General features: G+C 40.1%; 8 protein-coding genes across 18 annotated transcripts in view; 5 read left to right on the top strand and 3 right to left on the bottom strand.

The window, feature by feature from the left end:
- The window catches only part of myo3b (myosin IIIB), a 103568-nt gene extending 83527 nt beyond the window's left edge, over positions 1-20041 (top strand). For 6 of the 7 annotated variants that reach the window (XM_072685867.1, XM_072685865.1, XM_072685863.1 and 3 more), the window contains 3 exons: positions 8862-8962; positions 9444-9490; positions 10110-10460. In XM_072685867.1, the coding sequence (XP_072541968.1) occupies positions 8862-8962; positions 9444-9490; positions 10110-10275 (314 nt within the window). In that variant the 3' untranslated portion in view covers positions 10276-10460. Of the gene's footprint in view, positions 1-8861; positions 8963-9443; positions 9491-10109; positions 10461-19664 lie in introns of those variants that run through there. The other variant, XR_011980020.1, reaches the window with a different exon arrangement.
- A 2235-nt stretch (positions 20042-22276) lies between these two features.
- sp5a (Sp5 transcription factor a) lies at positions 22277-25219 on the top strand. Its single transcript, XM_072685123.1, has 2 exons — positions 22277-22564; positions 22924-25219. The coding sequence occupies exons 1-2, from the start codon at positions 22514-22516 to the stop codon at positions 23995-23997; spliced, it is 1125 nt and encodes a 374-aa protein (XP_072541224.1). The 5' UTR covers positions 22277-22513; the 3' UTR covers positions 23998-25219.
- Positions 25220-32923: 7704 nt separating this feature from the next.
- On the top strand, positions 32924-48873 carry gad1a (glutamate decarboxylase 1a). 2 transcript variants are annotated; one of them, XM_072685861.1, is made up of 17 exons: positions 32924-33303; positions 34093-34276; positions 36015-36074; positions 38228-38383; positions 38884-39126; positions 39553-39643; positions 41031-41143; positions 42395-42510; positions 42679-42758; positions 42891-42945; positions 43725-43841; positions 43967-44031; positions 44143-44221; positions 44544-44693; positions 45653-45760; positions 45951-46040; positions 46196-48873. In XM_072685861.1, exons 2-17 carry the CDS (start codon positions 34201-34203, stop codon positions 46367-46369), a joined length of 1773 nt encoding a protein of 590 aa, XP_072541962.1. In that variant the 5' UTR covers positions 32924-33303; positions 34093-34200; the 3' UTR covers positions 46370-48873. The 2 variants fall into 2 exon arrangements, with proteins under 2 accessions (XP_072541962.1, XP_072541961.1); XM_072685860.1 differs by having other exon boundaries at positions 34090-34276.
- Positions 48874-56076: 7203 nt separating this feature from the next.
- On the bottom strand, positions 56077-79520 carry tlk1a (tousled-like kinase 1a). 4 transcript variants are annotated; one of them, XM_072685854.1, is made up of 23 exons: positions 79368-79520; positions 79069-79208; positions 68536-68657; positions 67562-67633; positions 64547-64585; positions 63368-63443; positions 63189-63232; positions 62769-62864; positions 62570-62656; positions 62389-62481; positions 62129-62239; positions 61800-61936; positions 61104-61292; positions 60852-60918; positions 60564-60661; positions 60032-60113; positions 59809-59900; positions 59299-59388; positions 58629-58798; positions 58386-58521; positions 58176-58287; positions 57953-58060; positions 56077-57198 (listed from the first exon to the last, which is right to left on the bottom strand). In XM_072685854.1, exons 2-23 carry the CDS (start codon positions 79199-79201, stop codon positions 57043-57045), a joined length of 2310 nt encoding a protein of 769 aa, XP_072541955.1. In that variant the 5' UTR covers positions 79202-79208; positions 79368-79520; the 3' UTR covers positions 56077-57042. The 4 variants fall into 4 exon arrangements, with proteins under 4 accessions (XP_072541955.1, XP_072541954.1, XP_072541957.1 ...); XM_072685853.1 differs by having other exon boundaries at positions 79069-79205; XM_072685856.1 differs by having other exon boundaries at positions 62769-62858; positions 79069-79205.
- Positions 79521-80299: 779 nt separating this feature from the next.
- mettl8 (methyltransferase 8, methylcytidine) lies at positions 80300-96871 on the bottom strand. The gene is made up of 10 exons (XM_072685859.1): positions 96792-96871; positions 92765-92937; positions 92446-92537; positions 90648-90976; positions 90455-90504; positions 88929-88989; positions 87891-88030; positions 82914-83020; positions 81930-81995; positions 80300-81735 (listed from the first exon to the last, which is right to left on the bottom strand). Exons 2-10 carry the CDS (start codon positions 92908-92910, stop codon positions 81599-81601), a joined length of 1128 nt encoding a protein of 375 aa, XP_072541960.1. The 5' UTR covers positions 92911-92937; positions 96792-96871; the 3' UTR covers positions 80300-81598.
- Positions 96055-102057, top strand: dcaf17 (ddb1 and cul4 associated factor 17). Its single transcript, XM_072685858.1, has 14 exons — positions 96055-97007; positions 97093-97196; positions 97290-97380; positions 97482-97618; positions 97843-97921; positions 99039-99125; positions 99221-99328; positions 99415-99520; positions 99855-99997; positions 100541-100650; positions 100765-100852; positions 100996-101079; positions 101507-101665; positions 101753-102057. Exons 1-14 carry the CDS (start codon positions 96822-96824, stop codon positions 101861-101863), a joined length of 1593 nt encoding a protein of 530 aa, XP_072541959.1. The 5' UTR covers positions 96055-96821; the 3' UTR covers positions 101864-102057.
- Positions 102058-102290: 233 nt separating this feature from the next.
- Positions 102291-106858, top strand: cybrd1 (cytochrome b reductase 1). The gene is made up of 4 exons (XM_072685122.1): positions 102291-102827; positions 104602-104810; positions 104930-105084; positions 105534-106858. Exons 1-4 carry the CDS (start codon positions 102632-102634, stop codon positions 105763-105765), a joined length of 792 nt encoding a protein of 263 aa, XP_072541223.1. The 5' UTR covers positions 102291-102631; the 3' UTR covers positions 105766-106858.
- Positions 106859-110390: 3532 nt separating this feature from the next.
- itga6a (integrin, alpha 6a) lies at positions 110391-132461 on the bottom strand. The gene is made up of 25 exons (XM_072685121.1): positions 132273-132461; positions 125055-125182; positions 124790-124869; positions 124341-124602; positions 123795-123926; positions 121866-122079; positions 121407-121600; positions 120101-120195; positions 119573-119700; positions 119391-119480; positions 118947-119008; positions 118609-118778; positions 116416-116559; positions 116155-116270; positions 115711-115882; positions 115506-115589; positions 115337-115416; positions 115152-115229; positions 114954-115056; positions 114662-114838; positions 113518-113616; positions 113307-113417; positions 113111-113209; positions 112007-112132; positions 110391-111247 (listed from the first exon to the last, which is right to left on the bottom strand). The coding sequence occupies exons 1-25, from the start codon at positions 132452-132454 to the stop codon at positions 111083-111085; spliced, it is 3291 nt and encodes a 1096-aa protein (XP_072541222.1). The 5' UTR covers positions 132455-132461; the 3' UTR covers positions 110391-111082.
- Positions 132462-144179: the final 11718 nt, after the last annotated feature.

Raw genomic sequence — 144179 nt, 5'->3', positions numbered from 1 at the left:
TGCGTTCTCTACCAGTTAAGAATATCTGAACACAAAGATGGTTTGGGGATTTGCTGATCCTTAAACATCGTGACTCAACACTGTAGATCAGGTTCTGGACATCTACTTAATCTAACAACACAGTCCAGGTGATGAAGACCTTTAGGGGCATCTGAACTTGGGGTCAAATTGTGTTGAATCTGAGCTCTCTATGGTGAAAGATCTCCCAGACCAGGATTGGGCTCCCCTAGATGTTGTCCACTGTGGATTTCTAGAACACTATCCGGTATCCCGGATCCAGGCTTTTTTCTGTCCTGGCACCAAAGTGGTGGAACGAGCTGCCCCTGGGTGTCCGAATGGCCGAGTCGCTCGCTGTCTTCAAACGCAGACTGAAGACCCACCTCTTCAGAGAGTACTTGAACGAATAGTTCTATGGTCGCCTTACTGTATTGTGTTTAGCAGTGTCTAAGCTTAGAGGTATCTTTTGAATTATTAGCCTATTCTAACTAGCTAAGGCTTTTCTTGGGTAAATAGCAAAGCACTTTGTAAGTCGCTCTGGATAAGCTGCTAAATGCCGTAAATGTAAATGTAAATGTATCCCTAATCTATCTAACTGAGTTTAGAAATAATAGAATTGAAATCGCCACATTTCCTGCATTAGCATTGTCAACATTATAATTGTGCTATTAAATGACATGGCCATTTACAACCTGGCCTCAGAATGTTTGCCTTTTATGTTGAGCTCTTGAATAATTTGATAAGCCCTGCTCTGATTGGTTGCTTTACAGCTCTGCAACAGCTCACAGGAGCCACATAGCATAGTGTCCCATTGCATAGCACTGAAACAAGAACACTGTGACTGTTGTTTGTACTATTCCCGAGTCTCACCAGATAGGGCTGTTATCTTGTTGGGGCACTGTTCTGTTAGGTAGCTGAAGAGATAGTAAAGCTGGTCATCTTTTTCTTTTAAGGCTCCCCTTCTGAGGACACTGGTACAGGAAAAGCCTCAGTCACATGGTCTGGTTTGCATAGCAACCCTTTTCTGATGTCTACCTGTCTGCAGATGATGTGTTGCTCTCCAGTGTTACTGATGCACAATCATGGCAAAGATGCTCCCAAGAAAATGAACTACAACTAACGAAGACATTCTCCTGAAGTGGCCGTTGCATTTTACCGCATTGCCAGCAGGGCTAGTAGGACTTTCACTAGTGGGCTGGGTGTTTGTACATTTTGGGATGTAAATATGATGCATCAAGACTGTTATGTAACCGTTTTGAGGGGGTTGGAATTGACTCGTTTTGCAGCTCAGTTTTAGTTATTCTGGATCTTCTTTTCAGTGAAGGGTGTTTGAGGTTCATGGGATGTCACTTTCAGGTACTGTACTTACACAACTATGCCAATGAAAATGCAGTTTTCCATTTGAAAATTAAGTCAAAAGCCAAGGCCAAACTGATCTGGAAGTCTTCTCCACCCTCCAACTGTATCTTCTCAGTATGGTTGTGTGGGGGTGGTGTGTGTGTCTGTGTGTGTCTGTGTGTGTCTGTGTGTGTGTGTGTGTGTGTGTGTGTGTGTGTATGTGTGTGTGTGTTTTCAAACAGAACAGGCCTCTTGTGCGTCTCCAGTAGTTATGAGTGCCAGAGAGTCCATGGTCTGGTTATGCGTGTGTGTGTGTGTGTGTGTGTGTGTGTGTGTGTGTGTGTGTGTGTGTGTGTGTGTTTGTGCATGTGCATGTGTGTATATGCTCTGTAGAGAAGCAGTCTCTGGTCTGGTCTGCACATGCCTCATTTAGACATCAAAGACCGTGTGCTGATGATTTTTCCTTATAATCCTCGATGCCTTTTGGTGCTTCAGCTCCTCCATCTGAACAAACAAAGCCCCAGCGGCCTCCCCCGGCCCAGGACACGTCAGGTGATCACAGCACGTGATCGTAGACCGGGAATCGATACACCTCCCTCGTTTACGTGCTAAAACCCCCTTTTAGCATCTCTTTTATGTAGTTTCTGAGGAGCGTTCAGATTTCCAAGGGATTTAAGAAGTGGTATTTAAGAGTTGCGTCGAGAATCATAGCATGAAAACCTCTCTTTGAAATATGAAAGCGCTACCTATCTTTAAAAAGAATTCTCAGCCTTTTTATCTACCAGATACAAACATGTATAATATTCAGGGCTGCTGCTTGAATAACAAACTGAATTCTCTGGAGTTTTATTCTATTTTTCCTCATTTTTTATCCTTTCTCACTGTCTGTTAGACAAATCAATAGCACATTAATAAATGATTGAAGGGTATTTGTGTTGCCTTTTGCCAGTTATTAGTAACCGCCCAATAAAACAGAGAGACACACACACACACACAAACACACACACACACACAGAAACGCACTTATCCAGACTCTGAGTGCCAGGCTGCGTGTTATTTAGTCTTCTTCTGTTTGTTGGATTGTAATAGCATGCTCTCATTGAAGTTATTTTTAAATTATTCACAGATCAGCCATAACATTAACACAGCATCCTTGTTTCTACACTCACTGTGCTCCACTTGCCATATAGGAGCATATTGTAGTTCTATGATTACAGACTGTAGTCCATCTGTTTCTCTGCATAGTTCATTAGCCTCCTTTCACTCTGTTCCTTAAAGATCAGGACCCCACAGGACCACCACAGAGCAGCTATTATTTGGGTGGTGGGTCATTCTCAGCACTGCAGTGACTCATAGACATAGAGGTGGTGTGTTAGTGTGAGTTGTGCTGGTACGAGGTTGGGACCAGACACAACATGGCTGCTGGAGTTTTTAAACACTGTGTTCTAGTAGACACTCCTTTCTGGTTAGTCCACCTTGTTGATCTAAAGTCTGAGACAGAAGCTCACCTGTTGCTGCACAGTTTGTGTTGGTCATCTTCTAGTCCTTCTAGTCTTTCTTGGCTGGGTATTTCAGGTTGGTGGACTGTTCTGATATGTTGGTAGACATATCATATCATATCATACAAAGTTGCCCCACAGTGACACTGAGGTGTTTAACAACTCCAGCAGCACTGCTGTGTCTGATCCACTCGCACCAGCACAACACACACTAACATGCCACCACCACGTCAGTGTCACTGCAGTGCTGAGAATGACCCACCACCCACATAATAGCTGCTCTGTGGTGGTCCTGTGGGGTCCTGATCTTTGAGGAACAGGGTGAAAGGAGGCTAATGAAGTATGCAGAGAAACAGATGGACCACAGTCTGTAATTATAGTAGTACAAAGTGCTCCTATACGGTAAGTGGAGCTGATAAAGTGGAGTGTAGAAACAGGGATTAATGATAATGTAATGTGTTAATGTTATAGCTGTTCTGTGAGCTACTGGTTGCACTGCTCATTTACTCTTTAGTGTGTAAAGGTTTCTATTTATTAAAATAAGTTATTGTGGTATATTTAGGAGCCAGCCTTGGTTCCAGACTTTCTTGGCTTAGGTCATTTTTATGGGTAATTGAGTTTCACCAGCAGCTTGTCTAAGAACAACTACAGCAATCAGTGACATCAGATCTTCTTAATTGGAGTGTAAAGTAAACCAATCCCTCAACAAGTATAACAGATCTGAAGGGCTCTAACCAAGTTGTGTTGATACCTTAACAGATATCTGCATTTATATATATATATATATATCTGTGTGTGTCTGTTGTAAGAGCCTGGCCCTCTTAAGCTTAGCAGATCACTGCAATAGCTGTGGGTCGAGCTGTTTAAAAGCTGATCTGAGAGCTACAAGTGGAAATGTGTGTGTGTGTGTGTGTGTGTGTGTGTGTGTGTGTGTGTGTGTGTGTGTCTGTCAGCTCTCCACTACAGAGAGAATGTACCACCCCCAGCCTCTCAAGCTGTTTCCCTCCCTCCTTCCCTCCCTCCTGCTCCTCCTCTTCTCCCATTCACACTCTCCATCTCCCTGCCCTACAGCCTGCAGTGTCCTCTTTCAACATTCACCTGCCCTCTGCCTCCATACTGCACAGTGCACACATACACTTGGCTTTAAGTGTTTCAGGTACAGCATAAGAGTCCCACTTTAACCCTTAAAAGTCTACAGTTATTATTGTCCCTTTGGCTCTGCTACTTAAAGGTTACTGCATGATTACAGAATTAATACAGTTAATGCCTTAATTAAAACCATAATCACTGTGCTAATACCCTACTTAGTCTCTGAACATTTTCATATTTGTTTTCATGTAACAAAAAATGACAAAAACATGGCAGAGGTATATAGATTGTCAAATAAAATTCACATCCATTCAGCACAGCTAAAATGCTTTTGGTAGCTACTGGCAGAATTTCGGTTGGATATCTGACACATTCTCCTCGGCTCTTATTGGTTGGAGTTAAATTTCAGTAAATTTGTTGGCTTTCTACTACAGACCTGACTTTTAAGCACAGTTAACATATTTTCAGTAAGGCTGAGGTCTGGAACACCCAGTTGTGTCCAAGTTTTAGCTGATGGTTTGAGGTAATGCTAGAGAATTCTGAGGTATACCTCCGGTCATTGTGGCCAAACAACTCAATCTTTGTCTCATCTGACCATAAAACCTTCCTCCAGAAAGCTTTTTCTTTGTCAGTGCAGTCAGCTGTCAGAGCAGTCAAGCTTGGAGGTGTCGATTTTGAAGCAAGGGCTTCTATCATTGACTGCAACCTCTCAGATTCTCAAGAGACATTCCTGACTTGTGTAAATCTAAGAACATCCTTCTCAGGTCTTCGTTGAACTTGGGCTTTCTCATCTATTGGTGATATCTCAGTGAGTGATGTCGAATAGACCTTTTTTATGTAGGCTCAACAAAGCTACCTTGTGTTCGCTAACAGGGAGAGGCCTTGGCAAGTTTATAGACATTGTGGAACTTTCTGCAAGTGTGTGTATGCACAATTTTGACCCTTAAATAATGATAAAAAAAATCCTCTTTTGTGATTATTTCCATCGATTGAATGTTCAGAAAAAAAGTGAGAAATGGTTAGACCACATGGAGTGGTATTTCAGTGACCACTGACAATATGGAATATGTGTATGTATGTATGCACAAAAGATTTAGAGTTCACGAGAGTGTAGGGTTGTGATAAATCATAATTTGAGGTAACACATGACTTGTTAGATTAAGAGGGCTCTTGCTGGGGGGATAAGTGTTCCATTGTTCCACACAATGTGGAATAATCTCCATCTTATGATCACTGCTAGGGAGTATGCAGATTTTTTGTTTTGGAAAATGATTGGCCCTAACTGAAGTGTTCAAGGCTGCCAGACATGATTGCATTAGATTTTGTACTTTGATGTAGTATCATGGGAAATTCAAAGTTTGTTTTTTAAAAAAGCCTTGTTTAAAGATCGTCTCTCCTCCTAACAGTCCCTCCTTTGTGGTAGATTTGTTTATATCTGTGCTGTTGGTAGTTTTTGAGAACATGCTTTCATGATTTTATTGATTTCTCCCAACTTAAACGTTGTTGATATACCCATAAGATGGGTCAGTGATTGCTATTGGTAAGTTTGTGATATCATAAGAAACAGTACTGTCAGCTGAAGTGCCTGGTGATATTTAGTGAGCAATATTATTATGGCAATATTGGCCTTGATATTTCTTTGAACTGTTCTTTTTCTTCATATACAGTGTAGACAAAGAATTATTTGAGCTAATTGTGTTTTCACCAGGTGCTGTGGTAATTTAGCACCAAAAATCTATCAACTTCCACTTTATTGTAGGCCTGTCTGTGCCTTGGTAGTTCTTGTGTTGTTCCTTGCTATTTGAACAAATTTCCTCTCAGCTGAGAGTGATGGTGCCTCCTAACTTGTATGTACATACATTTCTAAACGGATGATCCAGGAATCTGCAGTTGTTTAGAAATGGCTCCAAAAGACACCCCTGACTTGTGTAAATCTATGATCATCCTTCTCAGATCTGCGCTGAGCTCTTTGGACTTTCCCATTGTACTGTTTGTTGGTCAATTCGATGCTAAGTGCTGTCAAACAGACCCCTTTTATGTGGGAACAGAAAACCTACCAGCTGTAGTCAATCATGATTACTAACAGGGAGTTAAGAGGCTTTGCCTATGGAAAGTTCAAAGACATTTTCAGCACCTTTCTCTCCCAACTGGGTACTGTCAATTAACCCACCTGTTTGTATCTCTAGCAATAGCAATGCTAGTGCTAACTAGGAAAGTAAACTAGGAAAGTAAAGACTAATCACATGTCTTCTCCAATACATGAGAAGCCAGCCACAGTCTCACATGGCAGCACTTTATGTGTGATGAGGGGAGAGAGCACCTGGGGGTGGGTACACAGAACCCAGTGTATGTGTATTTTTGACCCTACGTTGACTTTAGATAATCTGTAGAATTGGTATTGTGGTATTTCAGGATGACAAACGTACCCACCATGCAAAAACCACTTTACATTCTATGGCATAATTGGCCTCAACCCCTGCTAGGGGAAGGGTGACCCCCCACCCTACACACCACCCCCCACACCCACACACCACTTAGCATGATGCTAGCCAACATGGGTGTCTGATGGCTGTGACAGAATTGCTAGTGACAGAATCTCCTCCAAGCATGTTGAGCTGTTTGATGATTTTGCGTTAGCATCAGTTCAAAAGGATGCTGTGGCCTTCATCCTCCCAGCTTAGGCAGAGACCTACCTAGTGGGTGGAATTGGCCTCAAGAAAACTGGGTTAAAAAAAAGAAGCAGAACAGGACATAAAAAAAATTCATACCCTCTGTAGGCTTTCAACTTTCGGAAAACATCACTGGAACAGTATACCATTGACTTAATTATGCTCTGTCTCAAATCACTGTGCTGATTAAACGCAGGCCAGCCATTATAAATGCATGAATGTAGACAAGTAACTCTCTTCCTACTTCTCTAGAACATGAGTAAGTAAAATCCAAGCAAAGTGAAATTACACCGAGAGCAGGAGAGAGAGAGAGAGAGAGAGAGAGAGAGAGAGAGAGAGAGAGAGAGAGCGAGGGAGAAACCTCCTACCTTTGAAGTATAAGCAGGATTGAGATGTGACGATGCCTGTTCAAAGTTAGCTCTCCGCTGAGTTCCGCTGTAACTGTGAGTTACTGAACAGTGCTTTGGCGGAAGGATCCGGAAAGATGATGAGCAGAGGAGGCCTGTCTGCGCAAAAGCGAAGGCTCCGAGATGAAACAGGAACAGGCATTAAATATACATGCTGCCTTGTAAAGGTGTCCCGGATTTTAGCTGGCTGCTTTTGTGGATCAGAAATGTTAAAAGTGAACATGAGATGGTGGGGGCGCATTTCCCAGCTTCGCTGACATGCTATTTGATCTACAATAATTGTAAACCCACAGAATTTTCAACTGTCAGATCACAGAATCATAGGCATATTGTAATAAGCACGTGCTGCATGTTTGAATAGGCCGTGGCAAATGGGCGCAGTGAACATTCTTTCAACAGGAGAACATGGAGAAAAATAGATTTTGCCAGTAAGAATAGGCTGTGTTAGGTGTTTCGGTTTTCTTTAAAAGTCGAGGTCGGCTTCATGAGTTCTGCAATCAGTGCAGCTGTAATTACCAATCGCATAAAACTGTGGTTAAAATGTGTTGATACATTTATAGACATAGTGAGATTGCTTTGTGCAGTGTCTGAAGGTGTGTTACTGTGTTACTCCATGTTTAATCCGGATTGTTTCTTTCTTTAGTGATTTGTTTTCCAGTCATGGAACCACTTGGACAATTCCTATATGAGAAGTTTAGCTAACATGTCCTGAAAATGTTAAGCTATTGAGTCATGAAGATTAAAATTTTAGATGCCAGTCAGCTGTGTTGGGTCTAGCTACATGTCATTTTTCCCAATTTGGTGACAAATATACATATTTAAAAAAAAATAAAAAAAAGAATTTGAAACTCGTGTTTACCACAAATCAAGGAGACAGAAGAAGTATTGCATATGTGCAAACTTTTACTGTGTTTATGTCCTTTCTAGGTAACCATTATTTAACTATTATTTAACCAAAATAACACTAGATCATCCATTTCTGAGTGCAGAAACTAATGGGCCTCGTTAGAAAACACCAAAGGTTTTACAGAGAGATTTGCATCTTATGGAAAACATTTGTATGTAATAATAGATAAGTTAAATAAAAGTGGGTAAAATCATGGTTCAGTTTACATCACGGTATGGACCCCCAAAGGCAAAAAACTGAGCATAAGACTAACTAGATTTCTTTTCATTGATTTGAACAGACAGTACCACGAGTTACAGTTCATTCCACCTAGTGTTGTGTCGTCCCCCCAAGGTAGCTGGTATAGTCTGTAGTGTAGTGTAACTGTCCAGCAACACCAACTCACCACCCTCGTCTGATCCACCATGACTTTGTGAGTTGAAATAACATGGAAAGGGGTCAGAATGGTGGTGAAATCTTGATTATTTGCAGGTGTTTCCATACAAACCAAACACTGAAGCAAAGAAGAAGACAGAAAGACATCAAGAGGAAAACAGGGGGAAGGAGGAGGGGGACAGACAACAAAATGTATCGTTACTGTAGCGACTCAAATTTATCCTTAAATACAACACGCAATTTTCTGTTTTCGGACTACTTTTGGTGTGTGCTTGGAATGGCGTTATTATCAGTGTTTGAGGATTTTTTACTGTTTTGACTGAAAGTGCGTGAACACACAGTTTGTTTTAGCTAGCTTAGTCTGCGACACAAGGCTCCATGCATAAGAGTGGATTAACTGTGTGCTGGGGTGTGTGTTTGTGAACACTTCTGTAAGTCATGCGTTCATGTTGTGTTTGTCAGCTCTTGTAGTGATGCTGTTTTAATGTGATTTCTGTGGGGGAGCGCAGTGGGAGACGTGTCACTCTCGGCAGTGTGTCGCTGATCTGTGTGTGTCTGTGTGTGCGCGTTTCCCCTTCAGGTCCAGCAGTGAAGGTGCTGCAGCGCGCCCCTCGGCGTCGGGGCCAGCAGCCCAAGCTCCTGAACAGCCCGGAGGACAGTCTTTACTACAACCAGCTCAACGTGAGTTCAAAGCCCAAATAAAGCCCTTTGTCCGACTTTGTTTCCACATGATAATACAATTAAAGGTACCTGTGCCAGACCCCCGAGCCGCCCTGGTCCTTCCCCCTCCCCTTCTCCTCACCACCACCACCACCACCACCCCCTCGCTCCTCGTCTGTTGTCTCCAGCATGGGCTTCTGCTCTTTATCTGTTGCTTTCATGTGAGGATGTCTGCCTTCACGGTGAATAATTGATGTGGTTTATCAAAGCCGAGCAAGATGCATGCTTCATCAGGCTCACCCCAGCCCTCTTTGATCAAAAAAAATTATGCTGTGACTTCTGATATTATCAGCATCTGCTCGCATTCAACACAAAATCACTTTGAATTAAAAATTAATGATTCTCTCTCGCGCTCGTTCGTTCGTTCGTTTGCTCGTCTTTTCTGACTCTCTGACTCTGTGCTTGGTGTGTGTATGTGTGTGTGTGTGTGCTCTCTCTACAGAGAACTCTAGATTACCAGGGGAGCAAGAGGAAGCCCAGAAAACTTGGGTAAATAGCTGCCTTTCCTACTTTCTCCTCACCCCCATATCTAAACAGAACAGGCCCTTTGTGGAAGTGAGGGATCCAGAGACGGATTTTGTTTTCCGCTAATGTAAATTCGGAGCTCAAAATAAGAGGCTTTTAAATAGCTCCCGCGTTTCTATTATTCTTGGGAGGGAAGAAAAAATTGTACATCAATGCGAATTTTAATTGTGAGATACAGTATGTGACCCCCTCTCTCTCTCTCTCTCTGTCTCTTTCTCTCTCTCTCTATCTCTGAACTAAAGCCTGTCTCAGTTTGCCAGGTTGGTTTAACTGGATGAGTATTAATGCCTCTCCCTCCCTCCTTCTCTCTCCCTCTCCCTCTCCCTCTCTCTCTCTCGCTCTCTCATTCATGCTGGCTATCAGTGCTTCCATTTAAAGGATTAACATTTACTCGCTTTTTGTCCCCGGAGGAAAATAAAGAGTAACATTCATGTGAGAGAACTGTCTAACCATTTCCTCCCTGTTTTCTCTGTCTCCCTTTAACTCCCTCCTTCTGTTACATCTCACTCTATGTCTCAAACGTACCTTTATTTTTTTTCTTTCTGCTTCTCTTTCTTTCTTTTGCCGTTATTTCTAATCTCAGGCACATCAAACTCCTGGACGGAGAGGACGAGTATTACAAACTGCTCTCTGCAGCGGAGTCTATCCCTGAGGAAGATTTCTCCTCCTCTTCTCCTCTTCCTCCTCCTCCTCCCGGTCCTGCTCCAGCTCCGCCGCTGTCTAGAGGAGCGCTGGTCAGTCAGAGCTGAGAGCGGAACATACTGCTGTGCCTCGGCCTTCAGCCTGAGCGCAGCCCAGCCCACAGCAGGTGAGAGGTTCACACACCTCTTGGACCTTACGCAAATACACACACACACACACAGCACTGCAACTGTCCTCCCCTTGCTTTACCCACCAGGTCTGCAGGTCTGTGGTCAATATCTTTACTGTTAATGCAATGCAGTTTCAACTCGGTCCATCCAGCTGAGAATCAATCCTTCAGCTGTGATTGAATGATTTTCAGTTCTGAAATAAAAGGTCGGTTTTGGGGAAAGGATTGAGCCTAGTCCTGGACAAAACAGGAGATCTTTTTTTATTGGAAGGACAATATGTAGTCCATGACGAGACTTAAATCCTGTCCGGGAAACTGGCCCCAAGAGTTGATCTCTTAGCTATGTTGTAATTATTAATGCAGTACAATAAGAAATGCAGTTCAACAGGAGACTTGTATAGGTTACATCATCTGCTATATGGACAACATTATTGGGACACCCGCTCATTCATTGTTTCTCCCGATATTAAGTATATTAAGACATTAAGACTGTCCAAGGAAGGCTTTCTACTCAATATTTGCAGCGCTGCTGTAAGGATTTGATTGCAGTCAGCAACAAGAGCGTTAGTGAGGTCAGGATGTTGGATAATCACCACCCCACCTCATCCCCAACTCATCCCAAAAGGAATGAATGAGGCACCACCATCATCCCAGAGAACACAATTCAACTGCTCCACAGCTCACTGCTGAAGATCTGCTCCAGAGAGTCCTATTCTATTGGCAGTACTTCTCCATAGGGACTAGACGAGTTTAGTGTGTGTGTGTGTGTGTGTGTGTGTGCACAAGACACACACTTGCACATCTTACAGTAGCTAAATGCATTGATTAGAAGGGGTGTACACAAACAGTTGGACATAAAGTGCATAAATATACTCTATGGATAAACTGGCATCAATCCTTATATACCATATATATGCAGCAGTGCATATTAGCACACAATAGAAGGTGACTTTAGTGTTGTCATATTTGTACTGTACAGTGAAATTCTTCTTGTGTTTCTAAGTGTGAGTGTTTACAGTCATCATGGAAATCACAGAAGTGTTTTATTTTTCATAATTTCTATTTTTTTTTTATTCAAGATGTAAAAGCCCTGTGTTTATCTTCCCCACCAGTGCAGTGCTGTCTTTGTTTAGTTGTTTGTGCTCAAACAGAATTAAACTGCTTGAACCAAAAGCCAGTGCTTAAAAAAACACACTATTTTTTTTCAATTAGAGTGCTTAGTCAGCCCCAGCATCCCTATCAGCTGCTTCATGTAGAAGCACTTACACTTCTCTACAGTTGAGGGACAACATTGGGTCTGGCTCAGAAGAACAAATTAAACTCTAGCTCTTTTAGTATCTCTCTCTCTCTCTTTTTCTTTCCCCCTTTCTTTTTAGTTTTTTTTTTGCGTCTTAAGGGAAAAACACACTTTGCTTTGATATGCATGACAAATGGTGCAGATGTAGAAGAAATAAATAGAAAAGTTAATGACAATGCACATTTGATGGGGGATTTGGAGGGTATCCTGTGGTGCAGGGGGATTCCAGCTTCATGGAGAACATCAGGGACTTTTTTGTTCCAGAGTAATCACAGTTCAGAGGAACAGGCTTTAATATGGCTTAGTGTCCAGCTTTCTTTGCTCATTCTTTTCCCATGCCAGAGGCTGCTTTTACACATTACACAACAATATTACTAATGTAATACAAATTATTCATATTTATATCTCATCACGGTCTTCCAGAATGAGTCACTGTATCAAACGCAACGTGAGCCTTGTTCTTAATATTGTGTTGAAATGTTATAATGAATGGACCAATGAAAATACTTCAGAATGACTTGAAACAAAAAAAAATATGTCCGTAATGGAAAGCCCCCTGCAGTTCAGGAAACACATAATAGCATGAAATACAGTTTTATTGCCACTGTTACTTTTTACAGTAGTAATTCCCTGTGAAATCTGTGAAAACACAGATTGAGCAGCTGTGTGTCACATGAACGGAGTGTGTGGATAAAACCATTAAAGTTTGTAGACATTGTGTCACGAGAGCCATAAATCAACACGTCGAGCACAGGCAAACATCTGCAGCGACATCACTCTGTTGTGTGAGTGGAGAGCAGAGTTCTATTAGTGTGAGGAGTGGGAGTCTCATATGGATACGGGCTGAGTGTGGGGGGGGTCTACACATAACTAGTCATGTCAAAATGAAGTTACTTATACAAATAAACAAGCTGTTTCAAAATAAGTCACTAATACAAGCTAACAAACAAGTCGTGTCAAAAAAAGTCGCCAGTACAGACGAACAAACAAACAAGTTTTGTTTTGTGATTCGTTACACCACCCAATTTTTACATTGACTTCCACTGAAGGATGATGTTTTTCCTTCTTCTGTAAAGTTGACACTTTGGATAGAAGTTTTTTTGTGTGACAGTGACAGTATTCAGTATATATAGCTATTTATTTTAAGATTTGCACATATTCAGCATTTGTGTAATCAATGCCAATACGTGAAATAAGCATTTCTTCTGCCTTTCTCCTGGTTTTGCTTTAGCAGAAGCTCAGACATTTTTGTGGTCATTTTAACAGTAAGGTTACTTCTTTTGGGCCATATGGGCCAGACATAATGACCATAGCAGTGAGAAGCGGTGAATGTAGAGCAGAAAGCAGGAGGTTCACAGTGAGAGGACCTCCCATGCTTCCCTCTGGGGCTGTGTGTGTGTGCCCTTATCGAGTCGGCCCATATCTCCATTTCAAAGCCTCCTATCCACTTCGAAAGTTGAGGAAGGCTTACAATGTCTATTCTGTAATTTAGATTTCTGATATCCTTCTTTCATTAAATGTAGCTTATCAAACTAATAACGATAAAATCATTAAATCGAGGCCTCCTTGAGGAGTCAGATAACCAGCTTCTTCTCTCTTGATCCCCCTCTCAGAGAGAGAGAGAGAGAGAAACACAGAGACAGCTCCTAAGCAGAGATAAGACTGTTATGATCGCGGTGCGTCTTAGAAACGATCCGAAAACTTCCTCCTCCGCCGTCCGTATCCAGACACCTCCACTGATGAAACGCTGCTGTGGTGGAAGTGAGGAGGGAGGGGAAAAAAGAAAGTGTTCTGTGAAAAATCAGCAGAAACATGTGTTTTTTCCTGCTCAGATGTGTAGGGCAAAGCTGTGTTGGCATGTAGATTTGTGGCGCTGTTTTTTCAATTTGCATATCATTTACTTCATCTCCTTTTGTTGACACCCCAGGGCCCAGGCAAAGATTTTGATCTTTGTAGGAAGGGTGATGGGACTGAGAGTGCGCTTATGCACCCGCATTCTCTCTCCCTCCTTCTCTCTCTCTCTCTCTCTCTTGCTCTGCTATTCTCCTTCATAGAAAGGTTTGCCAGATCTACAGTTTAAAAGTGAAATCTCTTTGGAGCTATAAAAGTTTATAAGTGCTATAAATCTAAAAATTTGTCCAGATCTCATGTTGCCTTATGTTAATGGTGCAGTAAACTTGACCTTAATGTCATGCCAGTGTGCTACTGGTTTGGTTCAATCATTTGCTTGCCATAGAGTGACCAGCTGCCATTTGTGTAGAACTAGTAGTGACAGCGCTAATTAGCTTCTCCTTTGCGTCTCAGGTCCTAATGTTTAAATATCATTTCAAGATTCCAGATCAAACCTTTTGGACCCTGAATTAATTGCACTACAGTGTAGTGGTTCTAGTAACATAGCGGGTATGGTACCCTGTGTGTGAGCTTCAGCTCGTGTCTACTTCTGAAGTCCCAATTATAATTGCTCCTGTGTCCAGTGTTGTTCTGGTCTCTCTGGATCGAGAGGTAATTAGAATATTCCTTGTGCATTATATCGCATCCCTTAGAACCCCTCCGTCTGAAATAGGTCAACCCAACAGCCGTGAGTGTCTCTTTATACTACACAGAATCCGTTAACAGAGATCTTGCTCCCCAGATTATTTTGGCCCTGCTTTAGCATGGAAATCAATTTGGAAAAGGCTTTCAAATTTTTTTGTCTCAACCGTTGAAGTGTCGTGCCTTGGTGGAATTTTTCCTTTGCTAATTTGCTCCCTCTTCTTGCCATGGGTCGTGGGTAACCACTACCCTAGAAAAGCAGTCTGAGACTTGCAAATTAGTTGAGTATGACACCAATTTAACTAACTTATAAAGTAGAACATTGGATCACTTTATGCACCAAGCTGTTTCAAAACTACATTTCCATTGTCAGGCAAGGTCTCCTTGTTTCTAACAAGAAGTCGTCATAAGCAATATTCAGACAGGATTAAATTTGCACAGGGTCGTGGGGTAAATCATCCTTTATGAAATTTTTAAAATTGAAATTTTTTTTTCATTTTTCTCCACAGTTTTAGAATAATTACCCAACTACCCAACCTAGTATTCTCCCACTATCACATGTAATGCTTCCAACACTGAGGGTGAGGACTGATGCATGCCTCCTTTGACATGCTCAGAGGAAAGCGCTGGGTACACAACTCTGAGGCATTGGCTAGCAGACACTTGTGTCGGCCAGCATCACACTGCAGTGATGTGTGGAGATAGAGAGCCATTTACCCACCTGGATAAGCTAATTGTGCTCTTTTCGGCTCTGGCTACTGATGGCAAGCAAAATGACCCAGGGTTTGAACCGGATCAAAGTAGCCTCAATCTACTGAACCACTTGGACTCCCTATCTAAGTCCCATTCAAACAATGCTCAGATTTTTCAGGTAGATGTCACCTCTTGTTGGAAGAAAAGGGTTTTTGGCTGCTGCTACCTGCCTCCTGTCTCCAGTGCATATTAAACACTTTCTGAATTGCAAAACAGAACACTTACATAGAGAAAATAAAATTACATTTTTGCTGGAACGTGAATATGATCATGTGACAACAAGATGCAGCTCACATCTTCAGGCTATAAATGCACTCATCCTGTGGTATCATTATAGTTTTATCACTATGGAGATGTGAATTTTCTTTGTTACGGACCTGTTACCCCCCCCCCCCCCCCCGATAAACCCATCCAATCCAAACAGGGCTGTAGAGCAATAACAGGCCTAGATGTTGCACTGAAGGCCAAAGCCAAGTAAGCTGAGTAGGTCTTGCACCTGCTTTCTTTAATACCTCCACATAAAAGCATGATTGCCCTTTGTTTTCTTCTCATTAAAGAGCTGCGCGCATCTGGAGCTGCAGACAGACTCTTTTAATGTGGTTCATGTTGTGCGCACCCCTAAAGTTATTCCTTCCATTTTTTTAACTGTTTGTTCTAAACACTGTCTCTTCCCTTTTTCTCCACTTCACCAAAAGCAGCGCGCCACCTTTCAGATATTTCAGAGGCATAATCCTTCAGTGGAAGGTAGAAAAGTATTTATTGTCAGACAGGATACTCTGTCTCATATTAATAGTGAGGGCAGACTTCAAAGGATGAACACAAATAGACTTGCATTGTCCTGCCTCTATATCCTCCAGAGTTCAAAGAGAGAGTTTGAATAGCAGTGTTTCTAAAGCTTCTCTTTCAGACCTGCTGAGATGTAAAGCAGGTAACCTGCTATTGATACGCGCACACACACTCACGTGCACGCATACACACACACATGCGTGCATATACATGCGTGGAGTTGCTGTTAAGCGTTTTCTACAAAAGCTCCATACAAGCACTATGCAGCATAATCGCAGTGGTACGATAAAGCTCCGAATTAAGGCACTCGCTGTGTGCGAGTTGTTCTCGCGGTGCGTCCTTGCTGCCAGTCTTGAGGAGCTGAATGAACAGGTAGTTTCGGATATCAACAGATTAATGCAGTGATGCTCTTAACCTCACGTGGTGATTGACACCCGAGTGAGGGACAGGCGTAACAGCCAAACAGATGTCAGATGTGCGGTACGGGGGCCTCTGTGTCAAAGTACTCTCCCTATAGACTGCATTAATGAAGAGAGAAAGAGAGAGAGAAGGGGAAGGAGATAAAAGAGAGTGTGGAGTATGCACATCAAAGAGTTGCTAATGATGGGAGATGCCATTAGGGGTTGTAGTGGCCTTTGTTTCGGCTTCCTAACACCTGCAATTTGTTGAGGGCTTTCTATGTGCCACTGAATTACCCGCATTTGCATGACCACTGAGTGAATACAAAAAGGGATAAGAAGTAAGATCCCTGAAGAGTTTGTGTGGGCTATGCCCCAAAAGCTACTTCACTTCTCTTAAGGAATAGCTGAGTGATTACGAACGTCGATGCTGCCGCACAGGACAGGGTGAGGTTGGCTGAACTGCTTCAGATGTTCAGATGTGAAGTATAAATGTAGTAGAAGTTCTGGGCTCCTTGCTGGTCTTCAGGTTGAAGTGGAGCAGCACTTTGTACTGTACCAGTCCGTGTGACCATATGGGTGAGCCTGTACCCCGTCTCCTCTGAAAATGAGCTTATTTAACGTTGCTGTGCCTGCGGGGGTTGGAGGGAGCTCTGGAGAAAATCAGAGCGTGAAATTGCGATTAGCCCCTGTTGTTTGTACGGACCGAAGAAGGCTACAGGACTTGGCATGGCCGAAGGTGTAACCTGTTTTGTTTGGCCTTGCTGAAGCCCTCCCAGATGGAGCGAGCAGCTGCCACTGAGTAAATGTGGGGTGGGAGCGCGCGGCGAGGACGGCACAGGCCCCGCTTAGATTCAGGAGGCAAAGCCACAAATCTGTCCCTCACAGTCAGGAGGAGCAGCCGAGAGAAACTCCTCCAGCTACACGTGCAGCTCCACTCTTTGCAGATTCACCTCTCTTTCTGTCCTGCGGAACTGCTGTATGAGGCTCAACACTGCACCTTCTCTCAGGGCTCGTAGTACTCAAGAGTTGATGACTCACACTGATTAGTAAAACTTTATCTGCTACATTATGTGGTGTTTTTGTGTGAAGGTCACCTTCCAAAGTCTCTATGAGAATAAAAAATACTTCTTGTCAGAATAGGAAAGTACTAATAAGTAGGATAAACCCTTAAGACCTGACGGCCTGCATTTACAGCCTTATCTCTCTCTCTTTCAGAACTACAAAACTTGTGTGTTAGTTTAGTACTAGTTGCATAATAATCTATAGTAGTTGGTAAATGTTGGGTCCAAGATTCAGAGGGTTAAAATCATCCTAAAACCTTAATCTGAATATTTAACAAGTTAGTAAAGGCTTGGGGTAGGTTGGAGCTACTTTGGGTAATGTTACAAAGTAATCTTTTTAAAAGAACATTGTGACACGTTGTGGCAAAAATACCACTTTTTCTTTTCCGATATTAAAACTTCACTTAAGAGGAGTCTAAAAGGACGGAATATACAGCTAATAACCAGACATCACAGTGTGAGTGTGTGCTAGTTCAGCCTAGATTTCTTCCTTCCCCCCCTCCAATATTTAATCCATCATTTTTGCTGATATTTTCCCAATACCCCTTGATGTTAATATGCTATTTGTACTTTACTTAAGTGTGGGTTTCTTTGCTTTTCCTTCATATTTGCTATGTGGGTTTGCTATACCACTTAGTTGTGCTGTTCGTTTTGGGTTAAAATTACAATATCACCTTGTAATTTTTTTTTCATTATAAAGGAAAGCAGTTTACCATAGTTTTGTATTAATAAAGTGTATAGTAGTTGTAAATAATGAGTCCAGGATTTCTTTATCTGAATATGTGGTTAGTAAAGCAATGGGGTGGTTGGATCTAAGGGGTATAATGTTACAAAGGAGTAACATTATACCCCTTATTGAAAAGAGCTTTGTGTCGAAGCATGGTTATTTAGCAGAGGTGACACAATACCACTTTTATTTCTGATATCGATACCAATATTGAAACCTTGAGTACTGACTGTTACTTAAACTGTTCTTTTTTCCCCCAACTACTAATATTTAAATGAGTATAAAAAACAAACAAACTGTAAAACAGCACTTAAGACTGTGCTCAAAATTCACTTTCCTGAAGAGGAAACGTACAGCTAACAACCAGACATGACTGTGTAAGTGTGTGATATCTCAGGATAGATATGTTACGTCAGGATCTCATTAATTCCTTATCCTATCACATTTTCTGTTCAACATTTTCTGATTCTATCAGGCCAATACCCATCAATACTGATATGCCATCTGTACTTTATGGTACAGATGGCATATTCATTCTTTCATATTTGCTATGTGGGTTTGCTAAGACTCTTTTTTTGTGCAGTTCGTTTTAAGCTGAAATTAGTATATTACCCAGTAATTGCAATTTTCATATGAAAGAAAACAGTTGACTATAGTTTTGTATGAATAGTGAATTAAGGAGACCTTGAACAGAGCTGTTTTTTTATGTGTGTAAAATGTGAATGGTAATTAGAAGCAACTCTGAATTCCAAAAGAAACATTTGATTAATTCAGAAACAAAGGGGGTCTCACTTTTCCCAAGGCCAAACATCCCAATCACCACCAGCCTTTAAATATAAATATTCTAAAAATAAAATGCACAGAGGTTTGAGAGCTCCACATTGTGTCCCCGTTTCGTGTAACTGAAACTGATCAACCTGAGGAAAACGCAGAACGTGACCCCAGCAATTACCCCACGCTGACAGCCCCCCAGCAGCCCACGGCCAAGTTGCCACACACAGAGCTGGGGCTGCTGTTTGGATGTTGACCTCTCCCTCCTCTCGTGACCCCCGGCCTGTCTGCGCACCGCCCGGGCTCGGCCTTTAAACATGCAGCCTTTGCTTTTTGCCTGGCAGCACGAAGAGAGGCGGCCGTATCAGATTTCAGGGGAAAATGTTAGAGGCTGGGGAGTGCGGAGTTGGGCTGCAGCGCATTGGAGGCTGAGTACAATGGCAGCTTTCTGTCAGGCAGGGACTTCAAAGGCTCGCTGAGTGACTGCTCTGAGTTAGACTTTGTTGTAGATCACTGAGGAAATTCACAGATGTTTTCTCATACGAGACACCATTACAGCGGCTCAAGTACCCGGTAGCCCCGAGCATTTCTCTCTCTTCTCTCATTTCTCTCTCTCTTTCTATCTTTCCTGCTCCGTCTCTCTCGTTCCCGTGCTCCCCTTTCTTGTGTGGGAGACAGATGTGGAACCAATTTTTTTTCCTCTTTCTTCTTCTTCTGCAGTCTGTCCAGAGAACATGAAAAGTTAGACAATTTATTCACTTTGACCTGTCGAAGAGAGAGGCTGAGAATAAAGTGCTGAAAATGTCAGTGATTTTAAAATAATGCTAGGTTAAAGTAATGCTAAGTTCTAGCTAAGAAGTTCTAAGGGACAACTTTAAAGGTTCTAAATGCATTTTTGTGTGATTTAAATAAAGACAGTTGCATTGATCATTTCTCATCATGATGAATCAATCCCTCTCTTTTCCCTGCTCTTTTGCTCTCTTGCTGTCTCGCTCACAGATTGCCTTCTTCAGTTCCCAAGCAATGAATGTGTTTATTACAGTCAGCGATTGGGGCATTGCATTTTATATATTTATAATTTATTATTATGATGTTTAGTATAAATAATGATGCTAATAAAGGTGTTATTTTATTTTCTGACTTAGATTTTTGTCTGTGATTAATTGAATATGAATGGCTGACCTTTACACTTCTAATATTGAGAAGAATCTCTTTTTTGTTGTAAAAGGAGGATTCTGTGCACCAGGTTATGTGTTCTCTTATGTTTTGCTTTAGTTTTTTAGTTTTTGAGATTGTTACAGATTTTTTGTGATTGCTACATTGGCTTCCTCTGACCCAGATCTCTGTAAAGCTGCTTCGGGACATTCTAATTGTAAAAAGTGGTGTATAAATAAATTTAAAACTAATCTAACTGGATTTTATTGGATTTGTAGACTCACTGCTGTATGTTTTCTGTCTGTATATGAGAGTTTCTTTGCTGGGTTTCAGCATGATGACACTGAAAAGATTTTAACACACCTGGGAAGGCAAGCTTTTTAATCACATTAAAAGGGGAAATCTGAGAACTAGAGGTCTCTAAATGGCCTGCATTTGAAGTTTGAATTGTCGCACATTACTTAAGCATTTCCTACAGACCAGTGGAGCTCAGCAGAAGATGGGAAAGTTTGTTGAAGTAATAAGTGAACACTGATGTTTTATATGTTGTGGACAAGAGTGAGAATGTGTGTGTTTGGGTTGGAGGAGGGTAAGGTAACTGATGCATGTCTAAAGTTGCCAGTTATACTGTCCTATTTAACATATTTAACACTTTTTCATCAACTGTAAAGTTAAAGTTGTTCAAGATGTTTACTAATGAATGGTCAGTGTTATGACCTGATAAAACACTTTAAATTAACACTTATTATTTAGTGGTCAAGCGAGCATGGCACTCTGCCAGGTGTGGTTTAAACACTGCAGATGCTTTTGGGAAAATGTGGCTCTAATTTCCAGGGATAACAGACTGTATATAGGCTCTAATAGATTATTAAGTATTACAGAGCTCCTATGGGTGGCCAAATGGTAAATATACAGAAGCTTTTAGGACTAATTCATTCTGACATTTAAATCATGGCTAATGGTTACTGCACAGTTGCACCCGAGGAGTTAAGTACAGCCTTCTCACAGCTGACGTTAAAGTGACTTACATTGTTAAAGGTGAAGTGGGGGGAAACGAGAATTGCTAAATTGAAATGTTGGGCATCCGTGACAATCCTCTGTGGGTTGCAGGAAAACAGAGATAGCCTTTGGGCCCAGCGGGAACCCCCTTTGCCCCATGACTGTGTGTGCAGAGCCGTGGGAGAGGACTAGGAGTGCTAATCCCTTCAAAGCAACCGATCCACTTCAAAATCAGCAACTGCAAACTTTCGGGGGACAGTGGCGGTTCTGAAAACGTGCACTGTTTCTAATTGCTTCAGTCGCTGATCCTTACACAAGCCTACGTGATGAAATTTACAATCAGTGTTTTTACCTCACCACTCTGCCTGGAGTTCTGCTCACTTCTGATTTGCCAGTGTAGCATATTAGTAAACAAATTAGGGCTGCCAGGCTGAGGTGTGTAAAGGTCACTGAGGTTCCACTGATAAAGTCTTGAGGAGCTTTAGGCAGGAGGGCGGGAAGGCGGGAGGGGATTGAAAAGTGTTTCCACTTTCCTAAAGATGGGAACTCCTCCCTCCTTCGCACAATCTCCCAGCGGCTCAAGTATCCGGCAAACAGCAGAATAAGCCATCATCCTGCTTTAGTCACTTCCACACCTTTAATTAGCCAAGTTAGTCAACGATGACACCTTAATCACTTCACAACGAAACTACTGAGGAAGCATTTGTCATTTGTTTTGTATAAGTCCCAATTAGGAGGACTGTCTAACTGTTGAGGCTCTTCCATACTTTAATTAAATGTTAGTTTAATTGTATTATATAAGTGATGGCCCAGGGCTGTCAGAGTAAACTGTGCTCTCCATTGTGAGAAACGTGAGACATCCTAACGAACATAAACGGAATGAACTTCAGTCAGGGACTTTATAGAGTTACCCAAGTTCCTTTAATGCGCTTCAAACTGGAGCTCTAGTGGTTTCAATGTGAACGTGTCTCAGATTTAGATATTTTAGTTGTTTTCAGCAGGAACAAAGGAGGTGGGGAAAGGGGGTGGGGGGGTTCAGGATGATTATGAACTTTGTGTTGAATCCCATTATCCCGTCTCTTTCGCCTCCCCTCGTGAAGCCATCCAACACGCCCGTACCAAGAGATCTCTCGAGATAACACGGTGGCATTGTCGCAACGGACCACGCTACAAATCCTTAATTACAAAAAGGAGGATCGGGTGACTCCGGCATCCAATACGGGGGTCTCCAGGCGGCGAGGGGTCTTTGATCAAGAAAATCCAATTATTTGTGTATATACATTTCCCACATAGTGATTACTTCATTAATTGTCCCGCCTTTATCTCCACCCTTCCCATCCCCCCTAATAATCAGCCCTTTTATCCAGACCAACAAACACACCATAGGAGCTTTGTGGATTCAAAGGATTTGCTTCCCCCTCTCAAAGAGCCGCTATTCTTTGATGATTGGGCAGCGGCAAACTTCAAAGTAATAAATCTTACTCCTGACTGGCTGGCGGCCCACCAAAGTCCTTATCAAATCCTAAGAAGTGATCCTTCAGTCCTCAGATAGTCCAAGGATATCTTGAGGAGAGGAAGCGCCGGGGCTACACTTTTCCATGAGAAGAGGCTTTTTTTCCCTGTCATTTTTAGCAGCGCTCTGAAACCTTCTGGTTTGAGACTGTTGTGGAGAAGAGAGAAGGAGAAAGTTGGCCATGGCAGCAGTGGCTGTGCTGAGGAACGACACTCTCCAGGCGTTTCTGCAGGTTCGTGCGAACTTTTAAACGTTATTGGAAATGTGCTTTTTCGTCTTTTCTTTATCTTTCCTTTTTTTTAGAAAGTGTCTGATCTTGTGGATCCTTGCTAAAGATCATGTGGGGATCAGGGTTATCACCGTGCTGTGAGAGCGCTCTTTTTTAACCATATGAAAAGAAAAAGTGTGGTTCATTTGTTGATATGCCCTGATATAGGCTGGTATCGTTTTCGAACCTGAGTTAAAGTGAAGGTTGATTGAATGAGGAGCTCCTGAAAGGTGGTAGAACTTGCTCCTCAGATTTATTGTGTCCTCAGACTTGCTTTACAGCTCTTTAAAATAAGACAACAATGCTTCTTTTTGACCATCCAGGACCGTACACCCAACTCCTCGCCTGAAAACAGCAAGCATTCCCCTCTGGCACTGCTAGCAGCTACGTGTAACCGGATCGGCCACCACCACGGCTCCAACCCGGCGGACTTCCTCCAGGTCCCGTACGACACCACGCTCGGCTCCCCGTCGCGGATTTTCCACCCATGGAGTAACGAGGCGAGCCCTCAGTCCACCCTGTCCGGCAACTCTTCGTTCGGACTATCCTCCAAACCGCAGCTCTCGGCGCACCTGCAGGGCTCCTACGCGTCGCACCATGAGCTCCCACTGACCCCGCCGGCCGACCCCACGTACCCGTACGACTTCTCGCCGGTCAAGATGCTGCCGTGCTCCATGCAGTCCGCCTGCCCGCCCACTTACGTCCCGGCCGTCACGTACGCGGCGCCGACCCCGATCCCGCCTGCCATGCCGGGCTTCGTGACGGGACACTCGGGCCTGGTGCACCAGCAGCAGAGACAGCTGTCGCCCAACACCGGGGAGGACATCCCGTGGTGGAGCCTCCAGCAGGGCAACCCCGTGAGCCACCCGTCGTCGCTCGCGCCTCACCGCTTCCCCCTGCAGAGGAGCCTGGTGCTGGGACACACGGACTTCGCGCAGTACCAGAGCCAGATCGCCGCGCTGCTGCACACCAAGTCGCCCCTGGCCACGGCCCGCCGCTGCCGCCGCTGCCGCTGCCCCAACTGCCAGTCGTCCAGCGGCTCGGGCGGCGACGAGCCCGGCAAGAAGAAGCAGCACGTGTGCCACATCCCGGGCTGCGGCAAGGTCTACGGCAAGACGTCGCACCTCAAGGCGCACCTGCGCTGGCACTCGGGCGAGAGGCCGTTCGTGTGCAACTGGCTCTTCTGCGGCAAGAGCTTTACGCGCTCCGACGAGCTGCAGAGGCACCTTAGGACACACACCGGCGAGAAGCGCTTCGTGTGTCCGGACTGCTGCAAGAGGTTCATGAGGAGCGACCACCTGGCCAAGCACGTCAAGACGCACCAGAACAAGAAGGGCAAACCTCACGAAAAGCCCGCGGAGCACCACGTCAAACGGGAAGACACGAGACACGTATAGAAACTAGGCAAAAGAGAGTAAAACACAACGAAGACCGTAGACTAGTGCAATACACTGCAGACGCGACAGAGCAGAGGACTCACTGCAGTCTGTCGAGTGGAACTTTCTGATTGAACTGAGGAATTGGTTTCTTCCCAAGGCTCAAAGAGACGCGCTCTCCTGGAAGTTTTGTTTGGTTTGGTTTTTGGACTTGTAAATACGATTTTCAAGTCAATTTCAGTTCTCATAGGGACTCTGAAGGACCTTTCACATCCCTGTGCTGCCCCATACCACTAACAAGTTTTGAACTTGTGTTAAGATCTCTGTCTTCGCTGGAAGATCTCGCATTCTTGTAAATAGATATTTAATAGCTTTTGTTGAAGGAAAGTGTCAGTTTTCGCTCCTTGTGGGGTGTTTTAGCATGCTATTGAGAACCAACTGTTAAATAAATCAATTGCTGTGTTGGAAATAAAGAATATAACTTGTTCATCCACTTAAAAAGTTGACGTCATGGACAGTAAGTGTCTTTAACCCCGCTAGAAAGGTATCCCCTTTTGGTATTCCTTAAAATGTTAGAGAAACAAAGTTTCTTAATTGTTGTGTTTTTAGGTTCTCTGGTTGCTGAGACCAGAACTTTTGGATAAGTTTACAGGATGACTTCAAAGCCTAGGTAAAAGAAATGTAGATATGTCCAACTTTCAGCCTTTTTAACTCTTGCAGCCTTTAGGTGCCACAAAACTGTCAGTTTTGGGGCTAAAATATTCTTGAAAATGTATCAAATCTGATCCCCTTAAAGGGAAAGGTGCTACAACAGGTTCTTTGAGTGATGCCATTTTTGTAAAGGAAGAGTGTAAAGAATATTTAAAGGTTCAAAGAAGTTGATGAAGGATCTTTAAAGGTTCCTCACATTCATATATGTTACAATAATGGCTCTTCATAGAACCAAAAATGGTCTTCTATAGCAAATCTATAGCATTGCTCAGAGAACCTTTTCTAGCACATGAGTTGTTAAGAGTGTGCATCCACTTACTGAATTTTCCTTGGAGTTTACTGGAAGAGTTTAAAATGAGCTTGTAAGTCAGGTGAGTTATTCTCTTTCTTTATTTGAGTAACTTCTACAGTAAGTTGAAGATGCCTTTGAGAAAGTTTCAGATATTTTGTTTTGTTTGGGTTCTATGCTAAATTAAAAAAGTACAACATATTTGCAAGTACTGTGACCAAGTATCAGTGATGTAAAGAGCTATTCAAGGACTGCATGTTGTCAGCGCCGCTTGACAGTGTGTGTCCCCTAAATGAATACAGATTCTGATCAAATAGATGATCAGTAATTGTCTACATATCTACTCTCTTTTAGAGTACACTGTGATATATTGCTCACGAAATAAGCACAGTTTTGTAACTTCTGCTTGTGCTGTGGGATGATGAGTAAATTCCATGAGATTACAGAGATACTGAGTAGAAATGTACATCTTTAATGAACTGCAAAGATAAAGAAACTCCTTTTGAGAACACATGATGTAAAGTTTCTATCTGAATTTAGATTTTGCTCAGAATTGTACATCCAAGGAACCAGTTAGGAACATTTAGTTTTTAGAGTTCTGAGAGGCTGACTTCTTAAAACTTTGCACTGCTGAAGCCTATATGATACAGAAGCACCTAGGAAAACAGCGAATGTCCAGTCAATTTAGTACCAAAAACAAAAGTCAACTGACAAATGAAGTCTCACTTTTGTAACTCTTTAAGGAATCAGTCTATCTCATGAAAGTTATAAACAGGCTGAGTTATCAAATGTTTATTAAATAAACAAAATGTGATCCGTCAGTGGCTTGTGTTTCACATAATCTGATAGGTCTGACAGGAAGAGAAACTTGTGGAACTGAGACAGAACTTTTGTCAATATACAGGCCAATACCGGACCACCAAATTGTGACATTCTAAATGATTGACGATAAAGCAACACTGAGGATAAATATTACTGTATCATCTGCCATAGTGACCTCATTACCTTGCTATAGCTGTGCAGAAGTTTTTAATTATGTGTTTTGTTGAATTTCTTGATGAAAATAAGTGAAGTTTGTAAAAGTCTTCTCGAGAGAACACACATCATCACGATGTAGAGCACAGTTCATATTTATTTGTTCAATATCAATATTGAGGAAAATAAAACATAAAATGTGCCATGTATATTTAACGTTTCGCTTACATGTTAAAATCAGAGAAAAGTGCTGAAATGTCATATTTAAATCCGTTTACTGTAGAAGAGTTTTTAACATAAAAATGTAAAAATCAACAAAACAGATCATTTAAACTGTGGCTTTGAAACTGCATCTGTGCATCATTGGTGTCAAAAGAAGGAAAACATTGCAGCCCTTTTGTAGTAATAGAGTAATTTGCCTTGCAAGAGCGCCCCCCATGGTAAGTGACAGTCCATGCTACTTATATAGTCTCACAGGTGTTCAGTTCTTTGCTTTTCCCAACAATCGCCTAATAGAACACACTGTGTGAGTTCCTGCAGTGTAAAATCCAGTCTGAGGATAGCCTGTGGTAGCCGGTTCATTGTATTCCAAATACATGAAGCATGATCACATTTCAAATACCATAAACACTCCCTGAGTTCTGACAGCAAACGCGTGAAAGTTCTATGAGACCAACCAGATCATACGTAGGGAGCTTCACCAGCCTAGTGCTTGTAGAATTTGTCTGATTCTCATTTTTGTTATTATTATGAATTATTCAGTGCTCCATGGGCTAGTTTTCCAGACTAATTAAAGATATACATATGTTGAGAAATTCCCACTGCTAATTATTGTAGTTCAAAACAGTTTTTAATATATTTAAAACACTCTATTACAGTGTGCGTCTGGCACTGTCAAGTGCTTTGTTTGTTAATGTTAATAGGATAGTTTGTCTCAGATATCAAGGGCAGGCCCTTATTTAATTCCCAAACATTCCCAATATTATTTCACTGTCCATTCTCAAGCTTTCCTGCATAGTCTTTATTAATTGACACCATCAGTGCAGCCGGCCAGTCAAACAAATAATAATAACATTACATAAGCTCAACACCTTTGCAATTCATAGTAATTACAGCTAATAGTGAGTTGAGGATCAAAATAGCATCAAACACATTAATGTGGGAGATGCCCTGCACAGCCCACCAAACCTGAATTATTAAAGAGGTTAATCTTCGCCAAAGGGGTGATGTTTGTATCCAAGTACTGTCTTTACATTCCATTTCAGATATGGAGCTAATAGTGTGTCTGAGTGAGCTATTAGCAAGCCACCCCAGCCAAAGATATAGAGTAAGCAGCTATCTTCTTTTTTATTGTTAGGGCATGAGACTATCAGCTCTGCACATGCTATGTTGCATGAAGTTCCTCCTAAAGGCAATGCACATTTTTATGCATTCAGCATGTGCTGATCCCCTAGCCTTATCTTCTTTTCCTGTGTAATGTGAGGCACAAGCAGGAATTTGGACATTCAAACTCCAGAGAGAGCTGTGTATGTGTGCAATAAATCTGACACATTTGCTTTTTTCATTGTGCTACATCTCTCCAAATCTTTCATGTTTTACCATTTATTTTTTTCCTGCCTTCTATCCAAACTGTCTTGGGGTAAGTCCAACATCCATTTTTTTTCAAAATTACTTTGTAAACTATTACAAATGCTTTTTTCAGCTTTCTTTGATTACTACTCAGTTTTAGCAGACAAGACACAAATGACAGACATAGACCTAGACCCTATGCAGTATGATATCAACATACAGTAGTTTATTTGTCATCTGCACAACATGTCAGGACATTTATGCATTGAAATGCTTGTGGTGAGGCTCAGGTTTATGCTCTACAGGAGGACAAACTGTATACATACTAAACATATTAAAAATAAAGTTATATAAAAATTATATTAAATAAATACAAAATAAACACAAAATACAGAATATACAAAGATAGAAGGTAATAGAAGATAGAGATAGAAGAAATTCTTGATATGTACATTTATGAGACACGTATAGTCTGAGAGAGAGTGGAGCTAAATATAAATATGTATGTTTATGTCTTCCTTTTATGTCTTCCTATGTTTATGTATCTGTATTTTGTGGATAGTTTCACCTGACTGAATACTACTGGAAATAGCTATAGCTAACTTTTTTGATAGTGTCAAATTGTGTGGTAACTCTACTTGGTCTGTAAGACAGGGCTAAATGGGTCTCTTCGCCAAATTATTTAATAAATCATTCAGAAATGTATTAACAACCTATCAGTGTATCATTGCTGTTGGAGCAAAAGTTTGTATCTCTAAACTGGCAAATTTCAGGAGAAGCAAAAATGCTGTAAAATGGAGATACAAGGCTGTGTTCTAACACTGGCAATGTTTAAATGATTCTAATGCGACAAATGAAGGAATTACAATGGAAAACAAAATTATAGACAATTGCACCCTGTGGCAGAAGCAAGTACAATAAAGAGAAGATGACTTGTGAGCAAAAGCCCAAGAATCTGACCAATTTCAGGCTAATTTGTGATGGCTAGACCACTGGGTCAGACCATCTCCAAAACATCAGGCAGGAATTGTGGGGTGTTCCGGATATGCAATAGCTTCCAAATCTGTCCAAGGAAGAACAAATGTTGCACTGGCACAGTCATGGGCATCTAAGGCTAGTTCATATATATGAGGCGTAAAGGCTAGCCTGTCTGGTTCAATCCCACAGAAGAGACACTGTTGCACAAATTGATGAACAAGTTGATGTTGGCTAGTTGTAGAGTTCAGGTCAGAGCTGTTTTGGCAGCACAAGAGGGCCTACACAACATTTGGCATGTAGGTTTAGTTTTATGGCAGATCAGCGTATTTCTACTACTGGGACTAGCTCACTTTACTGATGTGGTTGGATGCAGCAATTTACAAAAATGCCTCACGGTTTCAAATCCAACCACATTCTGCAAATGTTAGTGAATGGCATTTCACCTTGGAGAAGGTGAACTGTAAAACAGCTACAGATTTTTAAGAGCCTTAGACTTAAGGCATAAACCCTGGGGAGACACCACAGTATGTGCTCCACATACTCTGAACTTTTATAACTCGTAGGAATAGAATAGAGTAGAATAGAATAGAATAGAATAGAATTCGACTTTAGACAGTCGCCTTTCCTCTTAAAATAATTCTGAATAGTCCTTTCTGGTCAATAATGTTAAGTTGATATGATAATATTTCTGAGGGAATTGAATATGAAGTGATCTGTTTGAATAAGGAAGGGGAATGTGCTGAGAAAATACTGACCTAACAACCACAACCTGGTAGGTTTAGAACTTACAGATCAGATAAACAGCTTTCATCTTCAGTGGAAACCAAACCTTAGCTCTAAAAAAATCTAAAGGTGTTTCAATCCATCCAACACACGAAAGCCATAAAACACATAGAAAAGCAGACATACTAAGGAATTACATTTGCAAATAAAAAGTTTCTGGGAACTGGGAACTGACCACCCCTGACCACCTCCAGACCTCTGGAATCACTAAAAAGAGAGAGGGGGGGGGTGGTGTAGTGGTTACATATACATGATGTGTTCTATATATTTTAATGGAACATGATCCTAATGTCACCATGCTCAATGCCAAAAGTTAACTATATGAGCCTAGCCTAACTGTCCAGGAGTTGGTTCTGGAGCAGTGGAACCACGTTTTCTGTACTGAATGGAACCATCCAATCAGTACCTTCAGGATGAGCTGGCATGGCTTTGTACAATGATTACAGCAATGTTCCAACATCTAGCATAAACCTTTCTAGAAGAGTACAGAGCAGACAGTCCTGTGTCAAATACAGCCCAGTTGTTAATGTACTTCTGGTAATGGCAAGTGTGTTGTGGGCCAGACGTGACCAGGCCCTGACATCTTTGCTATCTGGGTGCAGAAGGGGGGGGGGTGGGGGGGGGGTGGGGGGGGGGTGGTACTACTGGTTTTGGCCCTTTCTTTTGCACATTGCTCCAGGTTTCCCAGATACGAAGGGAGCTTAATCCAACTGTTGCTTTGAGATTTCTCCACATGTGCTCTTTGGGATTGAGTTTCGGTACCTCAGAACCATCCAGCAACATGGGTGCTTTTTGATGTACGCTTTGGGTCATTTCTTGCTATGGCCTCCATTGGAGACCTATGCAGCTTATTGACACTGGGCCCTACTTTGCACTCCAAAATTATTTGGAAGTATTTGTGTTGCTATCCCCACATTCAAGGCACCCAGTGCCAGAAGCAGCAAGGCTACACTAAAACATCTGTGAACCTCTTCCATGTTTGTCTGCAGTGGCTGTGATCTTTTCTTTAAATGCCTCATTTCATTTTCTGTAAACAGAACAATGATGTGCTTTACCAAAAACATCTATCCACAAGACATTCTCCCAGAGGGATTTTTTTGGCTTCCTATGGTAAGTTTTCCTAAATTCCGATCTGTTTTTATGTCTGTGTCAGCAGTGGGTTCCTCCTGGGCCTCCTTCTAGGCCTCCTTCTAGCGACGGGTTGTGTTAGCTGAATCTATAGCATCATGTTTCTGTAGCTCAGCTTGAATCTGTTGAATCTGGAAGATGACTGAGGTCCTTTCTGATTCATTTGAACAATATTTCATTTCAATCATCAACTTTTCTATTTCATCCAGAGAAGATTTCTACAGTGCCATGAGCTGAAATGTCTTATAGTGGACGGCATATGGTGGACTCAGGAACATTAAGATGGACTTGTAGCCTTTGTATTGCTCATTCTTTTCTACCATTTTTTCCCTCAAATCCTCAGACAGTTTTATCCTCTTTTCACTGCTTGTTGTGATTCCAACAGATGCAAATGCTGACTCACCTTTTGTCTAATTGACTGGTCAAAACCCCAATGATTTCTATATTGTCTGCACATGTAACTTGTCAAAAGTGTGTTTTATGTATGTTTAATTACAAATTACAGGAGGCCTGCCTGCTTGGCATCCAAACATCTTTCTAATGGTTGCCAACAATACTCAATCCAGGCCATTCTGTAGAATTAAATAATGATTGTGTTGTTCCAATGTGAATAAACATGTGTGAATAACTGCAAGGACATGAAATATTTTTGGTCCTGACGTCTTACAGTATACTGGGTGATATAAAAGATGTACCAGATGGAAAGAGATAGAGATCAGTTCATGTAACTCATGTACATCCATATCTTGAGTGAATGTGTTGATACACACAAAATTATCCAGCACTGTTTACACGGCAATGTCAGACTAGCAGAGTCAGCTTGTCTGTGTAATTTGGAATGACTTTACCAACAGGCTGCTATATTATACCGCCATCTAGCGGTGCTTCGTGGATCCTAAATAGTAAAATCTCTCTCTCTCTCTCTCTCTCTCTCTCTCTCTCTCTCCTCTGTCTCTCCCCCCTTTTTCTCCTTCAAAGACAAAAACCCTCCCAATGCTAAGATGACCACCTACAGTGAACAGAGCAGTAGGTTCAATTTCTTCCATAAGTGCTATGGCACGTGGACAGGACATGTTCATAGCCAGCAGTGACTAAAGATTAATCTTTTAAGGCTAAAAACAAACTATGTATGAATCACCCAAGTGTGCTCGTCAAAATGCATGATTTGAGGCAGACACTGTCTTTTAATAATTCTTATCCACTCAACACCAACTCTTGTATCAGCATTTCTGTTTAAGGTGAGTGTAGTAGAGGACGGGGTAAGGTCAGATAGAGATCATGGCATTGTTCACCTGAAAAGTGGCGGTGGGTGGGTGGGTGGTGGAGGGATGTTTACTTAAACGGAATCTCTGGGGAGCTGTCCAGGTGCTGAATCGCCTCTCCACTGCTAACTGAAGGACTCGTAGCAACACAGCAACTAAACCAGGGGTCTAAACCAACATTGCTACATTTCCGCACACTTTGGATCCAAAACTAACACACCATGCCTGATCCAACTAATTGCTACTTCCAGAAGTCCTTTATTGGCTGAATGGGATGTTTGTGGATTTGGAGCTGAAAGCTGCAGGAGCAAATTTTAAATTAAAGGTGCTACAAATGGTTCTTTGAGCGATGCCATATAAGAACCACTTTTGGTTTGTAATAGAGATGTGTGAGTGTGAAGAACTTGTACATGAATTGGTTCGTCACCAATTGAAAGGTTCATCACACTCATACAAACAGGTTCTTTATGGAACCAAATGTGGTTCTCCACGGCATTGCCCAAATAACCATTTGTAACATCTTTATTGTTAAAAGTGAAGGTAGATCTCCAGGAGGTTAGGAGATCACTGACCTAGACATATCCTGAGTGCACACCACTTAACCTACATTTCAGATAAAGACGCGCATTGTGGCAAAACACCGTTATTCCTTTCTTCTTTTTAGTTCAATCCAGTGGATCAAACAAACGTTCATATTCAGATTATAATGTTTTGTGTGAGAAAGCAGGCAGTAGTATTTGTTTAATATGTTTCACCAAAGTGCGTAATTGCCCTTGTAAGAGCGAATGCTAAGCGAGTAGGAGCTTATTAACCCGACTGCTTGCTGCCACCGTGTGGATTTTCCTTCTAAAGCATGCACTGCTGTGTTTCTCACAGGTATTCTCATAAGGGCTGTAGAAGGTTATAAATAAAAATGTAGCTGTCGAGGTCAGTGAGGCAATGCTTTAGGACTTCATGTAATGCATATTAAACATGCAGTCTAAAATATGACCTAATATGATTCGTCTATAATCAGAATGTAAGCCAACCCATCCGCTCCATGTGTCAATAACATGATAAAATACAGCATTATGTCCGTGATAATAGAGTATGGATCATCTTTCGTTAGCTCATAGGTACTCTTGTCCTTGGCATTATGAAGGTCAGAAATGTTTCCAACCATCTCACCCACCCCTTTCCTCTCTCCCTCCCCACCCTCCCCGCTCAAAGTGCTTCAGCGTAATGTGTTGCTATTGGGTCAAACTTCCCAAGTCTTTGTTCGTGACTCGGATTTTCATTCGAGGCGAAAAAAGTGCTGCGGGCGCGTCCCCCCAAAAGTGTGTCTGCGCTCCCGGAGATGCTGCCGTGAGATGAGCATTCATCGAACAAAGCCAGTGTGTGTCGTTTGGCCAGCGCGACATGCGCTACAGGAGCAGACAGAAACAGCACCGTGACTGGAGAACGAATACGCGCCGAATATCAACGAATTAAACAGTGGCTCTCCAAAGGTCACAGTGGATGGGATTTAGTCTGCCTGCGTCTGCGCCTCTGAGCTCTGGAGTGAAGGTGCAGAGCTGAGATTTGAGCTGCCTCAAGATTCTGGACAGTCTCTCTCTCTGTGCTGTTGATCACCCGCTGGATCTCCACCGCGAGGTAACTTTGAATCATTTGATTTGGGATCTTTGTGGAAGGGGATGTTAAGGTTTGCTCTAACAGGTGCTTTAAACAGTATTTGATCTGAGGAGAAATAGGGAAGGGTGGCGGAGGTGGTAGTGGTGGTGGTGGTGGTGGTGGTGGTGGCGGTGATGGGTGTCTTTATTTGACAGACCGGTTTCAGATTGGATCAGAAAAGACAGATTGATTAAAGTATATGTTATTTTTATTAGACTGAATCATCCACCAGATACAACAGTCCTCGGTAATAACTCTGTTATTTTTCTGGCATTAATAATCAGTAGATATTTTTCTACACAGTGTGTATTATTATGTATTAAAATAACCTGCGCGTTGGGGACTCGATTCATCATATTTTGGGATGACTCCTCTGTCGCTGTGAGGATTCGTTGCGCCAGTGAGCTGTAGCGAAATATACCATACGCTACGCATCTCTTTTTTTCGATTCTCTTGTAAAATAAACTTTCATTAATTTGGCAAATGTGTCCTCATCACAGAATGGATTTATGAGTTTTTAACTTGTTTTAAAATTAGCAGCCAAACAATGGGTTAAAATAGATTTGTGACTCTATATACAATATACACTATATAGCCTGAAGCTATATAGATAGACAGACATAGATATACATATTTATAAAATTTTATATATATATATAATTTTATAAATATGTATATCTATGTCTGTCTATCTATTTATCTATATATCAATCAAAATCGTGGTATATTGTTCAGACCGGCGTCTAAACTTTCTCTCTTCTCCTGCAGCAGCAGCGGATGTGACTCTTCATCCAGCTGGTTAAAATAAGAGCTGTGTTCGGGCTGAAGTGACAGCGCTCCTCGCTCGCGCGCGGACCCCGGCAGTGTGTCTTTAGAGTGATGGCGGCGTGGGCACCTTCCTCCTCCGCCGGCGAGCCGGATCCCAACACGGCTAATTTACGACCACCTTCCTCAAGTAGGTCCATCACCGATAAAACGCTATTTCACTCCGGCTATTTGCTTTGTGGCCAGCGTCGTTAATCTTGTCTGCTGGGTGGGGGGAAAGGGGAGGGGTTTTGGGAGTGGGGGGAGGGTGTCGAGGTGGGGTAGTTACTGGGAGGGGGGGTTAAAACGGCGCTCTTCGCTTCGCCTCACCTACAACAAATCAGCGCTGCAGTGCGCGCGCGGCAGACCTCCCGCACCAGTCAGTCTGAGCGGGGCTGCTGTCACACCGCGCGGCCCTTTAAACACATGGACCGGTGGACAATTAAAGAAGACAGACGGTCACAGCAGCACCAATCTCAGTCTCTATCGATTTCAAAATGCCACCATTTAGCTAAGAACAGTAAACATTCATACAGAGCCTCCGTTAGAAATGTGTCTGAGCATGTGTTTCTAAACATGCATTATTATTATTATTATTATTATTATTATTGTAGACAGTTGTGTAGTAGCCAATGCTGTTATTAGGCTACAAGGCTAATATTCTGTGGATATTTAACCTCCAAAGAGATTATTATCAATATAAGTATTTCTTTGATTTTTTATTGTTATTTTTAGAACTGTAGTTAAATGTCCCACAGTCAGTCTGCGCCTATTAAGCCGCCAAATGGCCTTTTCTCTTTATCTGTGGTGGAGGAGAGAAAGGGCATGTGTCTGCAGCGCTGTGTAATGAAGTGAAGAGGAGCTCTAATTGTAGAGATATTAAATAGGTCCTAATGGCTGGCTTTTGGCTTCAGCACATTGCTCTGAGGCTGTGGGGGTTTAATAGCTTTTCAGCCCCAGAGAAGGGTGCAGAGAGAGGGAACCCTGAACCGCGCCCAGTCTATCACACACATTTAACTGCGCTTCACAAAGCACCACTTTTCTCCTTCTTTTCTTATTTCAGCAGCGGGCCTGCCTTTCATGACCAGCGCTTATTGTTTTGCTAAAACGGTTTTATGTAAGACCGCGTTAGTCGGGGTTAGACGTAAGACCATTTCTTAGAAAACGAGAAAATGCACCAAAAGAAAATAATACTATTAATAATAAATACATATAATATATATTCAGATATTATTATTACCCCCCTACATTGTATAAATTGCTTTACATCTCAAATAGCCGAATAAAGCGGCCTTACCTATTGCTGCCTTATTCATTTATGATACAATTCATTTATAGATATTATATTCGTGCTATATTAAAGAATGTATTGTCTTCATCCAGACTGAGCAAATACGCGCAAATTGAATTGCTATATATATATATATATATATATAAAGAGGGCTTCATATATACTGGCAATGACGTAAAGGTAAAACGTTGTTGTGATTATCAGGGGTGATGATGGTTTTCTCTGGCTGTGATTTGGTGAAATGGGGGTGATTTGGCGGAGAGGCCGTGTGTGTGTGTGAGGCCTTGCCCACTGAGATAATGCCGCTGGTAAATGGTAGGAGTGTGTGCCAAATATGAAGTGCGTGTATGGGATGTGTGTGTTTGGGGGGGGGGGTCCACCTGCTCTTACATTCACCTCCACCTGCAGGCTTCAGAGAACGGACTGTTCATTTAATTGCAAATTGGTTGGGGCACTTTGGTCTTGGCTAGACTGGCAAATCTGTAGAGTTTCGTGTGTGTGTGTGTGTGTGTGTGTGTGTGAGAGAGAGAGAGAGAGAGAGAGAGAGAGAGAGAGAGAGACTGTGTTTAGTCTTCATGTGTGATCTTTCTTTTTTTAGGCTATGACTGGAGCGGGGTCGCACACGGGTGCACGAGAAAACTCGGGATGAAGATCTGCGGTGAGTATTTTGTATCAATATTTAATGGTAGTAAAAACAATGTAAAAGCACATGTTCGTTCTGTATAGTACAGTATATAAGAAAGAATGGTTCTATATAGTACTGAAAGGGTTCTTTGACTTGTAACAATAGAACCCTTTTCGGCCTTAACCATTGCCTTTATTAAAGAACCGATAAAGAACCATTTTTGGAGAACTCTTTATTTTCATCAACATTTCAATCATTTTAACGTAGAATAATTCACACGTTACCGATGTTTTTCACTAAGAACATATTTTCATATTTTTGTAACACTGAGGTTGAATATTGTTGGCAGAAACGGGTTCTGAAATTCAGCGCGTGTCCAGTTTAATAAAGGAGCTTTATAAGATGAGGTGATCCTGTAGCGCCCCCACCTGCTAAAACAGGTCTCTGACCAGCTGATCATTAAAACAATACGAAGCTAAACTACGAGTAAAATAGGTTCTTTGACTTTGAGAACAGTGAAATCCATTTTAGTGCCACATAGAACTACTTAAATGGTTCTTCGCTGTTACTGAAGAACCCTTGAAGAACCGCATATATACCATAATATAAATATAGCGCTGGAATAACGGCATGTTTAAATTATATTATGAATTGAGGTTAAAAAAATCGGAGACATAAAAAGCTCGCATGTCCAAAAATGCCAAGTTCACAACAGAAGGAAATGTTCAGTGGAAGGCAATGTAAAAATATTTTTATTCCAATTAATTTTGGAGCACAATAATAGAAATTGAGATGCAAAGTATCTTGCGTGACAGCGACGATGTATGTACGTTAGGATTTGGTCGCAATAATTTATTATTGACTTAAAATACTGAATTCATGTTCCTGTATATTTTATTTATAGATATTCTTCTTATTTACAGTGTTTGGTTCTTTAAGGGAACAAAGATTTAAAGGGTGAAGTGCAGTGAATGCATAAGGATGTATGAAGATCTTATCTATCTCTAAATAAGTGATTTGCTGCACAACGTCCCTCGGGAGGATGAATGAACAACAGAAATGTGTTCAGTGTCCGTGTGTGTGGAGGCGATAGCGCGGCCGCTGTGTGTGCGAATGCTCTGCGCCGCATCTGATAAGACTGTGCGTGATTGGTGGGAAAAATGGTCAAGCAATTCCCTTTCAAATAAATCCGCGTGAAAGAGCCTCTGCGACAGCCTTCTGCTTTATTTCAGTTTGAGCTCAAATCTATTAAATACTGTAGGTCGGTGTGTACTCACATGTTTTATGGATCAGCCACGGAAGCAAGTGGATAGTCTAGAGCTTTTATATTTTGACCTAATCACAATTAACAAAAAATAAAACCATAAAATCAGGTTATTGTTTATTAAGCGATTAAGTGGATGGTTTTATAGTCTAAACGTCTTCATTTCCATTTGTATTTATTTTTTCACACTCACTGCGCTCTATAGTCTCACTGCAGTAGGGTTCTCTCAGTCCTGGCTTCTCCACCGTGCTAATGGTCCATTGATCCGTGTTCAGCGTAACACCATCTACACCGAACCACCTTTTAATTCAAGTCCCAGACAGCCGTCCATTAGAAACTACACGCCGTTTTGTAAAAAGCAAAACATTTTTCCAGAAGAGCTGATGAAATGTAAGTGTAAGCCTGTGGTTTTAGTGTGTTTTTGGCAAATAAAAGCGCCTCGATCCTCCGGTGAGTGCATCATGAGAATTGTTTTGAATTGGGCAGTGAATGGTAATTATTAACACCCATTTTGGGACAGACCTTGCCTCCTGTGCAAGGATTGGCTTGTGGTTGGTTGGTGGGCGGGGCTTTCTAAGTACAGCAACCACCAGCCAGTTCTGTTGCCCGAATTTGGGCACTTCCAGCCAATCACAGACGTGGAGGCGAGGTTTGTCGGAATACGGGTGGGGGGAAATAGCGCGCTCTGAACGCCGACGTTTGTTTCTGTAGGGCTGGATTTTAGCTGTTCGTCCACAGGGGAAACCTGTCCTGTCATTTCTTAGACAGCGAGGAAACCCCTCTTGCTTTAAGGAGCGAGAGATCAAGTCTATGGACACAAACCCGTTTAAAGGCTGGGAGACAATGTTTGGACACTCAAGTCGCACGTTTCAGTCTTCCTCTTCTTCTTCTTCTTCTTCTTCTTCTTCTTCTAAACATTTAGGATTTTTGCAGAAGAATAATAATCTGGATGAGAAGAGTCGGATTGTGGGCGCTTTTACCGAGCAGCCATCCCCGAAGAACCTGTTAACCCGGGACAACGACAAGGAGTCCCGCTTCAGACACACAGAAACGGACTTCTCCAACCTGTACGCCAGGGGTGAGCCACTCCACTGCCGTCTACTCTTGTACAGACTCTTGTACTTTCGGTGAATAAGTGCTTTACACAACCGAGAAGATTAGATTAATACTTATTCATGTGTTTATTAAGTGTGTCCCAAATTTTGGAACATCATTGTTTAAGTTAGTGGTAGTACATGTAGAATTATTGTACTAAAAACTTAATCAGATTAAATTGCAGTTATTTTTAATTGTGAAATGAAATAAAAGTGTGCCAATTCAAATGCATGATCAGAGCAACAGTGTTTTGTAAGTCTGTGTGTATTTAATTTCTGTTTAATTTATTTATTCTGTATCTATTCAATATTCTGCACATTTTTACATATTCTGACTGCAGAACCAATGGTTCTCTGAGCTTGCAGCATTATTTTACAGTTACTTTGGAGAATTTCAGCTGCAGCTTTGACTGATTTTAACCTAGGTGTTTCAAAGAGCTCTGACTGGAATTCACCCCATATATCTTAAAACTCTTCATTACAGATTTACTGCCTGCCAAGAATGGAGAAGAGCCTACTATCCAGTTCCTGCTGGAGGTGGTGGACATCCTCACAAACTATGTGCGGAAGACATTTGACAGATCCACCAAAGTGCTGGATTTCCACCACCCACACCAGCTGCTAGAGGGCATGGAGGGCTTCAACCTGGAGCTTTCAGACCAGCCGGAGAGCCTGGAGCAGATCCTGGTGGACTGTAGAGACACGCTTAAATACGGCGTGAGGACAGGTGAGAGATATGAGATGACTGGTGTCTATATCAATTCTTTGACTGTAAGTATTCTTTTTTTTTCAGAAACAAGTAACTTACTCTACTCTAAGTCTTTTTTGGGACATTGTGGTGATCATTTTATTGCATTCAGCAACAAGAGCATTAGTGAGGTCAGGTACTGATGTTGGATGAGTAGAACCTGGAATACATATGGAACTCCAGCTCTTCCCAAATCTATGGGATTTGCACAACAATTGCGCTGACCTTTAGCACCCATGGGAATACTCAAGCTTGACCTATTCTATTGGCTATGCTGTTTTTTGGACAGTACACAAGCTGTGTGTAAAACCTAACTTCTCACCAATGCATATTAGATTAGTTGAGCTTACTAAATAGAAGGAGCATCTGCATAGTTATGAAGTGAGGAACTGATTTTCTCTTCAGGTCACCCAAGGTTTTTTAACCAGCTGTCAACCGGACTGGACATCATTGGCCTGGCTGGCGAATGGCTAACCTCAACTGCAAACACTAATATGTGAGTTCCAACTTTCGCTTACTCCCTGCTGGTGTATTTGTCATACTGAAAGAGTGCAGAAGGTGTAATTGAAGCATTATCTAGCAGAAACACACACACACACACACACACTAGCTTTAACAGCCCATTTGTCCAATTGTCAAGAAGTTCTATTGTTTGGAACTCTATTTAACATTTACTCTACATTCAGATGTTTTGGCACATATTGATTATGATCTACATATACATCTGGAACCAAAGCATATTTGCCATGGTAACAAATGAAATGCACAATGTATTTAAGTAAGTATAGAGCTCTGACATACAGCCCGCAGACAGAATGATCCAGGATGCAGGTTCTGCTGATGGACCTGATAACCCCTCTCAAAAGGTATTCAGCTTGAGATTCTGAAGGAACGCCACAGTTAGCCTGTTCCCATCAAGCAGAGACTAGAGAGGAAATTAATCTTTCCACCACGTTCCCCATTTAGTGTGCAGTGTACCCAGTCTTTTCAGTCTAAGCAAGCTAAGGTGCCCTGCTGAATGAATGTTGGTGTCCTACACCATGATTCATCAAAATAACCCATGATACTTTCCATCTTTGGAAAACATTATAGCAAAAAAAAAAAAAAAAAAAGCAGCAAGGTGTGAACACACCAGTTCACGTAGACCTCTGGAGGTCAGAAATTCTATTATGTCTTTTTACAGCATGTGCCCTAACTATTTAAAGGTCAATGAAAGATACAGCACTGATTTATTTCACTATTTACTGCCATGGTCCAATGACTGACCCCTGTGACCCTCAGTGGTTTTAAGAGTGGAGAACCACACTCAGTTAAAGTTCAAAATGAACACAATGACTTGCTGTTTAATCACAGAGCTAATTCTGCTATAAGGAGAACGGTTCGATACGGTTTGGTATGTGGTGTACAGTCCGCTTCAGTACTGGCTCAGTATGAAGTGTACAAAGGAAAATAAATGATCTTAGTATAACCTGAGACCAGGGTATTTGACTTGTGTTGTTTCGGATGTTCCTTTCCCACAGTGACTCTTTATATTAATTATCCAAGCCTGAACAAACACTTGACATTTATGGTCACTAATTAGCTTCTGACTGGTCCTAATTGCTTCTGATGGTTATTGATCATCATTAAGGTGTCAAAAATGGCTAAAACTAAAAGCCTCCACTGGTATCATTGTGTTGGCATATGCTTATGTGATTAAGTAAGAGCTTCTTTCCATAAAGTGCAACACTGCATTAATCAATGTGGGGAAAAGATACTATATTTGAATGATCTTAGGTGATAATGAAAATGACGATAATGTGTCCAGGTGTTTGTGGTCACTGTACCTTTAAATAGATGGGTGTCAGTAATGGTTATGGCCATGTGTGTCTCTTTCTCAACAGGTTCACATATGAAATTGCTCCAGTGTTTGTGCTGATGGAACAGCTGACTCTGAAGAAGATGAGGGAGATTGTTGGATGGCCTAATGGTGAAGGAGATGGCATATTCTCCCCAGGTGAGCTCAAATGCTAATAAAAAGACTGCTGAATGTCAAAATGACTCCTGACTCAGCTCTTCGTGACAAGTCTCATAGAGCATATAGATTATGTTGGAACCAAGGCATCTTTACCATGATGACAAATGAAAAGCACAGTGATTTTAACATACACCATAGACCTGGTAGACCTGATGACTGATGGCTGATATTTTTGAATAGACAAAATAACTCCCAAGTCAACTCCTAATGACACATTAGTCTGTCTTATATGTATAGTTTTCAAATATAGGACATTTATTAGAAATAATAGAATATCCAACACATTCTCAATCAGGCATAACATTAAGTGAAAATCGTTGATTATCTTCATCTACAGGGGGCATTTGCCTATGGGTGGGATATTTTAGGCAGCAACTGAACTGAAGGTGATGCGTTAAAAGCTGGAACAGTGGTCAAGCCTAAAAATCTGAGCCACTTTGATTGGGGACAAATTGTAATGGCTAGACAACAGGGTCAGGCTCTCTCTAAAACATCAGGTAAGGTTACAGGCCTATAGATGAGATCCATTGAGGCTCCACCTCACAGCTTACAGGAGCTTACAAGGATCTGCAGCCAACGTCTTTGATGCCTTCAGAGTTCTTGATGGTCAGATTTATTGTGGTGGCACAAGGGGGACCTACTCAAAATTGGGCAGGTGGTGCTAATGTTATGGCTGCTTGATGTGTGTGACATATGCCGACTTATTTGCCATTAAATTAAATACAGGAGATATATTCCAGAAATTCCTGCTATTGTGCAAAAACCTCAATAAAAATTCTCAATAAAAAAGTCATTATAAAGCATTTCTATTGATCCATTCATCATGAAATCTTGACAATGTAAAGAATAACCACCAGATTATGCAAAAAGTAGAAAATGGAGATTTCAAATGGAAGACAGCAAATATTATATATTATATTTTACACATATGTACTATAATTTGCCTATATTTACTACATGTAGGTCCATATATGCCCATATATTTCTAACCTACCAATCAAAAATATATGCCTGATCCATATCATTTATATGTAATCATATGATTATATGTGTCCAATATATGTGCCCATATATTATGATATATGTATATACGGTCATATATCAGATTTCTATAAGGGGTTACTCAGTTGTTTCAAATTGGAGCAAAATACATAAACATCACTTATTAGCTCTGTGCAGTCAAAATGTCAACCAATAGTTTTCCCTTTCTGCCTGTCCTTTCAATTACAGGAGGAGCAATCTCCAACATGTACAGTGTGATGATAGCTCGGTACAAGCACTTCCCAGAGGTGAAGACTAAAGGCATGACAGCAGCCCCCAGACTCGTGCTCTTCACTTCTGAGCATGTATGTATTCTCTGACTCTTATTCTGAAGGTTTCTCTGAATGTAGCCAAAGCATTGATGGTTTTTCTGCTCCATCATCAGATCCCTTCTATTAAGATTTCTACACTTTTGCATAGATTTTTAAAAATGTCATACATTTTGACATAAATGTTTCATCTACCTTTCACAGAGTCACTACTCCATAAAGAAAGCCAGTGCCGTTCTTGGTTTTGGGACAGAAAATCTGATTCTGCTGAGTACAGATGAGAGGTAAGGGATTCTGTGCTGTGAACCTCTGGAAGTTGTGGTGTGTGTGTGTGTATGTGCATGTGTCTGAGTGTGTGTGTGCGTGCATGTGTATGTGTGAGGATGTCTGTGTTACATGTCCGTCTCCTTTATCAGAGGTAGAGTCATTCCTGCTGATCTGGAGGCCAAGGTCATTGCTGCCAAACAGAAGGTGAGTCATTACCATAGAAAAGATGTCCAACTCAAGACTCAAAAAATAAAAATAGCATTTTAAATGCCAAGCTTTAACATGCATGATTACACAGTATACATACACCACCCAGCCATAACATTAGAACCACTACATACCATAGGTGAAGTGAATAACACTAATTATCTTGGTGGCATCTGTCAATGGCATCTGTCAAGGAGTGGGATTAACATGTTAGGCAGGAAAAATGAGAAAGTGCACAGATCTGAGCAACTTTTAAAAGTTAGCAAATAGGCAAATTGAGATGGCTAGACGACAAGGTCAGAGCACCTCTGAAACATCATGTTTGTTGTTCACGGTATGCAGTGGTTAGTACCTCCCCAAAGTGCTACAAGGAATGATAACCAGTGAACCCACAACAGGGTCATGGGTGGCCAAAGCTTATTAATGTAACCCCTGGAGGCCCACCTCACAATTTACAGGATTCAAAGGATCTGCTGCCAACATTCTATTACCAGATACCACAGGACACCTTCAGAGGTCTTATAAAGTCCATGCCTTAGCTGGTCAGAGCTGTTTTAGGATCACAAGGGTGACCGATACAATACCAGACAGGTGATTTTAATGTTATGGCTGATTGTTGTAATCCATTGCAACCAGGAAGATCAAGTATGTGACGTGTTAAATTCAGATAGCTTTCAGTCTTCAGTAATGTTTTTGGCTCTGCCACCTTTATCTACTTTAGTCAGTGGATGTAATCCATTCAGAGTGAGGGCTCATCTGTCTCTGTTTTTTTTCAGGGGTGTGTGCCGCTCTTCGTGAACGCCACAGCTGGCTCTACGGTTTATGGAGCTTTCGACCCTATCAATGAGATCGCAGACATCTGTGAGAAATACAACATGTGGCTCCATGTGGACGTAAGTGCGCAGTGCAGATAGTGAAGGGGTTAATAAGAAGGTCATTAATGCGCTTTTGTTGATTGGTTAGAGCACAAGGCCTCTTTCATGTGTTACAAAGAAATGTATCTTGTGTTCCTCTGCAGGGAGCCTGGGGAGGTGGACTGCTGATGTCTAGAAAGCACAGACACAAGCTGAATGGTGTTGAAAGGTACATTTTACCTTTCCACAGTATACACACACACACACACACACACACACAGACACACACATTCACATACATTTCTGAGCCTGTTCTCATTGTGCTGTGTTATTTCTGTAGGGCAAACTCTGTCACATGGAATCCTCACAAGATGATGGGCGTTCCACTACAGTGCTCTGCCATTCTGGTCCGAGAAAAGGTGAGGCAAAGAGAATGGAGGGAGAGAGTGAGAATGAGAGAGAGCGAGAGAGAGAGAGTACTGAAGAGACAATGTAAGTGTAAGAAAGAGAATGGCTAGAGAAGTAGAAGAGACAGATGAACAGAACAAAAGGCTAACAGTGGAGAAGGAGAAAGAGGGAGTGTGCTCACTGAAGTGTATCAGCAGATTCTCTTCACTCTGCATCCTCTCTCTCCCTCTCTCTCTCTCCTTCTTTCTCTGCACTGACATGTTATTATGTGAGTATCTGGCAGTCGGATTGTTTCATGGTATGTGTGTGTGTGTGTGTGCCTGTGTGATATAGGGGCTTCTGCAGGGCTGCAATTCTATGTGTGCCGGCTACCTTTTCCAGCCTGATAAACAGTATGATGTCACCTATGATACTGGAGACAAGGCCATACAGTGCGGCAGACATGTGGACATCTTCAAGTTCTGGCTCATGTGGAAGGCGAAGGTGGGGTGAATGAAAGGAACAATGAAAGAATTAATCTATTTTTGGCTAGGTTTTTTTTTTAACATAGTAAATGTATATCATGTAATTATGAATACCTCAATTAAAAATGATCATTTTCTAAAACAACAAACCATGAATAAGGATAGAAAATGCCAATGATGTGAAGCAATAGTCTTATAAAGCAAGTGCTAATAGCAGCACCATGTGGAGACTCTGGACTGACTGTCTGCTAAACATGAGCAAGTGATCAAGTGAGTGGGTGAGCGAGTAAGGAACTGAGGATGTACAGTATATGAGTCAGTAAGTGAGTGAGAAAATGAGTGATCAAGTGAATGTATGAGAGAGCAATTTGGGCATGTGACTGAGTGAGTGAAGGAGCGCACACACTATATGTCCATATCTTTGTGGAAACACCTTCAAATAAATGGATTAGGCTACTATACATTGCACCCATAGCTGACACAGATGTTCATATACACACACAGCTTGTCTAGTCCCTGTAGGGAAGTATTGCCAATAGAATAGGACTCACTGGAGCAGATAAACATATTGGCACCATGCCTAATGCCAGGCATGGGATAGAGGTGTATAAAGCCCCCCAGCATTGAGCTGTGGAGCAGTGGAACTGTGTTCTCTGGAATGATAATGCTCGGGGAGTTGGACTGGAGTGGTGATCATCCAACATCCTGACCTCACTAATGCTCTGAATGCAATCAAAAGCTAGTAGAAAGCTATCACTGGACAGTAGAGACAGTTACTCCAACAAAAGCAGGATAAACATTTTTAATATCCTTGTTTTCAGGAGAGATGATGAATGAGCAGGTGTTCAATTTTTTTTTCCATATGGTGTATGTATGTAAGTGAGTTGCAAGCCAGGTTCACATGGTGCTTTGCATCTAAAACCAAACAAACCAAAACATCTATGCACAGAAAGATCACGCTGTATATGTCCTTTACAGGGTACCATTGGATTTGAGAAGCATATAGACCGGTGTTTGGACCTTTCTGAGTACCTCTATAATAAGATCAAGAACAGAGAAGGCTATGTGATGGTTTTCCAGGGACAGGTCTGTGAAAATTATTTTTACAATTTTCTCATCCTCAATATCAATTAGATACACATCTGTCCTTTTAATTATATATATATATATATATATATATATATATATATATATATATATATATATAGTTTCTTAACAATGAAACAAACAGAACAGTGGGATCTGACTGACTGCTGATGTTCTGTTTCTCTCTCAGCCTCAGCACACTAATGTGTGCTTTTGGTACCTTCCCCCAAGCCTACGTGGCATGCCAGAAGGAGAAGAAAAGAGACAAAGGCTCCATAAGGTAAAGTACCATCTTCTTCTACAGAGCAGCAAGTAATTTAATTGAAAATATTTGTAACACAAGCTCAAGGTATGAAGAAAAATACCATAACTTGGAGCAAAGAACATGTGTAGAAGTGCCTATTAAGTGTGCTGTGACTTTTCCCCCACAACCAGGTGGCCCCCAAAATCAAGGCAATGATGATGGAGTGTGGGACAACAATGGTGGGCTACCAGCCTCAAGGTGACAAAGTCAACTTCTTCAGGATGGTCATTTCGAACCCAGCTGCCACCAGGTCAGACATCGACTTCCTGATCGATGAGATCGAAAGACTGGGCCAGGATTTATAAAGAGCACACAGACCTTTTAGCCAGCTGTCACTGAAGCAGCGGTTAGTGGACACTGGGCCAGGACAGATGTCCCTGTTGAAGCTCTAACAATTCAACATAGTGTTAGCAAATGTTCTGGCAGCCCTTATACAAGTTCACCTTTGCTCTGATTAGCCTACTGGTCCACCGTGGACTCATGTGAAGCATGATCTTCTTTGTAACACTTCATAAAACAATGTTGATGAACCACAGCATCGAAATAATAACGAATGGAAAAGTGCGATTTGAGCATTCAGAACGGAATCGATAACAATATGACGTTACTGGATACTGGATACATTAAAGGAACGCCACAGTGTTTTTCAACCTAATCGCCATTGTTTGCAGATGAAGCATGTTGGTTGATTACCATGGATAATAGAATGTAATCAGACCAGTTGTCCATGATAATGGTCCATATGTTACAGATGTACACTCTTAAAAAAAGGTGCTGCAATGGGTTCTTTGAGTGATGCCATAGAAGTACCACTTTTGTAAAAGAGATGTGGGAAGAACCTTTTAGAGTTTTAAAGTAGTGAAAATAAAGATTCTTTTTTCACCAATTTAAAGGTTCTTACATTCACTGCTTCTTTACAAAAATTATCCTTTGTGGAACCAAAAAGGATTTTTCCATGGCATCACTCGAGGAACCCTTTGAAGATCCTTTACTTTTGAGTGTGGGATGAAAAATGCTAAAGTATTCCTTTAAGTTTTCCAAATGGATTATAGATGTTCCACAGTGGAGCTGCCAGTGAAGGTGAAGCCCTATAAGCCTTTGAGTTCTGGGAGTGTACCAACTGAAGAAGAAGAGATCATCTACTTCATTCTACTCTCTCAATGTGTCTGAGAATCTGTTTCACTCGTAACAGTAAGCATTTCACTAGCTATGACTACAGTACATTAGACTCCAGAGTTCTCTGCACTAATTTTTATATATATATATATATATATATATATATATATATATATATATATATATATATATATATATATATATTAAGAATACTCTGTAATTTCTTGAACTCAAGTAACTGTTGGTTCTAAGTGTTGTTAATGTGATTACAAAGTCAGATGCATATCTTAGCTGTTTTTCTGTGGTATAAATGAATGGGGGAATAATGCAATCACCACCATCACACCAGGAACTGTATTCAATTGCTGTGTTTTTAGAACTAAAGTCCTTTATGTAGATTGTGTATATTATTGTTATATGGCCTTTGTGACAAACATATCACATAGTTTTACAGTACGAGGCGTTTAAATAGTGATGACCAATTCAATAGAAATATTTATTAAGATTTTATTTATACAAAGAGACTAACTATGTGAAAGATGTCTTTTCCTCCATTTGTAAGGGATCTTTATTTGTATTTCGAGAGGATTATTATGACCAGAGTGTTTTAATCAATGTTTTAGAGACTTTAATGTATTCATTGACCAAAGACATGGAATGAAGTGGTGTTTATTTATCTGTCACTTTAATCCGTACTACACAATAACGTAGATTAAGTGATCGGTGTGAAACGTCAAGATATCAATGAGCACATTCAATATAACCGTAGTGCAATCAGTGTGGTGTAGCTGTGATTGTCACTATTATTCTAAATACACAATGAATGTTCTAAGTAATCGTAGTTTTAGTCCAGTCCAGTGAAAAGAGGCGGCTGAGTTCTAGCTTGTATTGCTGGTTCTTGGTAAGAGAAGCACAAATGATGTTTATCTCTTAAAATACTAGTATATAAATATATGTATTTTATTAATATTTGGAGAGGATTTTTATTCATGTTTTACTGAACTAAGGATTGCTGTTCAAGATGAAGTCTGTGCTGAAAAAAGAGCTTTGACTTTGCCTGATTCAGACGTGTCAATTGATCACACAAGGATAAACTGTGTTATGCCGAGGCTTGCTAAAAGAAGTCAGCTAAAAGACAGCAAGTGTGTTTGTTTTTGCATAACCAATAGACACATATGAATCATATACAGTATTGTTTGGCCATCTGATAAAATTGGGCATATTTACTTTGCAGTAAGAGTTTATTTATCCAAAAACTACCATTAGAATAAATAAAAAATGAATAAACACTATTGTAACTTTTACCAAAACTCTTCTCAAGGAGGCCCAGTATTTACAATTATCACCTAGTACTAATCTGCCCTTCATTAACACAAGTCAGGTGATATTAAACAATGGTCATAGTTGCCTAAGACTTCTGCACAATACTGTACATTTACGGTAAAGTGCCACAATGTTTTTTTTTCTTAAGAGGCCAAATTCTCAGCAAAAAAAGGGTTTACAGACAGGACTGTTTACCGGCAGCAGTAAGAGAGATTATGTATTAACAGACAGAGTGGTGGTTTAATGCAGCCCCGTGTATAAGACTAGTCAGTGAGATAAGACAGACACTTTAGTCTACAGTAACACAGAGTGAACTTGTGCAGAACTGCTGTCATATAAATACTGCAAATAAAACACTCAGCTTTAAGTCTACCTGTCTCCCCCTCTTTTATTGGCTTTATAATGAGGTAATAAGGAGCTTTTTTCTAAGGAGCAGGTGTGGTTTGTTAGGCTACCTTTAGCCTAAAGCTTAATACTTTTGAATGGATTTGGAACACTACATCTTCTCTCAGCATACCAGCAATGATAAGTTCTCCAGTATATCATCGCTGTTAAGCAAGAACCGTGGATCTTTGTAAACTTTTTCTGGCCTCAAGTTACCCTCTGAATTGTGACAAAACTTCTTGATGAACAGCCCAACAGAACATTACTTAAGAAAAGTCTTGAAACATTGACTTCCAAAAGTTCTGAATGTTTTTTGTTTGTTTGATTGGAGTCATTTTGGAGCATTATTGTGGAATTTCAACACAAAATACTGCCAGATTCAAAATGTTTGAACAATGGCAAAAATTGAGCTATTATGTTTTTTGCATGACATTGACAATATAATGGTATCTAAGTGTATTTAGGTTAGTACCTGAACTAATATCTGATCTGATCGAATTGTAGCTTTACTCAGTTGTCTTATTAAAACTCATACACTGTAAAAACTACAAGATCCATGAGGAACTGTTGGAGGCTCCTTAGCTAAAACTGTGGAGGAACCGTATTCTCCTTAAAACCTTTTTTTAAAGGTTCCTCCACAGTTTCTAATTGAAGAACCTCCAAACATTCCTCAAGAATCTCATAGGTTTAACAGTGACAAATATCTTATGCATCTCATTCCAATCATTAGAGCACCATTACATATTCTTATACTTCATGATGGAAATATACTAACAAACAAGGCTCCTCATTGGTTTTTGAAATGGACATGTTTTTTCTTAATTTGTATTGAACCTCAACATTAAGTGAAGGTTAGTAATTATTATTATTATACCTGAATGTGGTATCCTGCAAATAAAATACATATATATATTTTTATTTTATTTATATGTCTCTATTTGAATGTGTTGAGATCCACTGTATTACGTATGTCATTTACTTTTTCTTGGGAGAGGAGCACAGCGGTCTCATGAGGTCACAGCACCGTTATGGACATGGTCGACCACGAGGAACGGAAATCTGAATGGAAATCACTCTCTTGAACAGACAAAGAGCTATAGCCGCTCCAGCATCAATCATTAGCCATCATGGACCATGGATTTTCTACGTTACAGCACATTTAACACAGATTATCTGTGAGGCCAGCCGTGAAGTGGTGTGATGGTGGAATGCAGCTGTGGCCGCTGATACTCACAGATCGAATGGGATCAATCTCTCCCACAACACAAAATCAACGTAAATGAATGAAGCCAATCTAAGGTAGATTCCATCAAGCCTCTTCTCCACAGCGCTGCACTGTGAATGACAGCAATTTCCATTTTGCCTCAGGACAGGCACTAGAGACTATTTCCTATTCTAAAAAGCCCTGATCTTTTCTCAAATCCAGCCTTGCCTGCCTCTGTCTCTACTGTCATTCCCCATTTCTCAAATTAATAGCCCAGAGAGGGAGTTTTACAGGGCGATCATCGCAGCACCGAGCTTTCTCAGCCCCCTCAGTGAGACGAGGCTGCATTCATTATTCACTCTTTTAAAGATATTTATCATAAAAGTCATCAGACCTTGCCCTCTTTCAGACTTGCCGTACCAGCTTATGGGAAGCCAATTTCAGGCCCTTCTCAGGCTGAATGCATTTTATTTTTTATATAAGAAAAGTGTGTGTGACTGTGTGCTAGCAAGGTTTTAACATTTCTAATATTTTGGAACATATTTTAATGTACTGAGGTTTATTAAATTTGCTGGGCTATAATTTCTCTTTATTATACAGTTTTATAGTGCTTTATAAAGGGGTAGATATGAGCACCGCAATAGTCCACTGTTAAGTATAAAATCCTGATCAGAACTGTTATTATTTATGAATCTTCTGATCTCCCTTTTTTAAAATCATTTATTAACAGTCTGCACTCTTTTGTCTTTCATTTGTGAAATACCCAGTCAGGCCCACCAGTATCAGACCCTCGAATTAAAGCTGAACATCTACACACTATTTTCACATCTTGATTGGTTCATTTCTGTGGCACCAATACAAACACAGTGTGACTGTCCACATACTTACAGGCCTAACTGTGTGTTTATATGCATGTATGTAATGCTGGGTGTATAAGAAAAAAATGTCTTCCTAATATAGCTGAAGCTGTTTTGCCCCCCACTAAGCAAGTGGCCAGTTATAGGTAACATGTAAAGCATTAGTGATGATAACATTGTTGGAGCTTAATTAAATTGATGTATAATTATGGAGTTAATTGGGAGGCAGGTGTCTCAGGCCTGGGGAGGTAATTGAAAGATAATGAAAACAAAGAGAGGCAGCATGAACAGAAGAGTCTGTTCCAGCCTTTAATAGCACTATTACATCGTGCCGAGGCACTGACACAGTCCGCTGATCATACAGACGAGACTGTAGCAGACTGTCTGTCTGCTGTTACATAAAAGGCATTATTCTGTTCAATAGCAGTACACACCCAGCCATAAAACATAATGACACAGATGTTCCTAAAAAATCTCCTATTTGTAATTGTGGAACTAAGCAGACTCTCAGCACAATGCATTTAGTACAGTCAGGAGTACAGAGTTGCATTGTCTGCTTTTATTCATTCAGGCTTTGTGGTACTTTGGGGAGTTCCATTTAAAATGCGTGAGTGAGTTCAGTTAGAGCTTTATGAAACTGTCTGACACACAGCCAAAAGAAATCACACTTCATTCACATTAGCTGCACAGCCTTAGCAGAGCCTCAAAATCTGCATCAATTTCAATTACAAGCATTATTAAGCCTAAAGCCGACTTTGGGAGTAATAAGCCTGCCTCTGCCATCTCTCTTTCTCTCTCTAGTCCACACATAAGAGATGGGCAGCAGACTGAGAAATACCTGCTGTCAGAGTCCATACTGGTAAGTCTGAGTGCACACAGTGAGTAATATACAACCATGCAGGAAAAAAGAAATAGAATGATTATATATATATATATATATATATATATATATATATATATATATATTCATTTCACCAATTCATTTGGGAGGGTTGCCAGAACTGTCTGTGCGGATGTGTTACCTTTAAAAATGCCTTATCCCTATTTTACGTATTGTTGTAGATCTCTGATATTGTGTGACCACATTTCTTCCAAAGGCCCTTAACACCTTTTTTATATACATAGTACTTTGGACTACACCAACCAGCCATAACATTAGCACCACATACAGGTGAAGTGAATAACATGGCTTATCTTATCTACAGCATCAGTCAAGGGTGGATATATTAGGCAGCAAGTGAACAGCCAGGTGATGTGTTACATGCAGAGAAAAAGGGAAAGCACAGGGGAGACCTACTTCTAAAGCACGTCTTTTGAATCTGAAAGATCTGGAAAGACTGTATGGGGGGGAATGAAGGGGTGAAAATAATGTTGTATAGGATATTCAGTTTAGTTACTGTATCATAATTAAAATGTATATTTCTCTTCATATTTTAAAGAAAGATAAAGCAAAAATGCCACACCACAAAGAATGTTACAGCCTGTGTTGCTTGTGGTTAGAATATGTGCAGAATACCTTTCAATGCCTGCCTAATTCCTTTTTCCTAAACTGTCTCTCCAGCGCCCTCATGTGGCCACATCCCTCTGCCGGCTGTAGCTCAGCGTTCTCGCTCCTCTGGATGCTGGCTGTTAATATATGGCGCTGGCTTCAGTCCCTGAAGGCCTGATGTGCTGATGTGTTCTGCACTCCTGGGACTGCCTGCTGCATTAGGCCCCTGATAAATACTGACAGCCCGCTTTGGGCACGACTCCTTTAATCAAATGCTGATGGTGATATTGACGAGGGCGGCTTGGATTAGTGCCAGGTCTGTCTGTCTCGCTTTCATTGTCTCTTTTCCTCTCTCTCTCTCTCTCTCTCTCTCTCTCTCACACACACACACACACACACAAAATGATCTACTGTATCAGTCAATAAAAAAGATAATCAGCGTATTTAGACCTACTGCAAATGATCTTCTGAGACCTCGCTAGAAACATAGCACTAATTTATTACACAATTTTTCATCTTCACTCGTGTCAAATTAGTCCAGTTAAATGAGATTCATTATGAAGATGGCTGTGCTCAACACCGCACAACCACATCCACAGTTATTGATCACGCAAGCACAGCCTGGCCTGCCTCAGAGCAGAAGCTCTCTTACTAAGGAAAGACAGATTTATTGCTGCTCAATTGCAATTTGTTTCACCCACAGCATGCGAGGCTCTAAGAGGCCTCTTGTTAAAGCTGAAAGGCTGGTGGTAAAGTCCTTCTGAGAGAGAAGTCATTAAGCAATTAGCACAGGGTAGAGCACGGCCACAGGGTGGGAACACGGCACACTGCACCCCTGATTACCATCTTCTACAGTAAACGAGTAGCTACATGACATGCAGAAGTGGGCAGAGCAGCCTAAACCCATGCTCATTACTCTGCTGACAGGATGTAGCTTTCCAAAATACAGCTTGAGCAGAAGTACAGCAGGGCCTGGGCGAAACACTCAGCACTTCATTACTGAGAAGCTGGAAGTCGGTGCTCAGGAATTAGCTAGCTAGCTAAAACGTTTTGGGTGCTTCTCGTCTCTTTTTGATCGAAACATTATGTAGTATTTTCGCTTTGGGAGCTGCACACGAACACCTCCTCCAGTCGTGATTTTAAGGGGGAATTCAGAGATCATTTTGATAGCCGAGTTCCAGAGTTGAGGTGACCCGCTAACATGGGGGGGGGGGGGGGGGGGGGGGACAGGCTCGGTATTGGCAGGCACAGAAGTCTTTATTTTAACTCATTTTAGCTGCTGTTAGTGGCTGTTTGTGCACATTATTTTAATTTATAATCTACGTGCATTCAGCTTGCTTCACAACAGCGTGATTTATGGTTCTGTTCACCGCAAACTGACTACTCTGCTGGCCCGGTGCAAGTTGTGTAGCTAAAGCTACGCTGAATTAGCTGCCATGTTTCTTGTTGCTCCGGCAACGTGACATGTTCATAATTCTGACTTTACAAGTGGGAAATAAGAGCTTCCGGCTAGCACCTGAACACAGCATTAATCATTACGATTAGAGATGTCCCCAGACCCCGACCCAAGCATTTTATCTATCTATTTTAATAGATTTTAATCGCCATACGGGTTTGGAGTCTTTGTTTTTACCACGGTGTTCAGAGCGCCACCTGCTGTCCTCGAGGCGCCACTGGCGGACATTATTCCCAGGCAGCGGTACTGAGGGGCGTTCTCAAAAGGTAAACAGTAAAGTTTAGAGTCTGCAGTATTGATCTGTTTTACAGTGGAACATGAAAACAGGCCGTAATATCTGAAATGATATAAAGCTATCTCTGTTTTTAAACCAGCACTGAAGAGCGCGTTCAGAAGCGCGTGGAGGCAAATGCTAATGCTAATAATAATACACACAAGCTCTAGAAGCCCAAATCAGCACATTCACCCACTATAAACCAGTTATTTCACATCAGTGGTCGACAAACAGCAGATATCAGTCCAGAGTGTGTACCACTACACTACACACACTAGGTGACTTGACAGTGCAGTGTGTTAGCTATATGAACTGGGAGCTGATTGGTCAGGGAGGAGAGTCAGACTGGATTATTATAAGACATTAAACACACTATACAAATGTCTCTACTAAACTAAATCAATCAGTGCAGATGGCCTCATTATAGAAACTGATACTAAAAGGAGTCTGAATTGATCGGGGGTAAATAACCAGGCCAGGACTCCCCTAATTGGGATGCTCGACTGGGCTGTTATAAGGGGAGTAGCACCCTCACCATTCTCACTCCAGCCTCAGTAAGCTGCTAGCTGCACTATGTAACTGCTGAAACAGCAGGGCAGTACTCGACAGTATTAAACGCTGTGTAATCAGAGGCCTGTGTGTGTAAAATCCAGTAATATTTTACTCTACCGTATCAGATCACAGGCTTCCTTTGCATGTGTAAAATACGTCCTTCAGGCTTGGTCCTTAAAGCGTGAACTACACGTCTGGACTGTAGGGGGAGCCCAGGAATAAGCAATGCCTATTCTCAGGTAATCCTGTTCTAACTGATCTACAGCAAGGCCGCAGTCACAACAGATATTGGGAGAGACACAATCCTCATATAATTCAAAATATATAATATATAATATTCAAATATAATTAAAATTGTCAACATTTGTTCAGTCCATTTCTGGAGTGCTGTTCCAAGGCAAACAAGTGTCTGTAATTTATCTGACCTGGTGACCTTACAGTTCCAAGCCTTATCTCCAACCTGTAGATCACCATTAAAAGGCATGACTAAAGTGCAAGTAGAATTACCTTGGTCAAAAAAACAAATGTGTAAAAGTGAACTAATTTAAATCACAAATCCATCAGAATTTGAAGTTACAGTACGTAGTTACTACTCACCTGAAGACAAGAACCAAATGGTAATTTGGGAGTGTTACTAGTTGACTACTGAAGTCTACTACATTTTGTGACTGTTCACACAAATGATAAATTAAATCATTTTGAGTATTTCTGTTGGTCCACTCATTACATAATGCTCACACAATAACGGGCCTCTGCAGTACTCAAATGACGCTGAAGAGTCCTGCTGGGCCTGAAATATCACTGCCCTGCACATTTTTGAATTTCCCCTGCTCCCAAAACAGCTCATATAGCAAATGGCAAACCACTATTAAGACAAATAGTGGCAAACCACTATTATTTGTTCATAAGTCCACCCCCTCCCCCCTTCGTTACTGGTGAAAGGTAAAGGTAAAGGTGCACGTATTTGTCACTGTACAGTGCGCACTGTACAGCGAAATGTGTCCTCCGCATTTAACCCATCTGGTAGTGAACACACACATGTGTTAGGGGCAGTGAGTACACACACACACCCAGAGCGGTGGGCAGCCAACTCCAGCGCCCGGGGAGCAGAGAGAGTAAAGGGCCTTGCTCAAGGACCCAACAGTGTCCATTATCAGTATGTGCTGATGAATTAGCACCTGATGTCTCATGTTGCTCAAGGGGAAATATAAAACTGGATTTGAAGAGTAAACTGTGGAGGCACTCTTTCCTCCAAAATTGAAGTCAGGTGACAATCTGAGACACTTGCACATTAGAATAAAGTTAAAGATGACGTGACTTAGTATAACTTAACAGCATTAAAAGTTCAGGCAAAATATAATTTCCTGGCGTTTATTATCATTTATTCTTTTAACAGAACTGTACAATTTGTACCCAAAGTAGTTCATACAGCCTTTTTTTCTTTTTTCTCTTTTTTTCTTAAAAAGCAACATCAAAGCAGCAAACACTCCAGGAAACCAAATTTACAAGAAAGAAGGGCAAAAAAAAAATCATTAAACCTTTGTACAGAATGAATCTGCTGAAATTTAATATCTGAAATTAAGGTTCTGTACAGCAAATTTACATTAACTCTAGAAGGGATTCTTTACTTTTTTGTAATCATCCTGCATTGGATTCTGTACACTGATGTTTTTCTACATTTGGTTATTTTGTGCATTCAACATTAGTATGCTGCCTGGCCCTATTGTGACACTACATGTCACAACGTATGCTAGAATTACATTCTCATAGCTAATTGTACAAATAAAAGAGCTAACATTTCCTCCAAAATCCAACACATTACGGCTGAGCTGATAGTAACTGTAGGTAAATGGATTTCACTATCAGTGTAGGTTCCTTTAACAAACAAAATCACTTGATCTTGGCAGCCTGGCAAATATCTCCAATTTTCCTATACAGTGGGTTGCCAGGTCTTTGCATATCCCTTCAAGGCAACTGCCACATTTGAAAGAAAATTTAAAAAATGATCACATTTCAAGGTACTTAGTAGTAGCAGTGCTCTATAGAATCTTCAAAAGGCCATGAAACTTCAATGACGCATGTTGTCGCCCCATTCCCCTTCTTTTTCTTTACACTTCACTTGGTCACAAACTCCACACTTGGTGCTGCCAAAATACAAACTCTGAACCATCTAAATCCTCAATATTCACAACCTGAGGAGTCGGGTCTTTTTTTTTTTCTCCTTTGCTTGTCTGCCTGCCTGCTCGCCCTCTGTCCAGCTCCTGCAGGAGGGAAAGCAAAGATTGGCCACCAGTGCTGTCAGTCAGGGAGCCAGTGCAGGCTGTCAGTAGGAGATGACACTGGAAGAGGCAGGGCTTGAGGCCAAGTTGCCAGAGGAACTGGAGCGCCTCATGTGGGGCAGTAGATAGGAGTCGCTTCCCAATTGATGCACGTCAAATCTATCCTCCTTCCTGTAGGCAAGGCACCGCCGAATAAACGCCTGCCAAACACAAATGCCATAACTTGTTAGCAGGGGTGGCTTGCTGCTTTGATTTCCAAAAAACAAAAGTATGAATGCCTCCAAATACCCAGAATCTGCAGTATCCCTTTTTAATGTGGGCACAGACCAGCTGTTATTTCGTAATATGGATTATCATAAAGCTTTTATTTATTTTTAATATAAGAGTCGAATCACTTCTTTAAAATATTTGAATCATTGTTAAAAAGATTCAAATCACTAGATTACTTTCAATCACTTTTTCAAAAATTTACTGTTCAAGATCAGGATAGCTTAGACTTAAGAAGATGAGGGGAGAGAAGACAGATTTACCACCAACAAAATCAATTGAGTTTTACACATAACATTTAAAACGTTATCTGAAAAAAAAGGGTGATTTAACACCAATTCACAGCCACTGACATTTTTGACACATTAAAAACAATGAATCCCTACTTATAAGTAATAAATTACATGTTATGTGGTTCTGTAAGCTGAATTTAAAAGCATCTTACTTTTAGTTTCTCTACAAAAAAAAGCAAAAAAACAAAAACAAACAAAAAACCCTAATAAGATTATTATTATTATTATTATTATTATTCAGCCAGCCATTTGTAACACTAGAGGGCATCCCTGTTCAAATACTGGAAAAGAGAATGCCAAAAACATACAATTAAGAAGTCTTTAAATGTACATCTATTACAAAAATAAACACAAACAAATGTAAGAACAAATAATAAAGAAAAGTCACACTGACCTTGGCCTCATTGCTTGCTACAGGTTTGACAGGAAACTGCACCTCAGTGGCTTTGAGAATAGTGTTCTCCTGAAGGATATCCTGCTGTGATTGGTTATGGCCAAATGGCTGAAAAGGAGAAAATCATTCGTTTAGGCTTGTACATATCAGCAAAATATAAAGAAATTAAATAACAGAAAAGCATTCATCCAGATTTGTATATTGTAATGTACATGATCCCTACCTTCCTTCCATAGAGGCACTGGAAAAAGATGACTCCCACAGACCAGACATCTACCTTGTTGGAGATTTTTGGAGGTTCCTTACCCACAACAAAACACTCAGGAGGTAGGTACCTTAAGGACAAAACCACAAGATGGTCTGAGTAGCTGTGCTTGCAAACAGAGTTTATGCACAGATGTGAGTAAGTGAAGACAGACGAGTGTGCATCTACCAGTAAGTGCCAGCTCCTTGTGATGTCAAGTCCATCCCATCTACTCCGTAGTTGTCGTCATCCATGATTTTAGACAAACCAAAATCGGTGATCTTTATTTCTCCGCAGGCTGTTCCATCCACTAGCAATATATTCCCTTAAGACAAAAGATACAGACACAGTAAACAAACACTTATCTAAATTGGACTCGGTATGTATGTTTTTAACAAGATAGGGTGTGGCTGCTTTGTGCATGCCCAATACCTGGTTTAAGATCGTAGTGTATTATAGGTGGTTTGATCTCATTTAGGTATCTTAGTGCATTAACAATCTGCATTACAATTGAACGAGCTTCTTTCTCGGACATCAGCTTGTGCTGTTTCAAGTAAAAATCCAAATCATTGCCTTCACAGTATTCCAGAACTGTACAAAATCTACAGAGAAATGACAAACAAAATCAGTATAATGAATTAAACAATGTGACCATGAACAAATTCATGCAGAATGAAGCCCGTCTTTGCTTAGGTTTGGCACTCTTCAGATTGGAAAGACTCCAGAACGCAAAACCTAAGCAAAGGTTTTCATCTATAAATAAATCTTAGTCATATGGATGGGGCTCTTGACCCAGTTTCTCAAAAGCATCACAGAGTTAAAGAAACACTTCAGCCAAAATATCCTAATGCAACCACCAAGAACAGAGGAAGTCAAAGGGTTTGTGAGCATTATGTAAATAAAACAACTTCCATTCACTGTTAGCTTATGATTAACTAATGACAGAGTCTCCAAAATCTTATGAGTGATACTGTATTGCAGGAGTTTTGGAAAATGCCTCCTAGTACACAGTCTAAGGAGCATGATGATATTTGCATATGGAGCACAGTAAAGATTTTAAAATCTAGGGAAAAAAAAAAAAAAAAAAAAAGATCTCACTCACGTGTCTGTGTCCAGTGAGAAATAGTCATAAAGTTTCACTATTCGTGGATGATCCAGCTGCTTGTGTATTCTGTACTCTCTACAGGCATGTCTGCATATGGGGGAAGAGAGAAATAGAGATAAGGAAGGGGGGGGGGGGGGGGGTGAAGGAGGTTACCATGGGCAACAGAGGTGAGCCCCAGGCTGGCGGGCAAGCAGGCAGACAGCCTCAGGTGAAACGGACTGGATTTCCAGACATTTACAGCACAGAACAGAATACCAATCAGACTGGAAATACCTTATTACACATATCAATGCCTTAACCCACAAAACACAGCGTTTCAAAAACCTGAGCCATCTCAACTGCCTATTCCACTTGCCTCTGGCCATCATACAGACCGTTTTTCAACCAAGCCAGTCTACATTTTTTATTCCAACATCCCACCTGAGTCAAACAAACAAAACACTGAACACCAATCATCTCCCAGGGAGGAAAACAATGATATAGCCCTTTTTTTCCATTTAAACGTACTTGTGATAGTTCTCCTTCTTCTCCTCTCTCCAGTTTTTGTTGAGCTGATGGATTTTCACAGCAGCATACCGCTGTTCAATAAGGTCAAAAGCCTAAAATAAATAAATAAATAAATAAAATAAAGGCACCACAAAATATTTCAAATGAAACTTTCTTTAATATTGCAAATGTCAAGCTCACACATTAACTCAAACTCAGCATGCTGGTTCAGGCATGAGCATACCTTGTAAACTTCACTGAAGCCTCCTCTTCCAAGCAGATGTAACAGCAGGTAGCGTTCATTTAGAGTTGGGTGGTCTTTGAACCTAAGAAAGGAACACAAATAGAAGATTGAGAGACATCGGTTCTTCACTAACAATGCTAAATGAACAGGTTACAGAGGCAGTCGTGGTCAATCAACAGTTATGAAGTGACCGGAAAAACTGAGCCATAGTAAAAAAACACTTTACATTCTTGATAGTGTATCCACATAATGTAACTTCTGATGCGAAGGTACTGTTGGTCTGTAAATCTGGAGTTTCGTCAGCTGCCATGTAAAGTTCAAACTGTTTAAAACACAGAGCAGCAGTTCTACGCCTGCAAAGGTCACCGTTTTTCTTTTTTCAAACCATCCTCAGAAGTGTTGCGTGTGTCTTTAGTTGAAGTGCTTATTCTATACAGAACAAAAAGTGCAGTGACAGGCAGTACCCTGAAAGGCATAAATAATGACGCAGCTATGAAAGGCGGCTCTATGTCACCATGGAGACGGTACTCACTGAGAGCTGTCCTCGTTGTTTATTCTCTTCAGCTCACGAATGTGAAGGTTCCGCACTCTCTCCAAACGTTCCAACTCTGCCTGGATCTCAGCCTCCTCCTACAGCATGACCACAAACACCATCAATCATTCAGCAACATACAGAGCACACTCAGCACTGACCACAAGGAAAAACATCACAGAAATACACTCCTCTATTCAGCTAAGCAGTCGGACATGAAGTTTTAATAGCGAATCAGTCACAGGTAGAGGTCTTGGGTTCTGAAGACCCTTTCATAAAACAACAGACCTTCTTGAGATGGCCAAGGCGTAGCTTGAAGATTTCCTCCTGCTCGTGATACTCAGCTAAAGTTAATCTGCATATACAAAAGATACAAGGAAATTTATTTAAGTTTCAAGACCCCAAAGGATTACAGCAAATGCTTCTTCTGTAACAGAAAACAATATTCTGCATGATCACAAATAATGACAAATAAACAAACAAAAATCCTGTATTGCAGCAGAAACACATGGGTCTACACTAGCAAATGTGAATACTCACAGCTGAGGTAGGCTGGGTTTGAGGAAGGGGTCGTTCTCAGCCCCGTTGACTGCCTTGGTCTTGCGCTGCTTTGGCTCAGAATTAGCATTAGGGGTTTGGGAGTTACTGGCTGAAGGGGGTTTCCTCTTGGCTAACAGTTTCCTTTGTCTCTCTATGTCCTCCCTCTGCTGGTTTATAGACTCCTGCTGCCTGCCAGACACACAGGCAAGTAACATATGGATCAACCACACAAACCATTAAAACTGGAAGTGCTCAGTCAACCTACCAGAACAAGATGAAAATACAAATCTACTCATTTTTGAAAGGTACTAATGTGCAAGGAAAGGACTAGGGTTGTGTATCGGCAAGATCATGGGGTTCACAACACAATGGCTGCGATTCAATAGATCAATAGACTGTGATCTACTGAAATACTGTAATCAAAACAAAACAAATCAACCAAAAAAAACAGTCCTAATATAAAACACCCTGCATCCAAATCAGAGTAAAAGATTACTTTTTATGAAATCAGAATCTAAAGAAAACATTACTATGTAGCTGTCAGGGTTTAAACACCACACACAATGTTCTTACACTCCTAATAAGTGTGAAAATGAAAATGTATGCAGAATTATTGATCGCTTGCTTTAAAGCATATATTCTTTAAAAAAAATTATAGTATATATAATAATAATAATAATAATATAAATTACTTACTTGATAAGGTTCTGAAAGGCATAACCATCTGTCCACTGCTCAGTAAAGGATGCCCCATGTCTTACAGTGGCGAACTGTCCTAAACGCAGCCGGTCCTGCATGCTTTTCTCCCGGCATGCCTGCTTCTCCTGGGTGCTCTGATATCAGAAATACACAGTAGGATAGGCAACAGTTTTTAGAACAGACAATACAAAGACCTTCAAAAGAAGGGAGTGTCATGTGATTTGCCTTTATGCCAGGAGTTTAATACATGCAAACCATATTTAAAAAGGCTGAGGATGGACAGGGTAGACAAGTTGACACTTTTGTAGGAAAACATATTTTCTCACCTTTTCAATAAGAAGTTTCTTGCTCATGGTGATGCACTTGTTTAAGCGCTCCTTGTACTTTTCAAGTAGTTTCTGTTGTTCATCTATTTGTCTCCTGAGATCACAGTTTGCCTTTTGTGAGAGCAAAAATAAATAAAGACTTTACTCAGTCAGAAGGGTGTGAGTGTGTGTGTGTATATATATATTTTATTTATTTATTATTATCATTATTTTTTTTTAAATCAAAAAGCACAGGCAGCTTCTCACAGTCCTCTACTCACCCGTAACAAGTCATCTATTCTCCCTTCCTTCTTCTCTAGGTCCAGGTTTTTATTGCTCTCTAGAGCAGCCAGCTTCAACACCGTCAGATCAGTCTAGGAGTAGGAGAAACCATTGAGGAATACAAACCAGAAAATGAATGTTGTAAATTGACATGTGAAGAACACTGTAGAGTTGTCTGACCTGGATGCTTTTTACTGCTAACAGTTTAGGGTGCATCACATGGTCCCCAAACGATAGACTGGTGGGTGATGAACTGTTTTGCCTGACCTGCAGAGGACCACAGCAGAATAAATCATTAAAAGAAGTTGCAGAGACTGTAAGAGTGGGAAAAAAACTTGAAGAGGACAGTGTATTTCTGTATTAGATGTATAAAACGTACACTAGATGCAGGTGCAGAGTGGGAATGTGAGTTCTGGGGAGAACGAATGACTGGTGGTAAGCCTCGAACAGGACTGGACCCATTACCACCCTGTATCTAGAGCAAGAGGGAGAGGGAGAGGGGGACAAGGGGAGAGAGAATGGGAGAGGAAGAGGATGAACTTGGTTATTTTTAACATCAACACATTCAAAGAGACCCTTTTCCTAACGGCATTTGTCTGCAGTACACACATTCCTTCATTACATTTTCAGGAGGAATTGGGGAGGATAAAAAAAATTAAAAAAATAAATCAGCAGACAAACTGGCTCATTTTTATTCAGTTCCAGTTTGATGAGTGACTGACACATTCACCTCATTTTCATATGATATTCACACATCATATTCACTACCAAATCAGCCAGTGATGAATTCAAGACTTACATCAAAATAGTCACTAATTTTGGTTCCCCGAACGATAGATTTCCCTAAGGAAAAAAAAGAAGGAAAAAAGTGGTGAGCTGAGCAGGGACGCTATAAATATGTAAAAGAACATTCATGCTCTGGAACAGAAAGAAAGAAACCAGGAAAAAAAAGTAAGCGAGAGAAGGAAAAAGATTTACCTTGGCTACTCTCTGACTGAATCTCAGCTTTCCTCTTTCTTCCTCTGGATGATTCAGAGTGCTTCTTTTCAGGGGTCTACAGGACAGATCAGATTACAAAAGGACTTCACACACATTTATTCACCTAGTACTTTCATGAGACAGATGGGAGCATTCCTCTAAGAAGCAGCACTGAGAGCTTAATTTAACTGATCTGGAAAGAACTTTGCAAACCCAGAGACAGTGTTCACAAAAATGTATCCGTTCAACAGAAACCTGCCTGACTAACAGCTTCACTTGACTTGCTCTTAATAATAATAAAAAAATATATATATATATGATCTCTCACTATAAAGCTGCCGTGCAAGCCTCTAAAAAGCAAATGATACACGTGACAAAGAAGCCAATTTTCCATTACAAAGATACAAAAGATTTCCCACTTGATGGGAGTCAGCAAAATCACCTATAGATGACCAAAGAAAAGGTCAAAACGATCAATTAAACATAATTATCATTGTTGATTAATAAATATCTGCACGCTGCAAGTATGTAAATAAAGAAATGATGCACTGTGTGATGCATCCATACCGCTAAACATTACACTGTTTTACCACCACCATGAATCAACATTGTAAAACCCTGCTGCAAACAGGGGAAGGAGAAGGATGCAGCAATCCTCCCCAGCAGAGACAAAGAGTGGCTAGCTGCCAGTACATCTTTGCATTCTGATCACCAAGGAGTTCACTTGCTGCCTTAGCCTGAAAAATATTCGCAGCTACCTCCCCACAAAGCACATCTCATCCACATGAGGCAACAGATACCATTTGGAATGTATGAATTCACAGTACAGAGCTGCATCTGTCCGAATATGTAAATGATGATTAAACACTTATCTATTTATGGCTATGAAACAGGCTACTGCCATGAATTTTCAGACAGGGAGAAGGTAAAGAAGACTAGTTAAGAGACCTCAGTCAGTGTTTGACTACACACTCCTGCTTATTACACATCCATTTGCCCATGAGTCACATTAGGCCACTCCTAACAGCACAGCATGTGATTGGAAGTTCCTACTCTAGCTAAAATTGGTAGACACAGTCCCTGCACTACAGGCACGAGAAAGAGAGAGAGAGAGAGAGAGAGCGAGACAAAGCAAGATGGAGAGAAAAGACCTAATAAAAGAAAGAAGGAGTGACTTACTGAATATGCAGGGGAACTGCCTCTTTTCACATCAGAGCTCTGTTAAGAGACAGGGAGGAAAAAAAGGGGCCAAGCAGGAGAGAGAGGGAAGGGAGGAGGGGATGAGAGAAAGAGAAAGAAGACGTTAAAGAAAAACGGGTTCAGTGTAACAGACTACATGACCAAAGCCACCGTTTATAATTAGCCTTTAGTGACAGTGACTGAATGTCAAAGCGGTCTTAATGAGTGAGCTGGGCTGGTTATGGATGCACCACACACTCCTTGCTGGCATTTTTGGGTCACACATGGGCACCAGAGCCATGAAAGGGGAAAAAAAAAGGGGGGGGATCCTTTATTGTAATCTAGAGCTTGATTACTGCCCAGTCACTTCTAATGAAAAGCAAAGCTAATGAAACAACATGAATATAAATAAAAAAACCATATGCACATGCACAAACATTATAGATAATAAAAAATAGAATAAATATTGGGGTGGAGAATCTAGGCACCCAACAAGTCAATTCAATAATGATCATAGAGCTGTGATGTGATTATAAAATAATTAACAATGCATGTGTTTTTTCCCCTTACCATGTGACTACTTGGTCATTTTATAGCAGAGTATTTCCATCCATTAGGCATTTTTATGCAAAGATTCCAAAAATCTTTAATTAATAACAAATGGAACCAATGTACAAGTCAACAGGAAGGTTCTGCAGTGGGGCTGTGGTGGAAAAAAAACAAAACAAAAAACAGCAATACATCTGACCCTCCTTAATAGCCTCAACACAGTGGACAACCAGAGTGCTTGTTGTGGACTGAGCACAGAGTGTGGGCAAAGCATATTACATGAATTTACCCAGTTCAGCAGCAACTACCTAAAAAACTAAACCAGTCTTAAAGATCTGCCGTTCTGCTGCTACATTCCTTAACAGCTCAGCCATATCCGCACCCGCGTCTTTCCTAGGATCTTTGACAAAAAAAAAAAAAAAAAAAAAAAAGTTCAGAGTTTGCAATTGCCTTTATCCTTTCAGAGTTGGGCTGAAGCTTCAACATTGGCTCTGGTTTTAGTGAAGAGGGTGCCCTAATGGGCTTTTGCTCTCATCAAGCTTTTGTGTCAGTTATATACACGCCAGACTGTCCAGATCTGCACTTCAGAGTACCGTCTTTTGCATCCAGTGAACAATGTTATAAATTAACATTTAGAAAATTGCATCCAAGTATCTAATTACCCACCATTACTAATGAATAACATTTGTCACCCCCCCCCCCTTTTTTCCATCTACACACTACAGATCGAAGATGACTGGAAAGTTGTTTTTACATTAACTTTGATTGAGACTCGGCTTTCACTTTTCCTGTAAATTTGCAACTATAAATATATATTTTTTAAAACTTACACCCTCTCTAACTGTTCACTCACATCATATGTTGTGCTGCTACCACCCATTTCATACATCTTTAACCATGTCCTCCTGAAGGAATGTGCTAAAACAAGATTACATGTCTGACTGCTCATCACTGAGGTATAAAATTGAATAGCAGGAATACATGTGGGCCAGTAAAGTGTAGGTGGGAAAAAGGGGGAGCTTGCTGCAGCACTCAAACAGGGCTGGCTCTTACATAACCTTAATTTTGTCTTCAAAACAAAAATGTAAATCTAGAAACTGGGAACATCCTCTAACTGCATTCTATAGGCACCTTACATAGCCAATAGCAACAGCAATGCTGCTGTGGGAAGGACAGTATATGTAAAAGTGCAGTTTCTCCATAGCAATATTCAGAATGAGTGTTTTCGAAGCACAGTTTTCTGCAGTACTGTCTATTAGGTATACAACAACATAGATCCAGAGCTAAAGAGACTTTTCACAGCCATCTGGTGCTGTAGATGGTCTTTAGGGTGCATTATCTACAGACTCCTGTTTAGAGGAAAAGACTGTGACTGGAGAGCTCTAACAGATTTCAGTTGGGGGTTGCTGGGCAGCTCCGACTGCTGCTTACTCTGCCATGTTTGATGTAATCTGTAATATTTATAGTGTTGTGTGCTCGCTGCAGCGTTTGTGCTGTTGCATTTGTGTACTAGCTGCAGTATTTGTGTGTCTTCTGCGTTTCATCAGAGGCATTTCCAGTGTGATATGCTGCGCACTAGAAGTGGTGCAGTGTGGGGTTCCTCTGCATTAGGTGCAGTATTAGCACCCTGGGTTGCTGTGTTTCTGTGGGAGTGTTGTGACAGGTGTGTGTTGTGATTGAGAGTGTAACTACTGCATCATTAGAGAGCGTGCTGACGTATGGGGCATCTGTGCGCCTGGTATCTGCGCACAATCAGCAGCTCAAGCCAGCACAGGAGACAAGAGGGCTTTATACACTCCTTAGTCCTGCTTGCTGCCTTTCTCAGGTTCCTTTCCTTCACATTTCACAACCAAGGCACATACCTTTCTCACACTCTTTCCCTCGCCTGTATTACCAATCACCATTTTGCTCATCTGTCTCTCTCTCTCTTGCCCATCTCTTGACCAATCGGTTTCTCTCCAGCTCGTTCCCTTGCTCTCTGTGATATATGGAACAAGCAGGTGCTCTATGCAGGGGGCAGGAGGGGGAGGGTTGCAGATAACACTCTTAATGTCTTGTGTGTCTGTGTGTGAGCACGAGCGTATGTTGAGGTGGTGCTTAGCAATGATTAGGTTTTAGTCAGGTAAACACAGAAGCGAGCTCACTAATTAGCCATGACCCAAGCCACACACGCAAGTGCAGTAACAGTATACAAATCTGGGTTAAACATCCAAAAGCTGTGTAGGGAGATAGAGATTGAGATAGAGATAGACATGCTGTGTGTGTGTGTGTATATTATATATTTATTATACACACACACACACACACACATGCATTACATATATGTCACAATCACAAAATCCTGGGAGAGATTCAATCTCTTTACATATACTTAGATTAGTTTTTTTGTGTCAGTTCTTTGCAGAAATTAGGTTTTGCTCCAACAGCAATGATTCGTTTAGATCAGAAATAAAAAACAGAACATACCTCGGACTCCTTATCGCTGGAGGATCCTAGGCTGCCAAAGCTGTGATTCGAACATTCATTGTTTGTTAAGCCCTGAAATACAAAGAATGAGAAAAAAAAAAAAAAAAAGATTTGCACATACCACCACAACCCATTAGACAGGGCGAGACAGACAGAGAGGGGGCTGACACCTTGCGACAATACAGCCCGTACTGATTATGAATTGATGAGATCCCTACAGAACAGCACGAGGCAGGTGGCTAGAGCCAACTGAGGAAGAACAGCAATGTCACAAAAAAAAGGAATCTTTCTGTGGGTCCATTCAGCATTCAGTTTCACGGTCATTCTGAGACTATTCGACGGTTTTCTGCTTGAAATGTACATGAAATTCTTAGAATGCCAGGACCCTACTCTAAAGCACATGGGCTTCCTCTCATCAGTGCAGCTCTTTCAGAAATAATCCTCTAAGAAACTGTACAGGTGACAGCAGTGTAGGTGGAGCTGCTGCCATTTCGCTTTCACTCATTCAGCTTGTATCAGGCCAGACAGAGACACAGAGACAGAATTGTGGGTTTTCTACACACTTGCTTTGTGAATTCTCAAAATGTGCATTAAAAAACTGACTAGAAAAATAGAAAAGAAGATTCAGAAAAATGTTTTTTTTTTTTTACTTTTATATAGCGCAAGTGTGTCTATCCACCTTTTTGTAAAAAAGTAAATAGAAAACCAGAATGGAAATGCAGAAATGTTTTTAATGCATTAAAAGGTGATTATGCTAATATTTATGGATAAAGAATAAATGAGTGAAACAGAGCTTAAAATGTGCCAAATATGTGAACGGAAACCCTTTCTATATAACCCTTTATAGCTCATCCCAATCTCTCACATAAGGGTGGAAGGGACAAAGACGTGCAAGAGAGGGAAAAAAAAAAAGGAGACAGCGAGAGAGAAAGCACAGAGAGAGTGATTAGATTATAGGTCACTATGCGACTCACTTTGGTTCCTCCACTGGTGCTACCAGTACTGCCCCCTGTGCTGCCACCGACTCCACCCATGAAGCGTGCCTCCAGGAGCTCCTGTCGGCGCGGGTCCAGACTATGCAGCTCCTCCATAGCACCTGAGAGAAACCACACACACTTAATTTAAGCACCAAACAAATCTAAGCAATTATTCAATCACCAAATTCTTACAACTTCATGTTTCCATGGTTTAAACATTACAGAAGAAACCGTGGAACGTTGGTTCATAGCATCAAGTGACTTCAAGCCATCAGGTGTGTGGTCATGGGAGACAGACACGTTTCTGTACATGGAAAAGTCTCCTCTTTGTCTGGAGGCCAAATGGATGTACATACTACTAATTTTACTACACCTGGTGAACGCTTAGGCAGGTAAACTTATCTGAGGCACACAGGTACTCACACAGGTATGTTAAAATTAAGCGCTTTATTGTATCAGCACAAACGCAGAGTGAAATAGTACAAGATTTCCTGTTTACCAATCCCCTAGGTTACTTACAATCCCCCACCCCCAACAGATATAGACACGCACCTCAACAGGGCTAGGAGCCTAGGGATTTCGTGATGGCACAATGCCCATAACAACTGATGAGCTAGCCCCAAGAGAGCACACCCTTCATTACTCAAGTAGACATGTAACACTGCTACAGCTCAGCACAGCTGACCTCTAACAGGACTTCTCTTCACCACCGAAACATACATAGAGGCATATTAAAACACTTTAATATTACCTGATATAGTGATGTTGAAAGAATTCTTATATAGGGAAAACAGCAGCACTGACGTTGCTTCAGTTTTGCACCTCAGCCTTGGAGCTAATCTTTTATTGCAATGAAATTGTGTTACATGTCTAGGCAAGACAAAGCTTGGTTAATCTAAAGAGCCTAGAGCAGGCCTGGGATCACAGAACCAACTGCGAATGCAGGAGAGTCTAAAAATATGCATTGTGGATACAGACTTCTACCATCGTGTGAGGAAGACTGGTCTTCCCACAATGAAACAGCTCAGCAAATTGAAACACAAGCACATTAGAAATGACATGTGAACAGATATAACACTACGCCCACTTTCTCTCCTTCTCCCTCGTTTTGTAGGATTCTTTCTCCCTTTTAAAACATCCACATATCCCTCACTCCTACTCCATCTACCTCTTGGTCTCGCTCCCTCTCTCTGAAGCCCCAGGCTCAAATAGCCCCTCAGGCATAGAGGTCTGGATGTAGCTGTGAGGATCCTCCAGGCAACACAGAGCTGGCAATCACCTCAGGGCCTGCCCTGCTGCCATCATCCTTCTCTAATGAGCCGCCATCATAGCTCTACAGCACCCACAATTGCAGGAGGTCAGTGTAAGATTACATCGAGCCAGTGCCACTGGAACACACAGATATATGCTGCACCAGCCAAATTTGAAGGCTATTTTTATACATAATTACATATCTTGTATGCTTTAGCCAATTTGCATTTCTTTATACGGGGAACAGTATGTGTAAATGTGGAGCACTGTAGTGCTTGTTGCATTACGAGGCTAATAAAACAAGGCTAATTGTACCTTCTAAACCCACATAAGTGCATTGAGGACAAACAGGAATGAAGTGGGCTTTATGCAATACAAAATAAGACAAATGAATTACACTAAAACGTGGTTACGTGGTCACTAGAATTAATATTTGAGGGTAAATCCTCATTTACAGGCAGTTCAAAAAAAAACATTAGGTCTCGTTTTAATTCGCGTCCCATTTTAATTCCTGTTTAATGCATAAAATGTATTTAAAAAAAAGTTTCTTTTTATACATTTTAACAGCCATTGGTGCAATTTACAGTTTGTTCTAGTGCTGTATAACCCCCCTGGTAAAGCCTGTAGTGTGTAAACATTCGCCTGTTCAGTGTGCTTCCACACACATACCCTACAACTGTCCAGCAGCAGACAGGGCATCCTTGTCTGATCAATCATTCACTCCCTACAGCAAGTAACTGGTCAAAATTTTCCCACTAAGCCAATTCAAAAGAAGCAGACAGGTCTTCTCGCACCATGCATTGTCAGACGCCATTAGTTTGAACTTGCTGTTGCTAACATCTTACAGTGTATCCTCCGTTTGACAGCGTCAAACTATGAAGATTTGGCACAAATACATGTGGCATTAGATCCCTACACTCTTAAAAACAAAGGGGCTACAAATGAGTGAGTGATGCCATAAGAGAACCACTGTAAAGGTTCTTTATCAATTTAATGGCCACATCTCTGTTACAAAAATGGTATCTTTTGTAGCACCTTTATTTGTTAAGAGTGTACGAACCCTAGCAAGGCTGAAACACAGCTGTTAACTAGGCTGGTTAACCCTGCTCAGAGGTCATGCCTACAAAAAGCCATCTATGGCACAGTGTACACAGGGGTGCAGTATGATGCAGATTGTAAGGGCCTCTGACAGACAGGGGCCCTAAAAACTATTAATTTTATATTTTGGCAGAATTGTTAGAGCTGTGGGGCCAAATGTAATGTTATCATGGGGCCCAAAACCCCTGGTAGTGCCTTCGACATTTTATCAGACACAAGCTATTACTGTTTGCTCCTGCAGTGTCTTCAAAAGTGGAATCTCTAAAGATTTTATTTTTTAACTTTCTCTCTAATGACACATGCTAATGCTAAAGTGAAGCTGTTAATAACATGTTTATGCCACGTTATGCAAACATGCTCTACCACCAGCTCTACATCTTGAACAAGATTGTGGGCTCACTGAAGCAAAGAAGATTTACTAGTTAGGTTTTGAAATGTGGTATAGAGGGACAAGTTTCGATATCCAGTCCTAGCTGGAAGTCATCTCTCGTACTTTCTATCTTCCATCACCAAAGTGCTTCAAACCAGCTGTTGGCCATGCGCTGGCAATAAAACAAAGAAAACACAACACAAAGATCCCTCCAATGTTTTTGGTCATGCTACATGACATCCATCATGGTCCTGATCTGTGGTCAGCACCTTTACTTCTTCAGAAAATGAACCCACCTCCAAAGGGGGTAAAAAAACAACCAAAAAAAAAAAAAAAAAAAAAAAAAAAAACACACACACACCCCGTTTTCTTCTGCCCTCATCTCAACCAGGCAACCAAAGAACAAAACAGCGCCGTCTCCAAGACTATCCCCACTAGAGCTGCTCTCCGCTAGGACTCGCACCCGTTGACTCCCTCAGCTCCCTCCCAGATACCACCAGAAGCATCAAAAACAAACGGCTCTTACTACTTAAGAGAAAATCCTAATTACAGAGGTGAAAGCTTAACATCTGAAGGGCTTAATAAGGAATGATCAACTGTTTGAAAATGGAATGAAGGCTCCACAGATGGAGGCGCACTGATGTAAAAGCTTGCAACGTCTGTGCACAGCAGTGAAGCTCATGAAGGTCTCCTAAAGCAATTCACACAAAGCTCACGAGGGGCTTGGAAACATCCTGCAACATCCCATTTACTCTTTTCCTTGCTGCATCACAGTCTTTAGAGCGGTTTGCGATATTTCCATCTAGCACACAACTGAACAGGTCTTTTTAACTTAAATGTAATTAAATCTTCAGCATCAACACACTTTTACTGCAAACATGAAGGTTTACGCCATAAATGTGCCAAATGGTCAGTATTCAGCGTTAGCGTTTATACATTTACGTTAACGAATTAAATCTACTACACAAATCCAAAAAGTGTGTTTCTACTGCAGTCCTGAAGTATCAGTACTACTCTCAAAGGTACTCCCTCTCAAAACACACAGTAATGAGTGGAGATTTGGTTCCGAGATTGCCCTGATTTTAATCCAGAGAGATCCCCAACACAGAAATGATTGAGAGGAAGAAAAGTGCCCTGTGAAAGCAGCAGAGCAAGAGAGTGGTGACAGAGAAGAGAGTATAATTACAAACACTGCTCTTTCCTCATGTATTACTTAGCTCACACAAGAGGCTGGCAGCTAGCTTCATTAAGCCCTCTTTAGTCTTTAACTTCGTTTGACTCTACAGTAGATTATTCCCATAAAGCATTTAAGCTCTGTACATTCAGCTGCTTAATGCGCAGTCGTGTCTCACAGAAGGAACAGCAGCGCTATTACCACTCATTTACACACACAGCTGAGGAAAGAGCAGCAGAAAAACACCACAGCATGAAACACAGTCTCTGCCTTGGAACGGAAGAGCAGGTGAGGAGAAAGGGCAGAGAATGCAAAAGAGAGAGAGTGTGAGAGAGAGAGAATACCCCTGAGATACAAAGGATCAGGTAGTACAGAAGGGACTAGGACAGCCAAGATGGATGCCAGCATGGCTCATTTGTGGAGAGAGGGGTGAAATAGATGCGCAGCTCCTGTGCCAATCCTAGAGTAGACTACATTCTTATAACAAAAAAAAAAAAAGGCCCACTGCTCTCGCTGAAACTACAGCCTGTAATTGAACTGATTCACTGTATAAAGATAAAGGAAAATATAGTAGGTTACTGTTTGGAGAGTAATCCCTCCAGAGCCATTTAAAAAGAATGTCTAATAGGCAATATGAAAATGAAAAAACACTGTTAAATATGCCGGTGAAACACATTTTCAACAGTTGACTGCATATCTACTCGGCTCCTGTGTTTCTAAAGCAGAAACAAAAAACAGATTAGAGCCCCAGGTAGATGATAGTTCAGGCCAGATCGGGGGGTGGGGTGGGGGTGGTGGTGGATGGGGTAAACGCAAGAAATGTCACGCAACACACATGATGTATTCCGGTAAATAACAGTCTGCCAAATAATGATGCAAGGCTTCACTTTTGAAAAACACATCCGATATCCACTTGACATACTTTCCTGTGTTGACTACAAATATCTAAATCATTTTCAATTATGTAACAGGTACACAGAGCTCAAAGTCCCAAAGCAACATCACCCTGCATGAAAACGATCTGAATACAATATCCACGGATTAATATTATAGCTGAGAATAACATTAATACGCATATACAGTCTCTAAGCATTCAATACCTAAACTGTAGTCAAAAGAAGTTTAACAACTGTACTCAAATCAGCCCTGTTTAATTCTTCAGACTGCCTCGGTCATAGGAAATAACTAAGTAAGAAAACAGTACTAACTTTATTTAAAAATTAAAAAGTAACTAAAACATTCAATGAATTCAATGTTTATAAAATTAGGTATGTATGGTGTATACGCTCCGAACTGTAACGGTACAGACGTTACTAGGGAAGTACCTAGAGATGAACGATCAGCATTTTTGTTTTCCTTAATACGATATCGATCAAGGGCGCTGCTGGATGCCACATTAACCTTTCCAGGCAAACTTGGTAAGGCAGTTAGGCATAGGGCTGCAATATTCATGGCTATGGCTAAATAATTAATAATAATAATAATAATAATAATAATAATAATAAGTAAATATAAATAAGGATATGATGCCAAAAGAGTTGAATTGCAAAGAGTTGCAAACGGAGACCAGCCCAGAGAGTTGCAGTACTCAAGTCTTGAAGTCACTTCATTCCACCATCACATGTCCAGATGATTTCAAGAAAGCTGACACTCACCACTAGCTTGTGGGGAAAATACACTATTTGATTTGACGTTAATAATGAATAAGTATTAATTCTGTGTTACAGAAACCTGTTGAGGCAAAACATAGGTAGCCATTTTGGAATATTAGAAAATTTGTCGGGGAATTTTCCACCCCTTTGCAACCCTAGTTATGCAGGACTTTTTGTAACACCATGTGCACTGTCTCTAAAAAAAAAAGTGCAATTTGCTCGATGGAATCATCTACATCCACAACGCTGTCAAACGCCATTCGCTAGCGGATACTCACTGTCCTGGGTTAAGTGATGCACTCTTGAGAGGGGTATTTGGTTAGTGGTATTAAAAGTCTTTAACCTGCTTCCCCCCATGAGACATGCACATTTTACACATTCTACAATGAGAGTCAGAGTCCAATATGGCTTTAAAAAAAAAAAAAGTACTATATATATATATATATGAGGATTTCACAGTTAAATTAGCCAAACTAACGACATTTCCTACTTGGAGAGAGATCCAAAAATAGGGGGTTTCGCAGTCATGCCTAAATCAAGGTCTGGTGCGGTGCAAATAATGGCAGAGACACTTGTTTCACAACAGATGCAACACAAAAGATATATTATTTTAATAAGCTATTAAAACATTTCTTTAACAATGCACTTTACATTGTTTAAAAATATAAACTGTGTATAAGCTCTGCAGTGTTTAGTTTTTGTATTTTATTAAACATTATGCAAATGTTTGTTTATTTTGTTTGGAATTTCCCCACACATTGTATGAGGCTTCAGTAATTGATCTTTCCCAAAATAATAATAAAAAAAACATTTAAACTACATCTAATAAAGGAAAGAATTTTCTAGTGTTAGACAGCACAGGTTTTAAATCATGTACATCTATCAGGCTTGCAGCTTTTCTTTAGTAATTTACTGGAATGTGGTAAACAGAACACAATATCCTCCGCTCTATAAACCGCTCCTTCATTTCTAAAGCTCATAAAAAAAAATACTCTCCTGCAACATTACTTATCTAGACATCACTAGATTTTCCAATAATGCATTGGTTTTTGTTCAGACATGAGCCACCCTGGTAATTTCCCAGTATTCCCAGGTAATTTCCCCACATTCCCTCTTGAACCACTGCCATTTAACAACTCGTAAAACCAAGGTGTACGTGTCAAAGGGGTGAAAGAGAACCCAGTGGCCTTCCTTTTCTACACCCCAAATACTGAGAGCAATGCCAACCAGTCACAGATGCCGGTCAGTATACAGAGGGTTAGCACCCTCCTGCAAGCGTGTTCAGCTGTTAAACAGTGATGTGTAAGCATAAGCTCAAAAAGATGGGCTTCATGTACCAAGCCTCACTCTTAGAGCTTTTTAGCACAGTGTGTGGTGGGGGATACCTCTGTAGAACAGATAGGTAGAATTGGAAAAATTTAAACAAACTTCTGTCATCAGATCACTTAACCAGCTTACATGCAGTCTGTCACTACCCAACCTGAGACGCCCTCAAGGAGCAAAAGCTTCCAATCAATCCAGGTGTTGCTGGTTTTCAAAGATCAGGGCCTTCACTGTCCACAGTCAGGTCCATTATAAATGGTAGGCCAAGGGTGATCACTATGGAACTGTCTGCATCTCTTGCATTTGATAACATCAGTGTTTTTGTCCTGACAGTCTTGAGAACACTGATGTTATCAAATGCAAGAGATGCAGACAGTTCCATAGTGATCACCCTTGGTCTGCCATTTATAATGGACATGACTGTGGACAGTGAAGGCCCTGAGTTGTGTTCATGGTAGATCACCATGAGATGAAATCCCACAAAACAAACAAATCATGCTGGCCATCTCACGTTTACTAAAGAGTTCTTGAATCCCCCCCCCCCCCCCACAGTACTACAGCAACCTTCAGTGGGCCAACGAACGGACCACAAACAAACAACTGACCAACGGCTAGTAATTACACAGAATGCATTTAATTAAAGCTATTTTCAGGAGGCATATGTCCAAATGTTTGTGGACACACGTTCTAATCAATGCATTTAGCTACTTTACGTTGCACTTATTGCTGAGACAGATGTGCAAATGTGCACACATAAAAACCTACTGGCACCATTCCATAAAGTCAGGCCTGGGTCTGGGCCACTGGAATTGTGTTCTTTGAAATGATTTTTATCCATCCAATACTTTTGAGATGAGTTGTGTATAAAGTGATCATCGAATATCCTGACCTCACTAACACTCTTGTTGCTGAATAAAATCAGATCCTCACAGCAGTGCTTCAAAATCTAGTAGAAAGCCTTCCCTAGATAGTAGACTCACTCACTCCAACAAAAGCTGGATAAACCTTTTATACCCTTGATTTGCTTTTGGGAAAAAAAAAAATAATAATAAATAAATAAATAAATAAAAACAATGAATGAGCAAGTGTCCCAAAATCTGTGTCCATATAGTGTACAAGGGCTCACTTTTTTCCTTCTTCAATAGTAGTTTAAGACGTTAAGGAACTACTGTTCCCTGCAGACATGGCATGTAAACTATGCTGTGTGACAAATAAGCCTGCCTTTACTTTTAAATATAGATATGAAGATCTAATCAAATTAGAAGTCTCAGGGTTCACAAACTTTCTCACAACTGCAGATAGGCAGAACTTTGCGGAGTCTGCAGAGAAGAGCATTGGTACAAATGAAATGTGCAGTCAAACCCAACTCTGATGCCAGCCCACATACATACATATATACATATATATACATACATACAATACATTTCACACACACACACACACACTAGCTGTACATGCTAACAGTAAACAGTTAGTAAAGGACTCGGCCCACAGAGCTCAGTCGCATCTCTGTAGCCAACACTCCGCTATAGCTGACATTCTGCAGCAGCGCCTGGCTGGCAGCAGTCCTTTAAACCAGACTTAGCCCTCATTCTCTATGGAGCAATGAGGAGCCAACATGGACGCCCCAAACACTAAGCCTGAAACAAAATGGCAGTGCAAAGATCAGCAGTGTTATCAGGCCCGAGGACAAACAGCCTGGAGTCTCATCATAAGAGTTAATGGCAGAAATAGCTGAGGAGAAGGTGAATCTGCTTAGAGCAGCTTCACACTGTAATAGTGCAGCAGGGAGGACATCCTTCAAGAGTGATGAATTATTCAATCAGCTTTCAAAACAATTGGTGATTGGGGGAAAGTCATCTGTGGTGGTGGTGGTGGTGGTGGTGGTGGTGGACAGAAATTCTGATATATAAATTCATACACACACACGCACATATATACACACACGCACACCCATCACTAGGTGAACAGTGGAGTACAGGAATAGTAATCCCTCCACCCCCTCTGGTTAGGAGGCATCATTTCCTTGACATTCTGCATAGGTTTTCAGTGCACACACAGGCACCAATTTTAAGCCCCTGCACAGGGAAGCGGTTGAACCCTTAGAATGCAGTGTGGATGTCATTTTAGCTCTCTGTGCACTTCAGCAGAGCAGTGTGTCCACCTGTTTATGACACACACAGACTTTTACATTAAAAATACCCTTTGAGTTATACTGCGGCTTCAGACGCGCAACATAAAATAAATGGCCACTGTGGCGAAACGGGCAAAATGACAGCTTAACATTTCTAAACTTAATGACAATATCGTAATACATAATAATACATAATTACATATAACAACACCACAACTGCATTCAAACGAGGGTACTTCTTTTAGCTCCATCATTTAATGAATGGACAATATACCAATTTACCAGCAGAGCACAGCAGCACTAGAAAAGCTAGAGGTTAACTCCCTGAAGTAGCAATAACACAATTGGCAGATCATTGAATTCCCTGTAGAGTTTAAACCAACACAGCCCTCCTCATAAACCCCTGACCCTTTAGTCCACTATGTTTTGAGAGGTCTGTAAGTTAAAGAGATATTATTAATCATGCATGTGTGTGTGTGTATATTTGTGGTATATAATACCCTAAAAAAGCACTAATTAAGCAAACATGCAATGGTGTTAAGTGCAGTTTTGGGGAGCACAGCACACAGCAACTGAGAGCAAGAATGCCAACATGCCAGTCAGTTTAAATGACTCAAGTTGGAAATCTGTGAATCCCCCCCAATGAACAAGTGCAGAGCACTGCCTCAATGTTCATTAACGCCTCTTACACACCGAAAAAAGTAGATTACCAGCCTCTGTGCCACTGTTTTTCCAAAGCTACACCCATGTCTCCATGACGGTGCTCGGTAGCATGACACTCCATGTGTACCACCGAGCATGCATGGCACAATTTGCTGCCCGCAATAAAAAAGGTGTCATCTGGACTCCGTGCCAAAAAAGGCAACAGACGAGCCGAGGCGGACACCGCTGACAATAACGAGAAAATAACACCACCACCAACACCACCAACACCACCACCACCAACACCACCAACACCAGTAATGACATTAAGTCGATTAGGCGCAACAAAAAGTTGTACGGGATGCACGGGGGAGAAAAGTCTCGACAAAACAACCACAGGTCCTCCATGATGTCAAAAGACCCGACCCTTTTTCTCTCATCAGACATCTTTGCTAGCGAATTCAGGCTGGAGAAACTAACGTTAATCTGACTGTTTCCAAGTGTGAGTCTTGTTCGGAAGCGGTTCAAACTACACGAAAATCATCCGTCTTCAACGAGTGTTCAATTTTCGTCCGAGTGCAAACCCCACGCCAGCTACGGCCGGCCAAAAAAAGCGGTGTTGATCGCCGGAGCTCGTCGGCTGATGGTTTTTACTTGATAGTCCACATCAAGCAGACACCTCTCCAGCAGCCCAACTGTACTACAGTACATCTTGCTAGCGTGCTAACGAGCTAGCCCTGCTAGCGCTGATAGAACGAGCCACCAGACACGGCCTCGGCGTAACTCGCTTCGGGACAGGGTTTTAAGCCGCCGGCAGCACCCACGGCAAAACACCTCAGCGAAAACTAAAGCCCGGACATATAGGAATGAAATAAACGCACATTACCTTCCTTGGCTTTACAGAGAGCCGCGCTGTGTTGCTGAGAAAGCAACCCCGGTGTTGGGGACGTGGAGAGCTGGGACCAAGATGGCGTCCCCTCCAAACTTCCACCACTTCCACTGTTACTTTGGACACTCATCAAGCTACTTTTGGGAACGACAAAGCAAACAAAAAAATATCCAGCGTTAACGGCGACGAGCCCGTTTTCACACTACATCTTTGCAGCAATGACACAAATATTCACGCACGTGTGGTTTTTAGAGGGTTTTTCCTTTTTTGGCAAAATCAACATTTTGGACACAAACCTTCATCGCCCTCTGCACTGCGTCTGACGCCTCGTAGAGAGACTGACCTGAGGCTCCTGAGCGGCACCAGTCTCTCAGCGGTGGAACCGATATGGCGAGGATCAGCAGCAGCTCCTCTCAACAACCAGACTGATGATGAAAAGGCCAAAGGAGGCTCTCCGAAAATCCGTGACGTAACATTGTAAACATCTCTTACATCACACAGCGGTAATGATATCTGTAAAATAAGCCCCCTGACTTCGTATATTCATAGTGTCTCCAGCAACACAACAGTGTAATAATGTACACGAAGATGTAGCACTACAAAATAACATCCAGATGTACTAAATGAGTATTTTCTTTTCATTTTCTCAGCGTTTCACCATATAAAAAGACCATTAAAAAATATTAAGAGATGTAATCCCCCCCCTCCTCCATATTTTAGGGTTCCCATATTAGTCAATTTTACTAAAGCTTTAGGAGTAGTATGATATATTTATATAATCATATAAAATATGATTAAGGAGTTGTCTTGTATTTTTTATGTCTGATGTAAAATTATTAAAAAATAGAGAAAATACATTTCTGACTGTCCACTTTTGTTTATTCTAATATATGAAAATTACAATAACAAATATGTTATGGAATATACAGATCTTAGACAATGTAAATGGCAATGTGTAACATCTGTATATTTTATGATATTTTTATATTTGGAACTGTGCAAGATTTATGTAGTCTGTATTTATATGTATTGTATTGTATTTCTTTTATAGCAGTCTATTTACTACTGCGAGGGACAATGCACCTATGCTTGTCACTCACCTTTACACCTGTGTTTATGTGATGTGACAAAACTGATTCGATTTGATTTATTTACCATAAAGATGAAATGCTGGAGTACCATAAAACCCTCCCTGCCCCCATTAACTGACAGAAATCACAATGCAAGATTAAAACACAGAAAACATGTATATTTTACATAATTATTGCTTACAAAAATTACCTCTCAAATCCTGCATAATGGAAGAGTGGCACATTTGCACTGAACTCCTCAAGAGCTAAAAGAAATTCCCTTCCACAATACGTAAAATTCACAACACTGTAAAGCACTGCTGTCCAATGAAAAACATGTATCTCCATTTTTAGTTCTCTCCAGCCTTTGAAGCCTATAACTGCTTTGTACCCTGTGTAAATAATTCTGGATAAATGGACCAATAGAAATGCTCCAAATGACTCAGAATAAATGCTTATTTTACATTGACTTCCATTCAAAGTTAAGAACATTTTTGCCTTCTCCTATAAAGTCACCATTGTGGAGATACATGTTTTTCATTGGACCGCGACAAAATATACAATTAAAATAAAATATCTTCAAATCTAGTGTAGCTTTTAAGACAAAAGAAATGAGCACTAACAAATTTACTTCCATTTCTGTCACTTGGTGCTGAGGTCAGGTTTCAGTATAAATGCTTCACTGGTTTACATGTAATAAACAAATACAATTTACTGATAGATTTATTCTTGCTCTCCATTCTAACAGAAAGTAAAAAAATAATAATAATAATAACAGCATGGCATAGAGGTTTTAAAGACATCCCAGACATATTCATATTCATTTAAAGCAGTGAGAGAAACAAAGCAAATCGCCAGTACCTTATGTATTTTTCCTGTTAGAGTTCTCATCATTACAATAAGCAAGACAACAGAAATGTTCATATGCATTGATTTTATTATTAATGTTTTTAATGTATCATCTTGTGGAAGGTTTTTCAATTGGTATTAACTCCTATAGCACCTACAAATAGACATCAATGAACATACAAAGTACATTAAAGAAAATGCAGATGCAGGGTAAAGGGTAAATCATTATGGTTCCTTCCTTGCAAATGTTGGGTGGAGGCCATTATGTCAGCATGTTGTAAAGGGCCCCCATCATGGAAAACTGAATTTCGGTCACTGTACAGAAGTAAAGACGTTTGAAGTCATTTGTAAACAGCTGATTCTCTGATGTCACAAGAACCAACTCATTTACATATCTCCACCTATTTAACCAACCGCAGGATATAGCCCCACCCTTTCATATTGCAGTTCTCAGGAGTGCTTTTTTTGCATAAAGCAGGTGCAGTAACAGGAGGACTCTGATGATAAAGAGAGGTTTAAATGGCCGTGTAAAAATAAATGATTTGGTTCAAAAACCCATACAAACATGACGAGTGGACCTGAAGGTAATAATGTAGAATATGGGCCCTTTAAGGTTTCCTATACTTGCTCTGGATCCACACTCTGTGCATCACCACTTTCTTTCCTCGGTTCACCTGTAGCCTCCTGTCCTCCAGATTCTGAACCTCCTCCAAACCAGCGGTCGTGAACAGCTGATGCACCTCCTCTGAGGAAGCAATAAAGATCCTTACCATATTGTGTATCACATGATCAATCAGCATAGGCTTTAAAGGGAATCAACACAATCAGCAGTTGCTGTACAGCTGTAATCACTGAGATAATCCTAGGGCAGCCATGGCAGTTTTTCAGCCATATAGATTTTATGGTTTTGGATTTCTGGACACAATTTTAAAAATTTACCTTTTGTGAAAAAATATACGCAGGTTCCATCTTGTCGCGTGTAGAAATTCTCAGACAGACACTGACCTGCAAGGGCGAAATATTGTAGTTTTAAACCTCTACACCAAACTCTAGGACTTACAATAATTCAGCTAGGTTATGGTCCTTTCAATGCATCATAAATAAAAAAAATGCACCACAATTTGATTTAGCTAAAACAGAACACAGAATACAGTAATGACTGGAGGAACTATGTACTCAGTATTTTGTGGAGTCATTTTTTCATTTTGGACAAAAAATTAGAACATACTTTATTGATTATTATTATGAAATTTTTAATATTTATTAGAAGAGTCTAAAACTGTTAAAATGGTTAAATCAGCATTCACAGAATTACTTTCTAACAATGTTTTTCAAAAAACAATAATGACTCCATAAAGATACATACAATCTAAAATTAAACTCAAAGCATAAACTAAATAAGTACAGATACATCAAGCAGACATTATGGATTTTTAACTCATACAGAGGTCCTGCCTCCTCTTATTCTGAACTGATAAGGTAGGGCAGTTACATGGCAAAGTCTACAAAGTCTACAAAGCTAACTTTACTCCCCAGATAAGAGAGGGTTAAAATATCCATGTGGACATAACAGATAAGATTGTCTGAGCATGTGAAAGTATGTGTGTGTGTGTTGGGTGTGGAGTCAATCATTTGTTTCTCTTATTTTGTTTTTTACCCCAACAGTGTCATGACAAAATGGTGGTCACATGATTCCCAAGGCACTCCAACTGCAGTCTCTGCTCTAAACAAGAAGCATTACCCCCCTTTTTGCATTTGTCAAGCAAAATATAGCCCTGTCAATGCACAAACACACTGTGGCCTTAATGATGTCTCCTTCAAAAGCCTGTTTAAAAGAGGCTAGTTTAGCAGTGCACCTGGCATGAAGAAGCAGGCACTATAACCTGTAAAAGAATTAAACACATAAAACAAGAGATAACATACCTTTTTTGAGTCGCAGCTGAGACAAATCATATCTGCCATAGTCTCTGAACAAGATGATTCCCCCGTGCTTCAGATAGCCAGCCAGATGATTCAGCACTCCTTGCATTCTGTTGTAGTCAGAAACAGCAACAAACATGCAGTCCACTGAGACAGAGATAATGCCCAATGTTTTCTTCAGATTAACACGTAAGAACATGGACAGAGGATTTGATATTTAGAGGAAATACACTCAATTAAAGCCAGAAACACAATAAACTCAAACAATGTAAAACCTAATGCCCTGCTTTAGCAGAGATATTGTATATACATCCATGGAATCATGTGTTTTAGAATAGGGTTGACAAAGTAACAAACAGCATTCACAAACATTACATTCACATTTACATTTACACACAAAGTAGCTCATTTAAAATCTATGCTCGCTCTCTCTCTCTTTGATACACGCAGAGTATCATTATTCAGAACAATATGTTTTTGTCTCAGTAATGGTCATCATCAGGTTGTTCACTGAACTGTGAGCAGTCCATCTTGTGGAAAGACAAATAGTCTACGTAGAGTCACATACATGTCTTTCTTTTATGCCTCTACATAATCTGAGCTCCTGAATGCTCCTTTTAATGAGCCCAAATGGCCAGAGCAGGACTGCCTGCCCCTGTAATAATGACAGACTACAAAATAGGAGACTTCCATAAGATCACAGGGGGCAATACACAGTAGTATATAATCAGAAAATAACATATAGACATTAAACCATGCCTGCCTCAGCAGCAGATCAGAAACTGCACACTTATTCATATCTGAACTGTGAACACAGTGTTTGGCTTTCTCAACGAATTAAATAATCAAAGTCAATATTGGTAAACCCAGAGTTATGTAATAGCCAATGTTAGATATCAGTTTTTACTCATTAAAGGAAATCATGCCATGTTTGCAGGATTGTGTTGGCTGCAAACTATATGATACTTTTGAGTGTTTGGTTATAGGCTCATTATGTTCATATTTTAGCATTTAAAGTGTCTCTAACATAGACGACTGAATTTCATATGCTTAACTGAAATAATGAAGTTGAAGCAGTATATTAACGTCGTCTCCATGTGTGGATGTCCCAATACTTTTGTCCTTGAAGTGTAATTCCACCGGTTCAGCCTACCACAGTTTTGACCGATTTGTTTAAAGGCAGAGTAACAGAAGCAGCTTGATTGATTCTAAGAGATAAAGAGAGGCTAAAAAATGGCCTTGTAAAATGTAACCAATGCAATTTGACCTCAAGAAAACACACATACCACTAAAGTGCACACCAAGAGAACATTTGCAAAGCACCCATGAGATATTTCGTACATATTTTACGAGACGCTCCCATCCACTGGTTGAGCCGTTCTGCCAAGTACACACAACCCAGCCTGTCATGTACTGGAAGAAGAATTGAAAAAACAGCAATGCCACAGCATTCTGGTTTTCTCTGTTATGGAGCCTCTAAATATGAATTAATGGACAAAAAAACAGAAAGAATTTCACATTCTACTATAATCATGAATAAGGTTAAGGGTTAGGTTAAGTTTAGCCTACGTTTAGGTTAGAATTAGGTTTAGGTGCTGTAAGTTCTGTTTAGGTTTAGGTTCAGGTAATAAAACTACACTGGTTGCTCTGTTCGAATTATTTGATTTCTGCATGTCTGGGTTGTGTCAGCAATTTTGCGTAATTCGTACGACGGTCTAAGTATATTTAGTACATATTGTATGAATTCTGAAATGCTCTTTTAGTTACTCTTTTAGAATGATTTTCATTTGACAACAGGCTGATTTATAAGATACACTCAATTAATGTGACTCATGATGATTCAAAGAGTTTTTGTCTTATGAAGTACAAAGTGACAAAAAAATTGTGATGAGTAGTCATGGTTGTCAATTTAGTCTTTTAGTGATTGTGCAACGCAAAACAGCTCAACAACTAAGTGGCAAAAAAGGGACAAATATATTCCTGATCAGCGTGAGAGCTGGTAAACAGGCAGAATGCAGACAAGATCCTACAACAGCTCACTCTACATGGAGAAGCATTGCTGGGTGTTACACAGAGCAGACTCCTGAGGGCCTGCCTGCTTGCGCTTAATTCTCTTGGAAATGAATCATAAATACTTAAGGTCTGTGGCAAATATGTAAACCAACAGTGTCAAACATTCACACAGGGCAGAACTTTCCAGAACATCTTTCAAGCGGAGGAGTAAGATGTCTAACGTCTTTACACAGAGTCTGAGCGTGGGGGAGGAATGTTTATGTTTAAAGCGGAAAATACTAGAACCACCACTCAGGATGACAAACCACCAAGGTATAAATGTTGGTTATCATCTACCCTTATTAAACATTCCACATGGTCTGTTTAAATGTGATTAGTAAATTGGCCATGATACAACACAACAGGCCAGATTCATAAAAAAAACATTTTATGCTCTCTTACACATCTGGTAACACATGTCCTCATTAATATAAAAAAAATCCCTCCTCAATGAGTTACAGGAAGAAACTGATGTATCTTTTCTATGTGGTTGTTGTTTGACCTAGAGATCCAGTTATTTTGCCCCTGATCTAATCCAAGTCTCTTAATAAATTTGATTTAATTATTGTGATTCTATAAATTATACAGCCACACAATTTAGGTAAGATGTGCTGCTAATTAATACTGAAGTAAAATCATCCTGTTTAGTTAATAAGATATTCTGGACTGATATGTTTAGTTTAATAGCCTTTTTAAGTGATTGTTTTATAATGTGTTTAATATCTTAGAATCCGGTCTGACTGATCATTCAGCTCCCTGGTACTTTAAAACGCTGCAGTGAAATCCCATTGTGTGTGTGTGTAGTGGTGCACACTCTGAATCTGTTGTTTGTCGACTACTGATGTCAAATAACAATTTTATAGCGTGGTGAATGCACTATGATTTGTTTTTCTATAGCATGTGTGCCAGAGCATAAGCATCCTCCTCTCAATTTTGAACCATAGACTGAATTTAAGAGTCAGATAAAAAAAAAAAAACAGTTTAAAAATAATGGTTTTAAAAAAGTGTTTATTTCACAAGTGTGTTACGTCGCCACTTTTGACTGTGTATTTAGGTTATTTGACACTCCACTGATGTAATTAACAGTTGTTTACCTATTATCATTTTTAGTACCATCCAAATGTTGGGTTTTTTTCTTGTTTGTAGCATGTCTTTTGTGGATTTTACCAAAGTTTTTCAAATGTGTTACACACAGCTATTTACTGCCTAAATTTTATTACAAAAGAGTATAATTCAGAAAGTACGATAAGTACAGAGTGATTTATGCATCATTATAGAGTCTGAACGGTTTACATTGGTGGTGAAGAGACATTAAAAGTGTAATTTCCTACTTTTCAAATATGTTGCATAGTGCATTGTTTTATGTTGATCAGTATAGCACAGTGGGTACCACCACTGCCAGCACAACACACCACACTAAATAGTCCTTGGGCAAGCCTCCTAATGCTACATTCATATTCCTCTGTAATGATATAAAGAAATGTTTGTGTTTGTGAACCCTTTATGCTTTTCTGTGTCTGTTTATTATTTTGACATGAAGTATGATCAGATTTTCTTTTTATTTATTGAGCAAAATGATCCAACCGTTACATACCTTTGTCAAAAAGAATGATGCAAACCAAGAATGAGTTAATTTAAAGGGGTAACTGATATCAGGTGTTTTAAGAAAGGGGGATGGTAATCGGGCATGGGGTTAACAGGCCCTCTTATGTTTCAAGAACATCAACTAGATCAGATTTGTGTCTCAGATGAAACAAATGGAAGAACAAAAGCAAAAATCAATCCTTGGGCACAGTGATTAACATTACGGAATGTCACAAAGATCCCCTGGGCTACATCCCAGGACCTACTGGCTTCTCTTGCATTGAAAGGTGTGCATGGCAGGAAAGCAAGGATTAAGATTGCTCATATAAAGTGTGCTCTGTTGGAAGACAGATTCATCCAAAATATAACTTTTTGTTATGCTTGGCATAAAACAAACCTTGCATTGCAAATAATAACCTCATCCCAACTGTTAAGCATGGGGGCGGCAAAATCATGGTTTGGGGCTGCTTTGCTGCCTTAAGCCCAGGACAGCTTAGCATTATTACTGGGTCTGTGAATTCTGGACTGTACCAGCAAATACTTCTGACATTAAGGTATCTGTCTGTGAACTGAATTTACAGCTATTTTATCATTCTCCACCTATGAACATACAATACCTCAAAAGGTGTGTGTAGGTCCACTGATTATGTCTGACTTGTAATAGAGACTTTTCATCTCAGTGTGATGCTGGATATATAAATGCAAAAAAGAAAAATAATCACCACAAAATAAATTAGCTACACATCAGTATTCGACAGATAGTAATGGGCTAACAGTTAAGAGTGTGTACCTCTTTACACACAAAGTGATTTGACTGCAGCATTTTAAAGGATGCAAGAGTTGAATGGTCAGATAGGTCAGTCAGACTGGATTATAAGGTAAATGTTGCTACCAAACAAAGGTAAATCAGTTATTAATGTCTATAAACAGCACATCTTAGCTAAGTTGTAGGGCTGTAGTATTAATAGAAACAAAGATCGGATCAGATTGGTATCGTCCGACAGCCAGTATGAAAGTCCTCAGATCGGATCGGGAGGCAAAACACCAAAAATTACAATATTTACATCTCAACCATTAAACTGGTAAGGTACAAATAAAATGGTGGAATTACTCTTAAGGACAACCAGTTGCTTAAGGATGAAGTCAAGGATGAGGTTGTGTGTTATTCTACACAATACACAGAAACCTGTAAGTATGCAGGGACTAGACAGGGTATGTTCTGGAAGAAAGTAAATTTAGGGCCATTTTATGTCAGACAAATAGGTACTTGCATTGTAAAAGGTGATTAATGAGCCAATGTGCACGTGACTGGTGTGCTCTACCCTCCACACCTGTGCATCCTACCTTTCAGGATGGATGGAGGACAGCACAAAAACCACTAGAATAACATCCAGGCTCCCACGAGGAAAGGGAAACAGGGACGCACCATCACAAACGTCCTGCACAAAGGCATGGCACACTGCTGGGTCATAGTCTGGATGCTCCTGTAGGGTGGCAGAAAAGAGCCCCTGTCCTTAAATGACTTGAATCAGAACTGTCCAGCCCTATTTTGATTTGAAACCCTACTGTTATAGTGTAGGACATAAATGCTGGTTTCCCAGACAGGGATTAAGCCTAGTCTTGGACTACAGAGCATTCTGAATGGCGATTCTCCACTGAAAGTACAATTTAGTCTAGGACTACACTTAATCCCTTTCTGGGAAACTAGCCCATAATGTATAGTTGGAGGGCGCTTCAATTATAATACAGGCCTGCTGTGTGATCTGGACTTTAAGTATGTTGTAATCAATTATAAAAAATATTCAAAAATAATACCAGATAAGATGATTTTATATCCTTGCACTTGAATTATTCATTGCAGGCACTCTTTGAATGTCATATGCATGACTGAGAGAGGACCCACATGAATACGTAAATATATGCAAAAATACATCTGTCTATCATTATGCTCCAATTTCACTATATTTTGTGTTAAATCATGTCGCTGTAGTGGATGCATCTCCTTCAGCTTGCTGAGGACTACATTTCCCTGCCCCTGTGCAAACATATGCAGTGTGCTAGCAGCCTGCTGCTGTCATTTGATAAAAGCCTCTGCATTCTGACAGCATCAAATATCCACCAGGCCAACAGGCACACACGCGCACACTCACACTCACACACACACACACACACACATATATGGCAGCCATTTTGACTGACTGATCTTCTGTCAGCAAAATGGATGAGGATAACACAAAATGAAGGCTTGGATGAGCCACTGTTGTCCTTCTGAGTAAATGACAGTTTACACATGGGCTTCCATGCTGAATGTTGATAAGGTGCACTGGTTACATCTGATTTCACATGAAGTCGGCACTGCAGATTTGTTGTTGTTTTTTTTACCTTGACAAGCTGAATCGCTCGAAAAGAAAAGTCTAAGCAGTACAGGAATGCATTACTGTCCCTGGAAGAAAAAAAGAAACACATTTAAATGGAATACTCTTCTACATCAGTTAAATAACTTCAAATTTTCATAACAAACATAAAGCAATAAGGAGCAAACAAAATGTTACAAAAGTTTAACTGTCTTTAGTTTTAAAAGTCAGAATAGTTATATAATCATTTCATAATTATTTACTGATATTAATCGGTAACATTGTTGAAATCAAGATGAATTAATTTTATTTATTCGTTAACAATATTAACATTTTGAGCAATAATTAGGGTTTGACCCTTACACCCTGTGTGACCATAGAAATTAACTTTTATGTTTCTGGCACGTTCAACAGACCAGTACTCATTAAAAGATTTATTATCCAATACAAAAAAAATGTGTATGACTTCACCACCACCACCAGCTCATACAAAGTATTTAAAAATGAATATATACAAAATTCCAACTTTCCAAATCCGAATAAAAAGAACATACAGAGGAATACTTGTCAGCTTCAAATACAGCAGTTACTAGTTAACTTACATTGGTTAGGAATTCATTAAGTAAATATATGAATAGTAAATAATGAAAAGATACTGGACAGGAAACCCAATAACGCTTTCAGCTGCATCATAATTGTGTACTACGCACTAATGCTATTAGATATTTACTATATGCTATCCTATATATACAATATCTTAAAAGTGTAGGTTCTGCAGGTTAGTACACAAAATATTGACATACTAACCAGTTTTCTACTAACAGGAAGTAATTAAGTGTTGCTATGCCAACATTCATTGTTCTCCAGCCGCTGTTGCTGCTGCCCTTGCATTTTTTTCTAATAATTGTTCCACATGTGAGTGATCCTCCCTTTCCGTTTTGCATTGCATTGTGGTAATAATGTGATAACAGTGTCCATCATAACTCACAACAACTGCTTCTAAGTGTGTATCTTGGATATTTGATTATACTTAACTTAGCACTTTTATCTAGAATACATACTATTAATTAGTATGCAACTGGGACGCGCTCTACCAGAGGGGAGCAAGATTCTCCGAATTCTGCTGAGCTTTTCTCCTACTATCTGTATTTGTGGCTTATGTATGATTAAGGCCACTTCAGAAACAAATATGGGTTTGTAACTCATTTAGGGCCGGTTTCCCAGACAGGAATTCTAAATGCCGAGTCGCCATTAAAAGTAAAATTTAGTCTAGGACTAGGTTTAATTACTTTCTAAGGAACCAGCTCTTCATGTTTGCAGCCAATGAATTACTAGCTTTTTAAATACTGCCCATAAGGTACAAGCCTCAAGGACAACCCACTCCATGTCCCAAAATTCAGAATTCAATTGTAACATAATAGAAAACATGTGTTTTAGATCTCAGCTCAACTGACTCCCATCACAACATACTTGTTGAAGCCACAATCCTCCTGCCTGGTATGTCATTTATTAGTTATGGATGCATGGATTTGAATGGACTGCATGCTTTTTAACCTGATCGTGTTGATAACAGGGAATACACTGTTGCCCGCACCACAGCCCACCTACAAAACAAACCAACAATTATACATAACTATACAGCATACACAACATGAGCAAGATTACATTAAAAAAAACGAAATAACTGCAAATATAATATAAAAAAAACTGTGACAATTAAAACAGGCCTGTATAAAATGTCAATTACCTCAAGTATCCTAAAGGAAGCGTGTTGTCCAGGGAAAGCAACAGTGTTGTGAGATTTCACTGAAGAACTACAACTGGTGTGCTGCTGCTGCTGCTGCTGCTCTCCAAGCACATCAGAACTGTCAATGAGTGAGTCTTTGTGACTGCTTCCCCTGCTGACCTGGTCAGTCTCTTCGCTCTCCTGCCCCCCTGAGGTATGCTTTGCCTCACAGCCCTGGGGCAAGAGCTCTGGGAACTCAGAGAAAAGCCACTGCCGATTTTTGAAAAACTTGTTCTGGTGCATCTCATAAAATCTGTTCCAATACTTGTGAGCGTCTCTTTTATACCTGACTGGAAGGCATACAAAGAGCTTAGCATCAATCAAACTGGTTAGCCGCAGTGTCAATGCTACAACTGTGAACATATACGTATGTGCATATTACGATTTTTAATTCTTCTATTGATATAATTTACAGTAAGAAACAGAGACTGATTTATAGTGCCATCCATACGTATTTGGACGGTGGCATAATTTTGCCTCTGTACTTAAATTTGAAAAAAAAAAAAAATCAAGATGTGATTTGATGGGTTTAACAAATCTTGCTTTAACTGTTTAGGAATTCTAGGGATTTTTACATTCTTTACATTTTCACTGGCACAAGAGTAAATGAACAATTTACTGCTAAGTAGTTTTATGGACAAGTGTGGTCTGTTCTCTCTTGAATTCGTCAAAAATTAAAAAGATAAACTGGTTGATTTGATTGCAGTTGGATTTAGTAGCTGTTTCAATATGAACTCCAAAGACATGATACAAGTGAAGAAGGCCATTGTTTTATTGCTTTATTGTTTTACTCGAACCCCTGTTAGGTGCTATCGCAATTGTTAGGCTAAAGAAACAAGACAAACCTATTGGCGAAATTGCAGGAACTTTAGTAGTGGCCAAATCAGAAATGCTAATTGAGATATTTATGTAATTTATTTATGTCCATTATTTATGTCTATTAACTTTTGAGCCTGTGACAATAGAGACACTATGCAAAAATTACTTATAATTACTTATATAATAATTACTTCCAACTACTTATGGACCTGCATTTGCATTTTCCACATACTCTTTATGTAGACTTTGTTTAAATGCTTATTTTGGATTTTTCAAATAAGATACACTCTGTGGGCAAAAGTATTTGGACACCTACAAATTGCACCTACAGGAGCTTTTTTAATGACATCCAACTCTTAATCCACAGACACATGGAGTTGTAGCTATACCAGTAAGTTGGGAACTTTTTTGCATTATGCACCTCAGCACTTAGCGACCCCACTTTGTAACTTTACATGGTCTGCCACTTTGTGCCTCAGTTGCTGTGGTTCCTAAACACTTCCACTTTTCAATAATGCCACTCACAGTTGATAGTGGAATATCTAGGAGGAAAGAAATTTCACCAACTGGCAACAGTTGCAATGGTGGCATCCTATTACAATACCACACTGGAAATCAGTAAGTTCTTTAGAATCACCCATTCTTCAACTAATGTTTTTAAGGCAAACTGCTTGGCTGGCTGCTTGATGTTATAAACACGTGGCAATAGGACCGAATTAAACACCTGAATTTTAATAATTAAGTGTTATAATATATTTTGTCCATATAGAGTTTTTATTCTATCTTTGAAAAGCTGCTCTTGATTTTGTTGCTGTTCAGTTAAGTCAAAAACAGTCAAGAGATGAAGAGATTATATAGTGACAGCACTAGTCCTATACTTTCTTGTACTCATTCAAAGAATAATCCATATATTATATATTATGGCCTGTAGTGACCTTACCTTGCTCTTCTACTGGAATCCGGTCTCTGGAGTTTTCCTCTGCTTTTTGTTTGGCTTTTTCAAACTCCTCCGGTGACCACTGAACATGATCCCTAAAGCACATAAATAACAGGCGAATGTGGCTTACCTTTGTCATCTAATCAGAAACAAGCTTTCGAGTGCCCCCTCGCTTTGAATAAGGTGAGGAGATAAATAAGAGGAATCTAAACAACAGATCACCGAGTTCTTACCCTCCACATCAAAAACAGAAGCAGCTCAATACATCTTCTTATGGTCCTTGGCTTGGTTAAAATGATGGAATGTTGCTGGACAAACGTACCACATGTTATACTGGAAGATGTCATCAGGGTTGGTGAGTATCCTGGCTCCTAATGGTGCAGGTGGCCGTCCGCTGTGGAGTCTGTATGGGATGTGTCGAACAGCATGACCTATAGCTGACACGGTCAACTTCCACAGTCCTCTCATTTCCTCTCATTCATTTGATACGGTGAGCTGCAACATAGCAATGAACAGTAACTCACTATTTTAAATAGGCAATAACAAAGGATTTATGATGTCCATTCAAAATACAATCAAATCCACACTGTTTACATAACCGCCACTAAAATCAGTGTAAACTGGAATGCACATTAACTTGTGTATACATTGCTTTCCAAATAAAACAGATTCAGGGAGGGTCCCTGAGCTAGCTGAGCGTTTAAACTGGTGAGGTCAGTGAGACGAGGAGGTATATTGTTTTTTTGTGCCTGTTGGTGCATGATAGTGCCAAAAAATGTAGAAGAGCCTTTTAAGAGGCAGCCAAAATTCTTTACATTTTGGTGGTTACATCAAAAGCATGAGGGGGAAGATTGTAGACACCACCCCTCAAATCAGATAATGTTATTACTGATTCTTTTGGCATAATTTTTTTTAAGCCCCAAATTGAAGTAACTTTTTATTAAGCCCCAAAGGGGATAAGGTCCTGCTTTTAAGCCTGGTTCCTTTCAAGGTTTCTCCATATTAACTTCTCACCACAGTTGCCTCTGGCTTGCTCAAATCGAGGCTTGGACATCAGATTTCTATGTTGCTCTGGTTGTGTCACACTGACATTTGTTCAGGCCTTGGAGATTGTTTTCTAGGATATTATTTATGTTTTTCAGGGGACTGAGATGTTCTGCTGAAGGCTGTTATCAAGACGCTTTTGCTGTGTTGGACAGAATTGAAAATGAACTAGTGAGCTTGGACCACAATAGTATGAATTAAAGTACAACAAGCTATCTGAGTGACATAACCTTTCTTCAGTATGGCCTCTATGTGGTGTAAAGGAACATACAGACCAGGCAACCTTCTCCTATCTGATCATTTCTTCTCAGTCACCTTTTAGAGACTAAGATTTCCTGACATAGGACACAGTGACATGAGATAAGAACCAGTTGGTGCTCATCATCAAGGCGTTGGAGCACCAGGCCTTTCATGGGCAGCAGAGGTGAACAACAGGATCTCTTTATTACACACTGCTGACAGTCATGTTGAAAGATGCCTTCCAGTGGTTTTAGATTTAGTCATCAGTATTAAGTTTTGATGTGCTTTAAAGATCAATCACAGCAGTATAGATATCTTTTTTTATCAAAACTGTGTTGGCAGAAGTGAGATACCCCACCCCATCCCACCCCCATCCCCCCAGCTTGGTCCCTGTCTATTTTATTTATTTATTTATTTTTTTACTTTTAGTCTTGCTGTGGTAAGCTTTGGTGTTCCCGTCTGTTTACCAATGTCCAGTGTTGCACTGGGCCAGGTTGATCAGACAAGCCATTCAGGAACCTGCAATTTTGCTATGCTACATCTTGCCTCTGGCTTGCTCAAATTGAGGTTTGTACATCAGATTTCTATGCAGCTCTGTTCGTGTCACGCTGACGTTTGTTCAGGTCTAGGAGATTGTTTTCTAAAATGTTGTGTGTGTTTTTCAGAGGACTGAGACATTCTGCTAAAGGCTGACATTAAGATGCTTTTGTTGTGTAGAGCAGAACTGAAAATGAACTGGAGGACTTAAGACGCAAGAGTTTGAACTACAGGACAACAAGCTTTCTGACTGACATTCTGACTGACAACCTCTTCTCAGTGGCTCAAGCACACCTGTTCTATACAGCATAAAGTCACGTAGAGACCAGAAGACAATCCACTTATTTCTTCTTAGTCATTAGAGACATCAGAACTGACTGTTCCTGAAAAAACACATGTTGACCAAGTCTTGTCTCTCTCTCTCTCTCTCTCTCACTGTCTCTGTTTATGTGTGAAGCTGTTGAGATATTCTGACTTTTCTCTATATTCTTATTATTCTTTTTATGTGCCTGTAATGCTAAATTCAATACATAGTTCAATGTATTTTTAATATTTATTTACATTAGGTTTAGTTAGGTTTTGTTTCCATGATGAATCATGATTTTGTGAAATTAATTTAATTTTATTTATTTTCAATTTATTTATTTTATACTATTTCAGATATTTTGTCTTAATGTCTTAATGTGTTATTTTTCTATGTTTTAATGTGTTATTTTATGGTTTTGTTTTTTAACTTCTATGTGGTGTACGGTCAGTGAGATTTAGGCTGAATGTATAAATGTCTGTTTTTGTTTTGGTTCTAGAAAATGTGTGCTTTTCAGCTGTACAGCACTTTGGTCATCTTCAGCTGTTAGTAAATCTGACAAGCCTTTACAGAATAAACAGGTGGGGAAATGGACGTTTTCTTAAAAGTATGACTGTGTAAAAGTATGGCTGTGTAAAAGTATGACTGTAAAAGTATGACTGTGTAAAAAGTATGACTGTAAAAGTATGGCTGTGTAAAAGTATGACTGTAAAAGTATGACTGTGTAAAAGTATGGCTGTGTAAAAGTATGGCTGTAAAAGTATGACTGTGTAAAAGTATGACTGTGTAAAAGTATGACTGACTGTGTAAAAGTATGGCTGTGTAAAAGTATGGCTGTAAAAGTATGACTGTGTAAAAGTATGACTGACTGTGTAAAAGTATGGCTGTGTAAAAGTATGACTGTGTAAAAGTATGACTGACTGTGTAAAAGTATGGCTGTGTAAAAGTATGGCTGTAAAAGTATGACTGTGTAAAAGTATGACTGTAAAAGTATGGCTGTGTAAAAGTATGGCTGTAAAAGTATGACTGTGTAAAAGTATGACTGTAAAAGTATGACTGTGTAAAAGTATGGCTGTGTAAAAGTATGACTGTGTAAAAGTATCACTGTGTAAAAGTATGACTGACTGTGTAAAAGTATGGCTGTGTAAAAGTATGGCTGTGTAAAAGTATGACTGTGTAAAAGTATGACTGACTGTGTAAAAGTATGGCTGTGTAAAAGTATGACTGTGTAAAAGTATGACTGTGTAAAAGTATGACTGACTGTGTAAAAGTATGACTGTGTAAAAGTATGACTGACTGTGTAAAAGTATGACTGTGTAAAAGTATGACTGTGTAAAAGTATGACTGTGTAAAAGTATGACTGTAAAAGTATGGCTGTGTAAAAGTATGACTGTGTAAAAGTATGACTGTGTAAAAGGTGTGTTGTGAAAACGTCTGTGGCAGTGACAGAGTTAAGATGAGGCGCAGTGCATTGTGGGCCGCCCCTCTCTCCAGAGAGGTGTCTAGACACTCAGGATATGGAGTAAAAATGAGGGAGCGAGTCTCCTCATCTCTTCTTCTCTGGAGCGACGCATTTACCTGAGGTTTCGGGCATTTTGCGGATTTCATCTGCATTTCATCTGATTTCATTAACCTGCAGTGAAACGGCAATGGTTTTTACGGGAGGGCGAGATACTCTGCTCTGGCCGGACTCACGTGCACACTTACTTTGCTTTGCCTGTGTACCTGAGGGGACGTCGATTAAATGGACCAAACCGTGATCATGGTCTTCAGTCCTAAAGACTAACCTGATCACATGCGTGCGTGCAGACTGTAGAAACACTAGTGCTAGCTAGTTTGCTGGCTACTTTGTTAGCTAGCTAGCTAATTTCGTAGCCTACAGCCGTGTGCAGAGTTAAACCAAGACGTATCCGAAAGCCTTTGTGTTTTGAACCTGACAGACAAGTAGATACAGATCGTAGCTACATTTCCGGAGTCAGTCTTCTGTTCGTTTCTAAGCTGAAAAGCATTCATTGACATTTAGTAATGCAGGACAGTTAGCTAGTAATGCAGCTAGCTAGCTGGCCACCCCAGCAGAGTTTCGCCCATGCAGTAAGTTTCTCGTTACCTCGAGAGCTAGCTAAAGTTAACTGGACACAGTGCAAAGTATGAACACAGCAGGGTTGCCCGCTCAGTAGAGACTCTATAAAAGATAAGCTGACCTTGAAAAGATCTGGCAACATACCTGCATGTACTTAGCTGGCCTGTCGTCTCAATGGTGTCAACATCCTCCTCCATGTGTTTGGATCAGTGGTCCTCCGCCGTTCGCCCTCTAGCGACTAAACGGCGAGTAAAGAACGCCTGCACTGTTTTAGGCTGCAGGACAAGAGGGTCAACCTCCAATGACTTTGGTAAACTACTTGGAGGAAATCTCAGGATCCTCAGGAATATTATTCTCCAGGTATTTGCTTATCAAACAAAAAAGTGTTTTCTTTTTAATGTTGGTTTGGTTCATTTGAATATTGATCTGTTCATTAATACGCTAGGAAGAGACCGAATTTACCAAGGTGTGGACAAAATCATCCAAGTCGCTCATCTCCTACGACAGTGGAAGGATATACTTTGAGAATTACAGGAACTGCTACAGCAGGTAAATTTACACAACCAAGTGCTGTTGTCTTTGCGGATTAAAATACAGCTGCATATTTGGTATTATGATCCTGATACGCATAATGAATTTCAGCCTAGCGCCTGCGCCACAGCTCTTGTATGAGTTACCAAAAAGAGCCAAAGCTGAGAAGATTGAGGATGCCCTGTTATGCCAGTGTCCTCTTGTAAGTGCGCTCATAAAAAAAATTGATAGAAGACTTATATTGACACATGATGGTATGAGCCCATGAATCCATTTGGTGTCCTAATGCTGTGTTTATTACAGGATAAGGTGCTCCAACAGGCCTCAGACCAGAAACCCAGTCTGCTGGCCTTAACAGCCAATAACTGGCTGTATCGCCTCTCTGCAGACACAGGAGAAATACTACAAAGAGTCTACCTCTCGTCTCATTTTAAATTCAGGTAGTCTGGTTGTAATATCTGCTATAACACACCTAAAGAACTGATAAGGCAATAGCCAATTATAGTGATGAGCCACTCTGTGCTGTACCCAAACTAATGTTGCGTTATGACTGACTCTGAAATTGTTTGTTAGTGTTGTCTGTGTTGTATGTGTGTTTTTATTCAGGTTAGGAAACACTAGATTTAGTTGTACTAACCTGTACTAACCCAACGTGCCTTAACAGATCTCTGGACTGGGACGTCTCACAGGAAACATTTTTTATCAAATCTATTCAGCGAAAACAGACACCACTGGCACGACAGGTAAGGTGTCAGATTTTTTTATGATTGACATTTCTTCACGCTGCGCTCAGTACACTTGGAGCAGCAAAAAGGAGCCGGTCGGTTAATGTAATTTATGACGATGAGGATTGACAAGTAATAGGATTTCAGTCTTTCCAAGGTGAAACTTGCTATGTTGGGAAAGATGACTGATGCTAAAGAACAAGAGAGATCTATTTTAATTTTAACCGCTTGCTAAATAACAGTACGCAACATATAAATGTGATGTTTTACTCATTTTTAATTAAATGTACCACCTTGTCTGCTGGAAATTTCCCAGAGTGCAGCATTCAATGTAAAGAGAATTCTTAGGGTTTTACATACCTCAAATGTCCAGATAGGCCAGATGAATGGTGAAAATAAGCTCCCCGGACAAAAAATGAGTCAGCTTGCATGTTTAAGGTGGAAGTAACTTCAGGCGAAACTGATGGACAGGGACCACCAGGGTGTTTCAAGGCTTGTGAAAGAAAATCGCTTTGCCTTTAGATCTCAATGCAGGTCCTTCACAACCAATTTCTGAAAGAACACTCCCAGGGGAACTGCATTTCTTTTTCTTTTTTTTTCTTTTTTTTTTCCACAATCTGTGAAACACCCTGGTGGTCCCTGTCCATCAGTTTCATCTTCCGGCCACAAGTCAAGTCTGACTACAATTTCCTTTAGACTGGGATTTTTGCCACTGCTGATAGATCTGTATGACCAAACTCTTCAATATCCCTGCAAATCTGCAAATTCTGCTACTTCCTTCACACTATGGATTTTGCTCGCCCAAATGCAATCACTCTTCTGCCAATAATTAACATCTGCTTTGTAACCCATTTTCCACATGCCGAACTAGTCACTACCACCTTAAACATGCAAGGTGAGATACAAGAGAGATTTCTGATAGATAGATAGATAGATAGATCTCCTCTATTTCTGATTATTTGAGATTTTATATTTATAATAATTAATTTTATATAATAAAAAGTAATTATATATTAAACAATAATAATAATAACAATAATAATAATAATCATTATTATTATTATTATTAAGATATCGTCCAGGCCTAGCAGAAGCTCTTACATTTTTTTTTTCTCCCTCTTTGTCTCTTTTTCAGGCTGGTGTTGATAATGTCCTCATGCATTTAGCAATTTTCACAGTTTTCCCTCTTCATGTTGTTGGACTGTTGGAGATCAGCAAAAAAGTAAATCAGCTTGCATTTGCAGTCATTTCTTCACTAATACTTAAACAAAGTATATTTTATAAGAATGATAAATATTAACGTCATATTGTTTGTAGGTATTTGGGAAATCTGTGGTGGATGTGTTGCTGTCTCAGGGTGTCTTGGCAGTGTCACACAGCTCAAAGTGTGTAAAGCTGTACAGCTTGGAGTACATTGTGAAAAAGGTGTGGTTCAGTGTGTTGCAGTCATGAAATGGAGGTGAATCTAAATCTCTGAATCCACATTGCAATCTTGCTCACTGTCATTTCAGTTCAGCACTAAAGAGCTGGTTCTGGGGCAGCAGTGTGATTTAAATGGTTCGAGGGGAATAGTGGGAGACGCACCATATGGCATTCCAGTCAACATTCAGATCAAAGGTGAGTGACCATCATCTATTACCAGTGAGCTTTGCAGTGTACATTGTTCAGCGAGGCTCTAGTAAACTGTAATAATAAACTCTAATAAACAAAACATGATGTAAAACATTTATTTGGTATTTGAGAATATTCTGAACTGTGTTTTACTTGTCTGTTTGTAGATGCTTGCTAATCTTTGTAGTGCTGATGGTGGTGAACTTGTAAATAAGCACTAAGGGTTAAAAATAAAAAAATAAAAAAGGGTTAAAAAATAAAAACTAAGGGTTAGCCTCTTAGTTACTTTTTTGATCCTGTGTAACTCCTTACTATACCCCTCTTTCCACCCGAACCCCAGAGTGTCCTCCTGTACTCTTTGAGATGTCGTACTTTGATAACGGGATCCAAATTGGAGGCCATCCGTGGCACTACATCTACACACCCAACCATAAGAAACATAAGGGGACTTATCACATCTGCTCAATCAGAGATGGCACTCTGGTAATCTTTTACACATGTAATAGTCTTGTAATTGCTTAAAATTAATCAAGGTTTTTCTTGATTTCTTGATTGAACCTACGTTTGCCTCAGAGAACTGTGTGGAACTTGGTGTTAACTATAAAAACAGCCCTTGGTGCTTCTTTAGATTTAGCCTTTTGCACAAAAGAGCACTATTGCACCAGTGCAACAAGTAGGAATAATAATGGAGAGCTATTCAAGCCTGTCACTAACAGTGGCAGGCAGCTGTGATTGACAGTAATTGTAGAGAATTGTCTACAGGTACCTCAGGCTGCAGATGGCCCCAACTGTGAGTGTTGACAGAGATGGATAGAGCAGTCAGATCAGATATTTTAATGAAAGAAAAAAAATACTCCTGTGAAGATTTGTTAGAAAATATGTATAACATATATATTTTTTAAATCAGCAAACAGCATTTTCTTTTACTTTTTCAACGTGGTGTTAAACATGTTTCAAATTATTTTCAAATTAAACATTAAAATGTGGTAACCGTATATACCACTGAGCAAAGTTTCTTTGAGATAGGCAAAGAATGGCATACAGGATATGAAGTGTGACTCGCTGGAGGCAGATTGGATCTTCTTCCACCCTGATGATTCAGGGAGGATCATCCATGCTGGTCCCAGCACCATAAAGTGAGGTGCCTTTCTTTTAAATAAATAAATAAAAAGTATTAATATGCATTTATATAAAATTACTGTTACTTTTAAATGTTCTGTTATTAACTTTTAGTTTTGTTTCTTTGGAAGTGTTCTCAAGATAATAGAAGAAAAAGAATTTGACTGGCACTATGAGGTGGTCCGTGATTTTTCCATCATTACCTCTCGAGACAGGAATGTAAGTGTGTCCATTAACGTCTACTGAATTTCAATACTTTCACACCCATATTGACCATGAAACCCACAAAGACCACAAACAAGACTTTGTTTAATGTTCTACTCTTATGAAATGGTAATCATTCTTTCGTTTGCTTTATGCAGACCTCCTCCCAAGTGATGGTGACCTCCTCTGGCCGCACTGTGAAGAGACGATTTCAGCAGCTGGATGACGATCCTGAACAAGAGGTAGTTAAGTGATGTTAAATCGCACACTCTTAATACACACAGTCAGTCATTTATTTATTTTTCTTCTTTTCAGGAGGCATTCATTTGTTGCATAGGTTGTGGAAACACTGTTTTGGCCCATCATTTCCAGCAGTTGTCCAGATAACAGTTAAATTGTCTGTATTGCAATTTACTTAAATGACTTGTGCTTTTAGAAGTATTTAATAAAATGTTCTAAAAAACCTTTTTTTGCATTGGGGTGCTTCCTGTTGGAAGAATGCTCCACCCTAATCTAAAGTTTGGACATTTTAAGATGCCATGCGATCACATTGTTATATATGTTATATTTTCAAAGTGGGAAAACAACAAAAATGGAGATACAAGATTTACAGCATGACCATGACTATATTCATGATATACAACTTCTACTTTCTCTGATGTTCTGTAGACATTTAAGATGGCTAAGTATGAAGATGAGCTCGATCTGTTGGCTATTTTGGATGTGAGTCCAACAACTGAGGATGTGGGTCAGGCCAGCGTTCGACTCTATGACAACAAAAATGGATCATTAATGAAGAGAATCACCCTGAAGGAGCCGTGGGATGTAGTAAGTAGATCCTACTTCCTTTTTTTTTGCACATCATTTGTTTTGTTCCCCAGAGCCATTTTTACACCTTTCTTTTTATACTTTCAGACCTACAGCCATGAAGTGTATATCGACAGAGACACAGTCATCCACATCGAACAAGAGAGAAACAACAGCTTTTGTTGCCATGTTTATAAGATGAACCGAAAGGCCAGTTGACTGTGCCACATAGTCATACTTTACATAGACTTTTTATTGACTAGATTTCAGCTGGAAAATATTTTTGTATTTGGATGTTTGGTGGTAAAGAATTCCTGATGTGTTTCGTTTGTTTTGTATGTTTTGATTTTACCAAGTTTCAAAGGCCAACGTCTTTAATTTTGAATAAAAAAAACTGAATTGAACAGACAGAATTGAAGCTGTTTGTTGTCTTTAAAGGGGCGCTAGGAATACTAGACTAGGAAAACTGTCAGCCAGTGATGTGGGTTTAAAGTTTGAGACATTTATTTAATTACTTCTGCATTCACCAGACAGAATCAGGCCCCAACACAGCTGTGGTTTTCCTTGGCCCTCCAAGATACGTCAATAAAAGGGGCGTTTCCTAATCTTGCTGTAGTGTCCCTTTAAATGTAGGACCGTCGTAAGTGACGTCAGGTTTAGTAAAGTGAACAAGCTCTTGTACTGCGAGCTTTTCTAGTACATTTATTTATTATTATTAATAATAATTATAAGTGCATTTCCCGTCTGCATGTACATGTAACACTGTTACGAGTGGTGATGCAAGTCGCCATTACCACTTGCGTAATGGTGGTGGATGTGGCAAGTTACAAAACGGTGACTGTGGAGAGAAAAAAAAGGAGAAAGAAAAACAGACGAAGTTTGTCTTGGAGGAGCAGCTCGAGAAGGAGCCAGCCCCCCAAGTGACCTCTTGAAATTCCTGCAGTGAGGCTATTCAGCCTTTCAGCGCCTGCTTTCCAGAACGGGGACATGTTAGCAATGGAGAACTACAGGCTTTTCCTGGCGCTGCTGGTTTTCGCCTTTGCGGTGGGCTTCGTCTCTGTTGTGTTCGTCGTCAGATGGGTTTTACATTTCCGAGAGGGACTTGGCTGGGATGGAGGAGCGGCGGAGTTCAACTGGCATCCTCTCCTGGTTGTCATTGGCTTTATTTTTCTTCAAGGAATCGGTAAGGAGGTCGAGTTAGGGCTGGTTTTGGGCTGAAATGGCGTGTTGTGGTCCGTACTTTCAGCGGCACGGTTGAGAGGGAGAGTTATGAAGGGGCGCCGCTGAGTTTACGAGTTTCTCACTGTGTAGAGTCACATTCCTGACATTTTCTACTGCATAACATGGAGTTCACTTATTTAAAAAAAAACTGTAGCTTTTTGCTAAATTGCTAAACTGCTAAGCTAGTTAGAAACTTTATCTGGACGACTGCCTTCCTGGGATCTGCTCCTCGGTCATTAGTTTGGTAGCGGAGGTGGAGATTAGTCTAATAGTTCAGTGTTCCTGCCTTTTATTTAGTTTTACCATAAATTCAGGTAACAGTTATTATTTAAATAATATAAATATAAATTATATTAAAACATTTATTTTCATTTGTATGTTATACTGTACAAACAAAACTGTAATAATTCTTATTTATTTTAAAGTCACGTGCTAATATGGTTTCCCTTTACTTCCGTTTTTAGCGTTTTTCTTAACGGTCTGTCACAGATGGTCAGAGGCGTATCGCAAACATCAGTGTTTTTGCCAGTAAAACTTCGGATAATAAAACAGCGGATAATTTCCTGTTTCCAGCATATTTCAGGGACACAGGCAGGCTGGTTTAGAGGGTGTGAAGCTAAAAAAATAAATAAATAAAACAACAGTAAAACAGTGCTTTGCTGACCGACACTGCGGTCACTAACCCACTGTCACGCTTCTTAAAACTCATAAGCGGCACAAAAACAAAAATGTAAGAAGTGTAGCCTTTAAGCAAAGATGCCCATAGTCCTTTTTTTGCCGTAACCTGTATTTCTCAGGCTAAAAGTTAGGCTTGGGTGTCTTTTTGTTCTACTCATGTTGGCAGATTTTCACAGATTTCAGTTCATTTTTTGTTGATCTGATGTAACTGAACTAGGGGCAAACTACTTTGAATTATTGCCCCATTAGCAGTGTGGGTCCTCAATATCAGCCTTTTCTTCAGCTAGACCAGTGGTTCCCAGCCCTAGTCCTGAAGCACCCACATTAATAACCCCTCCTGCAGTGGGTGTGTGAGAGCAGGAACAACTAAAAAAAAAAAGTACCCCAGGACCAGAGTTGAGAACCTGTAGACTAGCCGATATATCAGTCAGGCTCTGGTCACTATGACCGTGCACTATTCTAAGGAACGGGATTCAACAAAGTAGTGACCCGTTTCGGCCCTGGAGTGGGACCTGAAGAAGCAAACTTCAGATATCAAACAAACGTTTCTAATAAATACTGGATCTAAGCTTTTACCAATCATTGTAAATATATCCAAAATGTCTCTGAGTTCATTCCAAACACATTCATTGTATTCATTTGGTGCAGATAAATTAATGTGGTTAGCACACAGTAGGACTTACTTTATCGTTTTCAGTAATCTTTCCAGAGTAGGCTAAAATGTATGTATATATGTATGTGTGTATATATATATATATATATATATATATATATATATATATATATATATACAGAGACAAGATTGGTGACAATCTAAGTATAGTGTTTGTAAGCAATGTTAGCCTAGCATCTCCCATTCTAAACTAAAAAAGCAAACCTCAGATATCAAACTTGTCTTGGCTGATCAGTTGCATTTGGGGTAAGTGATAAATTATGTTGATTAGATTTTTTTTTTTGTCTGTGTCTTTAACCAAACCTTTTAAACAAGCTCTTAGTGTGATAAGTCCTGTAAAAAAAAGACATATACAAAACAAAGTGATTGTATTCTTTTCTTACAGCAATTGTTGTGTACAGGCTCCCATGGACGTGGAAGTGCAGTAAGCTGATGATGAAGTTCATTCATGCAGGCCTGAATGTGCTGGCCTTCATCCTGGCTGCTATTTCACTGGTAGCGGTGTTTGACTTCCATAACACTCAGAACATTCCCAACATGTACAGTCTGCACAGTTGGGTAGGGCTAACTGCTGTCATACTGTACTCACTACAGGTAAGATTAGCAAACACATGTACACATCAATAAGTCCAAAAATCAAATATAATTGATACACTAATGTATATGTGTTGTACCAAAGAAGATTTCTTTTTTTTTTCTCTGCAATTGAACAGATCGTGCTGGGCATTGGCATTTACCTCCTTCCCATAAGCCCTGTACACTTGCGAGCTGTATTTATGCCTATACATGTCTACAGTGGCCTGTTTATCTTTACCAGTGTGATTGCTGCTGCCCTCATGGGCATTACTGAGAAGCTCATATTTGGCCTGTAAGTATGCTTTTACATTTTACATTTCATACATTTCTGTATGGAAAATAATAGGTTATCATGGTAAATGCTGGATGTGCTACAGCATATGAATCATATATGTCCTGAAATATATAATTACTAGTGTCCCATGCTTTGTGTCTTGTTTGTCAACAAGCATTTGTGGGCAAACTCAATAACAGCATTCTTGTCCAACTGAAATAATGTCATCAGTGAGGTTTCCAAACATTCCTTTGGCACTTTGCACAATGATTTGTTTTCTGTGTCATTAACACATCATAAGTCTTAGTCTTAAAAATAAAGGAGCTACAATGGATTAAGGAAGTCAATGCAAAAGTTATTTACCAATTAAAGGTTTCTTCTACTAAAACATCTTTACAAAAATTGTTCTCTATTGTTAGGAGTAAATCATGTGTAACACAAAGTTCTTCTCTCTAATTTTCTCATAGAAAAGATCCAAAATACAAAGATTCTCCCCCAGAAGCCACATTTGTGAATGTCCTTGGCTTGCTGATTAGTGTGTTTGGGGGACTTATCCTCTGGATCGCCACTCGACCTTCGTGGAAGAGACCAAATGAACAACTCCTCCGCTCACAGCTCAATAGCGCAGACACGGCCATGTCTGAGAGACCAGACCTAGAGCCCAACAGTGACACCCGTGGAAAAAATGGCAAAATGTAAGATTTTGGACAAGCAACTAAATGGAGAACGTGTAAGATGTAAGGTGTATCTCTGCTGAGCTTTAGAATATAAAACCAAGGGTTTAAAAAACAGCCACACACTTCATTTTTAGCTCCAAAGATAATTTCTAACATGTTTTCTGAACAAACCTTTTATACCTAGGCATTTTTTTTGTATGAAATGCTTTTTTTCCAGAAGTTTTGAATGTCAGATTATTGATATAGTTATTTTTATACTTATTTGAAAGTCATGGAAGGGATACTACAGTGGTCAGTGTATGTATAAGCTCCAAAATTAGTCACATACATCATTTGTTTTCTAATACTCATCTATTTACCCTAATAACAGCTACAGTTCTGTCAGGATACATCAGTCTTTTGAGTTCAGTCCATTTTAGTGCATAATCAAATATCTGAAAAGTAATGCCTGTGACTATTTTTTTTGTCCAGTGAGCTTATTTTCTCTACACAAATGCCTTTATAGCTGCTTTTTTTACTAGTTCTTCATAGGATTGATATTTCTATTAAATCATTAACTTTAGTACAGCCTGAACATTAAAAGTATAATAAAGGTATTGGGACGTTTTATCACTTTAGAGTTCTGCCAGTATCCGTCTATGAAATTGCACTAAATGTATTTTTACTGTAGTTCTGCAACAATTATAACTATATTCCATAACTGAAAATGCATATCTTACTTTTCTAATGGCACACGGTCCCACAGATGCTTTGAGACGTTCAAGTGTTTACATTTTTGCTGGATCGTGTCATGTCTGCTAGATTGTTGTCGTTGTTGGATAAGGGGGACGAGTAAGGTCTGAAAACACTTATGAGCACAAGGAATCTGAATATGTGCAGCAGCTGTTCACTGCGGCAGACAAGGCGTGCTGCTTATTTACTGTCATGGTAGATCCATGTTTTTTTGCTGGATTTGCAGAAGCAGAAGCATGAAAACAGACCCCAAATAAGGGTAATATATCCAGGTCTGTAGTTCACTGAACATGTGCTACACAACCGTGTAAGAAAATCCTTATTTTCAAAAACATTGTCTTATATTGTTCTGATTTTTCAAGATCAATTAAAAATATTTTGCAGTTTCTGTGTAACTATCACCTCATTTGGCAGCAATTGTGTTTAGATCATTTCCAGTCATTGGTTTTCTCTTAAAAGCAGAATATTTGTTATGTATCAGGTTATATAGCTGCTAGTATTCTGTAGTGTAGCTATTTATCCCTCAGCCTCATCCGTGTGACATAATTCACAATATTGTTTTAATTTTTTCATTCAGTATTGTTCTTTCATGAGAGCTTTACGCAGATACATCATGCGATCACTAGGAATGCAGTGCTCAACAAAATCCTAGCCTAGAGACTGATCCTAAGCCTAATTAATAGGGGTGTAATGGTACATGTTTTCATACCGAACTGTCCCGGTATTTGGGTCGCTATTCGGTACACACAATCTCATTAATACACAGTATGCGCTATTATGGTACATACAGAAAGGGTGCGTGCCACAAGGAAACCTTAGGCTGTTTGGTATTGTATGGTACTATGGGAAGAGTTTTAACAGCATTGATCTGGTAACTGTAGTCTTGTTTGCCACCGCTCCTTTAAAATAACTTATTTCAACTCATGAAATCATGGTGGATTGGATGAGGATGGTGTGTCAGAGTTGTTGGGCAGTTTGTTTGTACACTTCTTAATTAAATACAGGCTGTATCAACTACCTCATGGGAGATAATACAGCACTAGATGGTGCAAACTGAAACTGTTTGTTTTGCCTTTGTGCCGAACCCGTACTGTAGGTCTAAACTGTGGTTTGAACAGAACCATGACTTTTGTGTGCTGTTACACTCCTACTAATTAGCATTAATCCTGCATTAGTGGAACCTTAATCATACAGAATTTTCAGAATTGTACTGGAATTTTTATTGTCTATTGAAGTACCTGAAGTGCTTAAAGCAGTGCTTAACGTTGACCCCCACCCTTCCATACATTTACTGAAGTCCATGCAGTGTGGAACACCTGTGAACAAGTGTGTACATTGCCGGGCTGGTGCTGCAAACTGACAACTACCACTTTAAGCACTGCTGTAAACACAGTTCCTGTTTGGCCAGATTGTCCCTATAAACGATGTGGTCTCATTTTAATTAGCTGTTTTTATATTTCTATTTAGTAAAATGTAGTTTATTTAGTTAAAAAGTTGGTTTCCTTACATAAAACATGCTTCAAAATAAATGTAGTTGCAAAAAAAACAGACCTTTAATAAGCTCACATGAAAAATGTAGTCAACAAGTCCTGCTGTAAACATGTTCAGAGCATTGCAAGAGCTTTTACTTTATTTTTAAAGCTACTGTGCCTTTTATTACAGTGCAAGATCTAAAACATTATCAGTACAACCAGTAACCACTCTAGAGTTTTACTTACTAAATAGTTGGGACCACTATTAGGGACTGATAACTATCTGCACAGGGTGTCTGTAGGGCCTTAAAAATCTTCATTTGTATGAAATGGCATTTTACAAATGAAAAGGTAAGTACTTAAATGTCACAGTTTCATAAATGTCCCCTGTTCTGTCAGCAGAACAGTATATGGGCTATGTATGGAAAAAAAAGTATGTACATATGAAAAATATATGTACAATCCACAATAATGTGATCTGTAGCCAGAGTGAGAGAACCTTTAGGAGCAAGACAGTAAAATTATTTCTAAGCAATAGTGAATAACTGTTTATGTAGTTCGATGTTACACTCAACCCACATGCCTAACTATAGAGAAAGCCTTATCTTTGGAGCATTACTGACTAAGCAGGCTTTTATGGAGAGTACAGAGGTGTAGCTGATAAAGTGCACCCTTGTTTGAGCAGATTTAATTTATAAAAGTTTGCATAAACATTATGTTTGCAAATGTTTCAATAAAACATACAGCGAACATCTGCCAAAAGATCAACGCCTGCTCACTTATGCAAGAGGCCAATTAATTCCAACACGACTCACATGGGGTGCGTGACTCGTGGATTACAGGAATTTACTGTAAAAAGGTAAGGTGGCTGCAGAGTAGGCGTACCTAATAGATTGCTCACTGAGTGTAGGTTGATAGTGTTTGTAGTTGGATTCTCAAAGGACCTCAACTCAAATAAACTCAAATGATGATCTTCCACTGTGCAGTTTAGTTCAAGCCCTAACCTTAAACACCTGACCATTTAAAGTCCTTCAGGACATTCTGAAAATTAGAATCAGACATACATTATATGGTAAAAAGTATTGGGACGCCTGCTCATTCACTGCTTCTGCATATTAAAAAAGAATTGTTCTGCTTCTGTGTGTGCAATGGGTACAACTTCAAGTAGCTGAATGCATTCATTGGAAGGGGTGTCTAGAAATATTTAGACATATAGTGTTTATAAACAGCTGATTTCAAATGCATACCGAGTGTTTCCAGAGGCCCCAGTTTTCATGCCATTCTACATTTTTATCCTATTGCAGCTACCAGGTAAGTCCCAGGTGAAATGTGGACTGATTTGGGCTCAAAAGTGAAATCAGACGTTCCTGATGAAAAAACAAAATCACACTCTTACAGTCATCAAAAACCTCAACGGATAGGATTGTATTCCCCTGCACTAAAGTACTTTGTACTTACCGTTTGCTCTGACATTTTTACCCAAATTATACAGTTGAGCTCTTGAGTTCTTGGCTTCTGAATCTAAACATCTCCAGTCTGAACACTCATACATACTCTAACCCTCAGTTCCCCTTATTATCTAACAGCTGACTCAGATTTCTTTACAGTGGTGCTGATAAGAACCACATATCTTAAGTGTTTAATGCCCCTGAATGTTACTTCACAGAAGGTTATTACAAGACGGAGCAGCTGAGGAGCACCTAGAGGTTAGAAAAGAAGGCTTGGGACTGGAGGGTTGCTGGTTTGATCCCCAGGACTGGCATCCAGGGCTGAGGGACCCTTGAGCAATGCACCCAACCCCTAGTGGCAGTGCGAACGGCAAAAACACACTCATATGTGTTATTGAAATCCCATACATGTCTGATACATGGAAATACAACACAGTCTGAATGCCCAGATCAGAATTCTGACTTTTAGATCAGTCCAGCTCAACATTCGCTGAGGAGAAGGGAAAATGGGTGACAGCAGTGAGGGAGGTTTTCAGTGGTGGGATAGTGAGGTAACAGACCTATAAATAAATATTTGGGCTGTTGTCTCCGAAGGCCTATATCATAACCGCTTTGTGTTTAAAGACATGTCTAAAAAAATGTCCACCGGAACATGATGATGATATGCATATGTAAAACATGTTCTTTAAAAGCATTTCTTTAAAACACAAATTATACTTCCCAACTGTAGGGGGAGCCCAAGAGCAAGAAATATCAATTCTCACATAATGCTGCTCTAAATGTGGAGGGTGAACTCTGTTGCACTGTTATAAGGTTAGGGCAGTAAGGTATGCCCTATAATGTATTATTAAAATTAAGGCAGACTGGTAAAATGCTACCCAAAGATGCTGGTAATACCATTTAAAGCTTTTGTGTAGGTGCACTGGTCACTTTGAATATCACACTGTCTGTATTTACAGGATAGTCATCACAACCCCTGTCTCCAACCACCAACACTAAATCTGAGTGTAAGCTTCTCCACAATGCACAATTTCATGTAAAAATCTGACTGACCTTGTTGCCATATTGACCAAATGTTGCTAAAATTCTGAAAAACTGGTGAAATTTCCCTTTATCTGAACTGAACAAAATGAACTACTTTAGAGTACTACATACATAAATCCTGTGGTTTCCCAGACAGGAAACACTGTTCTAGAGACAGTTTAGAGTCTCATTTTCATTTTTGATCAGCCTTAAGAACAGCCATCATCATCTTCTCTTTCCACCACTTACTTCTGTCCTCAGATCCTTTTTTGCTTCTAAAAAACGTCACAGTTTTAGAAATAACTTGGAGAAACTTTGGCAAATTAATCAAGACAGAAAATAAATAAACAATATGTAAGAAATTCAATATTTACAGAATCAAAACATCCTCAGAACAGAAATTGTCCAAGTATACAAACACAATGTAAGGGTTGCTCCAGAGCTTATGTGCAAGGACTTTTTAGCCAAAGATCAACAAAATATATCCTGAATTAACCATCTGCCAGGCCATCGCTGTGTTCAAATCAAGTAAATGGATTGCAATTGCAATTTGCTTCTTCAGTCTGATACCACAGACTGTATTCAGTCCTGAATCCATGTGCCTGGATCTTGATTGGGCACCAGATGGTCCTGCAGTCCTTCACATAACAGTGACATCAACGTCTTAGGAGTAACTCTCGTTCTCACTCCAGGTAGTCATCCACTGCTTCTTCTCAAAGGGATCAAACATGACATTATCATCATGAAAGTGACGCGTCTCCTTACGGATCCTCACAGCATGGTATTTAGGAACGCTGTCATCATTCTTGGAACGTTTGAAAAATCCACACTGTTGAAAAGTAAAATGTAAAAAGGTGCTCCATCAAAATTCAGTCAACTTCAGATGTATGATGAATTTGAAAGACATTTAACGCAGATTTTGTAGGCAAAGGTTTGGAACACAACTTTAGAAAGCACACTGTTGAAAGAGCATGCTCGACAAGCATTCCTAACAGTCAAGCTGGTAAAGGAGAGCCTTTAAACACCACTGGGACAAAGGAACGACAGACAAATTAGGAAGACTGCTGGAAAAAGAAGAAATGCAACAAATGTGGTACGTGCAAATGAGTAAGCATAATCAATACTCTCATTCAGATTCAGAAATTCACACAGTGCTGACAAAGCAAAAGAGACACACTGTTCACAAGAAAGCTCTTTGTTCTTTCTTTTATCTTTTGGCAAAGCAAAAGAGGCGTTAGTGATTGTTAAAGCTATGTGCCACTGCAGCTCGGGGCATCCCTGTAGTCTTGTATATTTTACCCAGGCAAGGCCTCTAGGCCTCTGTGGAGAGCTTGTCTTTGTCTGATGGCTGAGCATGGATCTCAGCTTTGTGAAACGCTGCATCATATTGGTCTTTTTTGGCACGCTTGAAGAAACCGCACTACAGAGGGAGGAAGGTGTTTGGTCACTGTAAACAATTGATGGCAGCGGTCGTGTAACACTTTGCACAATACAGTTCAGATAGACATTAAATCTCGCTGTTCATAAAAAGTTTGTTCAAATGAATATAAATCAATATCCAACATCACCTCTGGTCTCCTAGGCTTACCTTCCAAAGTAGAAGCACTAATAGAGCCAGCATCAGTATGCCCGCTAATACAGCCACCAGGATTATCCACCATGGAACCCCGCCATAGTGAGCCACAGTATTTTCAGGGAACACAGTCAATCTCACCTTAAATGGAGAGGAATAGACATGTTTACTGTTGGTGCAGGGTTGTTCACACTCCAATGAGAAAAGAGAAACCTTCAGTAGATGCACTACAAGGCCAAAGGTTTGTAAGCACATGCTCTTTTTTCCCCAAGAGTATTAATAGTAAATTGGTCTCATCTACTCTTCAATAAAAGCTTTCCATTAAATGTTGGAACAGTGCTGTAAAGATTTGATGGCATTCAGCTATAAGAGCATTAGTGAGGTCAAGGAGGCCTATTGATGTTGGGTGATTAGACATAAAGTCCACTCCACCTTTTTACAGATATTTACAAAGATATTCCATTGAGTAACATCACTTCAGAGAATGCAGTTTCACTGCTTCACAGCCCAGTACTGGGGAGCTTTACACCCCTCTAGCCATCACTGAAACCACTCAAACCAGTCTGCCCATTCTCTGCTATCTGCATCTTCTAATGGCTGCTTCCATAATAATAATAATAATAATAATAATAAATAATAATGTCACAAACAAAAGTTGCCTCAAACTGGTTTTGTAAACATGACAATGAGTTCAGGGTTCTTTAGTGGCCTTCCCAGTCACCAGATCTGAAGATGTGGTTAAACGTATTGGTTCTCATTATATAACGTCTTCAAAACTAGCTTTTTTTAGAGCTTAATTTCTATATACGGACTGTATAGACTGTGGAGTAAACCACACATTTGAAACCTTTTACAAAGTTTATGTATTGCATAAAACCTATTTATTTAAAACTGGGTAACAGAAATACAATTTTCCCTGATATGGGCCCTTAAGTAGCAGAAATCCACTAATTGCGTGATTACATGCATACATATAGACCAAACATACGGTTCGGACATACAGTCCTGTATCCGTCACCAAGCTTTTTACCTTTATACAGTGTTTATTATTTATTAAATAAGTCTTGTATAAGGTCAACACCAATGTCTTACATATATGATACATATGAGAAATGTTACCTGTGTCTCTGGGTTTTTCAGCACAATGTTCTTGGCAGAAACATCAAGACTGATGGATGCTTGCACTATCAAATCCAGATAATTATAGGATGAAAAGTCCTGTTTTGAAAAAAGAGGTAACATTTGAGAGGTAGCACATAATAAACATTACACAGCCATGCTTTACGTTTATTATAAGGCGTATTACTGTGCGTACTTCAAGGAATGTAGAGTTCCAAAGTCGTGATCTCAGAATAATGTCTGCACTACTGTCCAGGTTCAGCAGAGGGCACTTGATCTCCACACATCTTGCATCCCCAAAACAAGACTATAAAAGCACATTAATCCACAATCAGGCACAATTCCAGGCAGGAGTTTTGGGCATTACAAGAGGAAGGACTGATGAGAAGAATGTCTACTTGACTTACCAGAGTTTTGTGTTTTCTTTGGTCTGTAAAAACAGATATTTTGCTTTCCTCTGCGCTTCTACTTTCTTCTACCTCTCGCTTCTTCCTGGACAAAGTGGACTGCTAGAAGAGCAAGGCATGAAAATATCAATGCCGGAGTAGCTGTAGTACCATAGAGTCTACATTGAGAAAATTGTGTTGATTTTTTGTTTTATTAGATTATGTAGTGCTTGCCAAACAAACACAAACAACAACAGCAATAGATAACATTATTTATAGTAACAGTCTCTGTGGACAGGGCAAAGTAAAACCATCCCCATTGGATTGTCTGAAACAGCACAGCTACAGTGTTGATTTCAAGTTTGGTTTCTCACAAAAACATGTATTTCCATTTTTCTGATATTATTTATTACAGCCATTGCTTTTATACCATGTGAACACTTTATGATGAAAATAGAAATAGGAATAGAAATAGAAATTTTGTAAACCATGTTGGGATAACAGCAACAATTTAACGGTGGGGTCATGACTAGATTGAGCAAAAATGAGCCAAAAAAATCCAATTTTTAGTGCATTATTAAGACAAACACTACAAACTATTAATTTTAATGATAATTTGACCTTTAGTTTTGAGTGTTTTGGTCTCTTCCTATTCATAGAGATCCTGGTCTTGTGTGACTGGAAATAAGTTCTGGATGACCACATTAAGGAGGGTAAAAGCAGAAGCATTGATGTGTGAAAACACTTCAAATGAGTATTTGACAAAACCAGGCCAGTGTGTTAAACATGCTGTTTAAACTGGCCACCCATAGTGGCACAACACTAGTTGCAATTGAGCCCACAGCTCAGAGTGAAGCCACGAAGAAGAGTCCAATCTGGCCCACTTGTGTGTTAGAAGCTAAACAGCGACCGCTACCCTTACCTGGTATTTGCAGTTTACAAGAATCCAGGAATTCTAGCCTGGGTCTTGAAGGTAATCTTTGGGATGAAACAGTGAAGGCAGGGACAGCATTTGTTTGGCTGCTGAGTTTCAAAAGAACTATCTTAAGATCATTTCTAACAAGACTGGTGACCCCACCTGTAAGGCCATTTGGACACAATACAGCACTGGTGCTGTGTAAAGAAAAAGGACCACAGTGGGAAAACTGATTGTGAGACAGATTACCTCAGTTAGACCCAGAGGGTTTATCTCACTCTCAGGTGAACAGCTGATCTCCTCCAATTCTTTAGAGTGGATCTTCACCAGGTATAGGAGCCACTTCCCCACAGCAGTCTCTTTAGGCCATTGGATATTAAGAGAGGCTGTGCCAAACGATTTCAGAGGCTTGCCTAAATTTATTACCTGAAGTACAAACATTACACTTTCCTGGTCAGTATTGTATTGTGGAAGTGAATTACATTTCTTCATATTTATTTCAAGACTGTGAATTAAAAGACCACAAAACTGCAGCGTTTACCCTGAATTCATATTCGATTAAACTCCCAACATCCTCTTCTGACTTCATGGCACTCTCCCCTTTAACATCCCCTCCAAAGTACACCTGAGAGGGCTTGGCAACCCTATTGCAGAGCAAACAAGAGTTAACAAAAACATCATGTCCACTTTACGCACTGTGACATACTTAGTAGTATAATGAGTGAGAGATGACACAAACCCTTGAACAGACAGCAGAAGTTCGATCACAACTTTAGCTTTAGCTCGTACTTTACTCAAACCTTCCTGGAGACTTGTTCTGTTGAGGAGAGCATATTTAAACATCAGTGAATACTTAGTGAAAAAGTAAAACGTTAACCAGGAGGTAAAATGTTTGCTGGAACTGCTTTATAATGAATAACTCACGTCTCCAGCTGGAGATCAACCTCGACCTCTGTGGTGTTAAGAGAGATCCTGGCAGTGCTCAGTATGATGTAAAATGTGACCTAAAACATACCATCAAGGTCAATGATGTTACAAGTATCTTATACACTTCATAATCTTACACAGTAAGAACCCCAAAGTAAAAAAGTACCTCAGAGTCTCTTTTAAAGGGGTTTCCCAGCTCACAGTCTGCTTGGGAGCCATTCTGATTGGCTGCACAGATCACTTGTTTGTCCTTAAGAATGTAAATATAATAAATAAATGCACTTTTTCATAATCCATACTACCAAAAGTATTGATGTAATATTTTTGTATTTTATCTAATTAAACTTTTATCAGATTAAATAGTTGGTTACTTTGCTAGTCATGGTGGTTCTATGGGACCTGAATCCAGAATATGAGAGTGAGTCACCAAACAGTCCCACTAGTTTGGCTTCATGAGCATCGTCTCCATTCCTGTTCCTAACTGTGACCTCCAGAGCAATGTCTTTCTGGTCACTCAGAGATACCACTGCAACACCATTCTTCCTGTTATTGACAACACAATGCACATAAATAGATATGAATGTCCATCTGAACACAGCAGACCACTTCTCTGACAAACACTTTGTGACTTTGCCAAAATGTGACAATCACTGGACCAATAGAAGTACTCAAAAATGACTTGGCTTACACTGAAGGTTTTCCTGCCTTGTAAAGTTGCCATTTTGGAGACACAATAGCAATATGCTTTATATTTTTACTCAAATGTAGTCACCAGATTTATACAAACATTTATTGTATAATGTGCAGATACTCACACAGGTAACGGAGGAAAGATGTCCTGATTGGATTCTCTGTAACAGAATCTGTACTGGAGATGCAGGTTACTCTGGCAGATGTTGTCGGTCCCACATCCCTCCTTTAGGAAGTTAACCTAAAATAACAAATGAAAGAGCTGCTTTAGTTCTATACTTCTGCATCAATTGTGTGGGAATGTGTACTATTTCTACAGCTATGTTTTACTAACCATAGTGTGTGAAGCAATAAAGCCCTGTAGTAGCTGCTCTGTATGTGTTTACCTCTGCGCTGGCCTTGCTGGGCAGACTGGAGTCCAGCACTGGCACCAGCTCTGGCAATGAGCTCTGTCTTTTGCCTCTCCTAGCGCTTGCAATATCCACAGACACCTCGATGGGGATTGCTCTAAGCTTGTCCTTGATGTTTTCCTGAGGAAAAACAAATGATACACTGAAAATATGAGTCACATTGTTTGAGTAGCCCACTGTAGGTGCTTTGTGGATTCTTCATTTGCGTAATGTTAACTTGTTAACTATAAATCTAATCCTAAACCTGCTCCTAAACTTAAAGCTCCAACTGAGATTTACCAGATAATTTGTTAATAATTCAAACATCTTTACATAAACTACGAGGGGATATTCAATGACTAATGTTTTACAGTGTAATATACTAACCACATATACAGTGAGTCCAAGAAGTATTTGATCCCTTGCTGATTTTCTTTGTTTGCCCACTAATAAAGACACTATCCTTCTGCACTTTTAATGGTAGATATATTCTAACATGGAGAGACAGAATATCAAGACAAAAATCCAGAATATAATTTTAAAGAATATATTTTAATTAATTTGTATTTCAATGAGGAAAATAAGTATTTGATCCCTCTTGCCAAACACACTCAATACTTAGTGGCAAAGCCTTTGTTTGCAAGCACAGCGGTGAGACGTTTGTTGTAGTTAACCACAAGTTTAGCACACACACCAGGGGGAATTTTGGCCCACTCTTCTTTGCAGATCCTCTCTAAATCATGAAGGTTGGTGGGCTGTCGCTTGGCAACTCTGACCTTCAGCTCCCTCCATAGATTTTCGATCGGATTGAGGTCTGGCGACTGGCTGGGCCACTCCATGACCTTAATGTGATTTTTCTTGAGCCAATCCTTTGTTGCCTTTGCTGTATGTTTAGGGTCGTTATCATGTTGGAAGACCCAACCACGGCCCATTTTCAGATCCCTGGCAGAGGGGAGGAGGTTGTCCCTCAGGATTGTGCGGTACATGGCTCCATCCATCTTCCCAGTGATGCGGTGAAGTAGCCCTGTACCCTTGGCAGAGAAACACCCCCAAAACATTATGCTTCCACCTCCATGCTTGACGGTGGGCACAGTGTTCTTGGGGTCATAGGCAGCATTTTTCTTCCTCCACACATGGCGGGTGGAGTTGAGGCCAAAAAGTTCAATTTTGGTCTCGTCTGACCACAAAACCTTCTCCCAATAACTTGGTTCATCTTTCAAATGATCATTGGCATACTTGAGGCGCGCCTCCACATGTGCTCTCTTCAGCAGGGGTACCTTTCGGGCACTGCAGGATGTGAATCCATTGTTGCGCAAAGTGTTGCCAATTGTTTCCTTGCAAACCGTGGTCCCAGCTGCCTTCAGGTCATTTGCTAACTCCTGCCGAGTGGTTGCAGGACGATTTCTGACTGTTCTCAGCATCATTGCCACCCCACGAGGCGAAATCTTCTTTGGAGCACCGGGCCGAGGTCTGTTGATTGTCATGTTATACTCTTTAAACTTTCTGATAATTGCACCAATAGTTGTTACTTTCACATCCAACACCTTACTAATCTTTTTGTAGCCCATTCCAGCTTTGTGAAGGTCAACAATTCTGACTCTGAGGTCCTGTGACAGCTCTTTGGTTTTACCCATGTTGGAGACTTGAAATCTGTGTGATCTGTCTGATTCTGTGGACAGGTGTTTTTCACACAAGTGATTAGTGAGAACAGGTGGCTTCAGGTCAGGTAACAAGTTGATTGGGAGTGTCTAACTGGTCTGTAAAAGCCAGAACTGCTAATGAATACTAAGGGATCAAATACTTATTTCACTCCATGAAATACAAATCAATTAATATATATTCCTTAGATTTATTTTCTGGATTTTCTTTTTAATATTCTGTCTCTCCATGTAAGAATACATCTACCATTAAAAGTATAGAATGATCATGTCTTTATTAGTGGGCCAACGAAGAAAATCAGCAAGGGATCAAATACTTCTTGGACTCACTGTACCATTATATTTAATTTTATAGGCAAATTTCCACTTTATACTGTGGACACTTTATCCTGATTAAGGTTTTTTTAACCTTACAGGCAAAAAGCTTACCAGGACGTTTATCTTGTATGTAATTATATATAAGATAATTAAAAGGTTTGCAGTGACTGTTTCTATTTTGCATTTGCAGGTGAAGAAGACAAGCAGCTGGTACCTGCAGCCGGAGTTTGGTCTTAAAGCATGCTCTCTTGTTCTGCCCTCTCAGCTCCAGCGAACCTGTAGACTGGAAGTCCTGATCTGTTGGCTTCTTATCCAGGAAGGATACTCTGGAGGGCAAACCCTGCTTCCTGCGGAGTGACTCTGCCTCCAGTGTGTAGGAAATCACTGTTGGGGGTAAATACATTACAACTATGCTAATTATGTACATGCTAACTATGTTAACAGGTGACCTCTTTTACAATGAGCAAAGAAAGAAAGAATGAAGTAATGTGTTTTTTTACATGTTGTAAAAGTAAGTGATTGCAGAGAAATTCTGAAAAGTATTTTACTTACTTAGTTTAGGACTATAAGTGATGGGGTTTGCTTTATATGTAAAGCAAGCTTCAACATTTAAGCTGTAAATAAAAAAATAAATAAAAAAGTCAAGTCAAGTTAAGTCAAGTCAAGAGGCTTTGACTATTTTTCAACTACATACAGAGTACACAGTGAAACGAAACAACGTTCCTCCAGGACCATGGTGCAACACAACACAGTGCATACAGACAATACAACACAATGCAGACAGAGCAGACGAGACACAGAGTGCACACTAGACAGTAGTGGGAAGTAGGGTTGTGCAATAAAATGTGTATACTATGTTAAAACCAGTAGATTGCAGCACAGGTTAGTGCAGTTCTGTAGCAGCTATTTTTTAAAATAAATAACAAGTAAATGTAATGACTGAAAAAGCATAATCCACATAAAATACATCTCATTTATAATTCAAGAATATCTTACCAAATACTGTTGCCACATGTCTTCTTTGTCAGGTCAATTTCCTTTGGTGTAACCTTGATTTCTTTCTTCATGCTGATGACAGGTCTGGACCTGAATTGGATTTTAAGTTAACTGACTTGCAGTGTGGTAGGTGAGCGAAAGTTGATTGTTGACTGAACTGATTATAAACAACATAAGTATACCTGTAAACAAACACTGCATCAGACAGAGACCCAACAGCCAGATCCGGATAAGAGTTCTTATCCAAATCCATATTCCCAGCCAACGAATAGCCAAACATCTTTATGCCATGTTCCTTCCCTTCCAGAATCTGTAAGGAAAGAAGGACAGGAAAAAAAAACAGTGTTCAAGAGCAGTATAATGTTTACCATGCATCGATGAGGAAAGACAACCTACTGTATATTTTTACTCTGTTGACAGAGCCGAGCCTTATGTAATAAATCACTAGTGACATTCAGAAAATGGTGGTACAGGTCTTCAAGTACCTTTGTAGTTTGTTGTAAAATTGTCTAAAATTGCTGAAGATTGCCCATCTCCCTGCCCTTTTTCATAGCAATGGTGTTTCGCTCTCAAGGCTGTTATCCATTACAAAAGCCCATACACAGCAGAATAAAGAGAGGCAGGGAGATCGAGAGGTTAGAGATCCGGAAAGAGATGTAGAGATGAAACGAGTGAGCTAAAGCGAGAAAGTTCGAGCGAGATTTCCTGACCTGAGCTGGTTTGGTGTTAATACCATCCGCAGATCCATGATAGATGTACACTCGTCCTGAACCTCCATCTGCGTAGGGAGCACCTACTGCAAAATCTGCCATAGAAAATGAGGAGTGTCAGTCAGAACATGCACAAAACAAATGAAGTAGTGCACAAACATGAACTGACAAATGTGAAAAATAAATACGACAGTACACCTGCTATCTCAACCTGGAAGAAATGCCATGTAATATATGTATGCCATGCAGATAACATACAAAAAAGAAGATCCAAATGGTCTTTCAAGTAGCTAAACTTAAACTATTAGCTCCATTAATGTGTATTGTGTTACGTATAAGAGAATACTGCAAATGTTTGTTTTGGTTTCCTCCTTAACATTTAGCAGTCTATGGTCAGGAGACGCACAATTAGCTTCGCTCTCTCTGGGTAAATAGGATGGCCCTCCCTTTTTCCCCTGATTGGTCAATGTGATGCAAGTCAATGCGGTGCGTCTGTTGGCTGACATAACAGAACTGGCAGTTAACACTCTCCTCCAAGTGTGTTCAGCTGTCCAGTGAGGTTGCATTAGCAGCAGTTGTAAAAGATGCAGTTGCTTGCTTCATGTGACTCAGAGAAAACACATGCTAGCTTTCACCCTCCCAGCATTGGTAGCATTGTGTAATGGGAGGAGTCCTAGCTGTGGTGTTTGGGTTTTTTATGTGTTTAATACAAATTAATATCAGTTTTTTTTATTTTATTTTTTTTTTGCAGCAGCAGCAGCATAATTCAGATAGAAAACATCATACAGCTCAATCAGGAGTTCAAATAGAAAAGCTGCACAGCTTAGGTGGTTCCTACGTCAGGATGGTTATTGGATATTCCATGTGGTTGCTATAGTTTTTCTAGGTGATTACTATGGTGTTGCTACATAGTGGCTAGACAGTTGCTCTGGCATCCCAGGTGGTTTATTATAGTGCTGACTGTGGTATGCCAGTTGGTTGCTATGTTGTTTGTGTTTAGTGGTGGCTGGGTAGTTACTATAGTGTTTCTGGGTTGTTACTATGGTCCTACTAAGTGATTGCGAGGCAGTTGCTATAGAGTCTCTAGGGTGTTGCAAAGTGGATGCTGTGGTTGTATAGTATGGTTGTGGTACCATAATAAAAAAGAAATGAGACACCCTATAGCCTTGCGATTCTTGTAGGTACACACCCTCATGAGAACTGCAGGACTGCAAGTTCATGATTTGGTACAACGCTGTTACAGACATAAGTATGTCACAGACATAAGTACCCCACCGAAAAGCACCAAGAATACAATGTGCCCCACCTTCATATGAATCCAGGTTGATATCACCTATCTTCTCCACCACCAGTCCAAACATAGAGTCTTTAGTTCCATTGAGGCGAATAGGCACCACAGTGCTCCACTTTCCGGCCCTGTTGATGTAGACATACACAGCTCCGCCCACCTCCCCATCTCTCTGGAAGAACTGAGGCGCACCCACCACAATGTCCTGCCACCTGGATGAGAATTCACACATACACCCAATGACGTCTCACCAACACTCAAACTCATGTTTAATACTCCCAAACAAATATGAAAGTTCTCTGTGGTTCAGTCCTGAAACAGCCTGTCATGTCAAACTAACAAGAGTGAGAATTCTCTCAATCAGTCATGTGAATTATTTGCTGATGGCAGTGTGGTTTTTGTGCTATTTATTTTTGATGTCAGAAGATCACGGAAAAAACAAGGGGAAGCAGTTCCTTATTCAACAGTTTGCCATACCCATCTCCATTCAGATCCACCACCGCTACATCATATCCAAATGAGGAGGCTAGTCCAGGTCCTTCCAGAATATATTCCGGCGAGAGCATGGTGGACACCTCCCCCTCTTTCTTTAGCAAGATTACCGCTCCACTGTGATTGGCTCGGGGAGCTCCAGACACCACAATCAGTTTGCCCTTTTCAGTAATGCTGTGACCAGAATCCAGAGAGAAACCTTGGGACAAGAATCCAAAATATATTTCAGAGCTCGGAGACAACAAGAAAAAAGGGTTGGCCTTGAGCTACTGTTGGACTTAAGTAATAGTCACACTTAGCAAACATAGCACAATGAGAAATCATTTTTCCCAGATGTGATAATTAGTAAATAATATCTTATACATATAAAAAAGGGTAAACTAAGTGTAAGAGGGAATGTAATTAATACAGAGCAAATTTTGCACATACTAAACATTTTTGAAATTGCTTTCTAACATGAAAGTGTAAGCTAGATCACCAAAAAGGGTTTACGGAAACATATAATAACATATTTCGTTTGCTTAAAGAACCTTTCTGATGAACAGTTTTATTGTCATTTATAAAGAACTATACAGCCCTGCAGAGTTTAGTGTTTTCTCTGCTCGCAAAGCAGCCTAACCAACTAATTAGCTCAATATCAAGCAGTTACTAAGATAAAGTTGATGTATTATAGCAAAAAATAATGCAAAAGTATTAAAAATTATATTAGATATTTTTTACATTAAAATACAAAAATTGTTTAGGGGTTGGTAGTCGGGGACAAGGATAAGTGTGCCTGTGTACTACAGCTTTAAAAAGTGTCTCTTTAAAGAGACCTTAGTAAAGGCAATGTGTAGACCTGTGACAACTCAAATAAAACTTCAAATGAATAAATGGTTCTTTGCCTGGTTAAATGTTTCTTTGCTATCATAAAAAACCTGTTGCATATGTATCTTTACAGAAGCTTTTGAAAAATGAGCCAATCCCAGCCAGGAGCCAATCCCTTATTAATTAAGTAATGAATAACCCCCTACATATTTATTTTAGAAATGCAATCAAACAGTTCTTACACTGACCAAACAGACACTTCCAAGCATTGGGAATCCTGTACAATACAGATACGTGCTCACCTTGCTCACCCAAACACCTGGGTGAACTCATCTAATTATTGATCGCTTTAAAAGTTGAATGAAGTGTGTCTACATAAAGAATCACCTCAGACAGAAGCTACAAGCAACTGTTTTTTATTATACAGTAAAACAATGTTTTGCAGCCAGGAGCCAATCCCTTATTAATTTAGTAATGAATAACCCCCTACATATTTATTTTAGAAATGTAATCAAACAGTTCTTACATTAACCAAACATGTTCCATCATATCAGAGTAATGAGATCAAGAGTCTGTCTCCAGTCATGTGCGGCTTTTAGCTTTTATTATTCTGTTGAGCTACAAATAGTGTCTAGACTTACTAATCATTTTACATCCAATTGAAATCATTCTCTTTGTTCTTTTACTTTTGCAGGTATAATCATGGCCTAATTTGCTAAAAATAAATAAACAATTTCAACTTCAACCTTTCTATTGGCTCAGAAAAAACATTGCACATTTGTGGACTCACTGGCTCCCTGTCATGGACACCACTTTGAGAACCATGGCTTTATAGTTACACTTATAGTACACCTTTTCAGGACCTTTTTGCTAATAGTGTATGACATTGCTCCAAGGAACCCTTTTTAGAGTGTAGAACAAGCCCAGACAAAAAAAAAAAGCCCAGAGCCAGTATATGTACTGCTCTTCCCATTTTAGCCTGTAGAGGGGGTGACTTGTACTGAGACTGACCAGCACAAAAGGCAGAAGGCTGATTTAAAAACACTCCTTTTAAAGCACACACTCACTCAAAGATTAGCAAAGTTCATCAGGAACAGTTCAACCCACCTAAGTAACTGTTAGCAGGTACAGGCACCAGATCTGGCTCCAGACGACTTTCATCTCCGACCTCATATGGTCCATCATCATAAAGGCCCATTTCCAATAAGGTGTTGTTCTTTTGTTCCACTCGCACGATGCCTGAAAGCCACAGAGGCAACATAGATCATAATGTTTTGTCTACTTCTAAGGAGAAGGAGAAAATGTACAGTGCTCTTTCTCTTCAATGACAGTGAAACACAAATTGGACTGTGTGATCTACCCTACAACAGCTCTCACTCCCAAGCATTGGGAATCCTGTACAATACAGATATGTGCTTACCTTGTTCACCTAATTATTGAACTCATCTAATTATTGATCACTTGAATGAAGTGTGTCTACATAAATAATCACCTAGGACAGAAGCTATAAGCAACTGATTTTTATTATACAGTAAAACAATTATTTTCCATAGTAAACAAGAAACGTCTCTATCTACAAAGTGTCCCATAAAGGGGGATGTTTTCTCACTGAGCCCTAACAACTGTCCAACACTGCTTCTTTAACTCTTTTACCTTTCCAGTTGTAAGCTCCTGGGGCTCCAAAGATGACGTAATGGTAGTCTTTGGTAAAGGTGGCAGCCAGACCCTGCTGACAGGCGCCAAACCTTTCATGACCTCTGGCACGACCCTCACAAAACTTCCAGTTCCCACCATCCTCATCTGACTGACTGTCAATGCTCAAGTCCTGACTGAACACATAGCAGCGGCCGGTGATGTCCCGCGACTCCTGCGGTGTGTTCACAAACAGACGCCGCTGGTACCGGTGGGCACATGTCTAACAGGGAAAAAGCAGAAACTTAATTACCTCTGCTGTACATTTACGACAGTAGGCAAGTGCTGAATGAATGGGTTGGAAAAATGACTCACTAACATAAGAATGAGTCACTAATTAATAGTTCAACTGTACATTATGTGTTATGAACAGTGTAGTATGAAGTAATGTATGTATTAGTGAGTCCTACCACAATCTTTCCCCCTGGGCCCTGACTCTGTACAGTCACACCCATCCACTGATTCTCCTTACTCTCCACACGCACATCAGCTAATGGCAAAACATTCAAAACAATGTGTTAATCTCTGTTTGGTCAAGTTAATCTTTATAGTTAATTTAATTCCCAAAAATATTCTATCACAATACATCATATTACAGTATTATGTACAGTATAAGACTGCAAACCATAATGTTTTGTGAAAAGGTAATTAAAATTTTAGATGTGTGTCACTAACCGTCATTGTCAAACTCAATCCGATCGCAGTCATCCGTGTGGGTGGTGATGTCACAACTGTACAGACCCCCAGTGATGTTAGCTCCCTGCTTGGCTAAAGCTTTGGCCCTGGGAGCTCCAATCAACAGTCTACAAAAAAGTGTCAGAAAAATCAATAAAGCCAACAATAGCATAAATAATTAATATTCTCTCAGAATGAAGATACTACTATATACACATCCAAATGTCCCATAAATGACCCATAATGATTTCCCAATTAACCCTTTTCCAAAAGAAGACAGTAATGACCACAGCGACATGTTTTCCAGTGCTTTCTTGTGTTTGTATTAGAGAAATGCTTTATCACACAGCAATGTGTGAAACAGTGTGATGATTAGGGCAGACAGCAGCTCACTTTAGCCCCAGCTGTCTGTCTGTCTCCTGTTCCATCAGCCAGCTGGACTGGCTCAATAATTTATGCAGACCACTGCCATCACACCGGCACACTGAACAAACTAACAATGCACAACATAATATAAAAGAGCTGGCTAGTTACTCCAGTACTTACGGGCATCTCAATGAGCAAAAATACTCCATTAAGAACGCAGTGATTAAAATTTAATCTTGTATGTTATTATTTCAGAAAGGGTCAAACAGACACCTAACCTTAGCTTCCTGAACAGCTCCACTCCCAAACTAGACACTTTTACAAAGAAATGTGCTGGGAAATGGATTCTTTGACTAAGGATAATAAAACCCATTTTGATGCCATATAGAATCAGCAATGAAAGGTTTTCCTCCAATCTGAGGAACGCTTTAACCAGGCCAAAACCAAATGTTTGGTCAATTTCATTAATCAATTCTGCTTTGTTGATCAGATCAGATCTGGCTATCTTGACGGTTCACATACATTAATGTAAGTGACCTGTCTCTGTCTGTAGTGTGAACAAATCTGTGCCTGCAACGCCACGCATGTGCACATTGATACGTTTATGCACGCCACCTCGTACTTACGTACAGGCAAAAGGATGCATGAAATCCGATTCGATGGTTCACAGTCACGTCGCATCTAATCAAGGACCACATATGAAAGTGATGTCAGATTTGAGTCACTTCAGCTTGGTAATGTGAATATAGGCCTAAAAAGTTGAATTGAAGCTGTCATGGTTCTATATAGAAACATTGCCTTTTCTAAAGAACCCTTTTCTAAAAGTGTTAGAGACCATGTCAGGGCAGCGTGATAGTTATCATAATGAAACCTTTTTTAGAAAGGCCTTTGGCATGGCAGACTGTTCAGTAATAAATAAAAAAAATGTTGGACTTCACGAGCAACAGCTCACATAGGGAACTTACTGTTGGACAAACGACTGCAGGAAAAAAGTAGAGACTTGCTCATTTTTTCCAGGCAGGGCTGGGTGGACTAGGGCGTAGGGGTGACCAGCAGAAAAGGACACATACGAGCATGAGGAGGGAGAAAAGAAAGCAAGATTTTGTAAGGAGCTACTGTTAACAGATTTTACATAAAGGACACAGGCTTTTTCACACTACTGCAGGATGAAAAATCCTTACATGAAGGACACTTTGCTGCAGACTGCTTGAATAAATGCCTCAAACTTCAGGATAAACATAGTTAATGTCATGCAAAAATATTGTATCTCTATACAGGAGGGGGAACAAATGTACTTAACTATCAATGGGGGTCAATGTAAAGAGCATTTCTATTTGTTCATTCATCATGACATTTGACACAATGTACAGGACATCCGCCAGATTCAAATGATGTCAAAAGTGACATATATAGGCAACAATTGCAGTGCCAGAAGAAGCATTATTAAAGCACTCAGTTTTCACTGAGCTATGAAAGGAGGAGAGCACCGAAGAACCTCTATCCAAGCCATGCTGCTGGTCAACATTTCCACCAAACTGGGTGGAGAAGGAATTGGCCAACATACAGAACAGCAGTACAACATGATATTTTCTATGTTGTTACTGTCGTGAAACATTACAACTGAAAAACACTGAATCATGTTGATTTCCAGAAAACATCTGCCAGGAAGAGGTTTGGTTTGGCAAATGAGAGCACACTATACTGCAACTCTCAGAAACAGTTGTAGAATTTAACACGTCACTGAAGGACAACATTGGCATTTACCCGCCATTGCTCAAGCACTTAGGTCCAGCACTCTACTCAACACGTTGAAAACAGGCCACCCATTATTGTGGAGAGAAATCTCATCTTTTCATCTGTGAACCCAAAGCCCCTTAATCTGCTTTGCGGCATGGGTGCATTCAGATGAGTGGGCAGCCAGGCTGTGGGAACCACAGAGTGCTACACAGGATCGTTAGTGGGTCACTCGGCCATAAGGATGAATGAGAGGCTTCATGCTGATCACAGGATAATGGTCATTGTCCACCATTTCCCTTACAGACTCATTCCTGGCCAAGTCTCGCTCCAGTCCATGGCCCCTATCGTTTGGGCTTCTCTTTCTCTCTCTTGGAGCAGTAAAAAGTGTAAACAGTAAAAGCAATTGCTCTGGAATGGTAACCAGCACTGACTTCACTTACTATGAAAAATATGAAAAAATATACAATAGCTTGCAGTTGATGAACATAGCACAAGTCATCCAAAGTGAATGTGAAGAATTTGCCAGTCTGCCCGACCACCACCCTAAAGATGCCACTCCCAGACAGCGAATGCCTAACAATGTCAGGGCCAAATTACATTACTGTGGAAATCATGATATTGTTGAGACTGTTCAGACTATCTAGGGCATTCAAGACATTCTGCCATTCTGATTTTCGCAAATGTTTATTTCTCACTCTGTGTAACTCTGGGAGGAAACAGAGTTTGATTCCGTTTAAGCCTGTAGATCCAGGCAGCAATGCATACTGGCACATCCAACACCACAACATACTAAAACAAATAATACACAATCTAAACGACTGAAACTTCAGTATTTTGACCTCAACGGGCTTTGTCAATAGTTTTAGGTTGGCGGTAGCACTTTTGTGTGAGTGTGCGGGTTTGTGGTTTGTGCATGTGCATGCACAAAGACTCTTGTTACACTGTCCACAGCTGTGTCCTCACAGCCAGATGGGCCACAGCAGCTGGTTGATGCCTGTCAGTTTACCCAAAAACTCTACCCCTACCAAGCTGTACCACAGGCCAGTGTGACCAGTGCCAGCAACAGCAGCTGCTTCTGGCCTAAAAACTTATTCATATCCATAAAAAATCACAACTGTTCAGTAGTGAGCATTTTATTCATTTCCATGGATGAGTGTACAAAGAGTCACTGCAGTTGTTCAGGATCAGCAAGACAATAAATATCTCTCAAACCACATTAAAAGCTTATTCTGAAAAGAAATATCGGGTTGCAAACTATGGGAAAAAGCTCCACAGACATGCATTTCTGACCTAGAAGACCCCAGCAGTTACAGACCTTTGCTAACTATTCATAAACCATGACATTTGAAATAAAGCATGAATTTGCCAACCCTCTTCACTTCTGTTTCATTACACGCTAGGCTATCTTGCACCTAAAAAGGTGCCAACCAAACAATAACATACAGCACATACAGAGTTACATGAAGGACACTTTGCTGCAGACTGCTTGAATAAATGCCTCAAACTTCAGGATAAACATAGTTAATGTCATGCAAAAATATTGTATCTCTATACAGGAGGGGGAACAAATGTACTTAACTATCAATGGGGGTCAATGTAAAGAGCATTTCTATTTGTTCATTCATCATGACATTTGACACAATGTACAGGACATCCGCCAGATTCAAATGATGTCAAAAGTGACATATATAGGCAACAATTGCAGTGCCAGAAGAAGCATTATTAAAGCACTCAGTTTTCACTGAGCTATGAAAGGAGGAGAGCACCGAAGACCTCTATCCAAGCCATGCTGCTGGTCAACATTTCCACCAAACAGACATGCATTTCTGACCTAGAAGACCCCAGCAGTTACAGACCTTTGCTAACTATTCATAAACCATGACATTTGAAATAAAGCATGAATTTGCCAACCCTCTTCACTTCTGTTTCATTACACGCTAGGCTATCTTGCACCTAAAAAGGTGCCAACCAAACAATAACATACAGCACATACAGAGTTACATGAAGGACACTTTGCTGCAGACTGCTTGAATAAATGCCTCAAACAAATGTTTGCTGTAACTGTTATTGCTTTAATAGCTGGCAGTATTACAGTCAGCTTGCAGTTAGTGTAGGTTTCTGATTTGCACCACTTGGGCAAAAGCTTGCTTCCAGCTATCTTCTGTCTATCAGGTTACATTAGCACAGATGGCCTTGTGTATGCATAACCTCCATTCTCGGGTTTAATGGTAAACAAACACCAACCACATAATCATCCACCCTGAATATTCACAGATGCATTGTTTTTTTTTCCTTTCAGAGAGATCCTGAAATTCAATGACAGAAAAGTTGGCTCAGTGCTTGCCCTTTGCACTGCATGGTGCATTATGTGGATAAATGGGAAGAGGATAGGCCAGGCAATGCGGCAGAAGGAAAGTAGCACTGATTGAAATCTGGCCTGCATTCGGAGTGTGACCTGCTGGGAGTCCCACAGATACAGTTACACAAAAAACTGATTGCCTCCTGCAGACATAATACATGATTGTCCCAAACCTGAGCACTGGTCCACAATTCTAACACACCACCTTACACCGCCTGCCAATGTACAATATAAAAAAATGGAGATGGATTTTGTTTCTCTGCATAGTTGCAATGATGGATGAACATTATGCTCATATATCCAATATGCCTCTAATGGTAATGGCTACTTCGCTTCAGTAGTTTCATATATGTCCAGTAAAGGATGAAGATAACTCTCAGGCTGTTAAAGTATTCCAAATCTCCATCTAGCCAATGAAAAGCGTGAACTTTACAAGAGACAAACCCATTAAGGAAACCTGACTCCATGTTCAGCCTGACCTGTTGCTCAGTCATGGCCAATTAGTTCAATTCAAAAACATTAACTGTTTGGAGTTTTTGATAAAGATGTCATACATCCGTTTGTTAGATTTCCTTGCTTAAACTGTACTTTAGCAAGCGCTGGTCTTCCAAGGTGAAGAGAACCATCAGAAAAAAGCCCACTTTGTCATATTGATGCCCTTCTCCATTACAGCAGTGCATTCTGAACTGGCTGAACACAAAACACCACCATGGCAAATCTCAAGCCATGTTTCTGTTCTCGTTTGGATATTCTCAAAATTAGAATGAAAAAAATGATTTCCATTGTTGCATAACCTACTAATGAGACTAGAGCTGGGAGTCTGGAGGGGTTTGCTGCATGACATGAGCATGCTTCATCTGTGCTAGTTGTTCACAGAAAGTAATGTATAAATAAAGCTGAATTATATATCATAATTAATGGAGTGTCAGTGCTCCACAGTTCATACAGTCATGTTTTTGCACGTCAAGATTTAAATAATAATATTTAGCATGAATAAGCTGTTATAACACAATTTTTTTCCCCAAATTGATCTGATCTAAAATAACTCCTCACCAACAAATTTTATTACTTAAGTTGTAAGTTTCTGTTGTTTGAATTTTGTTGAGTTGAAAAATCTGAAAACTGAGAAATGACAGTCACAACTAAACATAAAAAAGCGTATCAGTCACTAAAGCACTTCTCTATCAAACTCCTGAAGTAAAACATTACAATAGAAATTTAAAAAATTATATGGGCCGATCTTATTGGCTCTTTAGTAATCATATAAAGTAATTCATATAAACCCACTTCCCCCTTTTCTCTTTCTCTCCCTCCTACACACTCACACCCACATATGTGTGGGTGTAATTCCCTTCTAACACACGTACATACTCACAAAAAGCACATCATCATGCTTTGTGCGACACAATGCTCTTTCCTGTTTGGACACCACACTCATCTTTACCCCTCCTGCTGGCCACTCATTCAGGTCTATCGGACGCATGACTGCTCATGCACTCTAAACTGACACCACCATATCTAGAAACTCCATGAACACAACCTAGAAGTGATTAAATTATATATATATATATATATATATATATATATATATATATATATATATACATTTCTTGAGGGTGTTAAAAACAATGTATCCTACAACTATCTAGGGAAGGCTTTCCACTAGATTTTAGGGGGTTGCAGGGGGTTTTATACCCCTGTACACCTAGCATTAGGCATGGTGCTGGTTCATGGCCATCTGCTCCAGAGAATCCTGTTCTTTTGGCAGTACTTTTCTACAGGGACTTTACAAGCATTGTTGCATTTTAAGGGTTGTCCGCACACAAGTCCCTCTTATTATCCCCTAAGCTCTGGAGCACTGGAATTCTGGAGTTCTTAAGAGTGATGCACTCTTAAAAATATAGGCGCTTCTCAGAAATATATAGAATTCCATGTAACAGAGATGTTTGAATGTGAAGAACCTTAACAATTAAATTATTAGTCTATTATAAACATGATTATTTAACCAAAAAGCATCTTTATTTTTTGAAGAGTGTGGGACACCATCCTATACCTCTGAGATGAGCTAGGATTGTGAAGTTGTGATCCAGAACTAATCATTCAATTGAATGCAGCCCGATCCTCACAGCAATGTTCCAACATCTAATGTAACAACTTTGCAGATGAATAGAGGCTGTTACTGCAGTAAAGAGGGGACAGACTCCTTATTACCGCCCTTGATTTCGGAAGCACTGGAAGAGCAGGTGCTTTAGCTGTATATAATATAATGTATAATTACAGATCTAGATGAACACTGCAGATATGGCTAAATAAGCTTTCATTCAACACGTGCTGTTTCCCCACTCCTTGCTATTAGTGATTCAGATTTCATTGAGGCATTGTTAAGGCGTTAAAGGAACGCAGCGCAGGCATGTGGAGACTCCTCTTTTGGGCTGATCCACTTAGAAAGCGCATTGTGCTTCGCATTGTTAACTTGTAGCACTGTTCAAAAGCACCACTTCCCCCCAACACAAGACAGTCCCACCATGGCCCACTTCTACTATCAAAAATATTAGAGCTTCAACTTTAGGAGATGCTCGATGAATAAGTACAAACCACAGCAGGACTAAAGACGCGTATTTGCGTTTTGAGCGCAGAGGACAGAAAGCAGGTGCACTAGGAGCTGTGGGCTGCGAACTGCCCCCCTTATTAACGATCCACCATAATTCCTCCATCCACAATCACAGCGAGTGATTCCCAGTGGTCCCAGTACTCACATTCTTTTATCCTCGGGCTGGAGCTGGCGGTGCAGGGCGATGGAGAAGCCGAAGAGACTGCCTGACTCTCCGTTTTTTCTCAGCACGTTCTGGGTGTCCAGGTTAAACGCGCTTGCACCTGTCCACAGCACCAGGGGGGAAATCCACCAGCTGAACCAAAGGAAAACACCCATGGCTCCCATCGCATCTGACGGTGTGTATCGTAAATCCAGTGCTTCAGCTGCTGCCCTGCTCTTTGCTGAAGAGAGCACACCGCGCTTTGCGCTTTACGCCTCACTTCGATCTACCGCCGAGCTGAGAAGTTAGAAAGCCAGCCAGTCAGCTCGCTCCTCCTCCTCTACCTCCTCCTCTAATTTGCTCCTCAACCCCCTCCCCCCGTCCTCACTTCATAGAGTCCTACTGGAGACCATCAGGCCTGGAGACATAATTAGCTTTCAATGTAATAAGTAATGAAGTCCAGAGAGGTCATGAGTTCATGATATTTTCTGTAATTTCACCTCGTGATTACAACTTACCTTTCTTTACAAGAAATATAAGTTATGGTATCAACAAAACAACCTGAGATCATTAGGACACATTTGTTATGTTTTTATCAAATCCTCTTATTATCACATAATGATCTGGAGAAAAATAATGTTATAAAGACATAATGAACTCTTCTTTTTTAACCTTCATAATTTCATTAGTTTTACTTTACTGCATGAAACGATCCAACAAAAAAAGTATGGGGACACCTGCTCATTCACTGTTACTTCTAAAATCAAGTGTATTAAAAAGTCTATCCTGCTTTTGTTGGAGTAACTACTGATCAGGAAAGGCTTTTTACAAGATTTTGAAGCATTGATATACAAATTTGTTTGTATGCAGAGACAACAGCTTTAGTGAAGTCAGGATGTTGAATGATCAGCTTATCCCCTCACCTCATCCCTAGATCCTTCCAAAAGTATTGGATGAAGCACCATCATTCCATAGAACACAGTTCCACTGCCCACAGATAAATGCTAGGGGCCTTTTACCCCTCTAGCCCATATCTTAGGCATGGTGATAAATGTTTTGCTCCAGAGAGTACTAATCTATTGGCAGTACTTCTCTAGGGACTAGATCAGCTGTGTGTGTGTGCATTTGCACCGCTATGTCTGCAATGGGTGCAACGTAAAGTGGCGGAATACATTCATATGTATAGATTTATAGCTTAATACATGTGACCCCAAAATCTGCTGTTACTGTTGATATTGATGTGCTAATTCAGCACAACTTCAGTTCTAGTTTTTAGGATGAAGATGCATTAGAATGAACAGTCAACCATTTCAACAACTTGTGATATTTTTCTTAGCACTGTCAGTAGGCATTTCTTTTTGCTCTTTATTGATATGAGTTGCTTTCTAGCAGTACAGGGCCACATCACGCTGCTGAAATTACTCAAGTGTCTCTGTTCTCCTCGTTGTTAACAGCAAAATGTATGTTTTTTAGCACCCATCTTTAATAAGAGCTTGTTTTTTTTCTACAGTCTAAACTGATTTAAAATGAGTAAATGCTGTGATGTAATTTGTGTGAATTCATGGCCATTGTGTGAGCATTTTGCTCTACAGCTATATCTCTGCACTAATTTACATGTGCTGGGTGGTTTATTACATCCTCTGATTGGCTACCAAGCGTTCACAAAGTGTAGTGTTATCTAATGAGCGGGTAATACAGATAAATGATATCCTACACAATACCAGAAAGGGCAGCTCTGTTTCTGTATTTTAACATGAATTTAACAGAAAGTCTTGATATCCCAAATGGTTGTTAAGGTATTTATATACCTTAACAACAATGTGTTGTGAACACGAGTTAACCCCTTAAAAAGCCTAGGGACCTATGACTATGATCTCTAGGCACTCCATTGCCATGCAGACTAAATTCATCACTCTTCGTTGTATTTTCTGAGAATTTTGAAGAACGTAGAGTAGGCCTGCCATATACATTAGCCACTTGTATGAGTCATATAAAATGCCCAGTCACACTATTAGTAATGTATTCAAAAAGGGTATCTAGCTAAAAGCCTTCTTCTACTTAAAGGCAATATTAACCCAGGGCAGGACAAATGGCCAGGCACTCAACTGTGAAGGTAACCAACTGGACACATAAGCCTCAAACACCACAGACAAACAGCATGGCAAACATGTTGGGACTCTGACCACCTGCCTTGTGCTACATTAGACTAGCCTACACTGCACTAACCAAAAACTAACTGAATTTAATGCTAGTGTCACGTTATGTAGAAGTTTGCAGAACAGCATTGAATCTCTCAGTATCGGTTTGGCAGGTTTCAACATTTTGTACCAATTTGGGTCATCAGTGTTCTCACACTACAATTTAGTTAAGTCAAGCTGAGGTAAGTTACCTACATGGTCAGGTAGCTACCTTGCTAACTTTAGCTTTAACTTGTAGGTCTTCTCATCTCATCTGACAAGTCACTAACTACTCCCAAAAACTCACCCCAAAGCATTTGTAGTTTTCCTCCCACCTAACAATACTGCAGTTATGTCCATTGGCATATTTCTGGCTTTGGAAAAACACCAAACGACTCAATGAATCATGCACTGCAACGAGAAAAGCCTTTCTAACCCTGAAATGTCACATGACATGTCTATGCATCATCCCTACTGTCCACAGACTAGTCCGGTAAACCAGAGGGCAACCTTGTGAATGACAAACTTGTGTGGACTTTGCTGACTTAAAGTGTGGGCACAGACATTCCTACATCATGATAAAACAGAAGGAACTGTCTGGATGGACCAGAAGACTTTTAACCTCTGGTGGTTATTTCGACTATTGTGATGATAATGAAGACTTTTATTAGGTCAGATGATAAAAGAATCGCAGCGTGAGAAAGACAGATTTCACCAGAGAAGAAGAAGCACATTCATCACAAAAAAATGAACGTTCTCACTGAACAGTAGGAACAGTAAAGGAAAGGAAAGAGGCCACAAGGTGACCAAAAACACTGAGGATCATGGAGACTATTGGGACAGAATGAAATGATTGGATGGCTCTCAAACAAAAAGAGGTTGGATAATACAAGATGTTAAATGCAAGGTTGCTTTTTTCTGTTGGACATTGTAATTATCTGTGTTTATTATATTAGTAGGGGAATTTGTGTTTTTTATTATTATGTAGCTACATTGTGTATTAGTCTAGAGCTAATCTTAGCTAATCTGCAGGTGTAAGCTACCTAGCAATGCTTTCTGTCTATGTTCACATTACAAGATTAATTAATCAATTATGATTTTTTGCTCAGATCAGATTTGGCTTGACGGTTCACATTCAAAAATGTAAGTGACCTGTATCTGTTTGTAATGTGAACAAATCTGTCCCTGAAACACATTGATACTTTGTCAAAGCACTAACATCATATTAGTCACAGCTGTTTTGACAGACTGACTACTTAATATTAGTCTATAGCTAAAACCTATGTCTCTGTATAGCTGTAAAATGACATTTGGACAGGAAATGTAGCCAGAACCACAAGGCAGAGCATAGTTTGTGCATAGTCTCCTTTTTGTGTGTGTGTGAGAGAGTGAGAGACAGAGAGAGTGGCAGAAATGAGGGTTTTCTAAGATAGGGCCCTGTCACATCTGCATGGCCTTTAGCACACTCCACAGCATCACATTCTTCCAGATCGACAAGCCTTTAACTTTACAATTACCACAAAGACCCATAATGCCATTGTGATGGCCACAGTCAGTGCATTTACATGTCTATAGGCCAAAGGAGACAGATGTTTGTTGCGTTCAGAAAGCACAGAGAGCACAGAGACTTACCGAATAACAAAGGACTAGAAAGTTTGACAAAAAAGATACTTACATGACATTTTAGTTTGGACAGTGGAGGGTTCTGCACTCAATAATGGCCTCAACCATCAATGGCTAATTCACTGCATGAAATATTGATATTTCCGAGAATAGCTCTTATAAAATACCACCTCACATCCGTGCTGGCATGCTGTCTTCAAAGTGCTACAGTCGTCTTGGCTGAATCATAAAAACAGAAGATGCTGCACATAAGAAACAACTAAAATGTGCAATTATTAACTATAAAAATAACTATAAAAACATGCTTAAATCAGTAGTAGACAAGATTAGCATAAATTAAGCATAATTATGTCTTTGACCTTTAAAACCATTTCAGCTTCTTAATGATCCTCGTTTAGCTGCTGTCACAGTACTATTAAGAAAGTTTTTGTTTCAGGAAAAAGCTGACATATTTTAACAAGCAAGAGTAGTTGTGGACAAGGAGATATAAAAGACAATCTAATGAGAAGTGAGGAATGTGAAAGTAGTGCTAGCAAATTGCTAACAACACTGTTCAGTTTTAGAAGATGCTCAGAGGCCTGTTCATGCTCTGCCAGGGCATAGCAAATACAAACAGTGTTAACATCAGTAAGCACTTATGACAGTTCTATTGATTATGGTCTAAACATGGTTTCCCAGGATTCTTTGGCTTTAAACAAGGTCCACCATATATGTGGTGTCAATTTACAAACAAAGATTTACCAACAACCAGAGTGGATCCTGGGTGGCCGTGTAATACGAGATATTAGGGAGGCCACTCTGATTCACCTGGGACCCTTAAACTGAACAGAGCGAGGTAACCTGAGAGAGAGGGAGAGTTAACAAAAGACCATGCCAGGTGATCTTGGATCTCCACAGATGGCACAGAAAATACCTCTGAGATTTGCTTTAGGCTCTTTACCCTTAATATTATGCTGCTTTATTGCTCTAGGTTGTACACAAATCAATTATCTATTTGAATCAAATAAAATGGGCATAGCACACTTTAGATATCATGATGATAGCTTGCATTAGGATTCTCAAACTGAGGACACGGAGGACCACAGCACTATACGCTGTAACTGCAGCACTTTCTCTGTTGGAACACTTGTTTTTTAGCTTGATAATTAACTGACAGTTATTAACTGTTGAATCAACTGAAGTGGAACCGGGGGAAAAACACACCACAGCACTGCACAGCCATCCAGGACAAGAGTTTGAAAGCTTTGGTTGAATATTCATGATCCACAGTTTGCTGTGATCTGTGAAAACCTACTGTGCAGTGTCCCTAGAACTTCTACAAAAGACTATACTTGACACCAAAATTGACTGTCTCCTCCACAGACAAGCTGAAACAGTAAATCAGGTTTCATTTGGCCAATAAAGCCTGATTCTAATTCAGTGGTCAAAAGGATAAATAGAAAAGGAACGACCCTGAAATGCTTCTATTTGCTTCTGTCTAGGTTGTCACTTCCATGCTTGTGGTCGGCCTATACAAAATGTCTATTAGGAACCTTGAATTTCTGGTCTATAAAAGCGCAGTGAAAGGTCTGAACCTGTCAGTTTCCTTTGCATCAATGGCTACATAAAAAGTGCTATTTAAACTGCACCATGCTGCATATCCGTCCATGTTGTGACAGCGCAGGTTCTTTTGTGTGGCATGGAGAGCTGTAAATCTATCCAGCTCTATCTTCACAAAAGCCTCGCTCCCATTTACGAGTGAGAGGAGGGGGGAGCATTCCCCTGTGAACAATGAGATGTCAGAACACTCGGACATCCGTGCATTCTTTCTCAGGCAGCTCCTGAACACGGTATTGGGAAAACTGTTCATATAAAGTTGGCTAAACTACCAGTTACTATACACTGGAAATACCATGCTTCACTGTAGGCAGGGTGTTCTTTTTGGCATATGCTGAGTGTTCATTTCAGCATATGCCAAAAAGAACACCCTGCCTACAGTTTTTCACAGTTATCATTACTAGTACTGACTGCAGCAGCACAAGAGCTGTAGCACAGTCTACATCAGCTGTTGTCTCTGTATGAGCAGTAAACAGTAGTAAGGTGCCGCATGTAAACACAGTCTGAACTCCATTCCTCTGAATCCACACATGGGGCAGTCACTGGGAGGTAAACAAACATTAACTCACCGTATGCTTTGTAATTTGCTCGACTCTTCTCAAAGGCAGAGCGTTGGGATAAAGTAGTAGGATTACCAACAAGTCTGAGAGAGAGGAGATGGTTACTAAGGTGATGAATAACTCAGTTAATGACGGTAAGCATGGGTGATCCCTTCATTATCCAACTCACATTCCGTGGCTGCCTAAAATCACGTATACTAGTACTCATTCACTTTCCAGCCTGCTTTCCCATCCAGTTTCTCAACAATTTGAAAAACTGATTTTTGTTTGTTTGGAAGGTGGTGCTAACCAATCTTGTAAATCCATCCCATGCTGTTGGATTATTAAAGCATAGAAAGTGGTTCGGAAAAGGTGGTTCTGAAACATTGTGTATTTGTAGTGAACCCAGTTGGTAGATTTTCCAACCTTTTAACTGTGACAGATTTGGAAAGCTGTGTGCTGCATGATGACCTCTGTATTCTAACGTGAATGTTTAGGGCAGCAGGGGGACAGCGCGCCGCAGCGGGGCAGTTCACAGCTGATTACTCACACAATGGAAGTCAAATCCTTCACTTTCTCTTCCACCTCCCCCACCCAAGCCTCATCCACACTAAAGAGACGCAAGTACTAATGCAGTGTTTAAGCACAACCTTTTTAGTGTAGAACTTAGAATTTGCCATTAACTTACTGGCCATTTAGACTGTGGCCAGCAGGGCAATGCATTCTTCAAGTTCTCAACTGCTTCACAATAAATAAAAAAAAACACTCAGAGCCCTAGAAAATGAAGTACACTGACATTCTTACAAACAACCTTGTATATGGTACAGTAATGCTGAGTCAAGGGATTGAAATTTATGGTCATTGATTTGCACTACTGTTGAAAGGTGGTTTTGCACACAAAAAATCTTGTGAGATTCTTTATGAGGAATGAATAACCCCTGAAATGCATTTCTGTCTCATGTCTTATTTACAAGCAAAGTCTCCACTTAGCAGAATGTAATATTACAGCTAACTTGTACAACAGGCCTGCAGTCAGTCTCAAAGCCCTCCCAAAAATCTTAGTCTCATCTAAGTAAGAGCAAGAGCTATATATGGCAATCTGTTCCAGATATGATGTGTTAGTATCCAACCTCTTTATCGTTCAAATCCAGTATTTATGCCGACGGGGAACCTTCCAGTTTTATTAAAAAAGGGCATTAATAAGAATCAAGTCTGTCATGCCTGTGTCCTTTTTGGCTTCACCATGTGCTCCCTAGCACATGATTCTATTTGTTTCTGTCCTTTCTAGCCCCACCTGTTCATTAGTGTTCCCACCTGTGTCTCTATACAAGCCACGCCCCCTTGTTAGCGCCAGGTGTTCCTCATTTGCCTGTGTACCCCTTTGTTTTAAGCCTTTTTTAATCTGGTCTTTTGCAAGTTCAGGTGTATGTGTGGTCATGTTGGTGCATGTTATGTTGGCCTGATCTGGTTGTTTGGTTTGTTTTTGTTTGTTTTCTTTGTTAGCCTCATCCTTATGTTTGCGTAACCTGTTTGCTCTGTTCCTGTTTGCTTCCTTTGTTAGTCTCAGTACTCTATATGTGTACTCTATATGGTCATGTTTGCTTCCTTTGTTAGTCTCAGTACTCTATATGTGTACTCTATATGGTCATGTTTGCTTCCTTTGTTAGTCTCAGTACTCTATATGTGTACTCTATATGGTCCTGTTTGCTTCCTTTGTTAGTCTCAGTACTCTATATGTGTACTCTATATGGTCCTGTTTGATTCCTTTGTTAGTCTCAGTACTCTATATGTTTCGGTTTCTGTTTTTTTGATTTCCTGTTATGTTCCTTTTGTAGCCTGTTAGCTCTGGTTTGCATTCTTTGAATAAACGCCTGAATTTACATTCGCCTCCAAGCTCCACACCGTGACAAAGTCTAGCTGACCCTGCACTCTGACCTTGGCTTTCAATACTTGGATATGCAAAGAGAACTTCATTGCCCTTCACAACTATAAATGACAGACATTACATTTAATGTCACATTTTAAATATTTAAATATTACAGTAGATCCTCTTACTTATGTATGTTATGGCTACATTTGGAATATCTGTATTTAGGGACAGCTTAGTGAAGGGGGTTAATTATGATTAGTTTGCATCATATATTTCTATTGGTTGTCCAGTTTTCTCCCAGTTCTGATGAACAAGTAATGAGTGTTAGTGCAGTATACAGAAGGATCTTTTTCACTGAATGTAGTAAAAAGAAATGAGGTTTTAAAAAGTATGTACTTAATTACTGTCCTCTAATATTTCCTACTACTTGTTTAGATTCTGCATTCAGCACTTTTAATGCTTTGTGTGAACACAAAGTCTTGTTCTTTCTGTTTTGATATTGTGTGCAGATGTGGGTGTCCACAGGAATAGATACTTGTCTATGTATGCATGATAAGAGATAATAGGTCTATGTGACTGCACCAGAGCTACATGACTGTTCTCAGCTATGGTGTATTGTGAGCTACTGAATAATTATAGACAAGTTGCTTGTATGTGCAAACATACTTAGCTAATAAGGCCTGATTCTGATAAAGTGCTCAAGGTTGAAAGGTTTTCTGTGAGGGACACACTGGCTGCATTAAGAGTTAATTTATAGCACACATTACAGTTTTTATTACCACTGAATCTAATCAGGAACGACACATGACTGCTGTATGTTGACCGTTTGGAATTTAATTAAATGCTATTGTTTTAAACATTATCCATTATCTATCATTACATCTATACTGCAATGTGTTTCTGTTCTTCAAAGTGGAGAATGTGGGTCTAGCATAAATACTCTTTCACATGACAGTCCAGCAACAATTAGCGTCTAGACGGCAAAATCTGTATTCCAGACTACTGTCCCCAGTTTCCTTTTCTTCTATTATCCATTAGGCTTGCGGTCTGGGTATACTGCTTTTAAGGTCAAGACTGGTAACCTTAATAATTAACATATATTCATCAGACACACCATTAATAACGCAGTACAACTGTTTTATGCTCTTATTCTTACAGTAAAGCCTCTGCTCTTCTATAAGAACTATTTTGCCCTTCCCCCAATGTGTGTGTGTGTGCAGCATGACAATAAAACCATTCTCTAATCATAAATAAGACAATAATAATGCTGTTCTATTGATTTGAAAATGATGTCATGCTAAAATAATTTCAACCCTTCAAACACTTGATTGTCAACTAAATTAAATTACATGAAGAGTATCAAATACATACATATGACAATGTACTTAAATCTACATAAGTAGTTTCTGTGATATTTACTTCAATTTCACTTACTTACATACAACAGATACTTGGATTGGATTTTCATCTGGGTTTGTTTATCTTTTATAAATACACCAAACACTTTAATACTAACTTATCTCATAAACTCTATTGTCTGATCAGCCAATTTTGTAACTCCAGTGCAGTGCATAACATCCCGTAGATACGGGCCAGCAGCTTTAGGTAATGTTCACATTATGCATCAGAAAGATGAATTAACACAATAGTCTATAGAGTTTACTCAGAATGGCTGCAATAAATCAATACCCAGTGAGTGGCGGTTCTGGTAATAACTAGAGGGGCATGAGGTGCCAGAAAGACAATGGTAACACAGATAGCCACTCTGTTTAGTTGTGGTGAGCAGTAAAGCATCTCAGAATACACAACATGTAGAACCTTAAGGTGGGTTGGCTACAACAGCAGAAAGTCAGGTTCCATATTAATACTGTTCCAATTTTCCAATAGCTGCTTCCAGCATTCTAATGCACAAAATTACAGTCAAACGTCATCTCCAACTGGTTTCACAAACATGATGAGTTTAATGTTCTTCTGAGGCCTTCTCAGTTATGTGAATCGAAATCCCAATGAACACCTTTGGGAGGTGAAACAACTGGAGATTAACTGCATAAGAATGCTACTGAAATGTCTGCAGGAATTGCATGATGTCAACATGGGCCAGAATCTCAAATAAGTGTTTCCAACATTGTGTGGAATTCATGTCACTCAGAATTAAGGATGCTTGTAGTACTTTAGTAATTTTTCATTTAGATCACCATTTACATTTTTCATTTCAGGAATTTGTCATGCAGTGCAACTTATTCCACTCAGAAAACATCCCTGGTATCCCCCAGGTAGAGTAAGTTACATTTAAGCATAGATGCTGCCAAATACAAATGTCAGTATGGCTACCTAGATACAAATGACGCACAATACTCAACAGCTACATCCAGTTCATACACTACACAGTGTCTGAATGTCAAAAAATCCAAGTAAGACCTGTAAGTGAAATCACAAGCCTTAAACAAGTGCATGGTTAGTGCTTAATCAAGTGCTCTTGACAGAGATTGTCTTTGCCTGTGTTTGAAGACAGCAAGCATCTCAGCTGTTTGGACACCCAGGGGAAGTTGGTTCCATCACTTGGTGCTAAGACAAAGAAAAGTATAGATGCTTGTCTTCCATACATCTTAAAGAATGGTGGGTCGAGCTAGGCCTAACTTGAAGCTTGAAGTGCTCTTAGTACATTTTTGGCTAAGTAGGGTTTTAATATCTGATGCCAGCAGCCACAGGAAGGCAGTACAATAGGGCAGTAACTATACTCTTCACTCCTGCCAATATATCTCATCAAAGTCCATTACTGTTGACATTTAAGCTGAATTTTAGAATCATATTTGACCGCTAAAGTAACCTTCATGCCTGCTAGCTATGTATCTCAGAGGCTGAAGTGTATTTATCGCTCCAGTGTGGGCATTTTGATGAAAGCCGGAGCCAAATTTGCACTCAGCAACCCGAGAGAAAGAGCACATCCTAGGCAATGCCTGCAGGCTTTTAGGCTCTTTTACCATGTATACAGAAGCCCTCTGCACTAAAGGACCCGGACTGGTGTGGCAGAGAGAGATGCTGTAAGGGATGTGTGCACTGCTGTGTAACGTAATATGTACCGCCTCCAAGGACCAATTTGCGGTCCCAATTTTACCTCAAATGTTAGAAATTCAGGCAGCACATACTGTATTGCAATTCTTCACTGCTCAGACTAATCTAGGAATATAGGCACAGAGTACAGTTTTGAATAAACCTGGATATTTTCAGAATGTCAGGAAAAGGACAGATGAAACTGTTAATAAGTTGGCAAAGTAGTGAGCAAACAGTAAACATGACCTTTTAAAGAAGTGTTTCATATCCTATTTGCTTTAGTCTTTACTTCTTCCTATTGTTGTCACAATAAGATATAGTCCTATTTTATAACCATCCACATTACACTTTCACCTCACCATGTGTGTGGCCTACTACTTCTCTACAGACATGTCAAATGACTCTTATACTCTTTAAAAAACTTTCCATTTCCACTTTTGTGTGTTTCTTTGTAACTTTGTCCACAACATGATAAGCATATATTTGTTGAGCAAACATGGACCACACAGAAAGTAATGCTTAGTTACTTAGTGAATGATGTTTGCTCATGTCTTAAACAAACCTCATTCCAGTAAAGACCTTGTCAGAAAATCCAAATTTACAACTTAGATAGACACCATTGTATTTATAGTCCTCTGACATCTTATGACAGTTTTTAAAAACAAAAAAAAAGCTAAAAGCACCTTTTTTTACAGCATTTGCAGGTGTTGATACTATAGCAGGTGTGTGTCTGTGTGTGTCATTGCATCATAAAATACACTGATGTCCTTGCGTGTGAGCGTCAGCTGTTTTGTTAACACCTTTTTTTTGCCACCTCGCTCTGTGAGCTGTGCTCTCTCTAGTCAGTCACAACAGACGTCTGTCATGTGATAAAAGACAGAAATGTATGCTTCTCAGGATATTCATGGTTTAGTCTGCAATGGCAACCTTTCTGCATGTGTGTATGTGTGTGTGAACTGAGCAGAGAGGAAAGAATACCACAGAAGGTCACTTGTCTGGTTGTGGCTGTAGATAATTCTTGGTACCAGTAGAAATTGATCAGATAAGCAACTGT

The sequence above is a fragment of the Salminus brasiliensis genome, chromosome 8, assembly GCF_030463535.1.
Source record: "Salminus brasiliensis chromosome 8, fSalBra1.hap2, whole genome shotgun sequence".
NCBI classification, from domain to species: Eukaryota; Metazoa; Chordata; class Actinopteri; order Characiformes; family Bryconidae; genus Salminus; species Salminus brasiliensis.
This window is presented reverse-complemented; position numbering and strand designations above follow the sequence as displayed.

Bases quoted from the DNA above. Each gene is read 5' to 3' on its own strand.
- sp5a (XM_072685123.1), top strand. From the start codon at position 22,514: ATGGCAGCAGTGGCTGTGCTGAGGAACGACACTCTCCAGGCGTTTCTG. The intron at 22,565-22,923 runs GTTCGTGCGAAC...TTGACCATCCAG, and splicing joins CTCTCCAGGCGTTTCTGCAG to GACCGTACACCCAACTCCTC.
- gad1a (XM_072685861.1), top strand. From the start codon at position 34,201: ATGGCGGCGTGGGCACCTTCCTCCTCCGCCGGCGAGCCGGATCCCAAC. The intron at 41,144-42,394 runs GTGAGCTCAAAT...TTTCAATTACAG, and splicing joins AGATGGCATATTCTCCCCAG to GAGGAGCAATCTCCAACATG. The intron at 42,759-42,890 runs GTAAGGGATTCT...CTCCTTTATCAG, and splicing joins CTGCTGAGTACAGATGAGAG to AGGTAGAGTCATTCCTGCTG.
- tlk1a (XM_072685854.1), bottom strand. From the start codon at position 79,201: ATGAGTGTCCAAAGTAACAGTGGAAGTGGTGGAAGTTTGGAGGGGACG. The intron at 63,444-64,546 runs GTAAGTCACTCC...TCTGTCCTGTAG, and splicing joins GCAGTTCCCCTGCATATTCA to ACCCCTGAAAAGAAGCACTC. The intron at 62,240-62,388 runs GTGAGTAGAGGA...CTCTCACAAAAG, and splicing joins GAATAGATGACTTGTTACGG to GCAAACTGTGATCTCAGGAG.
- mettl8 (XM_072685859.1), bottom strand. From the start codon at position 92,910: ATGAGAGGACTGTGGAAGTTGACCGTGTCAGCTATAGGTCATGCTGTT. The intron at 83,021-87,890 runs GTAGGATGCACA...TGACTACAACAG, and splicing joins TCCTCCATCCATCCTGAAAG to AATGCAAGGAGTGCTGAATC. The intron at 81,736-81,929 runs GTAAATTTTTAA...TTGCTTCCTCAG, and splicing joins CGTATATTTTTTCACAAAAG to AGGAGGTGCATCAGCTGTTC.
- dcaf17 (XM_072685858.1), top strand. From the start codon at position 96,822: ATGGTGTCAACATCCTCCTCCATGTGTTTGGATCAGTGGTCCTCCGCC. The intron at 99,998-100,540 runs GTAATCTTTTAC...TCTTTGAGATAG, and splicing joins CAATCAGAGATGGCACTCTG to GCAAAGAATGGCATACAGGA. The intron at 101,666-101,752 runs GTAAGTAGATCC...TTATACTTTCAG, and splicing joins TGAAGGAGCCGTGGGATGTA to ACCTACAGCCATGAAGTGTA.
- cybrd1 (XM_072685122.1), top strand. From the start codon at position 102,632: ATGTTAGCAATGGAGAACTACAGGCTTTTCCTGGCGCTGCTGGTTTTC. The intron at 102,828-104,601 runs GTAAGGAGGTCG...CTTTTCTTACAG, and splicing joins TATTTTTCTTCAAGGAATCG to CAATTGTTGTGTACAGGCTC. The intron at 105,085-105,533 runs GTAAGTATGCTT...ATTTTCTCATAG, and splicing joins GAGAAGCTCATATTTGGCCT to AAAAGATCCAAAATACAAAG.
- itga6a (XM_072685121.1), bottom strand. From the start codon at position 132,454: ATGGGAGCCATGGGTGTTTTCCTTTGGTTCAGCTGGTGGATTTCCCCC. The intron at 116,560-118,608 runs GTACCAGCTGCT...GTTTTTCCTCAG, and splicing joins AGACCAAACTCCGGCTGCAG to GAAAACATCAAGGACAAGCT. The intron at 115,883-116,154 runs GTGAGTATCTGC...TGTCAATAACAG, and splicing joins ATCTTTCCTCCGTTACCTGT to GAAGAATGGTGTTGCAGTGG.